We start from the raw sequence: 111,877 nt of genomic DNA, 5'->3' as shown, positions 1-111,877 counted from the left end.
CCAACAAATTCTATTTCACTCTATGTGCCTCAGCTTCACAGTCTTCTAGTGCAAGACAGAAAAAAAAATGCTCACAGGGCTTGAAGGTATGGGAGAGGGGTAAAATAAGAAAGTAGATGTGGAAGGACTTTGAAAGTAGGACATAAGGGTACTTCCCTGGTGGACCAGTGGTGAAGACTCCACGCACCCAATGTGGGGGGTGGGGGGAGGTGGTGGGTTCAATCCCTGGTCAGGGTGATGGGTGCCACATGCGCTGAGCCCACATGTCACGACTAAAAAGATCCTGAGTGCTGCAACTAAGACCCAGCACAGCCAAATAAATAAATGAATAAAAGTATTTTTCTTAAAAAAAAGTACTACATAAGGATCCTGTCTCAAGACTACAACTCCTTTTAGGGCCAGCCCTTTGAGACACTCTTCTTTCTCCCCAAAGTCATAATTCTTCTTCCAGGAGCCTTAGATTCCTTGCATAGAGAATGAAGAACCACCTATACATCATCTTTTGCAGAGATTCCTCCCTATGACTCCTTTTACCTCATTTTTGCCACTTGCTTATTTTAAAGATCTTCAAAGAGTTAGTTTTCTAAGCCTGGACCCTCATTTATACTCCCATTCTGTTATTTCTAGGAGAAAGACTCAGAGGGAGGAGGTAAGATGCCTAGAGTACCAAAGATTTCTCACTAGAGAGAAACATGGTGAAGAATCAAATGGTAAGCCCCAGAAGTTTGAGAAGACAGAAAAGGAGCAGGCAAAAATAAATTCCAGGGCTTCCCTGGTGGTGCAGTGGTTAAGAATCTGCCTGCCAATGCAGGGGATATGGGTTTGAGCCCTGGTCCGTGCCACAGAGCAACTAAGCCTGAATGCCACAACTACTGAACCTGCGAGTCACAACCACTGAGCCCACATGCTGCAACTACTGAAGCCCACATGCCTAGAGCCCATGCTCCGCAACGAGAAGCCAATGCAGTAAGAAGCCTGTGCACTGCAACAAAGAGTCTCAACTAGAGAAAGCCCGTGCACAGCACCTAAGACCCAATGCAGCCAAAAAATTTTTTAAGTAAATAAATAAATAAAATCTTTAAAAACAAGATAAATAAATAAACTCCAGGTGAATGAAAGACCTAAAGTTGTAAAACAAAACTAAATAAAACCTTCAAAATTATCTGAAAAAAATAGAATATCCTCATGATCTAATTTCTCAAATCAAATTATGAAAAATGGACAATTTTGATAAAGTTTACTATAACAAATATTAAAACCTCCTACATAAAACACACCTTAAACAAGGTTGAAATACAAGTGACAGACAGGGAGATGGGGAGAAGATATCTGCAACATACACGTATATCAGAAAAAGATGGGTATCTGTAAAGGACTCCTACAAACCAACAACAATAACAACAATAAAGAAGAAGATAAATCACCCAATAGAAAAATGGACAAAAGGTATGAATAGATGATTTCCAGAAGAAGAAATCCAAATAACCAATAATACATAGAAAAACCTAGTCTGCCTCTCTAGTAATCAGGGACATGCAAAATAAACAGGTAAGGAGATTCATTTCACATCTATGGATTAGTAATAACCTAAAAGTCTGAACATTTTAACTGTTGGTGAGAATGTGGAGAAACTAGCACTCTCATAGCCTGTAAAACTGACACAATCACTTTGGAAAGCAACTTGACAATACATATTTACTGAAGTTGAAAGTGCATATATCGCTTGACCCAGAAAGTCTACTGCCTTACAGCAGTGTTTTCAATACATTAGTAGGTTATGAAATAAATTTGTTGGGTCATGTCCAGCATTTTACAAAAATGAAATAGAATAGGAAATAGAGTGCATTTAGCAAAAGTAGGTATTATTTTGTTAAACTTTTATTTCATATATGAAACTGGGTCTTGATATAAAATGCATTTCTTACTTGAGTTACACTTAAAAAGAAAAACACTAAAAACACTGTGTAAGAGAAACTCATTATTGGGAACAAGAAGACATGTTTGAGGATGTTCCCTGTAATGTAGAGTTTATAATAACTGAAACATTGAAAACAAAGTACATGTCTATCAGCAGCAAATAGATAAACAAATTGGAGTGTATTCATGTGATGGAACACCACACAGCAGCTACAATTAATGAACTTGGTCTATGTGGGATGAATGCTGAAAACAAAATTAAGGGGAAACAAAACAGAAAAATAAACGTCACAGTAAACCAATTATATGAATTTTTAAAACATTTAACAATATTATATCCTGTATATATCCACAAATATACAAATATATATATATATATATATATATATATATATATATACCACAAGTAGTATATGGTAAATATATTTTTTTAAGGATTAAAAGTTGAGTGATGCAAAAGGGATGCCTAAAGGAAGGAAGGGAAATGGGACTTGGAAGGAGAAAATAGGTATGATACCATTTATTCATTTTGGGTGGTGGATACATAGATGAATGTTATAATATTCTTTATTCTTTTCCTTTAAAAAAACATTTTTAATGCATAAGAAAAAATAAATGGAATTATAAAGTTTTTCATCTTGCTCTGAGATGCAGTAAAAGAAAAATTGCATTAACCATTGGTTATTAAAACTCTTTTGGGAATTCCCTGGTGGGCCAGTGGTTAGGACGCTGTGCTGCCCCTGCAGGGGGCACAGATTCAATCCCTGGGAGGTGTGGCCAAAACAAAACAAAAGAGGTTTATCTTTCCCTGAAACTTCCGTCTTTGCTCTTCACACATGCTGTTCCCCCTTCTCAGAAAGCCCTTCCTCTGTTGTCTGTCAGTCAGTCTCCAATTTATCCTCCGTCATGCAGTTCAGACCTGACTTCTCTTCGTGGTGAGGCCGTAGGCTGAGACCTATCTTTGGTTGTGGGTGCCAGGCCACACACATCCCCAGGCCTCTCCTAGATGCTCTCGCTGTTTCCCTCCCCCCGCAGGAAAGTCTGAGGTGGGCACTGCATTGGATATCTTTGTGCAACAGGAGTTAAGCAGCTTGGGACATGGAGATTAACATCTAGCATGAAGGGGATGGGCCAGAGGCAAATGGTATTCAGACATTCACTGCGTATGGTTTTCAACATACGCGTTCTATAAATATACACACGGACAAAATTAAGCAGATGCCCTTATTTTCTCTCCTTTCCTTCATCAGCCCCTGGGGATGAGCTTCTCTTCCTCTCTCGAAAGAGAAAGTCTTCATGGATGACCCCCCCACCACCAGAATTTAGCAATTTACTACTCCTTCCTTCAATTGTCATTGTACCTTGACATTTCTCTGTTATAGCATCCATCACATGAGAGCACAATTATTTTTGAATATCAATCATCTTTACTAATCCTCTGAGCATTTTAAAGGAAAGACTTGCCTCGTATTTGCCTTTATTTTCCTGGAACCCAGCAGGATGGCTGCAGAGCTGACTTAATTATTTGCTGAATGAACAGCAAATACTGATGATAAGCTAAAGGGCGCGTAGGTGTGGGGAGCTCAAACGAGTTCCCATTTTTTGTACCACAAAACTGGAACCACTTAAAGATGGTCATCATTTGGGGACAGTCTGCTGGTTCCTATCTCTTCTCCAGACCCATCTAATAACCTTACTGGTATCCTTAACCTCCCATCTTTTCCCCCTCTTATCCATCCTGGAGGATACTTCTCCAGACGAATTTTTACAAAACATCCCCTTCATCTTCTCGCTCCCTTGGGCAAAATGCATTATGATTCCCCAATACCTTTCAAATCAGATCCACATCCCTACTCTTCACACATAAGGCTGTCCAAGTGTCCTGCCTTGCTCTAGTATTCCAAACATATCTCCCAATCATTTTATACTGTGAACTCTACTGGGGCTGGAATCTTTATCTGTCTGACCTCTGATTTATTCCAAGCAATAAGAACAATGCCTGTCCTGAGGGATATGCTCAGTAATTGTGGAATTAATGAATAAACAAACTATTTCTAATATATAACCATTTGTTTCAGCCAAGCTAGTATTCTTGTTCTCTGCAAGCTCATATCTGCCCATCTTTGTGTCTGCTAATACCTAATAAACAACACCTAATGAAATCTACTGCACATTTTCATATATGTGCCCAAATACAAGGCAATCCTTGTTTCCCCAAAGAAAAGAACTCAAACAATAGTTTTTGGTCAACCTGATATATATGAAACAGTCAAACATATACTTTAAATAGTTACTAATTTAGTGAACATTTGTCAGACTATTTAGCAACACATTTTAAATCACATAAAATATTTAGATATAATGCCTTTTCACTCAAATTTTATAAAAAGTTTTATTCAAATTATCAGTGTCTTCACCATTCAAGTCACTTTCATTGTCAATTTGCCCAATTTTCAGATCATGTCATCCTATGTATATCTGAATTGTTTGAAGACAGTTGTTTTTTTCCTTTTCAATTCACGCTACTATTGCATATTCCTGATATCCACAATATAACCTCTTTCTGTTGCTTTTTATTTTTTTTTAATGTTGTTTTTAAAAGGCTTATTAGCAGCAGTATCTAACACTTAAAACTGTGAGGTCCTGGGACTTCCCTGGGGGCCCAGTGGTTAAGAATCTGCCTTCCAATGCAGGGGCAGGGGTTGGATCCCTGGTCGGGGAGCTAAGATCCCACATGCCACAGGGGAACTAAGCTCGCGCACCACAGCTAGAGAGCTGTGTGTAGCAACTAAGACCCAACACAGGCAAATAATAAAATTAAATTAAAAACAAAATAAAACAAAACAACTGTGAGGGCCTAACCCCAGAATAATTCATTAAATCTGTGTTAAATTTTTTGGCCTCTTTTTTCGTCTTTTTTGTTTTTGGCCTCGTTGCCTGGCTTGCAGGGATCTTAGTTCCCTGACCAGGGACTGAACCTGGGCCACAGCTGTGAAAGTGCCAAGTCCTAACCACTGGACCACCAGGGAATTCCCTCTTTTGTCTTTTCAAGTAATTCCATCCAGTGACCTCTATAAACTTGCAGAACAAGCATTGACTGAAGTTACCTCGGGCTGCGTTCTCCCAAGCAATATTTTGATTGAAAACAAAATATCATATATACATATATAAAATTGGGCATTGTGGACTATAATAGGAGACTTTCAGGTATATAAAGTATTTATTCATTTAATAAATATTTAATGAGCACTGCTTGTGTGCTAGACACTGTGCTAGGAACTGGAAATACAGTGAGCTTAGACTCTCACAGGGAAGATAGTCATTAAATGTATAATGCCACAGCTAATTAATTATGATCATTTATGTACTATGAATAAGTTTAGCTAGCTATGAGATGAATAACTGGGGAGTCTAGGTCTGTGGGATTAAGAGTGGTACTGAGCACGGCCCTGTGGGGCTCCTGGACACAAAGTCTTTCTGTGTCTCCTATTTCTTTGATTATAGGAAAACAGCCTTCTTTCAGCCTCCATGACTTTCCCTGAGTTCCAGTGAGCAGATTCAAACAGTCGTCAATTCGTGAAGGGAGGAGAGGCGTGAGACCTGGGAGAAAGAGTCAAGAGCAGCCTTGGGGCAGGTCCTGTTTCCCCAGCAACAATACACACAGCAATATCTTTGAGCTATTTTGCAGAAGCGGAAACCCCCTCCAGGTGGGAGAGGTTAATGATGAATGAGGGTATGCTGCCCACAAGCATGCAGACCCCAGACCAGCTGGACTTGAAGGTTGATGATGCTACTTACTTCACCACCAACCCATCAGAAGCATGCAGGACTGTGACTGCCTTGGACCTTATCGCCTACCCCTGACCACGAGCCCCGACTATAAGACCTCTCCCTATTCCCCAGGGAGGGGGGCACCGTTCTTGAGACGCGAGCCTAATGTGTACCCCTTTTGCCTAGCAAAGTAATAAAGCGATTCCTTTCTACTCCTCCAATGCCTGTCTCCGTATTTCTATTCGGCATCAGTGAACAGAGGCCAGGTTTTTCTCGTCAACAACAGTCTCCTATAACCATGCTGTTTTTGTACAGGGAAGCACTAATTCATGTGCCCGGTCGGTCTGGGTTTAAATCTTGACTCAGACCTTGAGTAGGTTATTTAATCTCACTTTCCTCATATATAAAGTGGAGCTAACAATAGTATCTACCTTATGAAGTTATAGTGAGAATTAAATGAGTTAACAGGTGCACAGTACCTGCTCAATAAATGTTAGCTATTGTTATCATTTCAGCTGAAACCCGAAAGACAAGCCAAGAGGAAGGGCAGAAGGAGGGAAGAAACTCCAAGCAGAGAGTGCAAATGCTCAGAGGCATAAAGTTGCCTGGCCTATTCCAGAACTGAAAGGCCAATGTTTCTTAGCACGGAAAGCTAAGGAGAAAGAGATACCATGAGAGATGAGATGAGGCTGGGAAGGTAGGCCGAGGTCAATAATGCAAGGCCTCCTAGGCAGGGATAAGGAGGATGAACTTTATCCTTGGAGTCAGAGGAAACTTGAAAGGTTTTACAAAAGGGAGTGACAGCTTAGATTTGCGACTTCAAAAGCATTCTCTGGCTATCGCATGGAGAACTGGTTGGAGGGAGGCCAAAACAGATGAAAGGGAAACATTAAGGAGGCTACTCTGGTAATCTAGATTAGAGGCTTATCGCTTAGACTTGGGTAGTGGCACAGGCGAGAGAAGGAAGCTGGATGATTGTAGACATAGAAGACAGAACCCACAAGATCGTGTATATATGTTAGGGTGAGGAGGCATGGAGGGAGAGACACTAAACAATAAGTAAATATTTTAAGGAAGAAAAATTCATATGAATGAATTCCTGTGTTCCTGCCATATTAGTTTATTACATGAAATGCCTTCCCTCTACTCCATCCTTTTTTTGGGTGCAATGCACACCATGCAGAACTTCTGTGACTAGGGATTGAACCTATACCCCCTGCATTGGAAGTAGTGAGTCTTAACAACTGGACCACCAGGAAAGTCCTAGTGCTGAACATTCTAAAGAAGTACATTGAGGGCTACTGAGAGGACTTAGAAATTGTCTGAAGATGGAGATCACCTTTTGGTCAACTTTCTATCCCACCACCCCCATCAACCTAACACTTGTAGGAATCCACCCATTTATAGAACTTTTCCTCTGAATACATGAGTGGTTCAAGCGTAAACAACCTATGCTAATATAAAGCTCTGTGCCCCACAAAGTATTATGCAGATGTGGGATCTTTCACAACCATTTTCTTCTCAGGTCTTCACAGAACTCTTATAAAACAGGTACTATTGTAGAGGAAATAAACTCATAACTAAAGTGACACATCCGAGGTCACACCTGCACTAAAGGAAATGGCAGGGCTCAGATGTGAACCTAGATCCCACAGGTCCAAATGGGATGCAATTTCTTTCTTTCTTTTTTTTTGTTTTTAAATTTTATTTATTTATTTATTGGCTGCGTTGGGTCTTTGTTGCTGTGCGCAGGCCCTCTCTAGGTGCAGGGAGTGGGGGCCACTCTTTACTGAGGTGCGCCAGCTTCTCATTGCTATGGCCTCTCCTGTTGCGGAACACAGGCTCTAGGTGTGTGGGCTTCAGTAGTTGTGGCATGTGGCCTCAATAGTTGTGACTTGTGGGCTCTAGAGTGCAAGCTCTGTAGTTGTGGCGCACAGGCTTAGTTGCTCTGCAGCATGTGGGATCTTCCTGGACCAGGGATCGAACCTGTGTCACCCACACTGGCAGTCGGATTCCTAACCACTGTGCCACCAGGGAAGCCCTCTTTCTTTTTTTCTTAAAAATGTATTTATTTTTGGCTGCATTGGGTCTTAGTTGCAGCACACAGGCTCAGTAGTTATGGTGCATGCGCTTCTCTCTAGTTGTGGTGCATGGGCTCCAGAGGACATAGGCTCTGTAGTTGAGGCACGTGGGCTCAAAAGTTGTGGCATGAAGGTTTAGTTGCCCCGCAGCACGTGGGATCTTAGTTCCAGGAATTGGACCCACATGCCCTGCATTAGGAGGCAGACTTTTAACTACTGGACCACCAGGGAAGTCCTGGGATGCGCTTTCTACTAACCTTCCTCCTGAAACAGGAGAGAAGGGGGCAGGGCACAACCTTTGAAAGAATGACATAGCCCGAGGACATAACAAACTGATTAGACGCATATGGGTCCAAGATTGCGGACAAGTCAAATTCCAGGCGCCATGACAGTCCCAAGGCTGACCTTGAGGATCAAAAGTGGGCGGTGGCCCAATTCTGGAATACTCCGCCCACTCATTAGCCTATGAAATCACCCACCCTTACAAAAGCTGACAACCCCCATACCCTGGTGCCTTTCTCACCTTCTGAGATGGCCCACACTCTGTCTTCGGAGTGTTTCTCTCTAAATAAATCTCTAAATAAACTTCTTACCTATCACTTTGTCTCTCACTGAATTCTTTCTATGATGAGATATCAAGAACCTGAGCTTCACTGAGTCCTGAAACCAGGTGTGTGATCTCAGTTGGAAGATCTTGGGTTTTGGGTGGGTTTGAGTCCTGGCCGAGTGGGTTCAAGTCCCAGTCAGGGTTTTGGCCAGGTTCAAGTCCTGGCCACGGGGGTTCAAGTCCCAATCAATCTGAGTTTAGCTGAGTTCAAGTCCCAGCACGTGGGTTCAAGTCCCAATCTGAGGTACATGGTTTCAGCTGGTGACCACGAAGCGGACAGTGATAAGGTAAGAAAATATTGAGAGTTAGGTCTTGGTTCTAAAGAGTACCCTGGGACACCCGTGAGCCAGGTATACTGGGGAGGACGCTTTGCAGATGTCTGCTCATTTTTGACCGGCGGGTCAACCCTGCATGCTTATACACATCCGACAGTAGGTCCAGGACAAAATTGTTAATCTCTATACTCCTCTCCTTGACTCTGAGGTTTTCCCCCTACATTCTTGCATTCTTGTTTATTCCTGCTGGCTCTTTCTTCCTTTCTTTTCTCCCCTCTTCTTCTTTCTTTCTTTCTTTCTTTCTTTCTTTCTTTCTTTCTTTCTTTCTTTCTTTCTTTCTTTCTTTCTTTCTCTTTCTTTCTTTCTTTCTCTCTCTCTTTCTTTCTTCCTTTCTCTCTCTTTCTTTCTTCCTTTCTTTTCTCCCTTTCTTTTCTTTCTTTCTTTCTTTCTTTCTTTTTCTTTCTTTTCTCTTTCTCTTTCTCTCTTTCTCTTCCTTCCTTCCTTCCTTCCTTCCTTTCTTTCTTTCTTTCTTTCTTTCTTTCTTTCTTTCTTTCTTTCTTTCTTTTCTTTCTTTCTTTCTCTTTCTTTCTTCTTTCTTTTTCTTTCTTTCTTTCTCTGCAGAAGACCTGTGTGACCACCAAGGTTTACCCTTTATTGCTTTTACTCTCCTCCCCCAACCCTTAAAAGTGCTGACCCTTTATTCCCAACTTATAGCTAGACCAACCCCTGCTCATCGTCAGCACCGTTGGGGATGTCTTCTGTGCTGTTTCTTTGAGACAACTTTTTGGGCCCTAACACCTGTTTGGGAGAATGCCTTGGAAGGGATAGCATCTAAAATCGTAAGTGCAAATCTTGACCAAATTATGCGGTGGATTTTGACTTGAGAGTAGAATTTTGGATAGCACGGGAGTTAAAGGCATCATAACAGGTTTGGGTCTGAAATGGGTCAGGGTGCATCAATCCCAGCCAGCACCCCTCTGGGCCATATCTTCCAGGATTGGGAACGATTCCGACAGCAGGAATTAAAAAGAAAAAAAGCTTACTAGGCTATGTAATCAGGTTTGGCCACATTATGAGTTACGAAGCCAAGAAAAGTGGCCACTAGACGGGTCCCTGAGTTATGATACTATATTGCAGTTAGATTTATATTGTAGAAGGAAATTTAAATGGAGTGAGCTTCCGTATGTTCAAATTTTCACGGCCTTCTATTTAGACAATGAGACCCAAAAGGAATTTGAGGCACGTGTAGCTCTGAGGGATAATTCTAGTAAGGACACAGAAGACATTTTAACTGATCTACCCTACTGGGCCACTCAAAGGTCATACCCTCCTCAAGGCGGAGCCGCTGCTCCAACCCAACCACCTAGAGGAGCTATTGCCTGGGGGGACGTCACAGCTGGGGATGAAAACAGGCCCCACCCATATTCAGTAACCTCTTCTTTGTACCCTAAATTACTCAAGGGGCCCGTCCTTATCCCAACTAGCACTTGCTGTGGTATAAGTTACCAACCAACTGCCCCTGCAGTTTTGTCTCTGAGAGAAGTTCCTGATGGAAATCAAGGAACAATAAGAGTTCATGTACCTTTCTCAATGCCTGATCTAATTCTGGCAGACGACAAGTTGGGAAGTTTTTCTGAGGATCCTGAACTTTTTACAAAGGGGTTTACCCGACTATAGTGAGATCTTTTGATCTCACCTGAGGGGACTTACAGATCTTACTATCCCACTGCTGCACCCCTGAGAAAAAGCAGTGTATAATACTCATGGCCAGAGCCCAACAGGGACATGCAGTGCACTGGGTGGGGAATGACACTGTCCCTGAAGCAAACCCACAATGGAATTACCAGGTGAATTCTACTGATAGAGATAGACGGGACCATATGATTAACTGTTTAATAGAGGGTATGAAGAAACTCACAGTAATACCTGTTAATTATGAAAAGGTGAAAGAGGTCCAACAGGGACAGGATGAAAATCCTGCAGTCTTCCAAAGGAGACTTGTGGAGGCTTTTAGGAAGCATACAAACATGGATCCCTCCTCCCCTGAGGGACAGGCCCTTTTGGCTATGCACGGCATAGCCCAGTCTGCCCCAGACATCACGCTCAAAATTCAGAAAGCAACCATTGGTCCTCAGACGCCAATGAATAATTTGCTCCAACTGGCTTATTTGGTTTTCAATAATAGAGATATGGCTGAAAAGGCCGAACGCACCCACCCAGAGAAATATGCAAAAGGCCCAAACGATTGCCTTGGCTTCGTCTGCTCAGAGACCACCAACTGGAAGGCTGGCTCTTCCAGGCCGATCTGGCCCTGACAGACCACAAGCCCATGGGTACCCATACAAGGCCAGCGTACACTATGTGGACAAAAGAGGCACTGGAGGAAGGATGGCAATCAATGTGCCCTTTGTGAATAGCCAGGGCACTGGAAGATGGAATGCCCCAGACTCCAGAGTGAAGAGGGCCCCTCAGCCATTGATGGTTTCGCAACCAGAAGACTGTAAAGGCCCTAGGCCTAAAGTGTCTCTACCTAAAGATACCATCTACATAACTAATGTCGAGCCTCGGGTGGTCATTGATGTGGCGCGTGACAATTTCTTAGAGACACTGGTGCAACCTTCTCAGTGTTAACCCAAAGGATTAGAAGCCTTAGCAGTCCTTCATTACAAAAGGAATATGTAATGGGGTTGTCAGGGAAGAGACAAGGGCATGCTTTCCTGGAGCCCCTTTTGGGCAATGTCAACAGCCAGCTGTTTTTACATTCCTTTCTGTTTGTGCCTGATTGTCCCATCCCTTTAACGGGGGAGAGATTTATTAACTAAGTCAGGGGCCACTCTGTTTCTTGAGGGGCAAGGGAACCATCCTCATCACCAAACGGTTCTAACAGAAAGTGGAAAGGAACACTCCCACCCCCCCCCCCCCCACCCTCCCTGCCATGGTGGGTGAATATTCATATGCACTCAGGAGGACTGCTAACTCTTGGAAGTAGCTGAGTGCCACTGTTGGGGACCACTGACTGAAACTGCCCAGTCAATGGCCACTGTGGCCACTGACCTTCAACACTTCCTGAAAGGAGTTCAGAGTGGAGCTCAGGAATGAGGCACCCTGTGCTCCTAGAAAAACTAGCAGAGCAGGTTGTTGACTTAAAAAATACATACACAATGTGAGAGTTGCAAGTTAAATTTTATTCGAGGCCAAATGAGGACTGTAGCCTGGGAGGCAGCATCTCAGATAGCTCTGAGAAACTGCTCCAAGGAGGCGAGGGGAGGAGCCAGGATATATAGGAGTTTTGCAGCAAAGGACAGGTAGTCAGGAATATCCAGAGATTACTGTTAATTTAAGGAAACCAGATATCTCAAGTAAAGGAATTTAGTGCTTTTCTACGTATGGGAAGATGCAAGCATTGGGCTCACTGAAATCATTCCTTTGCTATGCACCTTAGCTCTCTGGGGCCTGCATTTTCACATCCTTAGTGTCCTCAGGGCTCGCCACAGGGAGTGTCGTGCAGTCTGATGGCAGGTATTCTTTTCAGCAAGGGCTGCAATCCTTGCTGACTGTGACGCCCCTTGTTTATTGATATGGCAGGAAACATTCCATTTATAAACATTCCATTCATCAAGGTCTTTAGATAGTTATTTTCAGATGATTTTATGAGTCCAAAAATTCTTGAATCTTTTCACATGTAGAAAGGCACTGAAATCATTAACAGTGACATCTGCTTTGGCCATTGAGGAGGGAAATACATTCGAAAGTCAAAATGGAGTAACTGGTTCAGACATCCAAGGTAAACTTAGGTGACCATTGTGGATTCAGACATGTTCCCATATTGCTGAGGAGTTAAATCTTCTGAGCTGTGTCAGAGTAGGGGATGACACCATCCATTCTCAAAACAATGTGCCCTGGTAGCTGCAACCTTATGCTTTCAAGGTATCCTCTAATAACTATTAAATTTTTATACAATAAAATTGCTCTAGATCAGATATTAACAAAAAAGAGAAGACATATGTAATGGCTAATAGCTCCTGTTACATATATGTTAATACCACATCGGGAGTTAAAACCTAGTTACGGGCTTCCCTGGCAGCACAGTGGTTAAGAATCCGCCTGCCAATGCAGGGGACTTGGGTTTCGTCCCTGGTCTGGGAAGATCCCACATGCCTTGGAGCAACTAAGCCCATACACCACAACTACTGAGCCTGTGCTCTAGAGCCTGCGAGCCACAACTATTGAACCCACGTACCACAACTACTGAAGCCTGCAAGTCCAGAGCCCATGCTCTACAAGAGAAGCCACAGCAATGAGAAGCCTGCACACTGCAATGAAGAGTAGCCCCTGCTCCCCGCAACCAGAGCAAGCCCACGCACAGCAATGAAGACCCAACGCAGCCAATAAATAAATAAATAAAATAAAAAAAAACCTAAAAACCTAGTTATATAAAATTAGACAACTGGCTACCTGGCTACAAGTCTCCCTTGTAGCCAGGCTCAGGCTCTCCTAAATTTCCAAGGGATTGAGAGCTTTATCATACTAAAGTCAGATCCAGGCCTTAGAACTCAGAAATATTTCCAATTTGGTGTCTATTCTCCAAATTGAGGCAAGATTATGTCCCATTTTAGCAGGAAGTGGCCAGAATCGTCACTGCCCAGTTTCCTGAATTAAAAGTGAGTAGGACTTTGTAGGACTCCATAATACAAATCCCTTTTCTGACCTGCTTCTTGTTTGTAGGATCTGGACTTCATTCAGCCTCCTTGACCTTCCCTGAGTTCCAAATTGCAAACAGTTGCTAATCAGGGAAAGGAGGGGATGCAAAAACGAGAGGAACAGCCAAATGGTGGTGCAGCCTTGGGAGCCCTGGTCCTAGTGTCTCAAGTAGTATGCATAACCATATCTTTGAATTCTGCAGAACTGGGGCCCCCACCCAGGTGGAGTATGGTCACTTCAGGCTGAGCACAAGATTCCTGGAGCACTACCCTGTTACCACCACCAACCAAACAGAAGAAGCCTGCAGCCCTCACCCCAAACTTTGCCATCCTTTTCTGAGCCCGGCATTGACCATCCTGCTAGGCCTCTCGTTTGGCACCTGTCTGTTTCCACTGTTGACAAGGTTCATCTCTGACAGGGTCCAACGGTTTCAGGCTAAATTGTTTTTACTATGAGGGTGAATGCTGGTTTGGGCACAGAATACCTCAATTTAGATCAGGTGGTGAGAGATTTCTCCTCTCCTAGGCAGGACAATGCCCACTCTCAGCAGGAAGTACTTACAAAAGAAAGAGACCTCCATCCCAATTCCCAAGAAGTATCTTGAGTATGAATTTTCTCAGGGGGGGAGTTGTTAGGGGAACCACTGACCAAAACTGCCCCCACTGGCTAGGCAAGATAGTAACCACTTGCATGAGTTATCTTACAACAGGAAGTCCTGGTAAAAAAACGCAGAACTAACAAGATACCATCAACCAGAAGACTTTGGGAAAGGTCAGGCACAGCTGACAAGAGCCCCCGTCTCCCTCAGGACCTGCTGGGGCGTTGGCTTCTGGAACATGCAGGGCTGAGTCCATGCTGATGGCCTGGGCTTCGGGACAACCCAGGGCTGAGTGCACAGGACCTGCTGGGGCTTCAGCTCTGAGACATTGTGGGGTCCAGTTCTCTCTGACAGGAGCCCGGTCTCAGAATCTGCTAGGAGGTGGTGCCGAAGGAAAAGGTAATCCAGAGGACCCAAGACATGGTAGCTACTAAATACTCATCCCATGGTGTCTTTAATACCATGTAGACTCCTACAGGGAAATACAAATCACAAGTTGAAGTTGAACTTGGTCTGGTCTCAGATTTACCTGATGGTCATCACTCACAGTTCCTGCAGAGCCCAGAGATTTCTCCTTGAAGGAAAGGGTCTGGAAAAGTCAGAAGGATAAGTAAAAATTGCAGCTGATTCCCGCCTTGTGCTGATGCCCAAGAGGGTGATGAGAGTGGAATCCAAAAATACACACCAGAGAAGGTTCAGCATGGTGGAGTAGAGGGACGTGTGCTCACTCCCTCTAGCAAAAACATGGGAAAGGTCAAAAGGAGAGGAGACGCCAGTCCACATGTCCTACCAACCTCCCAGAATCCGTCTTGGCTGAGCAAAGCACGTGCCACCCGGCAGGACCCTGAGTCAGGGTGACTGGCCAGAGACAATCGGGAAACTAACCCCATCACCATAAAACCTGAGACTGCAAGCTACCGTGGCAGAGCAGTTTTCCTGGGTTCCCCCTGCCCCAGTAAAGTCTCTTGCTTTCTCAGCATGGTGTATCCTCTCAGACAATTCATTTTCAAGTGTTATGTAAGAGCTCACTCTTGGTTCCTGGAAGGGGGGGTCCCCCCTTCTGCAACACCACTTCTGGGAATCCTTCCTAGTTTCAGGCATTAATGTAGACAAACATCTTTCCTGAACAGATCCTAGGCACCAGGCGTGACACCTAGCGGTGGGGGTAAGGTCCAGCAGGGAACCAGGCAAGAGGCTGCTTGCCTTCAGTCTGGTTCAGGGAGCCCATCAAAGGAAACATGTATAAACGATATGGTAAGTGCTAAAAAGAAAATACACAGGGTGCTGGGAGAAAACGTATGTCCTTCTGGTTAGAGAGAGCCTCTCAGAAAAGTGACATTAAAGTTGAGACCCGAGCTTGGCCTTCAGGAGGCACTTAACGAAAGACATTATTCCCACAGACCTACTTTGAAAAACGCCGGAAAATAGCAAAGAGCGGACTTGGTCCACACAGGGGCCGCTCCCGGAGCTCCAACCCTCGTCGCCAGACCTCGACTGGCACTAGAGGGCGCCGCGAGTCCTCCCAGCCCCGAGGAGGCGCCGCAGCCACAGGCCCTGCTTAACTGACCTCTGGCACCTGCAGCGCCAAGGTCCCGAAGCCCGGTATCCGGGCAGAGAGCAAGGGCGCCGGCGCTAGGAAGCCCGGAGGGCCTAGAGCATCGCGAGGGGTCACGAGGCCCTCCAAGGAAGGACGTCCTCAGAATCCCAACCCAACCAAGGACAGATACTCCGTCGCTCCCTCCGGGATAGCCGGTTTCCGACGCCTCTAAACCAGGAAGTGCCGGCGGCGTCCAATCCTGGCCCTCCTTCCGCACTCAGCCTTAGCGCCCGCTCCAGGCGGCGCGAGGCGAGCGGTCTGTGGTTACCAATCGGCAATCAGGAAAGGCGCATGCGCCGTCAGGTGAACGCGACGCACGGGAACTTTGACCTGAAGACGATTTACTCTCGTCTGCCCCTCCCTCCCTGTGAAGATGGCGCTTTCCAGGGTGTGCTGGGCTGGGGCCGCTTTGTGGGGTTCGGCGAGGCCCCCTGGACCTTATGTCGCCCGGAGGCTGCAGTTTGTTCGCTCTGGCCTGGCCTGGGGGGCCCCTCGGTGAGGGACTTGGAGAGAAAAGCATTTTTGACGTTCGGGCCCTTCCAGTGTCTCAGTCTTGTTTGCATGCTGTCTCTTAATTCTCAGGGCTCCACGCCCCGGCCCCTGGATTTTGATTCTGTGGCTCAGAATTTGCACCCGGATCCCCGCTAGAGACCTGGCTTCCTGACCCTCTCAATTCTCAGTGCCCCATGTTGTCTGAATTGCCCACGTGTCCTGAGCCACCTTTTCTCTGGCTCAGATTTTACTGCCACTTACCTGGACCTCATCTCTCTGGCTCTAGCCTGCTGCTTAAATTGTCCCTCAGGCCTTCCGCCCTCACCAGACTCACCAACTCCCCCGACATCCATTCTTGCCTGGCCTCTCATCTGCCTTATCTGTTTTTCTCAGTCTGATTGCTTATCTCTCCATGCTCTCAAGATCTTCCTTGGATTTCAGAAGGTTCAGGTCTTAGCATACATTCTCTGAAGCAGATGTTTTACATTATGGAGCGCAGGCGGGAAGACTGGTTCCAAGATATTCTCTTTCATCTTCCTTTTAGGTCTTCAAAGCTTCACCTTTCTCCAAAGGCAGATGTGAAGAGCTTGATCTCTTATGTGGTGACCAAGACAAAAGTGATCAGTGGGAAATACCATCGTTTCTTGGGTCGTCACTTCCCCCGCTTCTATGTCCTGTATACAATCTTCATGAAAGGTAAAGACAAAACTAAAATAAAAATCCATTGAATCAGCTCTTGGGCAGTGTCAGAGAGTTAGAATAAGCAAGGTCATTTGCAGGCACTGCTATGGGGGTGTGAGCTGGTATGTCTTCTGTTTCATACATGGTTGAGCATTGAACTATTTCTTATAAGTTAGCACGCCTTGAGGATGTTTCTAGAAAGGTATGAGAAACAACTTCTGACAACACCTAAGAGGAATGTAGGTATTTTTGCACTTTTCTTAACCACACATCTGACTGTAGTAGAAATTATTTGGCGTGCACAAGGGCAGTGATCTAAATAGATGCACAGACCTGCCCTGTGATTTATCAGTTGGCTTTTAAGAAAATGTGGTCTAATGTTTGTCACAGATCTCTCCTGGATAGTGTGTTGTGGAAATAGCACTACCTGCACTTGGTTTCTGAATGTTTCGGTTACAATCAGAGCTCTGCTAGTTACTAGGAGATGGTGTAGTGTCAGGTGTCCACTATGGGGCCAGACTGCCTGGGTTTACATCCCAGCTTGTTGCTAGCTGTGTGATTGGACTCGTTACTTAACCTCTCTGTTCTTTGGTTTTCTCATCTGTAAAATGAGGGTAGTAATAGACCCTATCAATTGACTGCATGGTTATGAAGATAAATAAAGTCATACAGGTAAAGTACTTAGGACCTGATTCATAGTAAGTGCTCAATAAGTGTAGCTATAACTGTTATACTCTATACTTATAATACCAATTATAGTAAGCTTCCACATTGTTAGCTCTGAATATTATCATAATTATTACTAGCTTCATGGATTTGCAAAAACTGTAAAGTGGAGTTAAGAATGGCTGCTTTGTGTGCTCCCGGGTTTCTAACTAGAATCAAATGAAAAAAGTCTGAAAGTATTTTGGTTGTTTGTTTTTAAGCCTTTTATTATGGAAAATTTTTAACATACACATAAGTAGAGTAATAAATATATAATGAACTTTATATTCTTAACCTCACTTCAGCAATTATTGACTCATGGCCACCAGTCTTATTTCATTTGTACATTGGCTTTCTCCTGTATTATTTTGAAGCCAACTGAGACATTATACCATTTCATTCATAAATAGGAAAGCACTTTTAAAAACAAAAGTCCTAGGTTAATGTAAGGATTATCTTGGAATGAAGAGAAAATGCAATCTTAGAAAAATGTTGAATTCTAGTCATTATGAAAGTGTTCTAGTAAAGCAGTTATACTCCAATAAAGATCTGGGGGAAAAAAAGTGTTCTAGAAAGGAGATAGGTTAATATCTGGTTGAGAAATACAAAGGGTTAATTTGAGCAAGACTTCCTGAGGTTAAATAGCTTTGAATTTTTATTTTAAAAAGGGAGTGAGTAATGAACCAGAAGAGGGAGACCATCTGCTGGTAGATCACAGAACGCCAGCTTGGCAGGAAGAGAGGTGATATGCTGGGGGCAGGGGTGGGGGAGGTGAGTGGGAGAGGGCAGAGGGGAGAAGGATAAGAAACGAAATATAGGTCAGCCTCATAAGAGTTTCAAGTGACCTAGTTTAAAGCTTTGATTTAGGGTAGTGTTGGGGAGGGGGGGACAAGTGTCTGTTGTGGTTGAACATGGAGCAAAAGGCTGTGGTAATCAAATTGGGATAACATCACACTCTGTCCTCTACTTTAATGAGGCAGGATTGCAGATGTTATGGGCTGATGCCAAAAAGGCTAGAAGAATAAAGACAAATATGTGGAAGCACAATATAAAGTTTCATCAACTTTCATACCGGGAGATGGAGCATTTGAGACAGGTATGGGCCAAAGGCAGATATCCAGAAGTTCATGGTGAGGTAATTAAAGTTAACCCAGATCTCAAGTTTTTTCTTTCCTATTTTCTTCACCACTGACCAGACAGCTGTTGCTCCTTGCCATGAGATCAGATCATCTGTCAGAATCGGTTCATTCAGAGCTGTGACCCTCCATAGCAGAGCCCCGTAGAGTTTCTGGCACACTTTCTGAATAAGTTGTAAACAGTAAAATCCAATTCGTTTCTGAACATATGAAAATCTGCAAGGAAGGATCCAAAAGGCAGCAGGAAAATAGTATTTGGTGGTGACTTGATGGTAGCTTTGAAGCTGAAAATAAGAATCCAGGACCCATTCTGTACATCAGGAAGAACTTCCTGAGGGATTTGGTATGATGTCAGGCCCTGTACTAGACGTTGTTTGGGACACAAAAGTAAGCAGATCAGGGCTTCTGTCTTTAAGGAACTTACCAGCTAGAGGTAGACAGAAATAATCTTGATCCTCATCTGGGCTATAATAGAAGTTTACTGCACAGTGGGGTGGAGGGATTGTCCATTGTGTTAAAAACTTACTTGGGTTAAAACTGCATCTGTGTTTATTTCTGCTTAGTTCCGTCGAGACGTCACCAAGTGTCTTTTCCTAGGTATTCTTTCCATTCCACCCTTTGCCAACTACCTGGTCTTCTTGCTAATGTGAGTACAGAGTTCTGTCTCCCCAGCATATTGAAGATATGTAGATTTTTTAAAAAAATTACAAATTAAGAACTTTCATTTCAGAAGGTAAGCAGAAGTTATCAAACTTATGCTCGAATTTTCTCATTAGCCTAAGGCTCATAAATCTCCTGGGTTACTGGGATGGCCGTAGGAGTAGGTGGCCTGGCCTCTCGTTATCTCTTAGCTGCTCCTGTGTGATGTGAAAGAACATAGTGATCTTTTCCATCATCCCTAGAGGCAGCAACCCACTCCCTGAGAGGCATAGCAACTTGGAACAAACTTTTTTCTTCAGGAGAAAAATGCATATCATATTGGGATAGTATAAATCTTTACTACTTTACCTTATATCCAGAGATGACAGTTTTAAACCATGACCTTGCGTGTTCTAATTATCTATTGCTGTATCACAAACAATCTCAAAACTTAATAGCTTAAAACAACCACAATTTTCGTGATTTTATGGGGCAGGAATTTGGGCAGGGCTCAGGTGAGTGAATGATTTTTCTCCCATGTGGTGTTGACAGAGGTCCCTCAGTGGTACTTAACTGGTGAATGGACTAGTCTGGACAATCTAAGGTCACTCTTAGGTCTGGTGCCTTAGCAGGGATGGCTTTGGAAGACTGGAGCTGTCAACTAGGATGCCTATATGTGGCCTCTGTAGTGTGGTGGTTTCAGGGCAGTGGGACTCCTTACATGGTAGCTCAGGGGTCTAAGAATGAGTATTCCAGCAAATAAGAATCTTCACAGCCTTTTATAACCTAGTCTTGAAAGTCACAAAGACTTACTTCTGCTCTATTCTATAGTTGATGCTGTCACCCAGATTTTAAAAACCAGGGACTTAGACCTCACTTCTCAATAAGAGGAGTGCCAGGGAATTTGTGACGATGTTTTAAAACCACCGCATGTGTGGAGAAATGAATTGGAGAAATTGCATTTTTTATATACATAGGGACTGTGAACAGTTTGAGGTTGTCAACATCATATACACTGTCCAGCTCTGTCTGCCTCTCTACCAAAGTATGCTCTTCACAGGCTTTAGTTCAGAAGGAGTCTGATTTATCTGATTGCTGTGTGCAAGGCTATTCCCTTACTGCTTCCTTTTACATAACTTCAGTAGTGTTGCTGGAAATTGGGTTTCAGTGTATCTTTAAACCTTGGTCTGACAGTCATTTACAGGAAAGAGCAGTAAGGTAGGGAAATAGTGTTTCTGTCTCTTCCTTCTAGCATTCATGTCTGCTGAATGCTTTCTTAGCTTACTTTGAAAGATGCCAGTTTCAGCAAGTGACTTTGTGATGCCTTTTCTTTTCAGGTACCTGTTTCCTAGGCAACTGCTGATCCAACATTTCTGGACCCCAAAGCAACAAATTGATTTCTTAGATATCTATCATGCTCTCCGGAAGCAGTCCCACCCAGAAATCCTTTGTTATTTAGAAAAAGTTATCCCTCTCATTTCTGATGCAGGACTCCGGTGGCATATGACAGAAATGTGCACCAAGGTATTCCTCCAATTAACCCTTCCTGCAAACCAGGAATCTTGCTAGATCTAGTGTGCACTAAAACTAGGTAAGAGGGCTAGTCCGGACCTTCCTGACATCTGCCTATCTCTTACCTCTCCCAAGATGCAACGTGGTACCCACCCAGCAATACATGATATCCTGGCTCTGAGAGAGTGTTTCTCTAACCATCCTCTGGGCTTGAGGCAGCTCCATGCTTTGCAGATGGTGAGCACTTTGAGGCTTTCTTTCTTCCACAGCCTCACCTTGCTTCAGGTAACACTGAGTTGACTTTCTCCCCCTATATTGTTGTGTCACAGAGAGCCTTGAGTCGAGCCATGCTTCTCACACCTTATCTGCCTTCTGTCTTGTTGAGACACCGTTTAAAGACGCATACCACTGTGATTCACCAACTGGACAAGGCTTTGGCAAAGCTGGGGATTAGCCAGCTGACTGCTCAGGAGGTGAAGTCGGTAAGCGCTTGATTGTAATAGCAACCCCCAGTCCTTGGCGGGCTTTTGAGCTTAGGGGGCTGGGAGCTTCCAGGGAACTCCTCGTCTGGCTTGTTATAGCAGAGCCCAGGCTCTTTATTGTCTCACCTCATTTCCGTGTCTTTTTCTTCTGAGTGAACTTAACTAGCGGGAAGGAATTGCCCACAGTAATTTGGTTTCTGTGTCTTGTCTTCTGGCCCTTCGAAAAGCAAGGACACTACACTTTAGATCTACTGTTTCAGCCTCTTTACTTCTCATCTTGTCCATCAGAGTTCATATTGCTATGGTGAAAGGTTTCTTATGGGGATGAGGTTTTAACTTATTTGAAGGGGATTTGGGATTCTTTGTGGGTTTACATTTCCTCCGCATGCTCATTCTGTGATAATTAAGGATTGTTTCTCTTCTGAGTGGTATAGGCTTGTTATCTTCGTGGCCTGAATTCCACCCATGTTGCTGAAGAGAGGTGTCGAACTTGGCTGGGAGAATGGCTGCAGATTTCCTGCAGCCTGAAAGGTAAGACAAATGCTTATGGTTATGCCACTAAAATCCAGTTCATTTTTGTATTTTATTCTAAGGTTATTTGGGAGTTAATTATTAAGTAGTGTTAGACCCTTATCTAACATATATGTCTAATTGAAAGGGCACAGGCTCACTTGCCTACAGGGGCTAGGCAGGTAATGAAGTAGACTGCAAGACTAGAGCGAGGACTGGGGATTGTGGGAGCCTGAGCACGAAGCAGGATTTCTCAGCCTTGTGCTACTGATGCTTTGTTGTTGGGGGCTGTCCTGTGCCTTCTAGGACAATACAGCAAGATCCCTGGCCTCTATCCACTAGATGCCAAAAGCACCCCCTCACCCAGTTCTGACAACCAGAAATATCTCCAGATATTGCCACATTACTCAGGGAGGGGGTGTGAAGCAGAATTGTCCCAGGTGAGAAGCTCTAGTCCAAAGGCATTCAAATTCAAAATGAAAACACTCAGTTGGCTAAAACAAAAAATATCTGTGGGTGGGTATTAGGCGTGTGGACCTCCTGTTTGGAACCTTTGGCTAGGCCTCAATATTTTCTAAGCCTCTGAACATCAGGGTAGGCTTACTAATCACTTACTAATCATTTCTCTCTGAGAAATGTTCCTCAAGGACCAACTTCTACCAGAAAAATCCAAAGGGTGACAGTGGTGTTTAGTACAATTACCATCTCTGAATTTTCTGCTGCTATCACATGAGAATCAAGTAGATGTAAATATAAGGTGGAAGGAAAGAAAGCCTACATGCAGGGACTGGGACAAAGCAGGGAAACTTAGAACAATGGCCTCTTAATGTCACACCTCCCTGCACTTGGCTTCCCGCCTCTGGTATTAGGCCCTACATAACAAGGTAGCTGGAAGGCAAACTGTTTCCTGTCCAAACTGTTAACGTTGATGGTGTTTTCAGAAGCTGAGCTGTCCCTCTTGCTGCACAACACGGTCCTGCTTTCTGTCAACTACGTTGGGACAAGGCGCTGAGCGGACATGGAGCGGATGGCATTGTCCTGCAGTCACAGTCCAGCAGCGTGGGACCAAACAGCACTTGTCAGTAAAGAGTCTGTGTGCACTCTTAGGTGTGTGGGAGGCCGAAGAGCAGGTGTCACGGGCTTCACAGTGTGGTGCCCATGTCAGAGCTGGAACTGAAAGAAATCCTTTTACCGGGGTGGCCCACGAGAGGCGTCATCCCAACTTCTTCAGAATTCGCTGGAGCTGGCAGCAGCCTCTGTACCGGGCTTTTACTGTGGTGTTTTAAGTTCAGATCCCGGGAAGCCAGCTTTTGCTCCCAACTGGGAATCCTTATTTGGCCTAGGACTTACCCACTGCTATATTCTTCCAGCTGTTTTTGTTCAAGACAGTTTCTGCCTGGTGAGGGGAACAGTACTGCTTAAACTGGAGCCTTTACATCCATGTATGTACTTTGATGTTCCCCTCAACACTTTGATATGACCAAAAATAGAGATTTTTGTTTTTCATTCCCCTCACAGGGCTAACCACTTCCCTTGTTTTCAAATCCTTTGAGCACCTTAACTTTTTTTTTTTTTAAGTTATTTACATATGGGAACATTCTAATGGAAAAGAAAAGGAAATACAAGTGCTTCTTGACCCTTTCCCCAAGAGTTTACAGCCTTCACCTCCCTTGTCTTAATTTCTGGGCTGTGCAACAGCCTCTGTGGATCTTAAGCTCTTTGCTACCTCCACTGTGTTGCAGCGATCCAACTGTAACTGACAGTGGCTGCCTTCTTTGGGCCATGGATCAATCCTGTAAGGTACAAATTACTGCCCACCCCTGGAGACCAGGAGAGCTCTACATTGAGATAGTAAGTTGGGTTCAGCTTTTGTCTGTGTACATCAGTGACCTGTAGTAACTTATTGTAAATGCATGAAGCACTGTTTTTAAACTCAAGTAAAGACTGCCTGAAACCAGTTGCTGGAAATTACTTATGCATACCCTAATCATTTTACTAAGGTTCCTTTTTACAAGACTGACTGACGTAACCTAACTAATGGGGAGATAATTGGTTGGAATAGAACGTTTTGATGGGATGGAAATGACAAAGGAGCTGATTTGAAGTTGATCCTCTTGGTGGATTTTAAGATGGTAACTAGGGATAGAGAATTACACACACACACACACACACACACACACACACACACACACACGGTAATGGATTTAAAAAGTGGGCCCCAAGAATAGGGACTGAGGTGGGAAAAGCTCCAACAGGGGAAGATCAAGGCCGGCTTCAGCTAAGGAGGTGCATAAGGGAATATGATGCAAGTCAAGCTCTTAATGCTCCAGAGAATGTTCTGTTTTTCCACCATAAAACATTCCTGGGACTTCCCTGGTGGCGCAGGGGTTAAGAATCCACCTGCCAACGCAGGGGACATGAGTTTGATCCTGGACCAGAAAGATCCCATGTGCTGCAGAGCAACTAAGCCCGTGAGCCATAACTACTGAGCCCACATGCCACTACAGAAGCCCGCACGCCTAGAGCCCATGCTCTGCAATGAGAAGCCACCACACTGAGAAACCTGTGCACCACAACGAAGAGTAGCCCCCACTCGCTCACCACTAGAGAAAGCCCACGCGCAGCAACAAAGACCCAATGCAGCCAATCAATCAATCAAAACAAAAAACATCCCTGTTGTTAACATAAATCTTTAACTGCCCTAACTGGTTCTATATACAATGCTAGAGAAGCATCTTTTCTCTTAATAAGTAGCTGAATTGTGGTCTGCCAAGATAAAGAATAACACACCATTCTTTTGAATATTTCTTTAATATTACATTTAAATATTCTCTTTAAATACAGCATTATCACAATGTAAAGGACCTAAAAGGCAAAAAAAAAAATTTTTTTTTTTTTTTTTTTTTTTTTTTCAGAGAACCAGACAGGCTTTGGATTCACATTGAAAATACTACCTGTGTACAGTATGTGAGAAAGGAAACTGGGAAAATAATGAGTTGTAATAATGAGTCATTTCTTTTATCTAGGCCTAGACTAAATGGGACTGAAGTTCTCCGCTTCGGTGATCAGAGGCCCAGCCGTCACAGCAACCATGAGCTATAATTCTGTCCAACTCAGGTAGCACCAGAAACGAGATGGACTAGGTTGTAGAAAAGGCCCTTTGCTTGACAAGACAGTTAATGCTAAATGTTAATACTTAGCACTTAAAAGCTTGGGATAGGTGAGTCAGAACTGTAGAGTTAAGGAATTGATTTACATGAAACTAGTTTTTCAGAAAAATCAGATTATCTTGTGGGTTGGCAATGTTTCATTAGACTCAAATTCTTGGTTTGATCCCAAATGTGTGTCTTACTGAACAGGTGACATCCACTTCCTAGCTTAGGCTGGAGCCTTCCTAAGGGGGGCATGTACAGCGCTCACCCTCCCCTTCCCACACACACTTCTAGAGATTCCCCTCCACAGAGTCAAATTTCCAATTAAACTTCAGCCTTGTATGCAAGGGGATCAGTCTAAGGTGGCGGTGTGTGGCTCGGTTCAGGATAGCACCTAGACCTCAGGTACTTAAGACTGTCAACTCCTGTTCGTGAGGCTAGAGGATGGGGAGGGATAAGGGGTTATGACTTATTAACTCCCCTCTACATATAAAACCCAGCAAAAACAGGCATGAACAAGAGAGGCAGAGTGAGTTAAAGATGTATCTGTGTATAAGGCCTTTCAGGCTCAGTTGAGGTTTGACAGGTGAAATGCTGCTGTGACACATACATGAAAGTTGCTTTCAGACACGAGGGCCTTGATATCCCACAAGAGGCTTTATGAGCTAGATAAGAATAGTTATCTCTTCCACTAAAAAAAAAAAGTTTTATACTTTATTTTTTTCCTGGTTAGTAAACCATACCAGTCATGAAGCACGGTGTAAAGGTTGCTAAAGAAAAGTGTTTGCCCCTACCGCCTCCCTTTTCAGACAGAGGCAAAGAGCCATAAAAAAGAATGAAATAAAACAGGCAAAGATAACTTTGCTAGTAAAAAGAAGTCAGTGGTATTTAGTGGAGCACAACCTGGAATATAAACAGGAACTGTACCCCCCCAACTCAGGTACAAACTGAATATGAGTCCCACTCTATAGACCTCAAAGGTTACAGTCAGCACTTGACTTCTTCAGAACCTGGGAGTTACATGTAGCATTTAGGAACTGGTTTGGCTTCCAACCTTTATATATCAAGGTGGAGGGACCCAATACGCATGTGCAGTTCCTGGGGGTGAACAATATAAGAATGTAGTATAAGAACGCTAACCCTGTGTATATAGCCAAGAGGGACCACGAGTGCAGATACAAAAAGAAGAAAAAAAAACTAGCTGGTGAACTTGCCACATCCTACATTCCTTTAAAGCTCAAATTTCTCAAAGCCGGGGTCTGGGGGAGGAGAGATGGACCTGGGTGAAAAAGCAAGCATGGCACAAAGTCATCTTTCCAGACAGCAGCCTGTTCCTGCTGCCTCCTTTGGCCATAGATTAATGCTCCATTTAGGCCTCCCGTGGGATGTGTGAGCCCGGGCTAAAGCTGCCTGACGGAGCTGGGGTTAGACACGTACAGCAGACTCAGGCTCCTGATGCCACATCCCCAGCCCATCTAGCTCTTTCCCTTTAAAGGAAAAAGGACAGGGGAAAAAAAAAGACAGAAGACAAGTTTCACTTAGTACCTAAGAACATGTGAAAGAAACAATTCAAGTTAAGACCAGGAATCCCCAGTGTGGGGAACAGGTCAGAGAACACCAAACATGTCAAATATTAACTTATTTACCAAATAGGGGCCCCCGAAAGGCAGGTTAAATTTGTATAGATCCTGGAGGGTTTGTACAGAAGCAGAGACCCCTTCCACCCCCTCCTCTCTACACTCAACCAGCTGACGATGCCAACTGTATTATTACCATACACCAAAGTGGGATATCAGAGTCAACCACTGAGGAAAATGAGCTTGTACCCCTCCTGGAGCTCAGGAGAGGGGAAGGGGCTTTGCCATGCTGTTCAAATTGTGTTCTGGTCCCTGTGTGAACAGCTGCTTGAATTACTCAGCTTCTCATATGAGATCTTAGTTCTTTGTTCCAATGGCCCAGAAAGCTCAGTATGCAGCTTCCTCTGCCCCGAGACTATCCCCAGGTCAAGCTGGTGCTGGTCTCCTTGGTTCTGCTGGCCCTTTAAAAAATACGTGTACAAACAATCCTTTCCCACCCGTCCCCCAAAGACCCCAATAAAATAACATGGGAGCAGCAGCTGCTTCTACAGTTTTGTTTTTGAAATGGCGTGAGATAAAATAAGGGAATAAATAGAGACTGTTAAGAGGCATCCTCTCCATCCTGGTGTCACACTGCCAGAGGGAGCTCCAGGGAAGGCTCTTCGGGGGGCCGGTCCTCACCCTGCTGTGCAGTCTTCTCCACCACACAGCCCTCTGCATCGTCCGTGCACAAGGGGAGGTTTGAGGGGGACCAAGAGTGGCGGAAGTCTTCATTCTCAGGCTCCTCGGGGTTACAATCTTCGGGCGCCAGCGCTCCTAGAGTGGGTGTTTTCCCCACCTCTGATTTACAGAGGGCAGCCGGGTCTGGGGGGCTGCAAGCCACCAGTGAGGTAACAGGGAGAGAGAAGACACTCAGATCCTTCTCCTTGGGGAATGAGGGTGGGACTTCTTCGGTACCAGGCTCTCCTTTCACTCCCAGGACTGGCCTCTGCTCCACCTGGTAGTAGACCAAGGGCCCACTGTTCAAGTAGGATGGGTTGTTCATGGCTGAGGCGGTCGGGTGGTCCGAGTTCTCGGCAAAACACAGCACAGAGGAGCCTGGGGGCAGCTGAGCCTGGATGAGAATGGGGGCTGTGAGGCCTGGGCACAGCTCTTCGGGAACAGCCAGGGGCTCCTCCAGGATGCACACGCCCAGGCTCTCTATGCTGGAGTCCAGGCTGGCGCTGGAGCCGCTCGAGTCCTCCTCCGCCTTGAGCCGCTCCAGCTCCTCCGCGCTCTGCAGGTGCATCACCGCTGTCTCATTCTCAGCGATGAACTCCTGGAAGTCCTGTGTCTCTGAGCCCTGTGCTGCTGCCAGGCTGCAGCTGGCAGTGGGGGAGGGCTCCTCGTCTGCAGCTGGCGGGCGGCTCACCTGTCGCTTGCTCTCCAGCTCCAGCTTCATGATGGTGTGGAGGTAATGAGTCCGGACCCGGATTGGATTGAATTCTATGCGCCCAGCCATGTTCCCACAGCCGTCCCGGGAGCAGCCACATGGAAATGACATGCGATCCACCTGAGGAGGGGACAAGGAGGTTGAGGCCAGATGAGATATGTGACGTTAGCTGGTGAACACAGGGAGTCAGGGTTTGAGGTCTTCTTACAAGAGAAACAACCAATTCAAAACATAACCTGCAGCGTGAGCTACTGGAGCACTAAATGGGAGTTAGCAGACCACCTGCCGTTCTATTCCAACACGGATGCTAATTAGTAGTGTGACCTCAAGAAAATCATTTCTCTCTCCAGAGCTTTGTTTTCTCTTCTAAACAAAAAGCAGACAAAGATCATGTCAAAGGGCCCTTCCAGTTAAAAGTCTAGAGATATTTCTCTGAAAGCTGACAGTTCTCAGAGAAAAGAAATGTATGTGCCTCAGAGACTTTTCCAGAACTTACCAACTTTATTAAGAAAACAAATGTCCAGGACCCAAGCCTACTGTGTTCTTTGATGACAGGTATGAGAAAGCAGGTAGAAGGTCTTGCTAGTCCAAAACAATACATAATGGGGAAGGTAGGGGCTTCCTAGGTGGCGTAGTGGTTAAGAATCCGCCTGCCAATGCAGGGGACACAGGTTCGAGCCCTGCTCCAGGAAGATCCCACATGCCACAGAGCAACTAAGCCCATGCGCCACAACTGTTGAGCCCGCGTGCCACAACTATTGAGCCCATGTGCTGCAAGTACTGAAGCCCACGTGCCTAGAGCCCATGCTCCGCAACAAGAGAAGCCATGGCAACGAGGAGCCCGCGCACCACAACAAAGAGCAGCCCCCACTCACCGCAACTAAAAGAAAGCCCGCGCGCAGCAAAAAAGACCCAACACAGCCAATTAAATAAATAAATAAATAAACTTATAAATTTATTTTAAAAAAATGGGGAAGGTAGGCAAAAGTGCCTTTGTTTGCTAAGATGCTATAGTGAAGGTTCAAACAAAATAATGGCCAGCTTTTCACTACCTGCTTCATTTTTCCCGGATGGTTGGCCAGCATGGTTTGGAAGCAGTTATCAAGATAATTAACTTATACACCAGAGATATATGGAAAGGAGATGCTTTCTACCTCCTTATCTCCCTTTCAAATCCCCAAATGAAAAAAACCCCACACACACCAAAAATAAAATTAAAAACGTAAATAAGTATGTACAAATATACAGTGTCTTCCTATGATATCAACTTCTAGAACTCTCTATTCCAGTTCTTAGGAACAGTCCATTTCTAGGACTGTCCTCAGGTCTGTGTATAACAGCCTGATTCATTATGGGACTCAATCTGAAAAGCATTATCTGGTCAGACCTGCTATAGCTATCTGATACCAACCTGAAAATAAGAACGAAAAGGTTAGGATAAATTCAACCACGAGGACTTAGCACCCATAGCCTCAGTTATATAGGCTTCAGATAAATTTCATTCTTTGGGATGGTACTGCCACTTTCTTTTTCTTTCTTTTATTTTTTTCCTGCGCGGCATGTAGAATCTGTTCCCTGACCAGCGATCAAACCCGCGCCCCCTGCAGTGGAAGCGCAGAGTCTTAAGCACTGGACCATTTTTAATTGAGATGTGTCTTCCAAACTGTCCTTTGTCAGAAGGCCCTCTGGGGGGATGATGCTTTCTATCTTTTAGTACACTGTGGATTTAAGCCCAAATCTGATCCTGAATAACAGATTCGGACTATTCTGAATTTTACAAAATTAGAGTAGAGGCACTGTGAATAAGTGTTTGTAGGATAAAATCTAAAGGCCTACATCAGTTCTCTGCTTCCATTTACCTCAAGTAATCAGTCAGTATTTAAGGACAGCTACTAAATGTTAAATGTACTAAGCCCCACTCCTCCCTGTGCTGACAGCTGCGCATCACCTCTGAGGTGAGATACACAGAAAAAAGAGATCGCTATCTCCACTAAGAATCCTGTCATACTTGTTTTGTTGGTGGAGGAGGGCTATAGAACTGGGAGTCTTCACCCATGCATGGGAACCTCTCACGCTTGCTGGCACCCACACTAGACACCCACACTAGGGTGGATATACCATCGCAGGCCAGTGTGGACTGACCTGGCATTTAATCCCAGCCTGGCTACAGGCACACGCTTCTGGGTCACAATACAGTCGACAGTCACAACCACACTCTTCCCGTGACAGGCGGATGGCTCGAAGTTCTTGCTTCTCTTCAGCATCAATGCGGTGGACCCCAGAAGCCCTTAGCAGGGCCCGTCGCCGTTTGGTGGGCAGAGGCTGCAGGAAGAAGTAATCATCCACCTCCACGTTTTCCACATCAATATCTTCATCAGAGACATCATCCAGTGTCAGGCCGTCAGCCTCCACCGACTCCACTGTCCCGTTCTTGGTTAGCTGCCAAGAGACAGGAAGGAAGGTCAGGCTCCAGAACGTCCTCAGCAGGAGCCTCCTCACCGGGCCCACCTAGAGCAGCTGGGGCCAAGTGAACTTTCTGCTGCGATGGAGATATCCGTGCAGCCCGTCCTGATGCACGTGTGGCTACCAAGCACTGTAAACGGGGCTAGTGCAACTGAGAAACTAAACTTTTACCTTTATTTAATTTTAATTAAGTATCAAAAGCCACGGGTATGGCTGATGGATAGAGTCGTGAAGAGGATAAATCTAGAGCAGGAAGACAGGAAGCCTATGTAGCTCTAACACCAGCCTGTCAACACAAGGGACATCAACTTTCTGGATCAAAGTTCCTCAAAACCTCCGTCTCACCTTCCCTCCCAGAAGATAATCTTTCCCCACAAATACACCCTCCACTCCCCGGCTTGTGTCCCTTAGCTTCGGCTAACCCGCCTTTTAATACATGGATGAAGAGGAGGTATTTCAACGGCTGCATGTTCCTTGGATGTAAACAACCTTGCAGAACACCCTTCAGTTTGCACCCCGAAGGACCCAAAAACCACACTCTGGGAATAAGAGCACATTATAGTACAAAGCTGCCTACCAGGTCTTTGTCAATGAACCTGAATCCCTATGGTGTGAATAACTGTCTGTGCATACACAGAAGAACTTCATTTTATGGGGAGGAGAAAAAAAATGAGGAAGTTAACGGCTATCTAGAAGGCCCTCACTTCCAACTCTCGGCCTAGAAGAAATATATTCTTTCTGCTTTCTGTGGCCGTGCCACGTGGCTTGTGGAATCTCAGTTCACTGACCAGGGATTGAACCCAGGCCCTTGGCAGTGAAAGCGCCAAGTCCTAACCACTGGACCACCAGGGAAGTCCCTCTTCCTCCTTTGTAATCGGTTTCAAAAGAAAGCCGTATGTGAGGCAAGGTGGCATACGTAACACTCTCTGCAGGCAGACATCTGGGTTCTCTGGGTGAGAAGGACAGAGAGCCAGGAGAGGGAACCTTAGTGGAGGGACAGGCTGAAGACAATCTGTGGCTGAATGAGTTCTGAAAACTCACTAGAGAATTCAGGTAAAGAAAATGAGGCCTCATAATCCCCAGGGCTCTGGAAGCTACTCGCAGGGTGAGAGCCAAGCTACTGGCGGGTTTGGCTTATTTCATCAGCCAGCCAGAAGAGTGCTGGTAAAGGAACGACGCCTGGGAGAGATGTGATGCAACAGATCTGGCTAATAAGCTCTACACCTGTTTTGTTTGTTTGTTTGGGGGGGAGGCGATAAGAGAAATAAAGTGGTGCTTCTGGGGATCTCCAGTCTATTATTTCTGTCCCAGGCGGGCCAACTACACGGGGGCCTTTCTGCAGACCTTAGCATTGCTTCTGCCCATTTCACCAGGGCTGGCCTCCCCCGAAGCACCCTCTCTCCTTGCTACCCTCTCAAAGGAAAGCGATTAGAGACGCAACAGAAAGAAATCTGCGTAGGTGTGAGAATTTTATGTACCCTAATAGGTGTGGCATTTCAAATCAGTATGAAAAATACTCTTCTAGTCATTAAATGGTATTGGGACAACTATATATACTTAAAAAAAAAAAAAATTAAGTTAGCTTCCTGAATCATACTATTCATAATAAGGAATTCCATATGGATAAAAGGCCAAAAACAGTAATAAAAATTACAGGCACTAATACTGATGCAAAGCACCAACAGCTTTTTTTTTTTTTTGGTGGAAGTCCAAAGGGAAAACAAATATTAAATGGCATATGGGAGATGCAAAATGTATATTTTGAGACCAACTGCCTCCCCTAGAGTGCTAAAGATAGGAAAAATTTCTAAGAAACAGTAAACTGGACCAAAGTATGGGTGTTCTCTTGACATAGAAAGACGTATCAGATGCCACCACTGTGCTGCTCACTAAATCTGCTTAATAAGTAGGAGTCGTGTTTCTCAGCCTCCAGTCTGCCTGGCTTTGTCCCTAGACCTCCTACAAGGGAGGACACAGAAAAGGGTGTCTGCTTTGACATGTCATCCCTCTACCAGATTTAGGGGAGACGTTTCTTCTTAGGGAAAGGGAAGAAATCCTTCATTGCAAATGATGAGAAGAGTGTTTATTTGCCCAGCTGTTGCTATAGCAGCAGGAAGGTACTGGGTCAGTGATGGAATTCCTCAGACAGAAGAAAGGGGAGCTTGAATGTCATTCTAGTTAGAAAAACAGGTGTAAGGCTTTAGGCTTAGATTGCGGGCAGCAGACATACAGCTCTCAAAGGGAGATCTAGTTCACATACGTTCTCTGCCACCGCTTCTCCAGTCCTACCACATCCTGGTGTGTCTCATTAGAGGTTCACCCACAACCCTGGAAATAATGCATCACCTGTTTTAACATGGCTCTGCATACTTGGGGCCCACAAGAAACTTGGCCAGGCCTGAAACAGTGAATTTGGAACTAGGAACTCTGGGGGCAATTTTTGCAGGCTGGTGGAAACTATGGCTGTGGAGTGCCAAGCAGTGCTGACAGCAAATGCATGGCTACAAAGAGCCATCTGAGATGGGTCTTCCAGCCCTGCTCGCCTGCTAAAGGAGGAGGTGCAGCATCAGACTGCAGGCCCAGTACCATACAAATCAAAATAACTATTTGGTAATGCTATTGTCTATACCTGAAAAACTATCATCTAGAAGCAACAGGAGTTACACAATCAGCAGGATCCTTTCAGAGGAAGTAAAAGATCTAAAACCTGTTCTGTGCATCAGGCCAGTGGACAATCATCTGATGAGAAATTGAAACACTGTGCCTCCTCAGGGGCCGGGGTGGCAGACTTGCATGTCTTCAGGTATTTATAATTTAAACTTTAAAAACATTTGTAGAGGGGGCGAGGGTAGGGAATTCTAGGGAAGCCATTTTGCTATCTCTGCTAGACTCCCCACCGGAGACAAAAAGAATGGCATCTCAGATTGAGAATTGATACCAAATCTGAGATTTCTCACTGGAAAGATGTGGAATCTCTATATACCAAAGGCAACAGTCCAAAAACAAAACAAAACAAAACGACAACAAAAAAACCCACAATGCGCTAGACCTAGATGATTTCCTGTTTTATCTTGGTACACGGGAAGTACCAGACCCTAGACCCCTTAGGCACCTTCATCTTCTTGGCATGGAGTTTCTCCTCCTTCAGGTGTTCACGAAGAATCTCCCGATGGTTCACCTCCTGCTCCTGAGCAAACTCACAGAGTGTGTAGCTGCGTACAGAGTTATGGCGCTGGGCCATGCCCAGAGAGCTGCCGCCCTGGCTGGGCACGCTGGTGAAACCTTGGCGCCGGGCAAAGTAGTACACAGTCACCTGGTCAAAACGCACATTCTTCCTCCGCAGCTGCTTCTGCCGCTTCAGGATGGATGTAGCTGAGAAGGGAGCACAGAAAGTTTTACTAACTTAGAGATGGCCTGTTTGGGGACCTCATTCTTTCTCATTCATCTAGGCTCTCAGCTCTTCTCCAAAGGTGCTCTCTGTACCTAGAGATCTTCCTAATTTTCAGATCTGAAATGCACAGTTGGAAGGGACCTCGACCAGCAGCTGTTCCATACCACTGCCTCCAAACTGACTTCACCCAAACAGATGACCACAAAAATCTATTTTTAGACATCAGCTGGGAAGAGAATCTCTAGGTAATCTTTTCAGGATATAACAATCTACATAGCTTCACTGTCCAGTACAGCTGCTACTAGCCACGTGTGGCAATTTAAACGAAATAAAACTTAAAATTCAGCTCTTCAGTTACACTAATCACACTTTAAGTGCTCAACAGCTACATATGGCTATCATACTGGACAGTGCAGATATAGAACATTTCTACCATAACAAATTCTTTTGGACAGTGTTTTTTTGTTTGTTTGTTTTCTTTCTGGCCATACTGCACAGCTTGCAGGATCTCAGTTCCCTGACCAGGGACTGAACCCAGACCCCAGCAGTGAAAGCACCTAATCCTAACCACTAGACTGCCAGGGAGCTCCCGCTGGACAGTGTTGATCTAGAGCAGGAGATGGCAAACTTCTTCTGTAAAGGTCCAGGTAGTAAATACTTTAGTCTTTGCAGGCATGAGGTCTCTGTTGCAACTACGCAACTCTGCCATTGCAGCATGAAAGCCATCAGACACTGGGTGTGGCTGTGTTCCAATAAAACTTTATTTATAAAAACAGGCAGTGGGCCAGATTTAGCCCACAGACAACCCCTAAGTTAAGGAATCAGAAGTTCTTTCCAAGAAACTAATTGAGCCGTAAGAATTAAGTGTGGAGATGTCCCAATTGTCCAGGCAGTAAGCATTTATGTCCTGCTAGAGCTCCAATTCTATGGAACTCTACAGGACACTGGTGGGGAAGGGTAGACTCCTGGACTCCTCCTTCTTCAGTTTAATTCAACCCATTCTGAGGATTCACAAAGCACAGTACAAGTAAAATCAGCTAGAATAAATCAGACTTAAGTCTATGATACTAGAGCAATGAGGTCCTCCAAATAGCAAGGTTGAGCTAAGAGTGGGGAAGATTACGATTAAAGGCAGATCTCCAAGCTGGACGGAAGCTGTCTAAAGAGCTGCAATGGTCTCTGATGCTTGGGGGACGTGGGAGTAGGCAGGGAGGGAGTGGCTCACTCACGTGTGAAGCTGGCAGTTGTGGGAGGATTGAGGCTATCGCAGCTGTCAGCGCTGTCACTGCTGGAGATCTCATCATCGGAGTTGGAAACTGATGAGCCCACATCCACATCATCAAACTTCCTCTTGAGACCCGAGCCCGTGAATGCATCCATTGGTTTCAAAGGGGTTTCCTTGGGGAGCCCACCACGTTGGCCCCAAAGCCCCTGCTCACCACCAGTTAGCCAGGTGCATTAGGATTCTGCCCAGGGGAAAAGAGGAATCAGCATTCCTGTCCTAAAACAGACCCCTCCCACATCTGTACGCAGTTCTCCAGCTGAGGAAGGCACCTGAGCTAGCACTGATGCCTGCTCTCTCGTGACGAGGTCATCTCTACTTTATTCCAGGCAGCACTCCTACTTTTGTTTCTCCCCAGCCCCTCCAGCCTCAGTCACTCAGAATAACGAGATGAGGAGCGGCAGCACCTTTCCCAGTGGAGTGACGGCCTCTGGTTCCAAGCCAGCTGGGCTCTAGGCCTCATTAGCCCTGGGATAACAGTAGCTGCTCTTCTGCTCACCCAGGAGAGCTCTCCACGGGGCCAGTAGGAGGGACTGGGGATCAAAGGCAGAATTAGGCTGTGCCTAAACCTAGACTAGATCCAATTATTTTTCCTAGTGGAAATATAGCCTGGCATTTCCCAAAGTGTATCCAGTAAATAAACTAGTTCCATAGATATTAATAGCTTTTACATGGGAATAGGACTGCTGCGTCAAAATACTTTAGAAAACTGCTTATGGGCAGACCCTTTAGAGGCTTTTAATATGCTAATGAAGCTGGTGAAGGGTGGGAGGAAACAGAATGCAGGGGTTCCCTACATACGATTAAGGAACCCTTTGTTTCTAGAGAATCCTGGGGGGCAGGTGATCCTTGGAACACACTTTGGGAAATACTGCTCTAGACTTTCAATTTCAAAGTACATTGACAGTCAGGGAAATGCTTTACCCAGATCTTCACAAATGTAAAGTGTCTCACCAGGCTCCTAAAGAGGTCAAACTGGGTTCTAAAGAATGGACTGAAGATTAGAATCTGCACTGGCTTCAAAACCCAGACTCTTTCCCAATCGCCTACTGCTCCATAAAACAGGGCTCAGCTGACCTACCCTCATCCGCTGTGCAAGGAAGACTGAGCTTTACAACCTTTGCCCTCTATAAAGAAACCAGCAAGGGCACGACAAATAGCAAAAGGAGTGACGATTTACTCCGGTTACATTAATAGAGCAGGCAGTGTTTTTAACATGCTGGCACACAACCAAGGAGTCTGGGATAGTCCATTTCCCAGGTACAAATCTTTCTCCTCCATCTTTGGACTTAAGTTCCCAAGGATATGAATCTGCTCAGCAGAAACGCTGTCAGAGCCGGAGCCACATGTGATGATCCGAAACCTCCCTGCTTTGCCTCAGTAATGCCAGAATCTCCCCAGACTATGATCTCACTAGTTGCTAATTATGCAGCAGGAATAACAACACTGCCCAGAAAGCCAGGGCTGCATTACTGCAGAGCAGCTACTCAGAATATACTGTGGTGTCAAGAGATGCCTGCTACAGAGCTGTTTTTCTAGACTGTCTCTTGGAAGCCATTTGCCTGCTCTTGGGTCAGCTCTACACAGTTAACCAGACCTAATAAGTACTTTAGGTATTTCCTAATTTACCTAGCCAGATATCATCAAAATTCTGCATTCAAGTCACAAGAGGCACCTAAGAAACCTGTCATCATAGGTCTCAGACAAGCACATTGCTGAAATAAACTGGCCAGAAAGAAAAAAAAAAATCAGGTACTAGATAAGAATTGTAATTAAACTTAAAAATTAGCCCAAAGTATCATCAATTTTGTTCTTCAGGTTACTGACTTTACCAATGGAGGTCACATTCCTAGGACATGGGTAAGGATGGAGAGAGCCAAGGACTTTTATGGGTTAAGATTTCAGCTGGGCTTACAGATACCTATTAACTAACAAATTTCTCATTCCATTCTATCACTGGGGGAGGGGAGACCTTTACTATTAAGTACATATGTGGGTGGAATAAAAAAAAATAAGAGAATGTTGACCACTGAATTTAATATTTCCTCCCCACTTAAAAATCTTATCAACTGCATGAAAAAGCAGACTGAGTTCAAAATCCTTCTGAGAAAGGACTTAAGTCCAGCTTTAGCTTTAACTGAGATCCAGTTAGTGTTGCTACTAAGAAGTGCCTTTTTCCTCAGCCTGGAAGCAGTTGGGGATTGAGGACTGGAAGCAAATGTGCACTCCTATCCTTTGTTCAGGTGTCCCTTTTTCTTCCGGTAGCATGGGTTCCCTTTGAATATTTCTCTTTAAGCCCTGTGAGAGATTGGGTCTGGTCCAAGATCGTCTTTATTATGAGGATTCTCCACTGTCTGAACCCAGGTGCCCTCAGGGTATCCTTTCTCTTCAGGTCACTTTTTGTGCCCTCTCATGCAGCCAAGATTGCTGGCTGCTTGTTCTCTTCCCTTTCTCTCTTTATCCTACGTCTTCCTCACTGCCACTTCTGGAACAGAGGTTTCTGAGCGATGACAGGAGGCAGGTAAGAAAGAAGAAGAAAAGATGCGAAACCTAGGAGAAAAATATTTTCCTTAAAATGTCTGAGAATCATCTGAATGGCTATATATGTAAATAGTGTGCATACTGACTGAGCTCTCTTCACCCTATCCAGGATGTTAGCATCACTTTCTGCCTTTAATCCATCCTTAAAACAAAAACAAAAAACCCCACCCCAACGATTCTGTCCTGGCAACCTTCAACCCAGCTCTCCTTGTCCAGCTCTCTGGTGTGAACTTGACTTGTTAGATAAAAATGTCCACTGGGCACCAAGAAAAAACCTGCCAACCACTTCCACTGTGGCCTGAAGAAATATTTCTCTGAAACAGCAACAATGAGAGAATGGGTTCCACTTTCCAATTTATCAATTCAGCTTCCTTTCAAACCACAATCAGGAATCAGTCATTTCCACCCCTCTCAACTATTTATTCATTGGCAGAGGATCAATGCCTGTATTCAAGAAAAACACTTCTAAGTTATACTCCAAGCACTTAAACCCATACAGAAATAATCAAGGTGAGCCTGGAAATGCAGGCCATAACTGACAGTTAACTGTCAAAATGACCAACTCAAACAGCAAATGCTTTTGGAGAAAATAGTGCAAACCTCTATAAAAGCTTTTATGCCAGTAAAATGAAAGGTCAGCTGACACTTTCTAGCTCTATGCCTTACTGTCTTTTTTTTTTTTTTTTTGGCCGCACCGCATAGCATGCAGGATCTTAGTTTCCCCACCAGGGATCAAACCCGCAACCCCTATAGTGGAAGCACAGTCTTAACCACTGGATCACCAAGGAAGTCCCCTTACTTTTATCAAGTATTTCTGGTTGAACATTTCCCAAAGCTATATGAGATAATTTAGATCCACAGTATATAGAAGATATTAGGCTTGCACCAAATAAAATAGATATACAGCATATCTGTATTTTAGTACTAGACTTAGGCCTTTTCAGGCCTGTGAGGATTCCTATAATCACCCCCCCAAAACAAAAACCTAGCATGTGAGACTAGCAATAAAGGAAATGCCCTTCCCCCCAGTTTTGTGGATGCAGAATGTACTGACAAAGTTTAGGCAATGAAAGCCTCTCTCATAAATGAGTCCAAATAAGTCACAGGAGAAGGTCTCTCTACTCGACTAGAGCCCAGCCTTCTGCTAAAGGTCAAGGGCCAAGAGTCTCTAGTAAGACCGTCAGTGCTACCATCCGTGGCTGGGTTACAAGAAGGGAGGCTTGCTGCTAATTGTCAGGATCCACCTAAATAAGATGAGCGGTCGTTTCTCCTTTTACAAAATATTGTGAGTTGATTCTCAAGTATCATGAATTTTGTGGATCCATGTGTCCTTGTGATTACCAGGATCATGAACTTAAAAAGTGCTCAAGTGAAAACCTCTTGTTTAAACTAGGTATTTCAGGGAAGCCCCCCTCCAACCCTCACTCCTTGGTTTCTATCCCTTCATTGACACAAGGTGAGACTTTGGCTTTCCATGTTTAAACTCCCGTCGTATGAAGGACATGAGATCTTTGCGGGAGAACTGGAACGTGATGCTGCAGGAACCATTAACTCTCAAGGATATCCAGTCCTTTATAACTCTGGCACACACCAACATCCTCCTGGCTCCGGACATGTGCAAAATGGAAAGTCAGTAAAGAAGAGGAAAATCTGAATCAACTATGGATTTACCATGAACTGAAAACTACAGGACAAGGGGACACTGTGTCTCTCGGGGATAACTTCTAACGTTTCATACTGAAGAACGGTTTGTGTGTCTGCCACTCTAAACCCCTTTAAAAGGATGAATCAAGACCATGGCACTAAAAGGAATGGATGGCAGTCAGCTGCGTGTTTGGGCCTGTGAGAAAAGATCAAGCTAGCAACCAGGGCAAGGGATGCTTTCGCTTTCCTACACAACGCCAGAAAAAAATGGGAGACATCAGGAACCTGGGTTGAAAGGACATGTCAAGTCACCAGTTCCCTTTAATGGACACCCCCGCTGAACCCTTCATCTCCGGGGCACCTCTTCTGATTCCTGCTAACCTTCCCGCTCATTCCAATCGTCTGCAGCCCCTACCCAGCTTCCCATCCCTTCCTGCCTGCTACTCACGAATTCCCAACCACTCCTCCCACATTTTCCTCTATTTCCCCCCTCCCCTTCCTTCACTTCCCTCTAGCCTACATCATCTCCACTCCATTCCGAACTCAACCCGCATCCGAATTCCTGCCGGCTTCTGAGCCGCCCATCGGTTCTCCCTCAAGCTGCCCCCGCAGCCCGGGCCTGCGTCCCCCGCGCCCCTCGCTCCCACGCCTCTCCCGACTCTTTCCCTTCCCAGCGGCGCCCGAGCTCCCCGCCCCCCGGCCGCTCCCGACCGTGCCTCCCGGATTTGTGACCCCTCCACCCGCGCGGCTCCGGGCTGACCACTCCTCCACAGCCGCCCGGGAGCCGATCCCGAGAAAGGACGAGGCGGCACCCTCCGCCTCGCACCCCCAGGCCCATTACCGGCTCCGCCGCAGCCACCTCCTCCCGTGATGGTCTCTGCCGCCGCCGCCGCCGCCGCCGCCGCCGCCCTAGCCCGAGTGGGAGGGAGGGAGGACAGAGAGAGTCCCGGGGCCGCGGAGACGGTCTGGGAGTTCCCAGGCGGCAGGGCGGGGAGGGACGGTGGGTGGGCAGGTCGGCCGGCAGGCGGCGGAGGGCGGGCGGCTCCGGCAAGTCGGGCGCCCCCGGCAGCATCCGCCCAGAACCGCCCCGGCTCCGGCTAACAATAGGCTCTGGCCGCAGCGCTCTGGCTCTTATAGGCGCCGGCACGTCCGGACCGAGCCCCGGGGCAGGCTGGGAAATGGAGTCTGCGTGCCGGCCCCACGCCCAACAGCATGCCGGGAGTTGGAGGCGGCTACAGGCGCAAAGCCGAAACTCGCCATCAAACAGGCTGAGGAGGCAGCGACTGCGCTACGGCGGATCCTGGGAAAGCGACTTTGACGCTGCTGCAGCCTTTTGAAGAGGAAGAGGGGAGACCCTGAGCTACAGATCTTCGATGACTAAACAAATTCTCCTCTTTCTCCTCTAAAACTCCTCTTTTCCTTTCGCCAGGCCCACACTCCCATGCCTAAGGAACATAATCCCCCTTATCCTCGCTCAGGGCATCTGAGTCTTAAGCAGCGTGACGTGCTGCAGCCTGCCCAAGGCATAAAGAAAATACAAGCAATGCAGAATAGTCTCAGTATGTATTAGTGGATTGTTTTCTTCCCCAAATTTTCTTATATGCTTCTGATCCTCACACCTTTGCAACGCATTTTTAAAACGGGAAAAAGAAGACTCACAAATCAGAAGTTGTACGTCATTTACTAAGGACACCCACAGCCTTGGTTTTCTATCTCACTCGGAATGGAAGTACCTGTCTCTTCCTTGACCTGTAAGGCCCTACAAGATATAGGTGAATCCTCTCGCCTCACCAACCACCATCCTGTGTGTCCTCTTGTCTCCTTTTCCCCTCCCTTACTCTGCTTTAACTACGCTGCCCCTCTGGCCTCCTTGCAGTTCCTTTAGCAGGACTATCACGCTCTCATGTCAGGGCCTTTTTGCTTGGGACACTCTTTCACCAGCTAGACACGTAATTACTCCCTCACTTAATACTGTGCTCAAATGTCCCTATATCAGAGACCCTTCCTTAACCATATTTCTAAAATGGTGATTCTCCTAAGTATCTATCCCCTTGCCCTATATTTCTTCTGCATTTACCACTTGACATATATTTTTTTCAGTCTTTTATCACTTGATTAAATTCCATGAGAGTAAAAAATTATTTTGTTTACTATATGCTCAGCACCTAGTACAAAGCGTGGTATTTGACATTTAGGAGCTCAGGGGATATTTACTGGATATTTATTGAATGGATGGATGGCAGGATTTAAACTCAGGCTAGGCTGGTTCCAAAGCGTAGTGCACTTTTCATTGCCACCAAGAACTATGAGCCAGATCTACTGGCTACCAGGCCATCTCAGTTTTAGAATTGAGAGGTTAGGTGACTTGGAGAAAATGCCAAGAATTCCAGTTCTCTCCCTTAGGTGATATCAGAGACTCTGAGAGGCCAAGAAATAACATGGCAAAATTTAAAAAAGCAGATCACAAAGAAACAATCCTTCGGGTACCATGCCCAGATCATCCACCTATCTGCTAAATTTAGGCATGATACAACGTGATCGAGAGCATGAATCCTGGAGCCAGATGGCCTGAATGTAAGCCCCAGCTCCTCTCACCAATGGTGTGACCCTTGCCAAGGTACATAACTTCCTTGTGCCTTTGCTTCCTCATCTGCAAAATGGGGATAAAAGTATGCATCTCATAGGGTTTTGTGGAGATTAAATAGTAGTATAAGATATCTACAACACAGTGCAATATAAATGTTCATGATTCTGTTTTTCCTGGACACACAGAAATCAGAAAGGAAGAGAAGACCCCAGCCTCTGTAGAATCAGTGGGCTGAGTAACAAAAAACAGCCTAAAGGCCATGCTGGGTAGGCTAAAAGTGTTTCATATGCCTACACATCTAGAATTTGAGCAGTCATGGAAATCTGTCAGAGTACCATCAGCCTCAATGCCCAAGCTTTGTTGTTAATGACACCAAACTAGAAGATAACCAAAGCAAAGTTAGCACATCCTTTGAGAAGACAGCAGAATCCAGTTTGGCTCTAGATCAGTCAAAAAGATCATCTAGACTTCTAACAAACATCACGACTACTTATCCACCATATTTCACTGTCTTGATAGAATCACTAGGTAAGTGACTTGCCTGGTGGCGCAGTGGTTAAGAATCCGCCTGCCAATGCAGGGGACACATTTGATCCCTGGTCGGGGAAGATCCCACATGCCAAGGAGCAACTAAGCCTGTGTGCCACAACTACTAAGCCTGTGCTCTAGAGCCCGTGAGCCACAACTACTGAGCCTGCGTGCCACAACTACTGAAGCCTGCGAGCCTAGAGCCTGTGCTCCACAGGAGAAGCCACCACAATGAGAAGCCTGCACAGTGCAACGAAGAGAAGCCCACACTCGCTGCAACTAAAGAAAGCCCTTATGCACCAATGAAGACCCAACGCAGCCAATAAATAAATGAATAAATAAAATTTTACAAAGTTTAAAACAAAAGAAAACAAAAAAAAATCACTGGGTAAGTTATTACAGTGGTGCCAGTTCACCCATAACTGCAGTTCTACCTCCAGCCCAAGCAAGACCTGCGGAGGGCAAAGGACCAGGAAGTTCAAGTGCAGTAGAGTAGAAGCTACAAGAAAAGTGAAAAGAAATGCTAATTTTTTTAGTATGTAAATTATAAAAATGCACATCTAATCCCAAATGTGACTGCTTTGTTCCAGACCATGCATAATTCATGGCTGGGTGGGTTTTAGGGACAAAAAAGTCAAGTAGGAAGAAAAGACAGATGATCAAGAACAAACAAAGGGACTTCCCTGATGGTCCAGAGGGTAAGACTCTGTCCCCTGCACTCCTGATCAGGAAACCCAGGTTCAACCCCTGGTCCGGGAACTAGATCCCACATGCATGCTGAGACTAAGAGCCTGCCTGCCACAACTAAACATGTCACAATGAAGATCCCAAGTGCCACAACCAAGGCCAAAAACAAAACAAAGAAACAAATGAAGATGAAAACCAAAGGTCAGATTTTGTTCTGGGCAGTGTTTATATGTCTGTCTCGCAGTCATATCTGCATGTAGAAGTGATCTTGTAGTCAACAGTATCCTAAATTTATTAAGCAACTGAATAAATATATTAAGTACAAAATAAAACTTTTATACTCATTATCGTTTGTAATCTCCCTAACAACCCTATGAATTAAGTATTATCTTTTTTTCTTGGTCTTTTTTTGTTTTTTTGTTGTTGTTGTTCTTTTTGTTGTTGTTGTTGTTCTTTTTTTTGTTAGTGTTATCTCCTTTTTAAGATGAGAAAGTTGAGGTTTAAGAGATTATTTTGTCCAAGGTCACATCCAGGAAGAGCAAGATTTGGGATTTGAACAGAGACTTCTCTGACACCAAAGTATATACTGTATCAACTGCTCTTCACTAAACAAAGAGTACACTCTCCAGGGAGGTTGAAAATGAATAGATCAGAGGATACTATGCTGAGCTTCTTAGAGAAAAAGAGTTTAGATAAAAATCTCAGCCATTGTATTTGTTTTTCTGATAGGGAATTTGTAGATTTAGCCCTGAAGTTGTATGTTACTTTACTAATTTGCATTTAATTAGAATCCAGATCTAAATAGACAGGCACCTCTTTGTGACTAATTCCATACTCACCAAAAGAGATCAATAGAGCAAATCTGCGAAAAAGACAGGGCCACAGCAATTTAGAAGCACAAACAACAAAGAAGCTGTGTGTCTTATCAAGGAAGGCTTCAAAAAGACATAAATTGATCTATATGGGCATAACACACACAAACCCTATTAAAAAAGCAAAATAACAACCAGGTTTCCGGGGGTAGAGTGCAAGAGTGAGTTTAGAGAGGTCAAACTTAATAAGCCTAAAAAAGGTGAATGAAAGTCAGAAGCAAAGTTATAAAGATGTCTAGAGAAAGCTATTAACTAAACCCTTAAATGAAAAATTAGACATTAGAACTCAGAGGGAATTCCCTGGCAGTCCAGTGGTTAGGACTCTGCACTTTCACTGCTGAGGGTCCGGGTTCAATTCCTGGTTAGGAAACTAAGATCTCACAAGCCATGCAGCACCGCCGAAAAAAAAAAAAAAGGAACTTGGGAAGGAAAAGGAATCTGCAGTGATTAAAAGATTAAAATGAGGAATGTGTACCTCATCTTATGCAAATATATGAAAACAGATTCACAGAATAGATAAACCAGTTATTACTCATGTCCCAGAAGGTCCCATACAATACAAAATAGTACAATAATACAATAAATAATGCAATAGTATTTTTTAAATAGCAAGTTCCCTTATAACTGACATTAATCCAATTGAAAATTTAATTCATATACAACTTTTAAATCTCTAAATTTATCAAATGCTACTTTGTTGCAATTTCCAAATTAACTTGTTGAACAGACCAGCATTCATAAGGAACAATACAGAGGAGATCTGGAAGTGAAGAGGAAAATGGGGAAAAAGGTAGGAAGTAGAAATAGATGGAAGTTTAAAGTGAAAGGTAAATACAAGATCATTAAAAGAAGCAAGAAGGAGAAATAAAGTATTAAAACAGAAAACACGTGCTGATGGCATTAACCTCACGTCACACAGGGCGTCTTTCTTCCTCATTTAAGTCTTGGAGTTTGTATAATGAAAATAAATTTAATCACAAACTAAAAATATTCTAGCAGGAAAAGCCTTAGCTCATGTCTAAGAAAATAAGAGCATTTTTAGGAAAAGCAGAATGAAGCAGGATTACTTTATAGAACTAGTATATAAAAAAGATGCAGCTAGGTGGGGCATTTGTGCCATTCCTGCTGAGATTGGAGTTCTCATAACAGACCAGCAGAGGCCATAACAGATCAAATTTTCATAGAGGAGCCATCCATGGCCAAGGAAGCTGACTAAAGATTCAGAAAAATGATAAAAAGACTCAATTTTAGCTCTCTGGTCCCAAGTTATCTGGAATTGTTAGGTACTGGCCAGAGAAAAAAGCTTCAGCAAAGAAGGAAAAGCCCAGTCCTGACTTCAAATACATGCACCTGAAATTTGTGTTACTTTCAAAACTGAATGCTGAAGCTTCAGTCAGTCCTTCATGGTAGTTTGAAGATAGCCCAAATCGCTGCAGCAACCCTATATAAAAGACTTTCTCAGAAGACTTGGGGATACAAAGGGTTCTCAGAACACTCTTTCATTAGGCCTAAATGAGAAATGGCTAGTTCCATCATGCCAAGCCTTCTTCACTTGCCAAGCTTCCCCATGCTCTTCCAACTCACAGTGGTGAGATCATGCTGTACCCCTCACAGCGGACCCCGTGCCTGACAGTGCCTGACTTCCAGGAATCACGTCTGCCTCCTCATGAGGACCTCACTTTCTCAGGTCCTTCAGACTCTAGTTGCCTTGTATTTGTGGTACTGTAAACTCTTTCCAGACAAGATGACCACACCCATTTCCCCTCCCTTTAAATGGCTTCTTAAATAAATCATTTATGTGGGCAAACGTTCTTATTATTGGGGCATAATATTGGACAATCTTATTACTTAATAGCCACATTTTATATACTGACTGGTATTCAGTCCTTGAGTTCTGCAATGACCCTTTTACTTCCCAATGACTCCCTTTAAGCAAGTCTTTATACAATAGAGTCTTCTAGATGGAACCTATTATACTTCAAGGGAACAGTACAGACAACGCTAAGTCAAATAGGATGCTACTCCACTTCTCAGGAGGGACTAAAATCTAACCATTCTCTCTCTCATATACCCTCACTCTAATGGAAACATTAAACCATCTTCTTTATTTAAAATATCAACTGTCACATGGTTGAAGAGGTAAATTCAGCAAATTTTACTTCTAGGAATATATCTTAGAGATACACGCAAAAAAGTTATGAGAATACATGTTTAAATGGACTTAACCTAAATGGCATCCACAGGGAATGGCCTTTTTTTTTTTCAAAAGAATGATGTCAAACTATAAATCCTAATATAGAAAGATGTTCAAGACATGTTAAACACAAAAAGAAAACTGCAGATCATTAGTACCACATGAGCCCATCTGGGTATTTGTATGTGTGTGTATGTGAGATAGAGAGAGAGAGAGAAACTCTTTTGCAATGACTACCTCTATAGAGTGGGACTAAGAGATAAGTAGAAAAAGTTATACCATTCTTTATTGTTTAAATTTATCACTCTGTGTATTGTTTTCATTATGAAAAAGCTAGTTTAAAATTTTCATTTAATTGAAAGGATCAATAGTGAACAAATGCAATTTTTTTTAAAGTAAGTTGAATAATTACAATATTCTATCACTACACCAGTTCTTACCAATTATATAACACTGGCACTATAAATATCTTTTTGGAGCTAAAGAAAGCCTAAGAGATTTTCTAGTTAATTTGAGGATCTATGATTACAAACATAAATTCAGTTCTATATAAATTTGAAAACTACTCTTAAAAAACCCTCTAACTCCCGAGTAAAAATTAGTAAGTGTAAACATAAATATATTAGCAGAATTCTTTGTATCATTTACAGTAAACAAGAGTCACAGATTCAGATATAGAAGGGACCTTAAAAGTCCAACCCCCCCCAGCCTAACATTCAGAAAGAATTGAAATAAATAAATAAATGAATGAATAAATAAATAAAATAAAAAACAGCAGTCTGTTGTGGAGAGAGCTGACTTCCCTGAAGCTGAGAACCAGTCCTAGGAACATAATACAATTAGAAATATCCCCCCAAAATGGGGACATCTGGTACTCAGTCATGAAAAAAGTATTTTGGCCTCATATGTCAAGTTGTTCAGATCAATTTTAAATGAGTCATTTGACTTAATTTTCCAGTTTCAAAATTTTCAATTTCTTTCAAACCAAAAGAAATCAGATCATGTTGCAGGTTGATTTTAATGAACGAAAATCTCCGTATAAAAACATTTAAACTTTATCAAATGCTTTAAAAATATACACATACACAGATCCAAATCCAATACAGAATCTTTTGAACATTATCATTTTTCACCTCAGCATAACTTGTAGAGGGATTTCTGGATAAAACTTTACATGTGAAAAAAGACGTAGAGTCTTACACATGCACACACACAAGCGCGCACAATCACAATCAGGAAGAACTAAAGTATATGTCTGGTAAGAATGGGAATGGGATGGGAATGAATTTCTTGTAAAGCTTATATAAAAGAACTCTACATGAGTAAAAGAACCTCCTACACCAACAGAAGATGCAGAGAGGGGAAAGGGAAAGCGGAGGTTGGTCTAATTCATTAATATTGGGTTGGCCAAAAAGTTCCTTCGGGATTTTCCAAGATGGAAAACCCCGAACAAACTTTATGGCCAACCCAATAAATAGTTTCAGAAGGTCATTCAAGAACAGTGAATTTGGGGAGTTACAGATAATCACTGCGTTTTCATCACCTCAAATTCTGTGACTCTGATAACTGATGATGCTTTGAAAGTGTCTATGCTTTCATTTTTTGTAAGTCTTGATTTGTTCATTATTATTTAGGTGTGGCTTGTCCCTTTTGGTGTTAATTCCTCAGTTCTTGCTCAGTGTTACATCCAATTCACCAGAAGAGCCACAGTAAGAACTGATGGCAAGCACAGAGTACTGCAACGGTGGCAGTCATGGATGGCAAGTTAATAAGAGCCAGACTGCCTAGGTTTGCATTTCAGTTTCACTAGCTGCTAGCTACCTGTTACTCAGCAAGCTCCTCAGCCACTCCATGTCTCCATTTCCTCATTTTCAATTAGGCATCGTTATTACCTACTTCATATAGGATTATTACGGGATTTAAACAAGATCATCCATTTAAAGAATTTATCACACTGCCTGGCACAAACTAAATGTGCAATAGATGTTACTCACAGAATTACAGGGGAACCAAAAGAAGAATCTTGTCTTTTCTCCATATTTCTCTTCTTTGATGAGGTTTTCAGAGGCAGAAAAGATTGAGGGTCTAGTCTTATGAATACAGATGTTTGGTTTTATGTTAGGAAAAAAATTAATGACTCCATACCACAAAATTGAACATCTTTCCATTAAACATCACACAATTCTCATCATTATTATGCCCCCCACACACCCTAAACAATGTGGAGTTTCTACTGATATTCAACAACAACAGGGTCCAGAAATTTCAACTAAGAAATAGCTGCAGAAATACATGCTGGGCAGTAATCTGTTTGTGCCCCAAGAGCCTGGGCCAACACAGATGGCTGGGATTCTGCCTCCAAGGCCTGAACTCCCCCACACACAGTCAGACAGGTCAGGTTCCTGCAGCCCTTCAAATCTCCATTTGCCACCCCCTTTGAGAGGGGAGTTTCCAATATGTGAAGGAAGCAGCAGCTGCTGAGGACGGAATGCCCCACACCTACTTCAGTATGATATGATAGCTATCACTGGTTTCTGCTGTAAAAAAGAAAGAAAGAAAGAAAAAGAATAATCTTTAGTCACCTCTAAAACACTGTAGGAGAAAACTATATTGGTAAGGTTCAAAACTATGTTGGTAAGGTTCTTTAGAGAAAGAAAAGACAGCAGGACAAAGGGGAGTATATTTATTAATTATCACAGAATACCTGTAATAAATATGCATTATAAAAACAACATGCCTCAATTTCATCATTTGTCCATGGAAGAAAATGACAGAAAGTCATCAGTTACACTTTGTCTACTCTGATAATGGCAAGAAGCCATTTCATACAAAGGCACACTCTCTAATAATGTCATTTTATCTCAAATATTCCCTCTCTCCTCAAAGCAACACTATAAAAAAAAAACCCTCGAACTTTTTCGAGAAAGGCATCTGTCTTACTATTTTATTACCTTTCATTGTGTCCAGAATAAAACAGGCTTCTTCCTGAAAGTTCTGTATCATCTGAAAAAAGCAAGAAACTTTGCTGATTATTAAAAACCTTGGCTTGCTGTATCTGCTTTGCCTATGGGGCTTTTTTCTTATATTAGATATAAATGAAAAATAAACCTTCATTTTGTTTTCTCTCTTGTTTAGTTTTCAAATGCTTTAAAAGCTAAGCATTCTAAAACAGCTTTCCTAGAATTCGAGTATGCATTGTCCTGGGCTAACCCCAAGACTTTCCAAGGGCCACACAAATACAGGTAGGCCCATATGCGGGGAACTAAACTTCCATATCTGTTCTTTCCTCAAGTTGCCTGAGAACCTCTTTAGTTTTCCTTTCTCACTTCCTTCTCAAACCCACTTTTCCCATTTTATAAAATAAAGGCAAGAGTGTCATCCTCCAGAATTCCTATGAAGATGCACTGCCCTATGGTATAAAAGCCTCTAGGATACAAAAGTATAACTGCAAATGGGAACTCTAATGAATGGGTAATAAAGTCCTGTGAAGTCACATGGTTTTCAATTCTTTCCTTTCACCAGAACTGAAGAGTGACCCAATCACAAATTGTCAAATGACAGATGATTTAAAACAATTTTTGATAACATCACTATGTAATTTCTGGCACATAACTCAGAAGTTAAAAAAAAAAAAAAATCCAGCAATGCTGTTATAGCAAACCCCATCCATTCCTGTCTATCGATTTATGTGAATCAGGTTCCATAGCACTTATATCTAGGGGAAAAAGAACAGGATGGAACTGATGCTGAGCTCTATTTCTAGCAATCAATAGGCAGTATTTATCTATCGATGAATTAACTGTGTATGGGAGAGAGGGTAAGGAATTGAGTAATCCCATCCATCCCATTAACAGATGCCCTTTTACTTTATTTTATTTATTTATTTTTGGCTGTGCCACAGGGCTTATGGGATCTCAATTCCCCAGCCAGGGATTAAACCTGGGCCCTGGAGGTGAAAGCCCAGAATCCTAACCAGTAAGCCACCAGGGAACTCCCTAGATGCACGTTTAATAAATTTTTTCTTAATGTTTAATAAACACTTATCAAAATATATAACACATTTATATTGTTTTAATCAACTGTATAATTATGGTGATAATTCTATTCAGAATAAACAATTTTCAAATTTTTATTGAAACAAATTTTTGTTTCAAAGAAATATGGTAGGATAATTAATAAAAGATATTCAAGCATAAACACAGGCTATGGTAAGATGAAATTCTATGGGGGAAGTGAATGAAACATGAGTTTACAGAAACAAAGAAATAATTTTAAAATTCTGTTCAAAAAGTATATTCATGTATTTTTTTAAACAGATGACAGTGGTATGAGATTACTCTTATATTTAGGTTACATGGAATATAGTCAGAATAGTGAAGTAATCATTTCATTTTTAAATGTCACATAATACGTCCAGAAATGACATTTTCTGCAACTATTTAAACTTGAACAATTTTAAGTCAACCTAAAATGCGCAAGGGGATATACAGTTTTAAAAAATTATTTTAGGAGGTAAGCAAACAAAAATGTTTGAAAACCCCTTGTCTTAGGAAACAGAGCACTCTGCTGCAGTAGAACGGCTCCTGCTCCCATCATATAGCCAGACAAATCACTGTCATCTGGTGATTCAGCTGCGCTGAAAATCTACCTCATCACTAATGAGCACATGGATTCCTGTTGGCCCCTGCTTGTAGATCTGGCTGATCTGGCAAGGCGAAATGCTGAAAAGCTGAGCAATTTTTTCTGTCAGTTCAACAGCTGTCAGTTCTTCTAGGTAGATGGCGTGGTAAACTGCAAAAGGCAGAAAGCAACAGCAGTCAGTACAGAGTTTCTCTGCTCTTAAAGGTAATCTGATCACTAGGAATGCCCACTTTTCTGAAGGACTCAGAGGCAGACTGCCTCACCTGAAATCCCAGCTCAACCACTTGCTAACTGTGTGACCCGGGGCAAGTTACTTAACATCCCTAAGCCTCATTTTCCTCACCTACATGTTGGAGAGAACAATAAAATCTACCGCAAAGAGGAGACACCAGCTGTAAAAATTAAAACACGTAAAAGTGCTGAGAATAGTGGCTGGCATATATTAGGAACTCAGTAAACATTAGCAATTACTTCTAGCAAATGCTGAATCTGCTGTTTGATAAATTCCCGTCACACATGCTCATAAGTCTTCTCTTCATATTTCTTCATACCCGTCCTGGCCTGTCCAGAACGACCTACCGAAGAAAGTACCATTTGAGTCTCCATCCTCATGCTTCTGCTGCTGCCGCTGCTGCTGCTGCTGCTGCTCCCTCAGCTGCAGGGATTCCTGACAAACATAAATGGTTAGCCGTGGGCGCACCATCCTAAGGAGGAAAAAATAAAAAGCTGTTGGTCAAATTTTTCATGCTGAGCACATTTTAAGGAAGAACTTGTGTATCTGCATTAATGCTATGGAGCAGGGGTTGAAAACTGGCAGCCCTTGGGCCAATGCAGCTCATTTGCTCTGTATTATCAGCTCCCCATCGTGTGCGTGTGTGTGTTTAACTGAATTCATTCCAACAGAAGGCATCGTATAAATCTCTGAATCATTGGTTTTTCTTGAAAAATCAGATCTGGTGATCCAAGCCCTCATTCCTACAAAAAACCCAATAAGTTGCACATTTGTGTGGTGTATGCATTCTTCTGTACACCCCAGACTTGACTGTCACTCATTTACACGTGGCCTCTGCAGTCATTTGAGTTTTTTAACCTTTGATGTAAATGTTAGAAAGATTCAAAATGTGTGAGCCACTGTTCTGTGGGTCAGGTTCAAGATATACCTTCTACTTAAGAGCACCAATACAGTAAACCAGAAATCTTATTTCCCTCATTATCTTCTCCTAACCAGCTTTAGCCTTCTTTCTGTTCTTTCTTCTTAGACAACCATACTGCATTACCTCTTGCTCTGATCATCTTAACCCTTCCTATTTCTAAATACTCTGTAGGTAATACATTTAAAAATGAAAAATCCATTCTTCTTCTCCAGTCGTCAACCCTTGAATTTCACCCCTTTCCTTAAAAGTTTACAACTTGATTTACTATCTCTTGTAATATACACAAACACAAATACTTCACAATCTGTTTCATTATTTAGTCACTGATTTGGTTCTATGGCATTGACCTGTATGTTTTTTCCATCAATATTACTACTACCTATTTTAAATTGTCAATCCCAGAGACTAGAAATTACTCTGTATTCCATGCAATATTTGTAAGTAGACACGTAAGCAATTCCTACCCAAACTTAAGAATTATCTCTCTTCTAGTAAAACTGAGTTCAGGACCTTTGCACCCACTGTTTCTTCTGCATAGAATGCTCTTCCCTCTCATGACTCCAAAGCTTCCATCCTTCTCATAATTCAGTTTAAATACCCCCTCCTCAGAGAGGTCTTTCCTTACTATATTCTGAGTTCTCTATAGGCCATAACCTTGTTTTTGTTTGTTTTGTTTCCCTTCAAAACACTTATCACTATTCAAAATACTTATTGTTTATAACCTTTATCTCTCTCCCTATCAGAAAGCTCATCAGTATACCACCAAAGCCTAATGGCTCATAATTGGGACAGTGAATATTTAATGGAATGAAAAAAACCACCTGGAAATGAAAAATGGAATATCATGAGGAATTCCTCGGATCAAGTACAGTTAAAGATATTTTTCATCTTTATTTGGCTCATAGCTGGCATTCAAAAAGAATGTTTTGACAAGATGTATTTAGCTGTACAAAGAGTATTGTGAAGGGTCCCTGAATTCAAATCCATTTGAAATCCAACCCCACTGATATTTTAACACTAATTACATACCGGCCTTTTAATGCATTAAAAAGTCTGATTCCATCTGCAGGGCCACAGATTTGAATCACATCATCTCTAGTTAGTTTCAATAAATCTGCCCCTGGAATAAATATAAGAAAATGGGTGATAAAGGCAAAGATTCTCTTTGTTAATGACTTTTAAAATGGACTCTGTTACAAGGACACCTCATTACCAGTGTGCTACAGTCATAATCTTTTGCATGGTACATAAGGACCTCCATGACCTGGCCCCTGCATCCTCTCCCACCTCAGTTCCCACCCAATTAACTTACTCATTTAACCCTATGCTTTCACCATATTGATCATGCCTAATAAGGAGGTTGTTCCTCCTGCCTGAAATACTCTTCCACTGTCTGACCAACAGACTCCTCCTTAGCTCTCAAGATTTATCTCACACATCACACATGTTCCCTGTCTCCAGACCCTTCCCCAAACACTTCACTTTGTATACACTTATCTACTGCATCACAACTATTTGTTTACCCTTTTCTGGGTTTTGGGTTTTCTTTGATATTAGATGGTGACTGACCAGGAAGTATGCCTTATCCATTTGTGTATTCCCACCATACCTGGTATACAGAAGGTGCCAAATAAAAGTGAAATGTGCAAAGAAAACATAATATAGTGATATCAAGGGGAAAATTTCAGACTACCTGCAATGCTCCTTGATAAAATACTGTATGGATAATATATTCTTAAAGTATTGCATAGAATAAATATTTTAAAATTAAAATGAGTTTAAACTAAGAGGTCTTTCTGAGTATTTCATAGCACAGCTGCAGCTGGTGAGAAAGTCTGAAGGGTTCAATGAAATTCATTTAATCAGAAAAATGCATTAAGATCTCCCCCCTTCCACATACAAAACAACACGGGGATACCAGGAGGCCCTAGAATGTAAAGGAAATCCCATGCTGGGGAAGACAAAAGGACAAGCAAATTTAACCTGAGAAGTTTGTAAAAAGCCTTGTGAATGTGGAAAAACGGTTTCGATGCAACCACTGCTGAGCCTCCTGAGGTGTGGTTGTTGGCAAGAGGTTCTGAAACGGCAAAAGCATTTTTTTGGGTAACTAAATAGACTCAACTTTAAAAAGGTAAACGTTACATCATTAGGTAACAACAGCCAAAGACGCCCACATTCAGACAGGCTGAGTCTGCTTGGAAGTTGTTTATACATCAGTCTTCTTTCTCTAAACATGCAAGGTATCCGTGGAATCCCATCCTTATCTTCCCCACTAGACTGAAAGTTCCTTAAATACAGCACAGTGTCTGGTTCATAGTCAAAATTTAATAAATGTTTAGTGAATGAATGAATAATATTCGCTAAAAGTTGGGAATTTCTAGTGAGTCACACAAGTCACCAAAGTATTATTAGACATTGCAAATAACTGACATTTAACTTTAGACTTACATCTGTAACTGGAGGGGGCGGCTCTGGCTGGTGGTTTGGTGAACCGTTTCTAAAGAGACGTTTAAAATGAAAGGGTGAGTCCATGATACATACTAGGGTTCATCGTCTCATCGTCTCATTCTTCACTGTCATAAGTCTTAAGCTAGAGATTTTAAGGAATCTGTGCTATTTGGTAAAACATTCTTACCCTTGGATCCAATACTTCGGTTATCTATTATTTTAGCATAAAGACTTTTTTGGGTGGGGAGGGCAGTAGAAACTACGTCATTTTTTTTATTGAAGAAAGTTAACAATCCAGTAAGTTGGGACTGGTTAGATAAATTATGGCATAAACAATACTTAACATAAGCTTATTAGATGTAAACTAAAAATATCAGAATATAAAAGTAATCAATATATTACTACTGTATGAAATATATAAGTATACACACAGATACAAGAAAAAATTAGAATAAAAAGTATATAATGCAATGTGATCACATACTTTTATAATAAAAAACACAGTAATTATTTTTAAAATAGCTTCAAAAATTAGTGCTAATTTGTGATCCAAGGGCTATCTCCACACCCTTGATTTTCCTCTACACTTCCTTTTCCTCTATAGACTGTCCCTCTTCTCTAAAGATTACTTCTTTTACGGGAGAAAAATTTGAGCCTAATAATGAACTACATGACAAAGAGAAGAGAAAATTCTACAACTCTTAAATTCAATATAATATTTTAAATTGCCTATAAGTAGACTGCATAATCCATAGGGTGGTAACATATTTTTCTTTCAAAAAAGATCTTTCTTTTTTTTTTAATTTTGGCCTTAGCTGAAAAATTCAAATTCAGTAATCAAATCTGGTAATTAACTTATCTTAGGGCCCTAGTTATCTATCTATTCCTCCTATAATTTCTACCTGGTTTTATTCTCAATTGTCATGTTTTGAATATTTCAGCTACCTTGTTGTTTTTGTCGGCCATGCTGCGCGGCCTACAGGATCCTAGTTCCTGACCAGGGATTGAACCTGCACCCCCGGCAGTGGAAGCACAGAGTCCCAACCACTGGACCACCAGGGAATTCCCTAAGCTACTTTAATTAAATACTTTCAGAAGTAGGATGAACATAGAGCCTAAATAAATTCAAAAACAAACATTACAACCAAACAATATACTTACACATTTCACAACGAAACTATTTCAAATTTCAACATGGCCTATGTAGAATACGTGTTAGATGCTAGGACCATAGGACAACTTTTTAAAACTGGAGTAGGCATCTATACCAACTTTCAGTTATCTCCGATGGTAAAATACAATAAGGCAAGACTAAATGCATCCCATAGATAATTCGAGAGCTTCACTTTAGCTCTCATCTTCACCTTCTTCTCCCAATTATCAAAGATTCATAATAATTAGGTGTTAGGATCATTCTTAATAAGTAACCACACAGATTTTAGTGTTTGTACAACTGTGTTTCAATTCCCAATTTCCACTCTCTGATCGGGAACTGAAATAACCACAGATAAGCAGTGTGAGGGAGAAGGGGAAAGCCCAGAAAAATCAGTCCCTGAATCACTAAAAACTGAGCATAAATGCTACTTTCTAATAGGGGTGAAAGGAAATTTCCTGGCAGTCTGGAGGTTAAAACTCTGCACTCTCACTGCTGAGGTCCCGGGCTCAATCCCTTGTTGGGGAACTAAAATCCCATAAGCCTTGCAGTGCAGCCAATAAAATAAAATAAATAACAGGGGGGGAAAAGGCTACATAAAACTCTTTCACTCTCTTTTGAAGGTAATCCAAACCTCAGTTATAATATAAGTTCATCAAAGACTGACCAAATAGAAGGTCTTATTGACCTGGAAAGATTTTGTTTATGGAGACATAATGAAAGAATATATACATATTTAGGACAAACACAAACAAATTTCATTTCCCAGACTTACCCTTCCCCAAGAGAAAAACTGCTGTGGGAACTGTTGAAGCCAGGTGATGGGGAATTATTGACATATGTGATCTCAGGCCACGGAGAACACTAAAAACAAAAGGACAACTTAGACACAGACAGTACATTTGACTCTAGAATTCCACTAAAACATTGTTACTCAAATAGTATATCTTTTTTTTTTTTATTGGAATATAGTAGATTAACAATGTTGTGTTAGTTTCAGGTATACAGCAAACTGAATCACTTATACATATATTCACTCTTTTTTAGATTCTTTTCCCATATAGGCCATTACAGAATACTGAACAGAGTTCCCTGTGCTACACAGTACGTCCTTATTAGTTATCTATTTTATATATAGTAGTGTGTCTATGTCAATCCCAATCTCCCCATTTATCCCTCCCCACTTACCCCTGGTAACCATAAATTTGTTTTCCACATTTGTAACTCTATTTCTGTTTTATAGATAAGTTCATTTGTCGAATAGCACATCTTGATTAATAAATCTTAATTTCTCAGAGGCCCCCACAACTAAAAGGACAAGTAAGTTTTGACCAGACTGGGAGCAACGTTTCTTTTTTTTTTTTTAATTGAAATATAATTGACATTAACACTATATTAGTTTTAAGTGTACAACATAATGATATGATAATATGTATACAACTGACCCTTGAACAATGCAGGTGTTAGGGGCACCATCTCCCATTCCACAGTCAAAAATCTGGTGTGACTTGACAGTCAGCCCTCTGTATCTGTATCCTTGGCTTCAACCAACTGTAAACCATGTAGTACTGTAGTACATATTTAGTGGGAAAAAAAATCTATATATAAACGGACCCATATAGTTCAAACCTGTGTTGTTCAAGGGTCAACTGTACATTGCAAAATAATTGCATTTTTCTTTTAAGAGTAAAAAGTACTGACTGAAACTGTCACCAAAAGAAATCCTTTTACCTCTGTGAGTATAGTTGTCTCATAGGAAGGTTGATATTTCTCCTTCTCATGAGGTGTTCGTTTCTCCATTTTCTCCCTATCTGTTTTTTGTTTTCTGTCTGCACCTTTGGGCTGATATGAGAAATATTTTGTTTTAAACTCAAGTACTCACCCTTCGACTCAACAATATTACTCCTTCAAACTTAAAATAGTGACATGTGAAACAAAAAGGTATGTACAATGAGGTAAAGACAAGATCCATCATTACATCTAAGTCTGAAAATAGGATATTTAAATGTGTGATAGAGTTGAAAAAGAATAAGAGATCTACAGCTACAGACATGGAAAAATCTCTAAAGCACATAGTTAACTGAAGAAAGCAAGCTTCAAAACAATTAATACAATATAATCCCATTTATGTTTCAAAGAAAAGAAAATATGTGTATATCTATGCACATGTGTATATAAGAGCAGAGAAGGGAACTGGAAGGATACATATGAAGTTACTGACAGTGGTCACCTCTGGGGAGGAGGTTGGGGAGTCAGGGTAAGAGTGGTAAAGGGGCCTTCAGTGCCATGCTCTGAATACTTTTGTACTAATGAATCTTCCGCAATGAGAAGATATATATCCATGTGATATCCATATGATCCCTTTTCCAAGTTTCCCGTCTCCCACGACCATCCCTATTTAAATTTCTTTACCGGGCATCTCAGTAATTATTTCAATAACCCTAACTTAGGCTGAGCTTTCATGGTTTTTGGAAAGAGACAAGCTGACTTTCTCACTTGGTGACTAATGTTGCAAATGAACAACAAAAGAAAAAGTTTCAAGGGCCAGCACAAGGCCCAGGAATACCTTGAAGACTTTGATCTGGCAGCTGGCTGAGTGCAAGTGCTCAGTATATTCCCCGTTCTCATTCTCCTTGAAGGTATCAATTTGTACTCGAAACGGCACTCCCTTCTCTCCACCATGCTTCCTCATAGTGAACTCTGTGCTAATACAATGCACCTGAAACGCATACAACACCCAGCCATGTTTCAGTACTGTCAGCTAGTCAAAACAGTCAGCAACATTTTGGGGGCAACTACTAACAGCAAAACCTTTAAACCTCTAAGAAAAAACTTCTACTCTCTTTTTGATCACGAAGGGTTTACACTCTCGTGAAGAAATTAAATGATTTACAAGTGCAATGTAAACACACAAATCTAATGTTAACAAAAAGCTACTGTGAGGAATTCAGTAATTGTTTCAGAAAGGACAGAGTTAACATAACAGAAATGGTTTCTGTTAGTAAAACTTTTCTGAACTTTAAGGTAGACTTTAGAAAGCAGAGGCACCATCCATGCTGGGAAAATAGCAGATATGAAAATTCACAAGCAATAGGAAGAAAAAGGTTTGCTAGGCTACTGCATAAAGTCCAAGATCTTGGTAAATCTTAATAGTGGAAACTTGGTTGATCAAATACTAGCTTGGGTAAGTTATTAACTTCTCTAAGCCTCAAGGACTATTCTTACTCCACAGAATTATTGTTGAAAGTCTTAAATAAAATCATGTAAAAAAAGTGTTTACTTAACACAGTGACTATCTGATAGAAGTGCTCCATAAACTATTGGCTATCAGACAAACACCAACAAATAAGAGTTTTCAAACAATCTACCCAAAGGACATAATCAGATATGCAAATCAAATTCTAAGTATAAAGATGTTCAAAATAACTTCTTGGATAACAGTGAAAAATTAGGACAATTTCAATGCTAAATAATTGTTAGGTAAGTACATTCAAAGAATAAAATATTATGCAGCCATTAGCAAGTATTTCTGAGAGAAACAATAAGTTGGGGAAATTAGAACAGCAGTTCAGAAACTCCTCACTGCTTTCAGGCACATGTTGAGAAGTCTGCACTTGTTGAGAAGTTTATAGGCTGCAACCCTGTAAAGATTTCAAATTCAACACATTTTAAGAACCAAACTGGTAGTAAGAGATTCTCTTCAAAACTGGGGCCCTATCTGCAATGTCTTACCTGAATAAACACAGATGTCCTCTTTGCAGGGTCCCACAGGAACTCCACTGTATTTAGTTGGTTTGGATTAGCCCTAGGATCGATTATACCCACAGACATTGGAATATCTGAGAAACAAAAGGTGATCATTGAACAGTTCTGAGTGCTACTGGGTTTAAATAAGAAAGCACAGATTCTTATATTATTGGTCCCTAGTCACCAAGATTTTTGTGTATCATACCCTAAACCTCTTTCTGCCAGTAAAGAGTTTGATTAGAGCTAAAATTGACCTAAGTACTTTCCTCCTAAAACTTTCCTAAGTACTTTCCTTCTAAACTTTCCCACTTTAAAAAGTTTTAAAAATAAGACAATTTAAAAGTACTTTCCTTTTAATTTGCCAAAATTCTACTTAAGGATAGATTCACTCTACACACGGGCTCTACTGTCATGAAAAATTTAATTTACGATCTGTTTCACTTACAGTTTTAAGGTTACTGTTACTGCTAGCAGTAAACTAAGAGGATTGTTATAGAAGGATAAAGCATAATGTCTGAATAAAGGCAGAAAGCATTGTATCACAAATATAAGTGGGGAAAATTTAATGTAATGACTGATGCTGACTTATGAATTCATCAAAGAATCCTATAACAGAGTGACACATGCTCAAGCAGGAAACAAACATGAATGTGCTTTAGAATTTTGCTTTCCATTCCATATGGCATATATATATTTTTTTTAATTTTATTTAATTAATTTATTGGCTGCATTGGGTCTTGGTTGCAGTGCGTGGGCTTCTCATTGTGGTAGCTTCTCTTGTGGAGCACAGGCTTAGTAGTTGTGGCGCACGGGTTTAGTTGCTCCACCACATGTGGGATCTTCCCAGACCAGGGCTCGAACCCGTGTCCTCTGCATTGGCAGGCACATTCTCGACCACTGCGGCATCAGGGAAGTCCCCGCATGGCATATATTTAAATATCATTCTCTGACTTCTATTAATATTCAAATTAGGGGAGAAAGCCAGGCTGATATTTATTATCATAACTATGCTATAACTTTCCTACTGTTTTAGACTCAGTAATTCAAACAAGAAAGCATTAAGTGGGTCCCACTCCACAGTATTAGCTGTGTTGGATTTATCCTAAAGTCAGTTTATCAAATGGACATAAGATATCTGAATGAGAACCAGTATTTTCTCAGATAAAATTAGTAGTACCTTGATTTGTTTAACAACTATGTTTACCAATAGGAGATAATAACCAATAAGAGATCAAAGACACAGATGCCAGAATTAAAAGGACATTCATGAAGAGAGGCCGCATGTGTGTTTGTAAAGATCCTTCCCTTTATGATTTAAGAAAAAGAATTTTTTTTGCTTTTCACTAGTTCGTTGTATTTTTTAGATTCCACATATAAGTGATATTATATAGCACTTGTCTTTCTCTATCCGACTTATTTCACCTAGCATAATGCCCTCCAAGTCAATTCACATTGATGCAAATGGTAAAATTTCACTTTTTTTATGGCTACGTAATATTCCATTGTGCATATATATGTGAACATATATATATATCTCACATCTTCTTTATTTATTTATCTGTTGACAGACACTTAGGTTGCTTCCATATCTTGGAAACTGTAAATAATGCTGCTATGAACATTGGAGTGCATGTATCATTTCGAAGTGGTGTTTTTGTTTCTCTTGTATATATACCCAGGAGTGGAACTGCTGGATCATATGGTAGTTCTATTCTTAGTTTTTTGAGAAACCTCCATACCGGTTTCCACGGTGGCTGTACCAATGTACACTCCCACAACAGTGCACAAGGGTTCCCAAAAAGAAGGAAACTGTGACACATGTTACTATATGTATGAATCTTGAGGATTATGCTAACTGAAATCACCCAATCACAAACAGACTAATACTGAATGATTTCACTTATCTGAGGCACCTCCAGTTGTCAAATTCATACAGACAAAAAGTAGAATGCTGGTTACCAGGGACTGGCGAAAGGGGGGAATGAGAAGTTATTATTTCATGGGTATAGAGTTTCAGTTTTGCAAGATGATAGAAGTTCTAGAGATGGATGGTAGTGATGGTTGCACAACAATGTGAATGTAATTAATGAAACTGAAGTGTACACTTAAAAATGGTTAAAATGGTAAATTTTATGTTATGTATATTTTACACAACAAAATTTAAAAAACAAACAAACAAAATCACCCTCAAGTAATGGATGCAATTGTTGCAGAACTGAAGTGTCTACGTTTTCAACTTCAATTTTGGAATCATTATACCAGTAATTTTTTATACTTAGTCAATAACCACTTCCAGGTTCATGCTAATTGAGCCCCTGGAGCATTTTGAATCAAAGTAAACATCAGGAAAAGAAAACCAATTCTCAGACGATAGTTATAGGTATTTCCTGGTCAATAACTTCTCTTAACTTACCTATATCAAGAATTCTATCTCCAGGTCGGTTCCACCTCCAGCCCTCTAGTTGCTGATGTTCAGTGTATTGGAGCCGCCTGTCGTGGAACACGACACGGAATATACTCTAAAAGGAAGCAACAAAATCAAATGATACAAGGATCTCTTAAAAATCAGTGCTGACAAAGGAAAACTAGCAGAAGTCACCCCCCGTTGGTTTCCAGAAACAACTTAAAATTACTTTTCTTGAGACCTGTTTTACTTTAAAATGCATACCATACTGTATTTCAAGGCAAACTTTATAATTGCTCAAATATAATCTTTATAGTTAACTAGTACCATATTTAAAAGTTGGCTTAAACATCAGCCCTGATTGGTAAGTAGGCATAAAAGACTCCACTGGAAGCTTTTCTATATGCCTCTACCTTTTCTTTCTTTTTTCTTTTTATTTATTTATTTATTTATTTATTTATTTATTTATTTATTTATTTATTTTTATTGGCTGCTTTGGGTCTTTGTTGCTGCGCACTGGCTCTCTGTAGTTGCAGAGAGTGGGGGCTACTCTCCGTTGTGGTGCGCAGCCTTCTCATTGTGGTGGCCTCTCTTGTTGTGGAGCATGAGCTCTAGGTGCGCGGGCTTTGGTAGTTGTGGCACATGGGCTCAGTAGTTGTGGCTTGCGGGCTCCGGAGCGCAGGCTCAGTAGTTCTGGTGCCTGGGCTTAGTTACTCCATGGCATGTGGGATCTTCCTGGCCCCAGGATCGAACCTGTGTCCCCTGCATTGGCAGGCAGATTCTTAACCACTGCAGGGAAGTCCCCCTCCCATTGTCTGACCAAATTCCTTTGTCTCAGTTATACTGTGAATTCATTAATGTCAGTCCAGACTAAGAAAACTGTTATTCATCAACAGTAGCTTCTGGTTTCCTTGTTACTAGATCAAATATCCAGAGACTGCAACTTCTCTAAAGATCTCAAGGAGGTTACTTTATTCCACTGGAAAAGAACTTCACTGAGCCATGAGCCTCTCCTGACATGGAGTGCTAAGCTTTCTGTTTCTGCAGCTCTGAAAAATCCATTTAAATAGGTGGGCTCACTCTGACCCCAAAGTAGTCACAGAACAGTTTACCACTCTGCTAGCAAACTGTAGCAGGTAAGAGATACCACCAAGCCCTTTATGAAATAATAAATATTTATCCAAAAAGGGTTAGTAAAGCGATATTATGGAGAGGAATGATTTACTTGTTTTCTTTTACCTTCACCAACTTGCCATTAATTTCTGGAAGTTCTCCAAGTTTCCTATTGTCTAGCATTCGGATTTCATAAGACTGACCTAGAAGAAAAAGTAACTGCATATTATATTCATCATAAATTAACTTCCCAAGATTCAGAAAGAATAAAATTCAGTTGGCTGAATACACAAGAGTATAACATTATAAGTATTAGTAACAACTATAATCCTTTACTATATGCTAGGCACAGTGCTAAGCGTTTTCATAAACTATATCATTTAATTGATACAACTCTCTATACGGTGTTATCAACTCCAGTTTCACATATAAGGAAATTGAAACGTAACTTGTCCAAGGCCACATAATTGGTAAATAATAGAGCTAGATCCAGTAATACTTCTCAGATAGTAACCAGTGGGGATGTCCAGGGAACATGGATTAGAAAGAGGGAGACTAGAACTAAACATGGGCAGATAGACAAAAGAAACCAGTACTATATATCAAATACGACACTGAAACTCAAATTTCTGAAGTAAGGCTTTGACCTTAACAGGTTACACTAGAAAGATATACTTTTTACATACAAGTGTACCTAATTAAATATCGTGAATCCAGCAGGTCTGCAATGACACTAATGAATAAGACCACATCTGACCTTGATTGAGATACGTCAGGGTTTCGTCATGGAGTTTCACTGCAGGAGAGGTGGCAGCACAAAGCACATATTGAAAAGGGAGGATTTTATTCTCATTATCTGGAGGCAAACTTGACTCTTCTTGCTTAAAAATGGGCAATGCTAGGACATCACTGAAATAAAACAAACAAATGACTTACGTGAACATCTGACAATGGTGTAAGAGCAGATTTATTATTGAAACTATTTAACTGAAATTTGCTTTGGAAAACCATAAACATGACTCACCTTGGTAGTTTCTTCCTAACCATTCAGTTCAGATTACCTGCTGTGATATCCCTCTGACCAAAACAATGTGGGCAATGACAGACATTCACTGCTAGAACCACGTTAAGTGTCAAAGAGAGCGTTTCTAAGAATCACAGGCAGGGGCTTCTAAAAGGACTCTGAAAATGGTATGCAGAGTTCTGAAATGTCGATTTAGGACACTCAGTAATGTATCTGTTCCCAGAAAGGCACCAACTGCAGTTATCTTTATAACCACATCAGCTCATCTACTCTAAGGATTAAAACAAGAATCAAAATTCCAAGAAACCACATGAAAAGCACAAATCAATGACCTCCAAGAAAATGCTTCTTATATCTCTATCAGTTTATATAAACTTGCAAACCAAAGACGCACATCCGATGAATTCCAGTAAGTTACTCAATCCGATATGCCAGTTAAAAGAGTACTGGGCCAAGTTAGAAATCCTGGGTTTTAACCTTTAACTCTTGGGCAAATCTTGGGCAAGCTGTCGTGAGTCTTCATTCCTTCCTCTATAAAATGGGAACCACATTTGTTGCAAAGAATAAATGTACGAGAAAATATTACAGAAACAAGGAGCTAAAATGGATGGAAAAGATTAACAATAATTTTCCCTCAGAACTTTAGCCATGGTTGGTGACAAAGAATATTCTGGGCCCTGGAGACTAACTGTTGTGATCAGCATTCAGTCCAGATCAAATGTTAAGAGGATCTTAAGAGCTGTACCAAATTAAAGAGTGTTTCCAATTATCTCAAGACATGCCACAAAATTCTCAACATAAAATGTATTTTAATTTAAAGAATATGTACAAATACTCACTAGAACAGCTAAAATTAAAAAGGATGACAACCCAAATGTCGGCAAGGATGTGGAGCAACTAGAACTCTTGTACTTTGCCAGCAGCACTGTAAAATGATACAAGCACTTTAGAAAGAGGTTAGGCAGTCTCTTACAGGAGTACATGTGCATCTGCCCTTTGATCCAGCAATTCTACTCACAGGTATTCATCCAAGAGAAACGAAAATAGAAGACCAACCAAAGACTTATACATGAATGTCCATAGCACAGAAGCAAAAACTGGAAAGAATCCAAATGTTCATAACTAAGAAAATGGAGGTACACACTGTGGTGTACTCATACAATGGAATACTACTCAGCAAAACAAGGAATGCAACAAAACAGATGAATCTCACAGACAAGACACTAAACAAAAGAAGTCAGGAAGAAAGAACGCATAACACATGATTCCATTTATATGATGTTCTAAAATAGTCATAATTAAAAGAGGATGGTGGCTTCCTAGCAGGGCATGGATTGACTTGGAAGGTATACAAGGGAACTTTCTGGGGAGGTAAAAGTGTTCTATATTATGTTTAGGTGTGTGGGTTTCATGGTTGTAACTGTATGGTTGAAATTTGTGCATTTCAATGTATAAAAATTTTACCTAAAAGAAAAAAAGAAATTATTGAGCGGAGGATGGGAAATGGTATAAATGATAAAAGAGTAGTGACATGTTGTACTTTTTAAAGCTGGGTACAAGAAGGTTCATTACACTTTTGTTTATGTATGTTTGAAATTTTCTACAATAAAGTTGTTGTTGTTTTTACAGAGAAAAAGTATATATAGGCCACAGTGTACTTCCAGGTATAAAAGAAAGGCAACAGATACATGACATAAATAAACAATTGAGATTCTACAAGGTTAGAGGTCAGGGATCCAGTGATTCTTGTCAACATTCCCCACATTCAAAATGAAATACACTCAAACCTTTACCTATAATTTAAATATTATGCTTACGTTACAAAACAAAGAGATCAAAATCAATTTTACTATCTACAGATCGAAAGGCATTCCTTATTTGCACCTATATGCCTCAGCAGTCTACATTCTCCCCAAACATTAAATTATAAAGTTATTAGTCAATTAAAACAACTGATAAAAAAGTGACTGCAATTCTATGAATCATATATTTAACATTATAAATTCTTAGTGGAATATAAAACAAGCAGCAAATGTTCTGATTCTTGACCTAAGGATATACATAGTTATTGTAAAAATTTAATGGCATGAATGCTTAAAAAAAAAAAAAAAAAAAAAAGGTTAGAAAAGAAATTTCTCTTTCTGCTAATATCTAAATAGCAAGACTATATGAGTTAAATCCAGGCAGCAGAGGTGCAAACCAGTGTTTATGAAACAAAGGTTTCTTGTTGCTAAAAAGTATTTCAAAGGCAAAAAATACAAAGTGTGCTTTCCTCTTCCTTAGGCCTGGAAGTGTGTGTGCTTTGCTCACATGGGTGGGGTTAAAAGTGGGGAAGGGGGGGAATCCCTCTTTCTGTCCATATCAATTTTTTTGTTTTTTGGGTTTTTTTGTCCATATTAATTTGTCAGGTGAAACAAACTATTGTTCCCTTGAGATAATATAAAACTGTAGAAGCACATGGGTTCGAGCCCTGGTCTGGGAAGATCCCACATGCCTCAGAGCAACTAAGCCCATGCGCCACAACTACTGAGCCTGCACTCTAGAGCCTGCAAGCCACAACTACTGAGCCCAGGTGCCACAACTACTGAAGATGCTCTGAAACAAGAGAAGCCACTGCAGTGAGAAGCCCGAGCACCACAACGAAGAGTAGCCCTCGCTTGCCGCAACTAGAAAAAGCCCATGTGCAGCAACAAAGACCCAATGCAACCTAAAAATAAACAAATTTATTTAAAAAATAAAAAGGAAGCACTGGAGTTTCTAGAAAGGTACTCTGTCCCAATTCTTACTCTTCTCAAAATCAGGACGCTACCACTGCTCCCACAGCAAACAGTATAGAAAATAAAGCAAAACGCTACAAAATTAAGAAATATGAGGTTAGTCTTTAAGAGACTTTGTTGCCATATCATTTTCAAATGCATCATATTTGATGATTCCTTGAAAGATTAGTGATGATTACCAGGAATCAAGGCAAACTGGATTTTGCAACATAGCAACAGCTGAAACATTATGAATGTAGGGTGTTTTCTGTTTTTTGTTTTCTTTTCAAGTATCAGTGCCTAGTAAGGTTAATATATAACAGTTCCCAGTCTTCTCAATAGAATGTGGCATTACACCTAACCCCTCATGACTAAGCAAAGGACTGTTATCTGAGGCTGGAATTTTAAAACTGATTCTAAAAGTTACCCCTAAAATTAATTTGAAACAGTATAGCCAACACAAATACACAAAACTATATTATCTCATCAGAGATTTTAAAATCTAAAATCCTCAAATATATTTGAACTACTCATGTTCTGTCACACTGCATTGTTTTCACCCTGCTGTGGGAGCAAGAATACCATTCAGTTCCACATTCCTGGCAGTGGAGGCTAAAGGTCACTGATAAATACAGTGCTTATACCAAAACAATAATAAATTCAGCAAGAAATAATTTTGGATATACAGAAGTCTGCTCCTTCTCAGACATAAATTGAGTACAGATTTGCAAACCAACTCTAGTGGACTCTAAGCAGTTGCTACCAATGTATAACTTAGCGTTTTATTAAATTCTCTGATTGCCTCATATTCTTAATTCATTCCAATGAAACAGGAGCTATTTAAAGGGATTAACTTCTCTTTTCTGTGCTTAGTAAACACTTGTTGACATGATTTATATTTTTGTTTATTTGTTTGCATTCTCCAGAATATTCAGCCCTACTACATTTTGACCGTCCTTATTTGATCATTTTTAAATTCTCAACATCTCACAGTATCTGATCAAATATAGGGATATAGAAATCTTACCTGTTAAAGATAAGTTGAGTATATATTAAAAATGTGCACTGCTAAGTAGAAATCCACACCTGAGAGTAGAGGCCTAGCAGAAAGCATTTAAGTGGAAGTAACTGAGAAACAGAAATATCAGGTATGATCTTTCCTGTACATAACTAGGATTCCATGAAGAGCTGCTTCATGGTCCCCTGAGGTACAAATTACCCTTGTGACAAAAGACAGCCTCTGAATGGTCCATAATACACAGCTGCGGTTTAACCTTCTCCCCCAGGCCTACCAGCTCTTGAAACCCTCTTCTGGAGAGCCTGGAGCAAAGAGAGGGAAAGATGTAATGAGCTTTACCTTGAGTAAGAGAGGCCAACAGACGGGTGACCATAGCACCCTAGGAAATTAGAAACTTAGGACAATAAGATGTCATGGGACTTCCGAGGTGGCACAGTGGGTAAGAATCCACCTGCAAATATAGGGGACACGGGTTCGATACCAGGAAGATACCACGTGGCGTGGAGCAACTAAGCCGTGCGCCACAACTACTGAGCCTGTGCACTAGAGCTCGTGAGCCACAGCTATTGAGCCCATGCACCGCAACTACTGAAGCCCACGCGCCTAGAGCCCATGCTCTGCAACAAGAGAGGCCACCACAATGAGAAGCGCACACACCACAATGAAGAGTAGCCCCCACTCGCCGCAACTAGAGAAAGCCTGTGTGCAGCAACGAAGACCCAACACAGCCAATACATAAATAAATAAATTAATTAATTAATTAAAAAAAAAAAGCCATGAACTTCTAACTTCCCTATTTATAACACTTGTTTAGACTCCATCATGATGAAAATAAAATATGAAATAGGGACTTCCCTGGTGGCCCAGTGGTTAAGAATCTGCCTGCCAATGCAGGGGACATGGTCTGGTCTGGGAAGATTCCACATGCTGCAGAGCAACTAAGCCCGTGTGCCACAACTACTGAGCCCACATGCCACAACTACTGAAGCCTGTGCGCCTAGAGCCCGTGCTTGGCAACAAGAGAGGCCACCACAATGAGAAGCCTGCACACCGCAACGAAGAATAGCCCCCGCTCTCTGCAACTACAGAGAGCCAGTGCACAGAAATGAAGACTTAATGCAGCCAAAAATAATAATAAAAAATAAATAAGTAATAAAATAAAATAATAAAAGTCATCTTAAAAAAATGAAACAAAACATGTTACATGTTACAAAACAAAACATCCCTATGTTAGTTACAGCATGAAAGGGCAATACTGAGGTCAGCTTCAAAAGAAAAAAATATACAGTAAATAACTGGTCATAACACTTTTAAAGAAGAGAGGACAGCAGATTGATTCCCTTGGATTTGTGGGAAGGATGGAAGGGCAGATCAGGGAGGACACCTGGCAAGGAAAGATGGCCCTGCAAGTTTTAAATGAAGCCAGTGAGATGCCCTAACTACCGAGTAATGGTGAAATTAGCTTATTGGAGCTCTCTGTCACAAAGTGATAAAAGATTTTTGCTACCTGAACACCTGGTGAAAAACCTTATTCAACTAAAAAGCAGCATGTAGAGTAAAAAATCTACCTTGCTAATTGTTCTATCACCCAGATAGCAGAAGAAATAAGTAGAATTATAATTCTGAACTTAACTTCATCAAGAATGAGAAACTGATCAGAAAAGAGGAAGTGGTGGGAGCCTCAAAAGAAAGTAACCAAGCCAGGTAGGCTGGAAGAAGAACAAGGAGCACAGTGAGAGCAGGCGTCAAACAGTGAAGAAGACAGGACCCAAGCTCAAGGTCTGAGATGGGAAAAAGGTCTCAAAACTGAAATCTGCCAATTCCACATTATCTGAGATAGAGGGAAAAAAGAAGGGAGGTATCTAAAGAGACTGGATAGAAAGCTCACCAATCTACTCAGAATTAGAAGGACATGCATAAGAAAAATTATATATATATAAAAGGAAAGAAACTACTTTTCGTTTTAAAGTGGCAATGATATATATAAGAAGCAAGCTTGAGCTGAAGCCCAGAATGTGCTAAGACTTGCAAAAAAGGTTAAGAGAAGACACAGGACCACTCTTTGATGTAAGTGGCATAATACTAATTAATATAAAGCAGAGACAGAAGAGTATCTCAATTCCTGCTTTTTCTTCTGTATTTTCTGTAAAGAAAAACCATCTTGAGAACAGAAAAAGAAGGGACTTCCCTGGTGGTCCAGTGATTAAGAATCTGCCTTCCGATAGGGGGAAGCGGATTCAATCCCTGGTGGGGGAACTAAGATCCTACATGCCGTGGGGTACCTAAGCCTGCATGCTGCAACTACTGAGCCGTGCACCACAACTAGAGAGAAGGCTGTGTGCGGCAACGAAGATCTCACATGCAGCAATTAAGACCTGACACAGCCAATTAATTAATTAATTAAAAAAGAGAATAGAAAAAGATGACCAAATATGGGATTAATGGATCATGACATGTAAGGAGACTATCAAAAAATGCCTGGAATGAAATTATATACCTGGATGAAATTATATACCAGGAGAATTAAAGAATGTGCAGATGAGATCTATTGGTGACACTCAAATCTCATGATTCTGATAATGCCAAACATCACATTAGCTTTTTATGTCTGTAGTAGCAATTTTCAAAAGGAAAAAAAGACTATATTCTTCATACCTTATACCAGAGTAATCTGATGTGAAGTCCAAGGCAGGACTGCAGAATACGTTATTAAAAGAACAGTTTTTGAATTATTTAGACAGGGCACCAAGGATACCTAGAAGTCATAACCAAACTATCTCATTTTCCTTTAATATGGTTCGACCAGAGAATGCTCTAAGCGTAAATATTTCTGGATTTCAGCAGTGCATAAAAATCTCTCTTGATATCCTTGCTGAAGGTGAAAAATATGAATTCTGTAAGTTAAGTGGCTTTAACACAACTATACAACTGCACATAGAGTGCAGGCAAGTCTAGGAGAAGGTTTAGTGATGTGCCACAGGACCCCTGAGAAACCTGTCCTCTGCAGCATATTTTATAAATAAATGACTTGGATGAGGACACTAAAGAGGATGATGATCAAACATGCAAATGACAGGAGTCTGGGATGGGAAAGCAATATTATATACGATAGAACCAACTTTTTAAATTAATTAATGAATTTATTTATTGGCTGAGTTGGGTCTTCGTTGCTGCATGAAGGCTTCTCATTGCAGTGGCTTCTCTTGTTTTGGAGCATGGGCTCTAGCCATGCAGGCTTTCGTAGTTACGGCACAGGGGCTCAATAGCTGTGGCTCGCAGGCTCTAGAGCACAGACTCAGTAGCTGTGGTGCACAGGCTTAGTTGCTCCGTGGCATGTGGGATCTTCCCGGACCAGGACTCGAACCTACGTCCCCTGCATTGGCAGGAGGATTCTTAACCACTGCACCACCAGGGAAGTCCCAGAATCAACTTTTAAAGTAATTCTAATTTGCTGGAATAGGAAGGAGGCTAAATCTAACAGGATAAATGTAGTAAGGATAAATATAAAGTCATACACTTAGAGCTAAAAACAACAAAAACAAAATGACCCAATAATGTGAGAAAGATTAGGACTAAAAAATAAATGTATTAAAAAAAATCTAAGGAAAGAGATAAGAGTAAGTAAAAGAATCTAACATCATGTTGTTTGAAGAGTAAGTGAAGGAAATGATGTTTGAAGCAAAGAAGTCTTGTTAGGTCTACTCTATAGATTCAATTATCGGTTTAGGATTGAACTGATTAGGTCAGAGTCGGCCTCATTTTAAAGGTTAATATTAAGTTAATCAATTATAAAACATAAAATCAATTATATGATTTTATTATTCTAAAAGGATTAAATGTTTGAGCCTGTTAAGTTTTAGAAGTTGCACTGGGATAGGCCTAGAAAGCCTATGTATTATTAGGAAAGACTAACTGGTATACAGTGCCCTCTAGTAGTCAGGAAATATCACGAGTTCACTGCTATCATAGTCCAAAGCATATTACTCTACAGCATCTGCTACAGAAAGCAACAACCAAATGATAGCTATAAAAGCCTGTATACTGGCTTGACCAACTGGCTTATAAACCTGTCTACATATTTTTACATATTTTTAAAATTTCTCATTTCTACATCTGTGTATTAGCCATGACAAAAAGAGGACTACACAAATCATAATAAAGGCATAAACAGCATCTAGGCATGCTAAACCTTCTACATAACAAATCCAAAAGACTCATCAGTGTAGCACAGACAATTCCTAAAAACGATATTCTTGATTAAAGATATAAAAAGGGTTTCAGTTCTTAAAGAAAGTCTATACTCTCTCTTGGCCAAAGATGATTCTAATGAATTATATTCTCAGAACACACTCTTCTAAACTATATATGAACTAGCTAAAAACTATGTATGCAGAATATATTTCCTGAAGTACTGATAACTCCCTTTTTAAAAAGAAAACTTCATTCAAATATTTATTATCTACTAGTACCAGACAGACACTATTCATACTAAAAACTACATATCAACTTTCAAAATAAAATAATTAATTTTTCTACTTTCCTATTTTTTTAAAATTTCTTTTGGTCTTTTATGTTTCAGCAGCAGTCAATAAATGTTATCTCTTTTTAGTTCTTACTAATTTTTCTAACACAAAACTTATGACATTATCTATTCCCCAATCTATACTCACTTTTCTCTAACTAATTTACAATTTACTAAGTTAGTTTTCATTTGTATCTCACTTATAGCTAAACAACTGCTAGACAGTTCCTATCTGACTGTAACAAGGCAACCACTGAAACACAGGTTGGGGAAAAAGGGAAAATAAGTAAAATCGAAATAATCCAAACATAGTCTTAAGTTTTATATACCAGAAAAACCGCATGAGATCTCATAACTAGGCTGCTAAATGTCCCTTTGGTAACTAATCTCCAGAAATGGCCTCTGATGATGTGCATCTCTTGGTATTCACACCCTTAGGTGGCCTCCTTCCATCTTAAATCCAGGCTAGCAACTTGCTCTAACATAGACAATGTATAGGAAATAGCTGTGTGCCAGTTCTGGCCTAGCAACTAATCTTTTTTTTTTTTAATAAATTTATTTATTTAATTTATTTATTGGCTACGTTGGGTCTTCATTGCTGCACACGGGCTTTCTCTAGTTGCTGCGAGCGGGGGCTACTCTTCATTGTGGTGCGCAGGCTCCTCATTTGTAGTGGCTTCTCTTGTTGTGGAGCATGGGCCCTAGGCACGTGGGCTTCAATAGTTGCGGCACATGGGCTCAGCAGTTGTGGCTCAAGGGCTCTAGAGCACAGGCTCAATAGTTGTGGTGCACAGGCTTAGTTGCTCCGTGGCATGTGGAATCTTCCCAGGGCAGGGCTCGAACCCATGTCACCTGCATTGGCAGGCGGATTCTTTACCACTGCGCCACCTAGGAAGTCCCTAGCAACTAATCTTTAAGAAAGATTGTCACCTTCCATGTTTGTGTTTTGGGGAACCCTGAACTGCCAGGTAAGAAATCTCCCTACTCTGCTAGAGAGATTACAGGGAGTGGCTAGTGGAAGGAGAGGCCCTGAGGCTGCAGGGTGGGGCAAGGGGGTGGTGGTGGTGGTAATGCAGCCATCCTTAGACTGTGATATTCCAACTCAGGTCCCTGGATGACTGCAGCCTCAGCTTACATCACATGGAGCAAATCTGCATAGTCAATCCATAGATTCATGAGAAGTCACAAACTGTTGTTGTTTCAAGCCACTACATTTTGGGGGTGGTTTGTTAAGCAATAAGATAAAGGAATAGGCCCCAGTTCCAAAGCTGCTAAAGAATTCTTTATAATAAAACTTAATAGTAGTGGTGATGATGTAAAGGAAGATATCCTTATTTAGAATAGCCCTATTTAAAAAAAAAAAAAACCACCTCATCTAACTTCTTGGGAGTAAGCAAAAACTCTGTATATCATCTCTGTGAAGTGGATCAAGGGACAACTGACTAGACTTCCTGTTGCTGGTCTGGGTGACATGGTGATGGCCACAGTCAAGAAAGGCAAACCACAGCTCAGAAAGAAGGTACATCCAGCAGTGGTAATTAGACAACAAAAGTCATACCAGAGACAAGATGGTGTGTTTCTTTATTCTGAAGATAACGCAGCGGTCATAGTAAACAATAAAGGCGAGATGAAAGGTTCTGCCGGTCATAGTAAACAATAAAGGCGAGATGAAAGGTTCTGCCATCACAGGACCAGTTACAAAGGAATGTGCAGACTTGTGGCCCAGGACTGTACCAAAGGCTGGCAGCATTGCATAATTCTTCAGTTTATTCATAAAAAAATAAAAGTAAAAATTATTTGCTGTGGTACACATCAACCGGTTTGCAAGGCAGAAATAGAGACAGAGATGTGGAGAACAAACATATGGACACCAAGTGGGGAAAGTGGGGGGGTTGGGGTGGGATGAACTGGGAGATTGAGACTGCCATATATACATTACTAATAAAAAAAAAAACAAACTGTACATTTGAAATACATGCAGTTTATTGTTTGTCAATTATATCACAATAAAAATTCTTAAAAAAGAATTATTTGCTGGACTTCCCTGGTAGCATAGTGGTTAAGAATCCACCTGCCAATGCAGGGACACAGGTTTGATCCCTGGTCTGGGAAGATCCTACATGCCGTGGAGCAACTAAGCCCATGTGCCACAACTACTGAGTCCACACGCTGCAACTACTGAAGCCCACGCTCCACAACAAGAGAAGCCACTGTAATGAGAAGCCCGCACACTGCAACGAAGAGTAGCCCTTGCTCGCCACAACTAGAGAAAGCCTGGGCCCAGCAAGAAAGACCCAACACAGCCAAAAAAAACACAGAAAACAAAAAACAACCCTCATACACAGAAAAAACAAAAGGTTATATTCCAAAAGCCACTGCATGGTACTTAAGGAAAAATAAACAACAAAGCACACATATCAAAAAAGTACAGTATGACAACTCTGCTTTTAAAACAACAAATTAACCTTTTAAGCCAACAAATTTATGCTATAACAACTACACTGCCAATAAAACATACTTATTTTCATTCCCCAGGTGAAGAAACAATAGTAAAGAATTTGAACAATATCACTAGATTCAAAGAATAAGCAATTGAGTAAAGAATAAACAAAATGTGTGAGAGACGATGAGAGAAAAAGAGAGAAAATAAATCATGCTTGACTCCATTTACAGAATAATAGGACAACCATATCTTTTCCCCACCTTCTCACATGCTCTAATCCTATGGCTTTCAAACTTCTTTGAATAGCATTCACATTAAGTAGGTCATTTTTATAGTAAGACCCAGTATACACATACATCTGTTTATGTGTCTACAGACTAAAACAAGTTCCACAAAACAAATACTTATATTAATTTTAGTATTTTCTATTTGACCTCATTTTTTAAAAAGTTGATCACAACCTACAGTTTGAAAAACACTGTTCTAGTCTTTCCCTTAGAACTTTGCACTACTCTTTTCTTTTTTTCCACCTCGCAATATGGCTTGTGGGATCTTAGTTCCCCGTCCAGGGATTGAACTTGGGCTGGGCCCTTGGCAGTGAGAGCCTGGAGTCCTAACCACTGGACCACCAGGGAATTCCCTGCACTAAATTAAATCAAGCTTATTTACAGTCCCTTTATCAGTATTCAAAAAAATTAACACAATAAAAGACAAGAGTTCCATATCAGACTATAACTCAGCTACTTATGAACAGGGATATTATCTACTTTAATAAACAAATTAAATTTAATTTGCTTAATTAAATATATACCCACAGAAAGTAAATAGAATGTACTCAATAGAAGAGTCACTCTTCTTCCAACTCATCCTTATTGGGTCACTTTTGGCTCTCTCATTTTTTAACTCATATAGCATGTAACTCTCCATTTCAAAGCAACAAAGAGTGTTGCTAAATATAACAGCCAACATATTCACAATGAAGACGATCTTAAAAACGGTAATCCAAATCCTGCTTTTTAAGTCAGAAAATATTTGGAAATAAGACAGTTTTCAAGTCATCGTCTGCTGCATTTGTAGATCGCATTACTAAGTTAAAAGGGTCAGGTTTGTATGCAAGGCATATAAACACCAGCAGCTCTCAACCTTGGCTGCATGTTAAGAATCTCCTGGGGTGCTTTTAAAACTCCCTTCCAGGCCATATCCCATGCTAGCTAAATCTGAACTTGTAGGGGAGAGGTTAGTGAGCTTAGTTACTTAGTGCTGAGTCTAAGCCAAAGTGATGGATTTGATCTCAGCGTCATCTAGGATGACCACCTTTCTGCACCAAGACCTGATTTTACAGAGGACCCCAGTGAGCCATTGTGAAACATCACCACTAAGGATAAGGGAGTTAGGGCTTCCTTGGTGATGCAGTGGTTAAGAATCCGCCTGCCAATGCAGGGGACACGAGTTCAATCTCTGGTCTGGGAAGATCCCCATTCCATGGAGCAACTAAGCCCATGTGCCACAACTACTAAAGCCCGCATGCCTAAAGCCCAAGCTCCACAACAAGAGAAGCCACTGCAAAAAAAAAAAAAAAAAGGAGAAGCCACCACAATGAGAAGCCTGTGCACTGCAAAGAAGAGTAGCCCTCGCTCACCACAAGTAGAGAAAGTCCGTGCAGCAACGAAGACCCAGTGCAGCCAATAAATAAAAAATAAATTTATTTTTAAAAATAGTAAACATTATGTAACTCAAAAGGGCCTACTAGCTTCACAGCAGGTGTTTTATGCAACTCTGCCCTAAATAAGTAGCTTAACTCTACTCCCCTGGAACTTCAAACTTCAACTACAAACCTGGAAAAGGGACTATTCAGTATGACCTCAAAACACAAGTGAGCAATAGATAAAAACACCACATTTGGATTTTATGCTGATCCTGTCCTTGAGAGAGATATTGGTCATCTGACAGTCTTTCTTTATGAATACTGTTTCTGGAACTTTTTCCCCCAGATCTCAATACTGGGCTTAATGGGGGTTTTTTGTTTTTTTATAAATTTATTTATTTATTGGGTCTTCATTGCTGCCCACGGGCTTTCTCTAGCTGCGGTGAGTGGGGGCTACTCGTCATTGTGGTGCAAGGGCTCCTCATTGCAGTGGCTTCTCTTATTGCAGAGCATGGGCTCTAGGCATGTGGGCTTCAGTATTTGCAGCACACGGGTTCAATAGTTGTGGCTCATGGGCTATAGAGCATAGGCTCAATAGTTGTGGCGCACGGGCTTAGTTGCTCTGTGGTATGTGGGATCCTCCTGGAACAGGGATCTAACCCATGTCCCCTGCATTGACAGGCGGATTCTTAACCACTGTGCCACCTAGGAAGTCCCCTGAGCTTAATGTTCCTTAAGTACTTTAACAAGTGCTCCTAAGGACTTCCTAGGTGGTGCAGTGGGTAAGAATCCGCCTGCCAATGCAGGGGACACAGGTTCGATCCCTGCCCCAGGGAGATACCACATGCGGCGGAGCAACTAAGCCCATGCGCCACAACTATTGAGCCTGCGCTCCAGAGCCCGTGAGCCACAACTATTGAGCCCATGTGCTGAAAGTACTGAAGCCCACGGGCCTAGAGCCCATGCTCTGCAACAAGAGAGGCCACCGCAAAAAGAAGCCAGCGCAACACAATAAAGAGTGGCCCCACTCACTGCAACCAGAGTAAGCCCGTGTGCAACAACAAAGACCCAACACACCCAATAAAAATTAATTAATTAATTAATTAATTAAAAAAAAGAAGAAGTGCTCCTAGGTAGAAACCATTCAGCAGAGTTAGGAGAGACCAGAAGTTTGAATTGTCGTCATTATGTACATCTCAAAGTTTACCCAAAAATGAAGCTAATTTCTTTTTTCCTTCCAGGTCTCTGAATCTCCCTCATTTCTACCATGCTGAATTATTTACCAATTACTACTTATTTCCTTCTATAAGCAATGTGTTTTTTATTTTCCTTTAACTTAGAAAGTCACTAAAAACTTCTCATTTCAAATCTGTCTAGAAGGCTTACTTTGGAAGCTGAAAAGTATCTGACCAATATCAGATACAAATTTACTTTTAGAGAGCTTATAAGATATTAAAAGTTTAATCAAAGAAATCTGAATCAGCAAAGCCCTACCTCAGGAGATTTGCCAGATATAGGCCTGCTTTCTCAGTTTTTTTCCTACATTACAGGATTAGCTCCTACAGCCTACAAATCTCATTAAAACACTGCTAATGGAAAATATCACCTGTGGCATCATTAGTACCAAGCTCTTATACTAAATTTCTGAAATCACTGACTCTTCCCATTTAGGTGATGAATGACAACCATAGGTTATATATTCCCAGGAATCTGGCAGTTCTGATATGAAAAAAATAGAGCTCCCAGTTCAGTATTCAAAGATCTGATAACCAGTATCATATTATGACCTATCTGGGGAAACAATAGTTTTTTGTTTTTGTTTTCCTGTGACTAAGGGAAACCACACATAGCCCCTTATATTACTGAACCTCAAAGCTTCTTTTTAGGTCCAAAATGTCTACCAGTTCTTTTGTTCTTGTTTTTTGTTTTTTTCCCTCTTCACTAGCAAGCATCACTCACCACCTTTGGGGTTCTTCTGCCTTGCCCATTCCATCCCCACTACCAAGCTAAGCTATTAGTTTCAAAGCCAGACAATCTCCCTAGTCCCCCATTCCCCCCTGAAGTGAAAGACAAAGAGACATTTTTCTGTTTGTTAATGCTTTAACCACTAATGACTTTGGGGGAAATTCTAAAAGTATCAGAATACCAGTCCTATGAAATGGTAAAAAGACTAGCTATCCCTCTCCTCTTTATGCTCACAGTGGCAGTGCTTATGAAAATTTCTCCTCCTCCTCCTCCTTCAGACCACACCTTAGATGAAGGCCCTTTCTTTTAAAATGGCCAACATATTCCCTGGAGACACCCCAAGTTCGGCCTAATGATGCAATCAAAGCAGAACTGTTATTTCCTCTCTTTCTCTTGTAGACAGAAGGCAGACAGGTAGGTAGGTAAATAGATGGATAGACAGATGACAGAGAATTAATTTGCTTTTCTAAGGATATGCAGAGCAAAAGACACCCAGTTCACTAAGCTTCAACCCTTCTCAGGAATGATAACTAGCTTTTTATCATTATCCTCCAATCCACAGCCAGTGTAACCTTTAAAAATGTAAACGTAAAATGTCACTACTCTGTTTACAATGCTTTAGTGACCTCCCAGTGAAATCGTGATAAAGCACTAGCTTCTTGATAGGGCACTCAAGGCTCTTCCAAACTGGACCCAAGTTACTTGTTCAGTCTCATCTCTCATTACACTCCCCACCTGTCTTTTCTTTCTTTAAAAGTTCCAGCTGACAAACGGTAGCTCCTTTCCCTTGCTCTCCTCCACTCCCACTCAACTACTATCACTGATTTTTTTACATGTCAACTAGCATTTAATCCACACAATAATACTGTGGGGTAGGAGCAACTCCTTATTTGCCAGTTGAAGAAACTGAGGATCAAGTAATTTGATGTTAAATAATCTGCCTATTTACGGCTAGTAAATAGCAAATATAAATCCAAGTTTATTCATCCATTCATTCGGTATTTTGTGAGCACTTATGGGCCTGGCACTGTTTTAGGCAGCGAGGAAATAGTAAACAAATTTTATGCAAGTTTTACCCTTCTTTATTATTACTCAATGTCTGGCATAAAGCAGCACCTGTTCAAAACACTCCTGAGGAAAAAATGTAATTAAGAGCTCCTGTTCACTGCTCCAAAGATATTTCTAAAGGTGATGCACACCAACACTACGCACATGGCTATTTGTGCAATTCATACTAAAAGAATGATAGTATCAATTAACTGATTTCACAAAAGGTACTCAAAGCTTTTGCAATGGTTGATTCCTCTGTCCAGAAGCTAAACTTCCAGAATTCTGCCTGCCTGGTTCTTTTTCATCATTCAGGTCTCTGCTATATTGTTGCGTCTCCACAAGACATTCCTGGTCACTCTATCTAAAGTAGGTTCTATGAATTTTCATCACGGCACTTCTTTCTGAAATTTCCTTGTCTATCTGTCTGTCTGTCTGTCTATCTATCTATCTGTTTTCTAACTACCTCTCTACCTACCTGCTATTTACCTATCTATTTACTACTCCTCCCATAAGGATGCAAGCTCCAAGAGTGCAAGGACCTCATTTGTCTTGTCACCCTAGTATTAACAAGCCCTAGCCATAGTAGGTACTCATAAATACTGTTTAAATGATTACAACAACAATAATAATAACAGGAAGAGGAATAATCCCATTAGAAAACCCAGGTCTTTATAATTAGGCTCCTCAGCAAACATGATTGGTTTATACTTGTGGATGGGTAGTCCAGAAAATGCTGCTATCATCTATTATCAAATCTTTATCGAAAGAGATAGGATTAAGATGGTGGAGTAGGAGGACATGTGCTCACTCCCTCTTGCAAGAGCACCGGAATTACAACTAACTGCTGAACAATCATTGACAGAAAGACACTGGAACTCACCAAAAAAGATGCCCCACATCCAGAGGCAAAGGAGAAGCCGCAGTGAGACGGTAGGAGGGGCGCAATCGCATTAAAATCAAATCCCATAAATGCTGGGTGGGTGTCTCACAAACTGGGGAACAGTTATACCACAGAAGTCCTGAGGGTTCTGAGCCCCACGTCAGGCTTCCTAACCTGGGGGTCCAGCAAAGGGAGGAGGAACCCCCAGAGAATCAGATTTTGAAAGCCAGAGGGATTTGATTGCAGGACCTCCACAGGACTGGGGGAAACAGAGACTCCACTCTTGGAGGGCACACAAAAAAGTGTGCTCACCAGGACCCAGGGGGAAGGAGCAGTGACCCCATAGGAGACGGAACCAGACCTACCTGCTGGTGTTGGAGGGTTGGCTGCAGAGGTGGGGGGCAGCTGTGGCTCACCGAGGAGACAGGGGCACTGGCAGCAGGGGTTCTGGGATGTGCTCATTGGCATGAACCCTCCCAGAGTCCACCATTAGCCCCACCAAAGAGCCTGTACGCTCCAGTGCTAAGTAGCCTCAGGCCAAACAACCAACAAGGTGGGAACACAGCCCCACCCATTAGCAGACAAGCAGATTAAAGTTTTACTGAGCTCTGCCCACCAAATCAGATTAAAGTCTTACTGAGCTCTGCCCAACCAGCCCTACCCAGCATCAGTCCCTCCCATCAGGAAGCACTGCACGAGCCTCCTAGATAGCTTCCTCCACAAGAGGGCAGACAGCAGTATCAAGCAGTATCAGCAGTATTTCGTCTTGTGGAACTGAAAACCACAGCCACAGAAAGAGAGAGAAAATGAAAAAGCAGAGGACTTTGTACCAGATGAAGGGACAGGATAAAACCCCAGAAAAACAACTAAATGAAGAGGAGATAGGCACCCTTCCAGAAAAAGAATTCAGAATAATGATGGTGAAGATGATCCAGGACTTTGAAAAAAGACTGGATGCAAAGATCGAAGTTTACCAAAGACCTAGAAGAATTAAAGAGCAAACAAACAGAGATATGCAACACAATAACTGAAATGAAAAATACACTAGAAGGAACCAATAGCAGATTAACTGAGGTAGAAGGGCGAATAAGTGACCTGGAAGACAGAATGGTGAAAATCACTGATGTAGAAAAGAATAAGAAAAAAAGAATGAAAAGAACTGAAGACAGCCTAAGAGACCTCTGGGACAATGTTAAATGTACCAACATTCGCATTACAGGGGTCCCAGAAGGAGGAGAGAGAGAGAAAGGACCCGAGAAAATATTGGAAGAGATTACAGTTGAAAACATCCCTAACATGGGAAAGGAAATAGCTACCCAAGTCCAGGAAGTGCAGCGAGTCCCAAGCAGGATAAACCCAAGGAGAAATACGCCAAGACATATAGTAGTCAAATTGACAAAAATTAAAGACAGAGAAATGTTATTAGAAGCAACAAGGGAAAAACAACAAATAATATACAAGGGAACTCCCATAAGGTTAACAGCTGATTTCTCAGCAGAAACTCTGCAAGCCAGAAGGGAGTAGCATGATATATTTAAAGTGATGAAAGGGAAGAACCTACAACCAAGAATACTCTACCCAGCAAGGATCTCTTTCAGATTTGATGGAGAAATCAAAAGCTTTACAGACAAGCAACAGCTAAGAGAATTCAGCACCACCAAACCAGCCCTACAATAAACGCTAAAGGAACTTCTCTAAGTGGGAAACATAGGAGAAGAAAAGGATCTACAAAAACAAAAACAAAACAATTAAGAAAATGGTAATAGGAACACACATATCAATAATTACCTTGAAGGTAAATGGACTAAATGCACCAACCAAAACACACAGACTGGCTAAATGGATACAAAAACAAGACCCATATATATGCTGTCTCCAAGACACCCACTTCAGACCTAGGGACACATACAGATGGAAAGTGAGGGGATGGAAAAAGATATTCCATGCAAATGAAAATCAAAAGAAAGCTGGAGTAGCAATAGTCACATCAGATAAAACAGACTTTAAAATAAAAAATGTTACAAGAGACAAGAAAGGACAGTACATAAAGATCAAGGGATCCATCCAAGAAGAGGAGATAACAATTACAAATACGTATGCACCCAATATAGGAGCACCTCAATACATAAGGCAAATGCTAACAACTATGAAAGAGGAAATGCAAGGCAGAAATAGAGACACAGATGTAGAGAACAAACACATGGACACCAAGTGGGGGAAGCGGGGAGGGTTGGGGGGGATGAATTAGGAGATTGGGATACCAAATTGTACACTCTAAATATATGCTGTTTATTGTCTGTTAACTGTATCTCAACAGAAGTTCTAAAAAAAAAAAATCTTTATTGAGCACTTGGCTATCTACCACCCCTATGAAGAGCTTCTGAGTATTTGCATGTTACTTACAATTGCCTCCCCACATATGATTTTACTAATTAAATCTCTCATACAATATTTCTAAGCATCTTTCACTACCAAACCCACAAACCTACCCACCCTTGAAACCATCTTCTCTTTTGCTCCTGATATAATGAAGGCAAAATTCCTCCACCTAGGAAAGGCTAATCCTTACCCACAGACTTAGGATCCATGCCTTCTCAATTCCCAAGGACTTCAATTCCTTGACTGTCCCCATGCATGTACCATCAATCTCTCTTTATTATGCCCATTAGCAAATATTCACATTTGAGTATCTACCATCTTAAAAAAATCTTCCCACATTCCCCTTCAACTACTACTACACTTCTCTGTACCTTTCATAACTAAAATTATCTCTATATATTCAGAGTGTCCATTTCCTCATCTCTGACTTATCCCTCAAACCATGACAGGCTTTCACTCCTGATGGAAAGTTCTTGTCATGGTCACCAACAACTTCCATGTAGCCAAACTCAACAGTCACTTCTCTGGGCTCATCTTACTTCGACTCTCAGCAGCATTCAACATAGCTGTGACTCCTACACTGGCTACACCCTTCTCTGGCCTCCTGAATATCTTCTCCTGATTTTCTTCCTACCTTACCAGCAAGGCAACTGTCTTGTGGCAACTCCTCTTCCTCCATAAAACCTCAGGACTTGATTTTGGCTCTTTTTCTACACTCCCAGGTAATCTCACTAATTCCCATACATTTAAATATCACCTTATCCTGAGGACTCCCAGACATATCTACTAGGTCCAGACTTCTATTTTGAATTCCAGATTCCATATTTAAATACCTATCTAACATTGCCTCTTTGATGTCTCTCAGAGGTATCAAATGGGCCAGGTCCAAAAGAGGACTCTCAATCTTCCTCCAAACCGGTCCAGCCTACTTCCTCTCCCCCTATTCCTCTCACCCTTGTACTGGATGGCAAAAGAGTCATCAAAATGCTCAAACTAGAACCCTTGAAGGCATCCTAGATTGATACTTTTCCCTTATCTTCACACCCATTAACAAGTCCTATGAACTTTGATCTAAAAAATGTATCTTGAGTTCATCTTCTTTTCAGTAGCGTATAGAAATTAAGAGGGTAGGCACTGGAGTTAGACTACTATAATTTAAATCGCAGCAATAATAACAGCTAGCATTTATTGAGCATGTACTGTTTGCCTAACATTGTCCTAATTATTTTACATATATTAACTCATTTAATTTTCATAAGACCTTCATGAGGTAGGTGCTATTATTATTATTTCTATTTTAAAATTAAAGCAACAAAGAGCTTCCCTGGTGGTGGGTTAAGAATCCGTCTGCCAATACAGGGGACACGGGTTTGATTCCTGGGCCGGGAAGATCCCGCATGCCTCAGAGCAACTATGCCCGTGCGCCACAGCTATTGAGCCTGTGCTCAATCCCTTGAGCCACAACTATTGAGCCCATGTGCCACAACTACTGAAGCCCGTGCACCTAGAGCCTGTGCTCTGCAACAAGAGAACCTGCCACAATGAGAAGCCCGTGCACCACAATGAAGAGTAGCTCCCGCTCACCACAACTAGAGAAAGCCCATGCACAGCAATGAAGACCCAACATAGCCAATAAATAAATAAATTATTTACTTTTAAAAAAGGAAAAAAATAAATAAATTAAAGCAACAGAGGTTAAGGAACTTGTCCAATACTTATAGAAACAGAATTCAAACTCCTAAATCTCATTCCAGATCTCACTATGCTATGCTGCCTCTTGGAAAAAGGAGACTAAAGATAGTGAGATCGGTTCAAAGCTAAGGGAACAGTCTGGGTGAAAAATAATGAGAATCTGAATCAGTAATGAAAGTAGGGGCAAATTTATGAAATATTCAGGTAAGACCTAAATGGAGAGTTTTATCATGTTCAAGGATCGACAGGCTGAATATTAAAAAGATATCATTTCTTCCCGAACTGTTATATAGATTCAATCCCATTCAATATCCCAAAAGATTCAACATAACAAGTTGATTCTAAACTTTTATCAATTAACAAAACCAAGATTAGGGCTTCCTAGGTGGCACAGTGGTTGAGAATCCGCCTACCAATGCAGGGGACATGGGTTCGAGCCCTGCTCCAGGAAGATGCCACATGCCGTGGAGCAACTAAGCCTGTGTGCCACAACTATTGAGCCCGCGCTTTAGAGCTTGTGAGCCACAACTATTGAGCCCATGTGCTGCAACTACTGAAGCACACGCACCTAGAGCCCATGCTCCGCAACAAGAGAAACCACGGCAATGAGGAGCCTGCGCACCACAACGAAGAGTAGCCCTCACTCACCGCAACTAAAAAGAAAGCCCGCGCACAGCAAAAAAGACCCAACACAGCCAATAAAATAAATAAATAAATAAATTTATATAAAAAAAACACAAAAGAAACAAAACCAAGAATAGCCCAGATACTCCTTAAGAAGAAAAAACACAGGAGATGTACCCTGTTAGATATCAAATATTAGTTCAAAGCTTTAGTAATTAAGACAATGATATTGACTCAGATAGACAAACTAACATATAACAGAATACAGAACCCACAAACTGATTCCACACATACAAAAATCCGATTTATGACACAGCTGGTGTGGCTGAGTAGTGAAGAGAGGATGGACCTTTTTAATAAACAATGTTGGAAAAACTGGATATCTGTATGGGGGAAAATGAAATTGGATCTTTAACAATACCCAATACAAAATTCAATTTAAAAAAATTACTTCTGGGAGTTCCCCGGAAGTCTACTGGTTAGGACTTGGCGTTTTCACTGCTGGGGCCCAGGTTCAGTCTCTGATTGGGGAACTAAGATTCCACAAGCCAGTGTGGCAAAACAAACAAACAAACAAACAAAAAAAACTAAGTGGATTAAAGATTTAAGTGTGAAAACCGAAAATGTAAAACTTTTAGAAGTCAATATAAAACAATAACTCTATGGCCTTAGAGTAGGGAAGAATTTCTTAGGCATTAAAATCATATACTATAAAAGGAAAAGATTGATAAATTATAATACACTAAATTAAAAACTTTGGAACCAGCAACACATAAAGTGGCCTGATAAGCTATAAACTGGGAGAAGATGCCAGCTACACACATAAAGGACAAAAGATGAGGGTCCAAAACATATCTTAAATGCCTACAAATTAATATGAAAAAGACCAACTTCTCTCCTCCCCACAAATAAAAATTTGAATACTTACTTCTTAGGAGACAACATAAATAACATATAAAAAGGCGCTCAGACTCATAAGAAATCAGGAAAATACAAATTAACACCACAATAAAATCCACACCCACTAGATTGACAAAAATTATGCATAAAACACTGACTAAATAAAGTATTGGCTAGGATATAGAACAACCAAAACACTTAAACTCTAAGTATACCAGGAAAAACAATTTAGTATTATTTTTTATAAAGATGCACAAACTTTATAATCCAGCAATTCCATTTTTCCTACAATCCCTCTGCCTGGAATATCCTATCTTTGCACAGCTAAATCTTACTCTTCTTTCAGATACCACCTGCAGAAGGTAGAAATACTATTTCTATGTTCTGAACTCCTATAGCACTTTGTAAGTGTTTTTGGCTCACCAATTTCTAGCCTGCATCATACGTATTTATATACAAGTCTTATCTTCTCTATCAAATTGTAAGCAAATAGAGAACAAGAACCTGCTTGATTTGACTTTTAATTACTATAAATTAGACACAGCTCCTGTGTACGGGAACATACGATAAAGACTCCAAACTACAGAATCAAGCTGTACAAAACCTAGCACGTAGAAGGCACTCAAATATTTGTTGAATAGGTGAATACCAATTTGGTTAGTGACTAACTGAATCAACCAGGAATTGCTGTGCATACCAAATATGAACTAGCTGTGAAAGTAAAATCAGAACACCAATTTGTGTATCTAAAGTCCCAAATGAATTTTTCTCCCAGATTCTAGCCTAATGTTGCATAGTGAGGGTCAACTACCAGCTACAAAGGGAAATCACTGCCAACAAAGCAGATAAAGAGTGAGGGCAGGATAGAAGGTGGAAAAAAGAAAAAGAAGGTAACAAAATAGGGTAAGTAAGAAATGGCAACATTATTGGATTGTAGGTCATCTTCCATAAGAATTATAAGAGGGCAAGAAAACTCAGAAAGCAAAGAAACACCTATAGACCTTTAGTAACAAAAACAACAAACAGGATAGGACAATTTTAAAAGATGAGGAAAGCTAGCCATCAATAGATTATGCAGTAGAGACTTTTTTCCTTAAACTTATTATGCAGTATTTCAGACATATAAAAAGGTTAAAAAATATATATACACACACATATATATGTGTGTGTATATATATATATATATATATATATATATATATATATAAAACAAATACCTGTGTACACTCCACTCAGCTTAAGAAACACAGCACTAACAGTTAAAGTTCTCTGTATACTTCCACAATTATATCCCCCTTCAACTCTCAGGGGCAACAGTATTCTGAATTTGGAGTTAAACATTCTTATTCATTTCTTCATAGTTTTACAGCGATGCCATTTTTTTAAAAGTAGTGGTTAGGGACTTCCCTGGTAGTCCAGTGGATAAGACTCCATGCTCCCAATCCAGGGGCCTGGGTTCAATCCCTGGTCAGGGAACTAAATTCCACAGGCCGCAACTAAAAGAGCCCATGTGGTACAACTAAAGATCCCGTGTGCTGCAACTAAGACCAGGCACAGCCCAATAAATAAATAAAATTTTTCTTAAAAGAAGCAGTGGATAAATTTTGTGACAAAGGGAGGAATTTCATCTGTCCATCACAAGAGATTCAGAATGAAAGGAACAAGCAGTAACAACTGACCAATTCTTAAGGCAAAGAGATGAAGGTTTGGAAGATAGGTGACAGCTTAAGGGGAAAAAAGGGAAAGTAAACAATACTGAAAAAGTAACACAGCAAAAAAGAAACAGCAAAAAAAGAAACAACAAAAATAACCAAAATTCAGTGTCAATGGAGAGAAACAGTTCCCTTAGAAACTGCTCATTCACTCAAGAAATAAGCACAAACTATTTGCTAGACACTGTTTTAAAAAATATTTATTTATTTATTTATTTATTTAGGCTGAGCCAGGTCTTAGTTGTGACGTGGGATCTTTGTTGCGGCATATGGGATCTTTAGCTGTGGCATGCAGGATCTTTTCATTGCAGCATGCAGGCTTCTTAGTTGTAGCATGTTAACTCTTACTTGCGTCATGCATGTGGAATCTAGTTCCCAGACCAGGGATCAAACCCGGGCCCCCTGCACTGTTGTCTTACCCACTGGAGTCTTACCTACTGGACCACCAGGGAAGTCCCTAGACACTCTTCTAAGGTACTAGGGATATAGCAGAGAACAGAACAAAGTCTGCCTTCAAGGAGCATTTATTCTAGTTGGGGAAAGAGGTAATCAAATGAATAGCACATGAGATGTTGGGGAAAAGATAAAGAACAGTAGAGAAGGCAGAGTGCTTGGTGGGGGGAAGGAGGAGCTTGCTATTTTATGTGGAGGTAGTTAGAGAAGGCCTCTCTGACAAAGGAACATTTAGGCAGAAACCTAAGGGAAGTGAGGAATGGAAGCATTACAGCAAATACAAAAGCCCTGAGGTGGGAGTGTGCATAGCACTTGAGGAACCATAAGAAGGCTAGATGTGGCTGGGGTCAGCAGCAAAGAGGAGTAGATATGGACGAGATGGTCACAGAGGCACCACATATGGAGCAATGCCACAAGTGGAGCTTCTATTCAAAGTGAAATGCAAAATCTCTACAGAGTCTTCAAGAGAAAAGTAACATGATCTGATCTACATTTTAAGTAAGGTAATCATATAATTTATCACTCAAACAGGGACATTTTGGTGAGTGAAGGAGGATGCTATTAATAGTCACATTACGACAAAAGGCATTAACGAGACTTTAATTTTAAAAGGCTGCTGTGTGGAGCCAGCCTGAAGGGGTTCCTCTGGCCAAATCTGGAACAACTGATCAAAATACACAGTGATAGTAAAAATTACAATCTATTGAATAAAGTAAGAATCTATACGGCTACACTGATAAAAATAAAATTTAAAAAGCTCTTTCCTTTTTTAAAAAAGTGACTCAGTTATACATATATATATTCTTTTTCATATTCTTTTCCATTATGATTTATCACAGGATACTGAATACATTTCCCTGTGCTATACAATAGGACTTTGTTGTTTATTCATCCTATATATAATAGTTTGCATCTGCTAATCCCAAACTCCCAATACTTCCCTCCCCCACCTCCCTCTTCAGGTTGGCAACCACAAGTCTGTTGTCTATGACTGTGAGTCTGTTTCTCTTTCATAGATATGTTCATCTGTGTCATATTTTAGATTCTGCATGTAAGTGATATCATATGGCACCTGTCTGTCTCTTTCTGACTTACTTTGCTTAGTATGATAATTTCTAGGTCCATCTATGTTGCTGCAAATGGTATTATTTCATTCTTTTTTTATTGCTGAGTAATATTCCATTGTGTGTGTGTGTGTATATATATATATATATATATATACCACATCTTCTTTATCCATTCCTTTGTTGATGGACATTTAGGTTGTTTCCATGTCTTGGCTATTGTAAATAGTGCTGCCATGAACGTAGGGGTGCATGTATCTGGAAAAGCTCTTTCATACAGTAGAAAGCTAACTAACAAATTTAGGAAGGAAGACATAATTAGAAAATCATCTATTAGCAATCATCATAATGATAACTGATTGGGCAAGAATCATCAATAAATGCTAAAATTGATAGGTAAAAGCTTGAAAAGTAATAGGATATTTACATAGTCTCAAAGTATTTCCCCACGAACTATTTATGAATTACAAAAGACAAATTTACAAGGGAGAAAACTGGCATATGCCACCTTCACTAAATGGCCAAACTTAACATTGCCAGCAGTGGAACAAACCGATAACACGTGCATCCTAATATGATACACAGAGAAGAGCTCAACATCATTTCTTGGGTATTACTACCCAGAGTGCATAAACTGAATTTAATCATGAGGAAACAAAAAACCCAACTGAGGGATATTCTATAAAATAACTGGCCTGTACTCATCAAATTGTCAATGCCATGAAAATACACAAAGACTCAGGAACTATTCTAGATTAAAGGAGACAAGAAAGACATGTCAGCCAAATCAACACATGATCTTGGATAGTCTTCAGCTGTAAAGGACATTACTGAGATGATTGGCAAAATGTGAATAAGTTACATAGCTAGATTAATAGCATTGTGTCAGTGTCAAGTTCCTGATTTTGATCATTGTACTGTGGTTATATAAGGGAACTTCCTGTTTCAAAAAAAGACACATTAAAGTATTTAGGTGTTAAGGAGCATCATATCTGTAACTTACTCTTAAATGGTTCAGAAAAAAAATAATTCTAGGTGTCTGAAGAAAGATAGAAGGTAAAACAAATTTAGTAAATGTTAACATTTAAGGAATCTGGGTGACGGGTATGCACAAATTCTTTGGACAATTTTTGCAAATGTTCCACAAGTCTGAAATTATTTTTTATTTAAATGAATACATCATTCACATACTTACAAAGCTTTCAGTGTAGAGAACAGACTGAGTGGGGGATGGTGACTGCAGAGTTAGAATCAGGGTTGGACCAATTAAAAGGCCATTGTAGGGCTTCCTAGGTGGCACAGTGGTTAAGAATCCACCTGCCAATGCAGGGGGCACGAGTTCGATCCCTGCTCCAGGAAGATCCCACATGCCAAGGAGCAACTAAGCCCATGTGCCACAACTACTGAGCCCACGTGCCACAACTACTGAAGCCCATGTGCCTAGAGTGCATGCTCCGCAACAAGAGAAGCCATGGCAACGAGGAGCCTGTGCACCACAACAAAGAGTAGCCCCCACTTGCTGCAACTAGAGAAACCCTGTGTGCAGCAACAAAGACCCAACACAGCCAATAAATAAATAAGTAAATAAATAGGTAAATTTTTTTACAAAAAGGTCATTGTAGATTAAGGACAGAGGTTATGGAAGACAGCAGAGTAGGAAGCTCTAGGAATTAGTCCTTTCACCAAAAGAACTATTGAGCGGGCAAGAAATACCTGAAGCAATTATTTTTAAACTCTGGAATCCAGTCCAACACTTTCAGCATCGAAGAGAGTGCTTGATGAAGAAAGAGGCTGGTAAATTTTAGTTAACTGCAGCATTTGGCAGAGCACCTATCATCCTCCAGCTCCCAGACCCATGGCAGGCAGCAGTGGGAACAACAGCCCAAGATCCTGTTGCGGCTTGCTGACGCAATAGGGATCCCGTTCTCCAAAAATCAACGTTGCGTGTCTTTTGGTTTTTGTTTCTTGGGTTTTTTTTGGCCGTGCTGCACAGCTTGCAGGATCTCCTTTCCTGACCAGGGATTGAACCTGGGCCAGGGCAGTCAAAGCTCAGAATCCTAACCACTAGGCAACCAGGGAACTCCCAAGGCTATGTGTCTCAATCACTGCTTTTGATTACTGAGAAGCTGGCAAAGAGGCTCACCATTCTCTCAACCCACATGGCAGAAATTGCTTCCCTAGCAAAGTGAGATGAAGTGATGCAAAGAAAGAGAACACTCTCTTTCCCTTTTCTAATTGGATCCAGGCATTTAAGGAAATCTGTCAAGTCACTGAAAGAGTGGAGATAACAGAAGAGACTTCAGTGACTATATACAGCAAGGAATATACTCTTTACAAAAATAGTTTACAAAAGTCACTAAACAAGTAGACAACTGCAGCTTTCATCCAATAATGACAGTAATCTCTAGGGAGGGAGTAGAATCTGATTTCCAGAGATACTACATTACAATACTCAAAATATCAAGTTCTCAACAAAAAATTAAAAGCATACAGGCAAATGAAAACTCAATGTTGCTAACTATTAGAGATATAAAAATCAAAACCACAATGAGGTATCACCTCACACAGGTTAGAATGGCTATCATCAAAAAACCTACAAACAATAAATGCTGGAGAGGGTGTGGGCAGAAAAGGAACCCTCCTACACTGTTGATGGGAATGTAAATTGGTGCAGACACTGTGGAAAACAATATGGAGCTTCCTCAAAAAACTAAAAATAGAGCTACCATAAGATCCAGCAATCCCACTCCTGGGCATATATCCAGAAAAGACAAAAACTATAATTTGAAAAGATACATGCACCCCAATGTTCATAACAGCACTATTTACAATAGCCAAGACATGGAAAGATCCCAAGTGCCTATCAACAGATGACTGGTTTAAGAAGATGAGTACATACATATACATACTGTGTACACACACACACATATATACACAATGGAATATTACTCACTCATAAAAAATAATTAAATATTGTCATTTGCAAGCAACATGGATGGACCTGAAGAATATTATACTAAGTGAAGTAAGTCAGACAAAGATAAGTAATATGACATCACTTATATGTGAAATCTAAAAAGATAATACAAATGAGTCTATAGGCAAAACAGAAACAGACTCACAGACATTGAAAACAAACTTATGGTTAGCAAAGGGGAAAGGAAGGAAGGAGGGATAAATTAGGAGTATGCAATTAACAGATACAAACTACTATATATAAAATAGATAAGCACGGATTTACTGTATGACACAGGGAACTATATTCAATACCTTGTAATAACCTACAATGGAAAATAATCTGAAAAAATATATAACTGAATCACTTTGCTGTACACCAGAAACTAACACAATATTGTAAATCAATTATACCTCAATTTCTAAAAATTTACAAAGCATACAAAGACACAGGAAAATACAGCCCATTCACAGGAAAAAAAGAAATTGACTGAAATCATCCCCAAGCAAGCCCAGATACTAGACTTACTAGACAAAGATTTACGTTAACTGTCTTTTTTTTTTTTTTTTTTTTTTTTTTTTTTTTTTTGGCACACGGGCTTAGTTGCTCCGTGGCATGTGGGATCTTCCTGCAGCTGGGATCGAACCCGTGACCTCTGCATTGGCAGGCGGATTCTTAACCACTGCGCCACCTAGGAAGCCCGTTAACTGTCTTTAATATGCTCAAAGAGCTAAAGCAAACCATGGACAAATAACTAAAGGAAACCAGGAGAACAATGTATGAACAGTATGGAATAGCAACAGAAAGACAGAAAGCATAAAAAGGAACCAAACAGAAATTCTGGACTTTTTTGTACAATAGCTGGCATTAAAAATTCACTAGAGGGGGACTTTCCTGGTGCTCCAGCAGTTAAGACTCCACACTCCCAATGCTGGGGGCCCGATTCAATTCCTGGTTAGAGGGCTTCCTAGGTGGTGCAGTGGTTGAGAATCCGTCTGCCATTGCAGGGGCACGGGTTCGATCCCTGCTCCAGGAAGATCCCACATGCCATGGAGCAACTAAGCCCGTGCGCCACAACTATTGAGCCCATGTGCTGCAATTACTGAAGCCCACGTGCCTAGAGCCCATGCTCTGCAACAAGAGAAGCCATGGCAATGAGGAGCCTGTGCACCACAAAGAAGAGTAGCCCCCACTCACCACAACTAAAAAGAAAGCCTGCGCACAGCAAAAAAGACCCAACACAGCCAATAAAATTAATTAATTAAATTAATTAATTTAAAAAAATCCTGGTCAGGGAACTAGAGCCCACAAGCTGCAACTAAAGATCCCACTTAGGGCAATGAAGATCCCGCATGCCACAACTAAGACCCAGTGCAGCCAAATAAATAAATAAATATTAAAAAAAAAAAAACCCTAGAGGTGTTCAACATCAGATTCAACCTGGCATAAAGAAAGAGTCAGTGAACTTGAAGACAGGACAACTGAAATTACTCAGCCTGAGTAGCACAAAGGGAAATGAATGAAGAGGGACTTCCCTGGTCCAGTGGTTAAGACTCAGCACTCCCACTGCAGGGGGTGTGGGTTCAATCCCTGGTCTGGAAACTAGGATCCCAAATGCCACGTGGTGTGACCAAAAATTAAAAAAATTAAATTAAGAAGAAAAGAAAAATGAACAGAGCATAAAGGGCCTTGGTACACCATTATATGTACCAACATACATATTATGGGAGTCCCAGGAGGAAAAGAGGAAGAAAAAAAAAATTAAAGACATAATCATCAAGAACTGTCAAAACTGATGAAAGACATGAATCTACACATCCAAGAAGCTCAACAAACTTCCGTAGGATAAATCCAAAGAATTCCACTCCAAGATGCATTGTATTCAAACTGATGAAAAACAAACAGAATAGTCAAAGCAGCAGAAAGGAAGTAACTCATCATACATGAGGGACCCTCAATGAGATTAACAGCCGATATCTCATCAGAAACCATGGAGGCCAGAAGGCAGGGGATGATATATTTAAAATGCTGAAGGTAAAAACTATGAACTAAGAATTCTAAAATAAAAGAGAAATCAAGACATTCCTCAACAAAAGCCAAGGGAGTTCATCACCAACTGACCTGCCCTATAAGAAATGCTAAAGGGAAATGAAAGGGAAAGGCTAAAATGAAAGAATACTAGGTGGTAACTCAAAGTCATAAAAGAAATAAAGATCATTACATCATCAAAACAATTATTTACAAACAATAAATGCTGGTGAGGTATGAAGAAAAGGGAACCCTCCTACACTGTTGGTGGGAATGTAAACTGGTACAACCACTATGGAGAACACTTTGGAGGTTCCTTAGAAGGCTAAAAATAGAACTATCATATGATCCAGCAATCCTATTCCTGGGCATATATCCAGAGAAAACCATAATTCGAAAAGATACATGCACCTCAGACGTCCCAGGTGGTGCAGCGGTTAAGAATCTGCCTGCCAATGCAGGACACATGGGTTCAAGCCCTGCCCCAGGAAGATAACACACACCATGGAGCAACTAAGCCCGTGTGCCACAACTATTGAGCCTGTGCTCTAGAGCCTGTGAGCCACAACTATTGAGCCCATGTGCCACAACTACTGAAGCCCACATGCCTAGAGCACAAGCTCTGCAACAAGAGAAGTTACCACACTGAGGAGCCCTTGCACCAAAATGAAGAGCAGCCCCTGCTTGCAGCAACTAGAGAAAACCCATGTGCAGCAACAAAGACCCAACAGAGCCAATAAAAAAAATAAATCCAATAAATAAATAAATTTTTTAAAAGATACATGCACCTCCATGTTCACTGCAGCACTATTTACAATAGCCAAGACATGGAAACAACCTAAATGATCATCAACAGAGGAATGGATAAAGAAGATGTGGTACATATATACAATGGAATGTTATTCAGCCAAAAAAAAAAGAATGAAATAATGTCATGTGCAACTATATGAAAGGACCTAGAGATTACCATACTAAGAAAAGTAAGTCAGACAGCAAAAGACAAATATCATATGATATCACTTAAACATGCAATCTAAAAAGATGACACAAATAGGGACTTCCCTGCTGGCACAGTGGTTAAGAATCTGCCTGCCAATGCAGAGGACACAGGTTCGATCCCTGGCCTGGGAAGATCCCACATGCCGAGAAGCAACTAAGCCCCTTGGGCCACAACTACTGAGCCTGTGTGCCACAACTACTGAAGCCCCTGTGCCTAGAGCCCATGCTCCACAACAAGAGAAGCCACTGCAATGAGAGGCCTGTGCACCACAACAAAGAGTAGCGCCCCCTCATCACAACTAGAGAAAGCCTGCACACACCAATGAAGACCCAACACAGCCAAAAATAAATCAATTAAAAAAATAAAGAGGACACAAATGAACTTATTTACAAAACAGAAACAGACTCACAAACTTCAAAAACAAACTTATGGTTACCAAAGGGGAAAAGTGGAGCGGAGGGATAAATTAGGAGTTTCAGATTAACATATACACACTACTATATATAAAACAGATAATCAGCAAAGACCTACTGTGTAGCACAGAGAACTCTACTCAATATTCTGTAATAACCTTTATGGGAAAAGAATCTGAAAAAGAATGGATATATGTATATGTATAACTGAGCTACTTTACTGTACACCTGAAACTAACACAACATCGTAAATCAATCATAACCCAATAGAAAATAAAAATTAAATTTAAAAAATTAAATTTAATGATTTCATAATTTTAAAAAAGATCATTACAAAGGTTACCTAGATAAACATACAAGATAGTATACTGTATTTTTGGTATATAACTTCTCTTTCATTTCTTATATGATTTAAAAGACAAATGCTAAAAAGAAGAATAAATAAAAAAATAAAAGACAAATGCATAAAATAATAATTATAAATCTACAGTAACAGGAACATGATGCATAAAGTAATTTGTGACAATAACAACATAAAGAGGGGAAATGTAGTTAATATGTGTTCTTTTATTAATTGAGATATAACTGACATATAACACTGTAATAGTTTCAGGTATACAACATAATGATTTGATATGCATATATACCACAAAATGATCAGTAAGTATAGTTTAATGTATGCTCATGAAGCTAAGTTGGCATCAATTCAAACTAGATCGCTATAAACTCAAGATATTAACTGTAATCCCCACAGTAAGCACTGAGAAAATAACTTTAAAAATATACAAAAAAGAAAATGAAGAGGGAAACAAAATGGTACAATAAAAAAATCAAACACAAAGGAAGGCCATATTGGAGGAACTGAGAAACAAAAAAAAGATAAATGACATATAGAAAACAAATAGCACAATGGCAGAAATAAGTTTTTCATTATCACTAATCACTTTAAGTACGAACGGACTAACTGACCAATTAAAGACACAGATTCACAGAAAAGATGAAAGAAAAAAAAAAGACCAACCACACGTTGTTTACAAAAGACTCATTTTAGTTACAACACACAATATGGTGAAATGAAAAAATGAAAGAAGATATTCCATGCAAATAGTAAACAAAAGAGCTGCAGTGACCATACAAACATGAGACAAAATGGAACTTAAAAACTGTTACAAGAGGGACTTCCCTGGTGGTCCAGTGGTTAAGAATCCACCTTCCAATGCAGGGGACAGGAGTTCAATCCTTGATCAGGAAACTACGATCCCACATGCAACTAAGCCCTCGTGCTGCAACTACTGAGCCTGTGTGCTCTGCAGCCCAAGCACTGCAATGAAGAAAAACCCACGCACCACAACAAAGACCCACCCAGCACAGCCAGAAAAAAAAAACTGTTACAAGAAACACAAAAGAAAAAAAAAAGAAAGAGACACAAAAGACATTTTATATTGATTTAAAAGGCCAATTTATCAATAAGATAAAATAAACATGTACACACCCAAAAATCAGAGCCCCCAAATTTAAGAATCTAAAACACTGATAGAATTGAAGGCGTAAATAGACATTTCTACCATTAAGGACTTAAATACCCCACTGTAAATAATGAGTGGGACATCTAGACAGAGTATCAATAAGGTAACAAAGGATTTGAACAATACTATAAACTATCTAAACCTAACAGACATATACAGAACATTCCACCCAACAACAGCAGAATATATTATCTTCTCGAGGACACATAAAACATTCTCCAGGAGAGATCCACATGTTAGGCCATAAACCAATTCTCAGTAAATTTAAAAAGATCAACATCATACAAACCATCTTCTCTGACCACAATGGAAGAAAGCTAGAAATCAATAAAATAAGGAAAACTGGAAAATGTGCAAATACATGGAAATTAGTGCACTCTTAAACAACCAATGGGTGAAAGAAGAAATCACTAGGGAAATTTAAAAATACTTTGAGACAAATGAAAATGAAATCACAAGCAGTACTTAAGGGGAATTTTATAGTTGTAAATGCCCACACTAAAAAAGGAAGAAAGACCTCAAATCAAACAATCTAACTTTACATCTTAAGGGACTAGAAAAAGAGCAAATTAAATCCAAAACTAGCAGAAAGAAGAAAATAACAAATATGAGCAGGAAAAAATAAAATAGAGAATTTAAAAAATAGCAGAGGATCAAAACCAAAAGTCAGTTCTTTAAAAAGATAAACAAAATTGAAAAACTTTTAGCTACACTGTCCAAGGGAAAAAGAGAGAAGGTAAACATAAATAAAATCAGAAATGAAAGTGGGATATTACTACCAACCTTATAGAAACGAAAGGATTACAAGAGAATACTATGAACAATTATATACACAAAAATTAGATAATTTAGATGAAACAGATTTCTAGAAACACAGAAAGTACCAAAACTAACTCAAGAAGAAATTTAAAAATCTCAATATACCTATTAACAAGCAATGGAGGGACTTCCTAGGTAGCACAGTGGTTAAGAATCTGCCTGCCAGTGCAGGGGACACAGGTTTGATCCCTGCTGCAGGAAGATCCCACATGCTGTGGAGCAACTAAACCCATGCGCTACAACTATTGAGCCTGTGCGCCACAACTATTGAGCCCATGTGCCACAACTACTGAAGCTCACATGCCTAGAGCCCATGCTCCACAACAGGAGAAGCCACTGTAATGAGGAGCCCGCACACCTCAATAAAGAGTAACCCCGCTCACTGCAACTAGAGAAAGCCCATGTGCAGCAATGAAGACACAATGCACCCAGTAAATAAATAAATTTATTTAAAAAAAAAAGAAAAAGCAATGGAATCAATAATCAAAAACTTCTCAACGAAGAAAAGTCTAGGACCAGATGACTTCATTGGTGAATTTTACCAAACATTTAAACATCATTCTTACTCAAATTCTTCCAAAAAAAGAAGAAAAAAAAAAAAATAGAAGGAACACTTCCTAACATTCTAATGAAGCCAGCATTATCCTGATACCAAAGCCAGAAAAAGATATAAAAAAAGAACACTACAGACACAAAAATATCCCTTATGAATAAAGACACAAAAATCCTCAATAAAATACTAGCAAACTGAATCCAATAGCACATTAAAATGATTCTAAACCATGACCAACTGGGATTTATCCCAGGAATGTAAGGGTAGTTCAGATAAGGAAATCACTCAATGCAACAACCCCACATGATTCTCTCAATAGAAAAGGCATTGGAGGGACTGCCCTGTTGGTGCAGTGGTTAAGAATCCGTCTGCCAATGCAGAAGACACAAGTTCAAGCCCTAATCCAGGAAGATCCCACGTGCCGCAAAGCAACTAAGCCTGTGCACCATAGCTACTGAGCCTGCACTCTAGAGCCCATGAGCCACAACCACTGAGCCTGTGTGCCACAACTACTGAAGTCCACCTGCCTAGAGCCTGTGCTCTGCAACAAGAGAAGTCACCATAATGAGAAATTTGTGCACTGCAACAAAGAGTAGCCCCCATTTGCCACAAATAGGAAAAGCCTGTGTGCAGCAACAAAGACCCAATGCAGCCTAAGTAAATACAAAAATAAATAATTGTTTAGGGGGAAAAAAAAAGAGAGAAGGCACTGGACAAAATTTAATACCCTTTCATGAAACAAACACTGAGCAAAACCTTGAAGACACCATGCTAAGTGAAAAAAACAGTCCCAATAACACCCAAAATAAAATACATAGGAATAAATTTAACCAAGGACGTGAAAGACTTCTACATTGAAAACTACAAAGCATTGCTTAAAGAAATTAAAGATGACCCAAATAAATGGAAAGACATTCCATGTTCATAATTGATAAACTTAATATTGTTAAGATGGCAAAGGTAACTCCCAAAGCTATTTACAGATTCAGTGAAATCCCTATCAAAATTCCAATGGTCTGTTTTGCAGAAACAGAAAAGCTTACCCTCAAATTTGTATGGACCTACAAGGGGCCCTGAATAGCAAAAAACAGTATTAGAAAAGAAAAACAAAATAAGAGGAATTACATTTCCCAATTTCAGAGCTTATTATGAAGCTACAGTAATCAAAACAGTGTGGTACTAGCAAAACAGACATATGAACCAATGGAACAGAAGAGAGTCCACAAATAAATCTTTACCTGTAAGCCCACTTGATTTTCAATGGGGCTACAAAGAACAGTCAATAGGAAATGAACAAATGGCTGGGACAACTGGACATCCACATACAAACAAACGAAGTTGGACCCTGACCCCACTTTAAATACAAAAATTAACTCAAAATGGACCAATGACCTAAACATAAGAGCTTAAACTATAAACTCTCAGACGAAATCACAGGGTAAATTACCATGACTTGACTTTGGCAATAGATTTTTAGAGTTGACAGCAAAATCGCAAGCAACAAGGGACTTCCCTGGTGGCACAGTGGTTAAGAACCCACCTGCCAATGCAGGGCACACAGGTTAGATCCCTGGCTGGGGAAGATCCCACATGCCACAGAGCCACTAAGCCTGGGTGGCACAACTACTGAGCCTGTGCTCGAGAGCCCATGAGCCACAACTACTGAGCCCGAATGCCACAACTACTGAAGCCCATGCGCCTAGAGCCCATGCTCCACAAGAGAATCCACCACACTGAGAAGCCTGCACACCATAAGGAAGAGTAGTCCCCCGCTTGCCACAACTAGAGAAAGCCTGCGTACAGCAACAAAGACCCAACGCAGCCAAAAAAAAAAAAAAGCACAAGCAACAAAAAGGATAGATAAATTGGACTTCACCAAAATTAAACACTTTTGTGAATCAAAGGACACTATCAAGAATGTTAAAAGACAACCTGCTGAATGGGAGAAAATATCTACAAACCATATATCTGATAATGATCTAGTAACTAGAAACTATAAAGAACGCTTACGGCTCAGCAACAAAAAGACAAAAACCCAATTTAAAACCAGGCAAAGGACTTGAATAGACACTTCTCCAAAGAAGATACACAAATGGCCAACAAGCAAATGAAAAGATGTCAACATTATAGTCATCAAGGAAATTTAGAACAAATAATACTACTACTTCACACTCACTAAGATGACTTTACTTTTAAAAAACAGAAAGCAACAAGTATTGGTGAAGATGTAGAGAAATATGAACCCTTGTACATTGCTGGTAACAATGTAAAATGGTTCAGCTGCTGTGTAAAACTGCTTGGCAATTCTTTTTTTTTTTTTTTTGCTTGGCAATTCTTGAAAAAGTTAAGCATACACTACACACCTTTTAGAATGGCCAAAACCCAGAACAATGACACCACCAAATCCTGTCAAGATGTGGAATAACACAAGAACTCTTACTTATTGCTGGTAGGAATGCAAAGTGGTACAGCCACTTTGAAGGCAGTTTTGTACAAAACTAAACATACTCATAACGGGCTTCCCTGGTGGCTCAGTGATTAAGAATCCACCTGCCAATGCAGGGGAGACACAAGTTCAATCCCTGGTCTGGGAAGATCCTACATACCTTGGAGCAACTAAGCCTGTGAGCCACAACTACTGAGCCCACGTGCCACAACTACTGAAGTCCGTGCACCTAGAGCCCGTGCTCCACAACAAGAGAAGCCACTGCAATGAGAAGCCTGCACACTGCAATGAAGAGTAGCCCCCACTCTCTGCAACTAGAGAAAACCCACGTGCAGCAAAAGACCCAACACAGCCAAAAAAATTAATTAATTAAAAAAAAAATACCATGTGATCCAACAATGGCATTCCTTGGTATTTACCCAAAGATGAAAACTATCAGCACACAGATGTTTATAACAGCTTTATTTATAATGCCAAAACTTGGAAGCAACCAAGATGTCCTTCAGTAGGTGAATGGATAAATAAACTCTGATACATACAATGATATATTATCCAGTGCTTAAAAAAAAAAGAGCTATCAAGCCATGAAAAGACATGGAGGAATTTAAATGCATATTACTAAGTGAAAGAAGCCAATATGAGAAGGGCTACATATTGTATGATTCCAGTTATATGACATTCCGGAAAGGCAAAACAATGGAGACAGTAAAAAGATCAACATTAGCAAGGAGTTGGGGTAGGGGTGGGGGAATGAATAGGCAGAGCACAGAGGATTTTTAGGGCAGTGAAAATACTTTGTATGATACTGCAATGGTGGAAACAAGTCATCATATATTTGTCCAAACCTACAGAACATTCAATACCAAGAGTGAACCGTAAGGTAGACTATGGACTTTGGGTGATTATGATGTGTCATTGTAGGTTCACCAATGTAGGTAAAAAGTGTGCACCACTCTGGCAGAAGATGTTGATAATAGGGGTGGCTATGCATGTGTGGAGGCTGGGGGTATATGGGAAATTTCTATACCTTCCTCTCAATATTGCTATGAACCTAAAACTGCTCTTAAAGAAAACAAAAACAAACAAAAAGCTTTAAATTATAAAGAAAAAAAAAAAAGAAAATAGTTAAGTATAGAATTACCACATGGCTCAAAAATTCCAATCCTAGGTATATACCCAAAAGAAATGAAAACATATGTCTAGTACAGCATAGTTAACTATAGTTAACAATACTGTATTGCATACTTTAAAGCTGCTAAGAGACTAAACCTTAAAAGTTCACCTCTAAGAAATTTTGTAACTATGTATAGTAATGGATGTTAACTAGACTTATTGTGGTGATCATTTCACAATACATACAAATGTCCAATCATTATATAGTACACCTGAAACTGATACAACGTTATGCATCATTATACTTCAATTAAAAAATATGTCTACCCAGAAACTTGAACACAAATGTTTATAAACATTTTCTTTATAAACATAGTGCTATGTTAGCATTATTCATAATAGTCAAAAGGTGGAAACAACCCAAATACCCATCAATGGATGAATGGTTAAACAAACTATGATATACATACGACGGCATACTATTCACGCATGAAAAGGAACAAATTACTGAAGTACTGATACATGCTACAACAACGGATGAACCCTGAAGCCATTATGCTCAGTGAAAGTAGCTGTCTAGCTGTGACAAAAGGTCATACATCATATGATTCCATTTATGTGAAATTCAGAATACTAAATGCACAGAGACAGAATGCATATTAGTGATTAACAAGGAGAGGAGGGAGGGAGAAATGCGGAGCAATTGCTTAACAGGTACAGGGCTTTCTCTTGGGGTGATGAAAATGTTTTGGAACTAGAGAGAAGTGGTGGTTGCACAACACTGTAAACATACTAAATGCCACTGAATTATCCACTTTAAAATGGTTAACTTTGGACTTCCCTGGTGGTCCAGTGCTTAAGACTCCTCGGTCCCAATGCAGGAGGCTCAGGTTCCATCCCACATGCCACAACTAAGACCCAGCGCAGCCAAATAAATAAACATTTCTTAAAAATAATTTTAATAAATAAAGTGGTTAACTTTACGTAATATGAATTCCACCTCAACTTTAAAAAAATGAAAGTTTTAAGACAATTTTAATCTTTACTCTTTCAATAATAGCTTTATTGAGATACAATTCATATATCATACAATTCACCCAGTTAAAGTGTACAATTGTCTTTACTGTAGTCACAGAGCTATGCAATCATTACCACAACTGTAAAACATTTTTATCACCCCTGCCCCCCCCAAAAAAACCCAGTACCTATTAGCAGTCATTCCCCATTCCCTCCTTTAACACAGCTCTAGTCAACCACTAATCTACTTTCTGTCTCTACAGATTGATCTATTCTGGACATTTCCAAGAAACAAAATCATATGCAGTCTTTTGTGACTGGCTTGTTTCACACAGCATATTTTCAGGCAATTTCTTTTATTTTAACTATAAAGTTTGTGCCATGTATTAAAATGTAAGTAAAAAAGTAAGAAGACTATTAAAGGACCACTTACGAAAAGAATACAATTACTGAATGCGATGGCAGATCAAGAATCAAAAACAGAAAGCCAGCTAAAATTAGGAGATTGGAATTGCCATATATACGTTACTAATAAGAAAAAAAAACCAAATTGTACACTCTAAAGATATGCAGTTTATTGTGTTAACTGTATCTCAATAAAAGTTCTTTAAAAAATTTAAAAAAAATAAAATATATGCTCCAGCTTAAAAAAAAAAAAAAAAAGCCAGCTAAGAGCCAAGATGAATCTTTATAAAGTATAAACCAATAGATGTGAAGTGAAACCATTATAAGATGCAGTAGAAATAAACAAATCAGGGTAAAACATATACGTTAGAGAAATTATTTTACAAAACAAATTGCTGTCAAAAAGAACATTTTCCCTAACAAAGGTTTAGGAAAAGCAATCACAGATTTAGTTAAAAGAAGAAACAGGGAGAGCAAAGAATCATTGTCTCTGAGTATAAAAACTCCTCCAGTCAGTGGTTCTCAAAATGTAGTCCCTGGACTATGTGCATCAATATCATCTAAGAACTTGTTTTTAAAAATTCAGATTTCTGATCTGTGCCCCCGACAATCACCAAAGATGGGTCATTGGAAGTCATCTGGAAACATTAAAACCATTTAGCATTTATGAGATGACTCTCATAAATGCTAAAGTTTGAGAACTAATATCCAAGTAACACAAATAATGCAAATGATTAAATGTGTGTAAGAGGGGCTTCCTAGGTGGCGCAGTGGTTAAGAATCCGCCTGCCAATGCAGAGGTCACGGGTTCGATCCCTGCTCTAGGAAGATCCCACATGCCGCGGAGCAACTAAGCCCGTGTGCCCAAAAAAAAAAAAAAAAAAAAAAAAAAAAAATGTGTGTAAGAAAAAGAGCAAAGAAAAAATAATTAAAAAGAAAAAACATTTTGCACATTGGGCTGTTGAGAAAACATAAACTGATCTTTGAAAACGATTTTGGATTTGATGTTGGAAAAAAATTCCAAATGTGTAAATATGCAAGCCATTCTACTAATACCTGTGAGGACCACTCAGAGTATGAACAGGCAAGCACTCATAAATGTAAGGTTGCATGGTAGAGAGAGCACATAGCTGATACCCAAGTTTGTTGATGATGTCAAACTATTTTTATAACAAGTACAGTTATATTTAATCATCTCCATTCTTAACTCTGATAACCCAGACAAAACTAAACTTTTTGCTGTAGCAATCTTTACATGAACAACAGCATAAACTGTCAATTATTGTCAGATACTGACATTCAAGCTCAGGGTTAAGGCATTTACTTTGAGACCAAGTTAATCCCTATTTTTATGGTAAGACTTACGTAAACAAGGACAGACAAAATTAGAGTTAAATTTCTCAAGAGCACTGGATGACAGAACTCAAATTTCCCTGAAAATCACTAAAATATGTATTCAAGGATAGCCTTTATTATCCTAACTGTAAGCAGATTCCTGAAGATGAAGTACTCTAACTCATAATTTTACTTCATTGAGGAAAGTCCACTTTGGTTTAGCAGAGTTAAAGAAAGGAAGTTCATTTTTATAACTCTCAAAGGAGCTCACTAACAGAATGCAAAATTTGTCCACTTTCCCCATAAAAGGCATCCTCCCACTATAAACTCATATACCTAATTAAAGTGCTAAATTCTAAAGTCCCTTTGACTCATTTAGGTTAAGCCTTATAATGCATTTGGAAACCCAATTATATTCCATCAAACATTAAAAAGCAGATGTTTTAACATTTCCATTCATGGCTTTTGCACATCTTATAAACGAAACAAACTATTGGGGGAATGAAGTAGCTAAGGCATGCAAATAAATTACATGGGAGGTTATGTTGCTTTCAAAGGAGATTTTTATTTATTATCAACATTTGGCTTGATACATGAAGGTCTGGAAGCATCTAAAAGTTCTTTTTGACACTTTTTCATTTCACAGCTTATGTTTCAAAAGTCAGAAACCTCAGAATTGAGTAAAGCCTGAAAGCAGGTTAAGATACAGATGTGTCGACTTCTTCATTAGTCTCACATTTCCTCCCAACAAGCAGTCAACCAATATTCATCATTAAGCTCCAACTCCCTAAACATCTCTCACGTGTACAACGTGGCCTCTTCTTCACACAAGTCCAGTGCAACCTACCCACACATGCACACACACCAACAATTTCCAAGTCACTCACACGGGCACAACAGCCTCTCAACATTCATCTGGTTGGTAATCAAGGGCCATTCTTCTTGACACTGCCTATAATCTCTTTTTCCATTTCTACCACAATACTCACTACTGAACACAACAAAAGAAACAAGTTCCTTTTCTCTAACCGTAGAGAGCTTCTCTAACTCTATACCCCTCTTTTTTTCCCCCTTATTCTCTATCCTGCCTTTGTTATTTAGAAGGTGCAGGGTCTGGGAAAATCTCACTCACCTCATGCTATAGGCACCAGCACCCAGTTCCTGGCCGATCCCGGATAGACTAGCATCAAAGTCCTGCACCAGCCCGGATTCAATCACCTCATCGGCCAGAGGCAGCTTCAGAGCCCAGGCCATCCTGGCTCCTTCCTTGCCCCAGGAGACACCGTTTCTTGTGCAAAGGCGAGTAGTGTGATTCTACCCAACGGGGGCAAGACTGCAAGACTGTAGAAAACTCCAAACCAGTATCTCCCACGCAGTACCCACAGCCACCCCCAAGCCCAGCCCACACAACTAATCTCCCGCACCCTTGGCTTCTCGCTCCCGGCTGCCCTGACTTCAAAATCCCCCCCACCCCCCACCCCAGCTCTCTGGAGCCGCGAGAGGGACCTTTGGCTTAACTCTTCCAGACTGCCCAAAGGCAACCCTGGTCTCCTCGCACTCCCACTCTTTGGGCTCTCTCCTTGAACTCGTGGTGGTCACTCGCTGCTTTCCAAACAGACCAGCTGCAGCGACCCGCCGCCGCTCCCACGCGGCTTTCGCACCTTCTCCCCCGCCCCTTTCTGCTGGAAACCCCCTCCCTCCCGGGAACTGCTCTCCCTTTCCCCTCCAGGCCTCGCTTCCGGTCAGTTCCAAGATCACTTCCGGTCACTCCTTCTCAATCCCACAGCTCTTAGAACCAAATCCAGGTTGCCGCTGAGCTGACTCCCCTCCCTCTGCAGCTTCCCACGGCCTCGAAACACGGATGGAAAAAGCCCAACCCCGGCTTGAAACCCAGACTCCCCAGGCTCCTCCACCGCCCGCCACCCCAGCTCCAACCAATCATGGCGCCCTCTTCCTTCGCCGGTCCGGCGAACGTGACGTCACCCTGACGCTAGCCAATGAAGAAGCGATTCCTCCAGCCTTGGCAGTGATGATAGGCCAGCTACGCCACGGCTCCCCGCCCCCGGAGATGGGCTGGGCAATCTGGGAGGGGAGACGGCGTGCGTCAGGTGGCCGGGTTTAAACGTCTCTCGTTGTGGCTACCTGAGTTCTGGAGTCCGCGGAGTAGAGAGTCAGCGCCCTAAGGCGTGGGTGGAGCTTTCACTCTAGCCTTTCTGAGCCCGCACCCACACCCTGGCTGACTTACCCAAACGCTCTTAACAAGTGCTTGTTTGCTCCTGGAATACGGCCTCTTTAAACTCACCCCTCCGGGGGTAAACACCCTGCTTAAGTCCCACTTCCCTGGATAGCCTTTTTATCTTCCGCATTCTCCCTTAATGTTTTTCAACAGGAGAGTATGAGATAGGTGAAAGTATTGTAGTTTTTATTTTTTTATTTTTTTTTTTTTTAGTATTGTAGTTTTTAAAAGGTGGAGGTCTGAAGATCACGATTTGTGCTGGCGTCTTCATTTACTAGTTTGCTGACCAGAATAATCATTAAATCATACCTAGATTTAGCTTTCTCATATTTGAAAAGTGGGGATAAACACACATGCTCCACCTACCTCCTGTGAGGTTTAAATAATAATGTCCATTGTTTATTGAGCATCAGCTGTATACAAGGAACTTTATTGTATTATCAGTAATCCTCAAAACAATCCTAACTAGATTTACAATTATAAAGATAAGTATATATAAGATAGACATATATATACTACCAACTGTAAAATAGATAGCCAGTGGGAAGTTGTTGTATAACAAAGGGAATTCAACTCGAGGATGGAAGATGACTTAGAGGACTGGGATGGGGGGGGGGGGGACTCGAGGGAGGGAGGGAATAAGGGGATATGTGTATAAAAACAGATGATTGAACTTGGTGTACCCCCCAAAAAATAATAAATAAATTAAAAAAAAAAAGATAAGTATTAATGACCTTCATTTTACCAATCAGGGCAGGAGGCTAAGGGCTTAAGTTGGCCTAAGCTAAACTGGGATGCCAAACTCGGATGCCAAACTCAGAGCTGATTACAAACCCTGATAATTTTCACTACAAGACATTGCCTTGTAGTGAAATGTGAAAGTATTGGTTCATTGCTGGATTGCATTATTTAACTTTTACAGTCTTGAGATAGATGGATACATAGATACAAATAGACAGATAGCTGACTTTTTCACTAGACTATGACCTCCTAAAGAAAAGAGAATACATATTTTTTTCAAGTATGTGTTCTAAATATCTCCTGGTATAGTTCCTGTATTCAATAGGACTTTTTTTTTAATGTTTATTGAATTAAAAAAAAGAAAGATAGAAAGGAAAGAGGTTGACATGAAATTGACAGCACGCCTCCAGTTTCAGCCAGAGTCTTCTCTCTCTTTGAGAGCTCTGGCTTATCCATCTTCTTACCTAATAAGCCTGGCATCCAAGTCTTGGTTCATTCTCAAGACATTTAATATCTCTTCAAGCCATTTTTTTCTTCCCTTGAGCCAGTTTTATCTCAAAACATGTGTTTGTGAGTAAAGGAATTGGTCTTGGGCTCAGAGACTGAAAGAGAGACATCATACTCAAAATCCTTTACAACAAGCCTTCATAAACAACCCAGAGTATTTTTTAACACCTATTAGGTAGAACCAAGCCTTGTTTGAACAACAACTCTATCACTAGGTGCATAATCTTGGGCAAGTAACTTTACATTTCTGAGCCTCAGTATTAATCCATAAATTAGTGAAAATAAAACCCCCTACTAAGATTGTTGTGAGGAATAAATGAAGTACCAAGATGCCACATAAATAATACTTAGTAAATATTACCTCAAGTCTCCCACTAGCCTACTTCTGTTTCCCTGTTAAGATTGGGTTAGTATTTTTATCCTGTTTAAAAACAGTAGCTTAGGGACTTCCCCGGTGGCGCAGTGGTTAAGAATCTGCCTGCCAGGGCTTCCTAGGTGGCGCAGTGGTTAAGAATCCGCCTGCCAATGCAGAGGTCACGGGTTCGATCCCAGCTCCAGGAAGATCCCACATGCCGCGGAGCAACTAAGCCCGTGTGCCACAAAAAAATAAAAATAAATAAATAAAAGCACTTTAAAGAATCTGCCTGCCAATGCAGGGGACACGGGTTTAATCCCTGGTTGGGGAAGATCCCACATGCCGTGCATGGAGCAACTAAGCCCATGCACTACAACTACTAAGCCTGTGCTCTAGAGCCTGCAAGCCACAACTACTGAGCCTGCATGCTGCAACTACTGAAGCCCCTGTACCTAGAGTCCATGCTCCACAACCACAGACACCACTGCAATGAGAAGCCAGCACACCACAACAGAGTAGCCCCCGCTCTCCACAACTAGAGAAAGCCCCTGTGCACAGCAACAAAGACCGAACACAGCCTAAATAAATAAATGAATGAATGAATAAATTTATTTATTTTTATTTATTGGCTGTGTTGGGTCTTCATTGCTGTGCGTGGGCTTTCTGTAGTTGCAGAGAGCGGTGGCTACTCTTTGTTGTGGTTCGCAGGCCTCTCATTGTGGCAGCTTCTCTTGTTGCGGAGCACAGGCTCTAGGTGTGTGGGCTTCAGTAGTTGCAGTGCATGGGCTCATTAGTTGTGGCTCATGGACTCTAGAGCACAGGCTCAGTAGCTGTGATGCATGGGCTTAGTTGCTCCTTGGCGTGTGGGATCTTTGCAGACCAGGGCTTGAACCTGTGTCCCCTGCATTGGCAGGCGGATTCTTAACCACTGTGCCACCAGGGAAGCCCATAAAATTTTTTTTAAATGTTCTCACTAAAACAAAAAAAAAAGAATTGTGAGGGAAATGCAGACGTGCTCAATGTAACATCACTTTATAAAGCTCAAAAACCAACAAAATTAAGCAATATATTATTTAGGGAAATATATATATATATTCATTCATAGATGTAGATATAGACATAGATAGATAGGTAGATAGATAGATAGATACCTTTTAAAAGGAATGAAATAATAAACACAACTCTAGATGGTCACATCTAAGGAAAGGCAGTGGGGTGGGCTGGGGAGGAACTCAAAAGTGGCTTTAACAATGGTAATAGTTTGCTTAAGTTGAGTGGTAGGCCCCTGGGTTATTGTTTCATCATTATGCTTCATAACTTACAAAAAAAATGTATTCTTGAATATGTAAAAGATATTACATAAAGTAGCATCTGAGCCAGGAACTACAGTCCAGATTCCTGATTCTCTTAGCTGGGCTTTGCCTACACTGATGCCTCCCTGCTGGTGATACGGTCCTAGGAACTGTACAGATACAGAGCAAGTAATAGCTGGTAATAATGACAGGCTCCTATTTACTGAGCCCTTCCTAGGTACCAAGTTTTGTGTATCTCATTTCATCCTCACATCACGCCTGTAAGGAAGGTACTACTTTTAGATTCATTTCATAGATAAGGAAACTGAGGCTTAGAAAAATTAATTGACTTGTCCAGGGTCACCCAGTGGTGAAGCCTGATTGACTGACCTTGCAGTCTGGGCATCTAACCACCTTGCCACACCATCCCTGTAGATGGTTATAACCTTAAAAAGAAAATCTGCTTTCCATCTCTTCTTCCTTTCAGAGATAAATTTTGAAGCTTGTGGAGGGGAGAATATTGAATTTTCAGAAAATTGTTCCCATGAGGGAACACTGGATGAAGCATGGCTTTTCATCCACAGAAAAAGGGAATAGATTTAAAATAAAACAAGGAAGGACTTCCCTGGTGGTGCAGTGGTTAAGAATCCTCCTGCCACGGCAGGGGACACAGGTTCAATCCCTCGTCTGGGAAGAACCCATATGCCATGGAGCAACGAAGCCTGTGTGCCACAACTACTGAGCCTGCGCTTTAGAGCCTGAGAGCCACAACTACGGATCCCACGTGCCACAACTACTGAATCCCATGCGCCTAGAGCCAGTGGTCCGGAGCAAGAGATGTCACCGCACTGAGGAGCCCACACACCACAACAAAGAGTAGCCCCTGCTCCTCACAACTAGAGAGAAGCACGCACGCAGCAACGAAGACACAACGCAGCCAATAAATAAAAAAATAAACAAATAAACAAATAAAATAAAAATAAAATAAAACAAGGAGTATTCATATTAATGTTTGGAAGAAATAACCATATTAGATATTTGGAAGATAGCCATATCCAAGAATCTCATGGAGCCCTGTCCTGTGGAAAATATTTAGAAAAAGACGTACATGTACTTCTTGGAAAGGTTTGAGCCTCAGTTTTAATTCTGAACCAAAACAATGATTTCACAAAGGTCCTCCTTGCCATTTATCAATTCTAAACAAACAAAGGTGAAATGGAAAGTGACTCCTAAGGCTTGGCCCCTCCCAACTGAAATACAGATCAGCCTTGAGATTTAGATCCTTGAGCCCACGTCCCCCTGAGGGGAGAACACCTTAGACAGAGTGTTTACCCCTGGAATTCTGTGACTGCGAGGAGTGGACTTTTCCCCTCCTCTCCCTTCCCCAATGTAACTACTCGTGAAATTGAAGTGCCAGGGCTGGAAACAGAAATTCCAGGGGCAGCCCTGGGGGCTCTGCCTCCAAGAAAAGATCACCAGGTGTTCCCCTGGAAATCCAGCAGCATCTATTAAGAAATCAAAATTTTGTACCCATGAATTCATCCCACAACAAAAATCATGGTTCCTATTAGACAAAATAACTATGACTAATCAACCAGAGCACCGGTGGCACAGAGCTCCAAATTCAGTATTCTGGACCACTGGGCTCATTGTAAAGGGTTTGTTTTCCTAGATGAGGTCCTGAACTAGCCACTGTTTAGATGGAACATAGCAAGACCTACTCTGCTGCGGTGTAAAAATGCAAATCCTACCCAAAAGATCAGGACAGATGGCACCCCCCAGGTCCCATCTTGTATGGGGTAAGGTTAAGCACACAGGCTTTAGAGACAGCACATCTTGGTTTTAAGACCTGGTTCTGCTGCTCACAAACAAAACAACCCTGACTAGATTCCTCATTTTCTCTGTGCCTCAATTTTGTATCTGTAAAATGGGTATAATAAATAGTTCTAACTTTATAGAATTATGGTGCGAATTAGGGGAGGTAATACATGTTAAGTGCTTATAAGAGTGTCCAGCACAGAGTCAGTGATCAGTCAGGATTAGCTATTATTATGACTGATTAAAAGGGAACCCTAGCACCTGTCCTGCCTACCTCTTAAGATTAATCAATTGTCTCAGAGGCTTGAGTTACTGATCCTCCAGGGAACTTGACATGCATTTTCAGCTTATTCACACCACCCCTCTTCCTTTAAAGCCTTCCTGGGCCAGTTGCCAGGAACCACACTCAACTGGTCTGAGCCAGTGATAATAGCTTCCACTGACTGTTCTGCTGGGAGCTGTTGGGAGATGCCTCT

At 41.1% G+C, this 111,877-nt stretch overlaps 3 protein-coding genes across 10 annotated transcripts; 1 reads left to right on the top strand and 2 right to left on the bottom strand.

Moving 5' to 3' along the window:
* The first annotated feature begins 15,852 nt into the window (after nucleotides 1-15,852).
* On the top strand, nucleotides 15,853-23,661 carry LETMD1 (LETM1 domain containing 1). 6 transcript variants are annotated; one of them, XM_057701616.1, is made up of 9 exons: nucleotides 15,853-16,042; nucleotides 16,584-16,735; nucleotides 18,406-18,521; nucleotides 19,125-19,207; nucleotides 20,538-20,724; nucleotides 20,848-20,949; nucleotides 21,042-21,194; nucleotides 21,629-21,725; nucleotides 22,646-23,661. In XM_057701616.1, the coding sequence occupies exons 1-9, from the start codon at nucleotides 15,921-15,923 to the stop codon at nucleotides 22,714-22,716; spliced, it is 1,083 nt and encodes a 360-aa protein (XP_057557599.1). In that variant the 5' UTR covers nucleotides 15,853-15,920; the 3' UTR covers nucleotides 22,717-23,661. The 6 variants fall into 6 exon arrangements, with proteins under 6 accessions (XP_057557599.1, XP_057557603.1, XP_057557601.1 ...); XM_057701620.1 differs by having other exon boundaries at nucleotides 15,911-16,042; nucleotides 18,406-18,560; nucleotides 22,646-22,855; XM_057701617.1 differs by lacking the exon at nucleotides 15,853-16,042 and having other exon boundaries at nucleotides 16,603-16,735; nucleotides 18,402-18,521; nucleotides 22,646-22,855.
* A 3,312-nt stretch (nucleotides 23,662-26,973) lies between these two features.
* CSRNP2 (cysteine and serine rich nuclear protein 2) lies at nucleotides 26,974-40,911 on the bottom strand. 2 transcript variants are annotated; one of them, XM_057701615.1, is made up of 5 exons: nucleotides 40,028-40,911; nucleotides 34,949-37,551; nucleotides 33,441-33,700; nucleotides 30,008-30,304; nucleotides 26,974-27,985 (listed from the first exon to the last, which is right to left on the bottom strand). In XM_057701615.1, the coding sequence occupies exons 2-5, from the start codon at nucleotides 35,097-35,099 to the stop codon at nucleotides 27,062-27,064; spliced, it is 1,632 nt and encodes a 543-aa protein (XP_057557598.1). In that variant the 5' UTR covers nucleotides 35,100-37,551; nucleotides 40,028-40,911; the 3' UTR covers nucleotides 26,974-27,061. The 2 variants fall into 2 exon arrangements, with proteins under 2 accessions (XP_057557598.1, XP_057557597.1); XM_057701614.1 differs by having other exon boundaries at nucleotides 34,949-35,185.
* A 6,142-nt stretch (nucleotides 40,912-47,053) lies between these two features.
* Nucleotides 47,054-106,406, bottom strand: TFCP2 (transcription factor CP2). Of its 2 annotated transcripts, none has more exons than XM_057703085.1 (15): nucleotides 105,585-106,406; nucleotides 63,472-63,623; nucleotides 62,841-62,917; nucleotides 61,611-61,716; nucleotides 59,183-59,289; nucleotides 58,017-58,169; nucleotides 57,182-57,292; nucleotides 56,226-56,314; nucleotides 54,298-54,346; nucleotides 53,833-53,926; nucleotides 52,879-52,969; nucleotides 51,275-51,399; nucleotides 50,703-50,845; nucleotides 49,006-49,057; nucleotides 47,054-48,591 (listed from the first exon to the last, which is right to left on the bottom strand). In XM_057703085.1, the coding sequence occupies exons 1-15, from the start codon at nucleotides 105,704-105,706 to the stop codon at nucleotides 48,554-48,556; spliced, it is 1,509 nt and encodes a 502-aa protein (XP_057559068.1). In that variant the 5' UTR covers nucleotides 105,707-106,406; the 3' UTR covers nucleotides 47,054-48,553. The 2 variants fall into 2 exon arrangements, with proteins under 2 accessions (XP_057559068.1, XP_057559069.1); XM_057703086.1 differs by having other exon boundaries at nucleotides 47,054-48,588.
* Nucleotides 106,407-111,877: the final 5,471 nt, after the last annotated feature.

This window comes from Hippopotamus amphibius, chromosome 12, assembly GCF_030028045.1.
Source record: "Hippopotamus amphibius kiboko isolate mHipAmp2 chromosome 12, mHipAmp2.hap2, whole genome shotgun sequence".
Lineage (NCBI taxonomy): Eukaryota > Metazoa > Chordata > Mammalia > Artiodactyla > Hippopotamidae > Hippopotamus > Hippopotamus amphibius.
Note: the sequence above shows the minus strand (reverse complement) of the source record. Positions and strands in the feature narration are given on the sequence as shown.

Coding starts and splice junctions, on each gene's coding strand:
- LETMD1 (XM_057701620.1), top strand. CDS start 15,921: ATGGCGCTTTCCAGGGTGTGCTGGGCTGGGGCCGCTTTGTGGGGTTCG. Junction 18,561..19,124: donor ATCCAGAAGTTCATGGTGAG/GTAATTAAAGTT, acceptor ATTTCTGCTTAG/TTCCGTCGAGACGTCACCAA. Junction 20,950..21,041: donor AGCTCCATGCTTTGCAGATG/GTGAGCACTTTG, acceptor GTTGTGTCACAG/AGAGCCTTGAGTCGAGCCAT.
- CSRNP2 (XM_057701615.1), bottom strand. CDS start 35,099: ATGGATGCATTCACGGGCTCGGGTCTCAAGAGGAAGTTTGATGATGTG. Junction 33,701..34,948: donor CACAACTGCCAGCTTCACAC/GTGAGTGAGCCA, acceptor CTCCCTTCTCAG/CTACATCCATCCTGAAGCGG. Junction 27,986..30,007: donor AGGCTGGGATTAAATGCCAG/GTCAGTCCACAC, acceptor TCCCCTCCTCAG/GTGGATCGCATGTCATTTCC.
- TFCP2 (XM_057703085.1), bottom strand. CDS start 105,706: ATGGCCTGGGCTCTGAAGCTGCCTCTGGCCGATGAGGTGATTGAATCC. Junction 56,315..57,181: donor AGACAACTATACTCACAGAG/GTAAAAGGATTT, acceptor TTTTGTTTTTAG/TGTTCTCCGTGGCCTGAGAT. Junction 48,592..49,005: donor TATTCTGGACACAATGAAAG/GTAATAAAATAG, acceptor TCTTTTTTACAG/CAGAAACCAGTGATAGCTAT.